Below are 144,179 nucleotides of genomic sequence, written 5' to 3'. Positions count from 1 at the left end.
CATTAGTTTAAAACTAATGAGGAAGACAACTGTAGCCCACTCTAAATTTCTTAATATCTACTGACTTGGTGAAAATAAAACTTACAGAAGCTTTTTTTTTCCATAATGAAATTATATACATAGTGGCATAATAGTCTAATTTGTTTGCATCTTTCAGGTTGTTTTGAGGAGGATCTGTTTAATATATCATGTACAGATCATGTAAATCACCATCATTTCTCAATCTTGTTCTGTTGGCAAAGTTGAACTCAAACAGAACCTTGAATCAGGATACGGCCACATATTCCCACAATATTCCCACAGTAGTTTGCTTAGGACAAGCATGCTGTATGTGTTGTTTTGCCTGGTCTCCAATGTCCATCCCATAGTGAGCAGATACACAGAACATTCAGAATAATTAGCTGTCACAATGAAGCTCTGTCTGTAGAGATAACCAGGTGGTATTTGCTTTGGTGAATTATCCACTAACTGAAAACACTGTATCTGATGACACCCTCCCCAAAAATGGATGAGATAGTCATGCTTAGAAGTACTTCACATCAAGCTAGAGATTGCATTTGGCAGTAACCTTGAATTCAAAACAAATTCGAAATGAAGCAATATTTGACATCTTTCATGAAATTTAATGCTGCTGCTTCTGGTTTTTAAACTAAAGGAAAGTACAGTTTCCTTTTGAAAGAGAGAAAGAAAAGGGAAGTAAGAGAAAAGTGTAAAAGAAATAAAATATTTTAAATTCATGGGTGTTCATAAAAGATCCCCAGAACAGGTAAAATGAATGTGCACCATCTCAGGTGACACAGAAACTACCATTCACCAATAGTAGTTATAATTATGGTTCCTGCTATTATGTCTGCTTAGGCACTTTAGTGAAGCAAAACTAACAAAACATCCTAATCCAAGTTATCTGGATGAAAAGGTACTTTATCACCAAAATTTAGGATAATCAATATTTGCATTTATTGAAGGTTATATCAACTATGAAATTGTAAGGAAACATAAAACTCTCTGGTTGCTATTGGTGAGTATATGATTAATGCTTGTAGAAAGAGAAATAAGTGAGCCTTCCAGTTAATGACATACATAAAGAAAAAAACCATTTTTGAAATAGTTTTACTAAAATTACAAGTATTATATTCTAATTCCATATTCTTTATCCAGGCCCTTGTTTCCAAAATTTAAATAATATCTTCCTTTTTTTGAATAATCAGTGATATTTTTTAATTAATATAAAATTTTAAAAAAAATTTTCTCTATCATATACAACTAAAAATATTTTGTGAAGTAGGATCCTTACTAAATCAACTAATTTTATTTTATCCAATATCCTATATAACAGACAGTAATTGCTGAAAATAAAAAGTAATTTTATGATACTTATAAGAATTAAACTATTTTAATATTTAAATATATTTTTACTTAACATGGTAATACTAAAAAGCGTTTCAAGAAAATAAGCCTATTTCAAAAGTAATACCTTCAGAAATTTTATACGATTTTCAAATTTATACATTTTATATTTAAAAATTTGTTCCATCCTAAATTCAAACTCATGCTTTAAACTCTTTTCTTAGCAATGGAAAAGTAACTTTGATAATTTCTAAAAACACTACCACTAGTTTCAAAAAGTAATCTAATGTATGAGAAAAACAATTATCTGAAACAGACATTTGTTTGTTATACAAACTAACTATTTTACCAGAAACATCTGTTCTGAAAATGTTTTAGTAGGAATAAAATAATACATTTTCAGAAATAATGTTAGTTCCTAAAAGTGCCATTTATTATCCAGAGATATTTCAGACACAGTTTTATGAGAGTTAATTGTTCAATACTATTAGGTACAAAGGGAGTGGAATCTAAGGCATCTAATTGATGCATTAGTAGTAATTCCCACCTAAAAAAGTTATAGGAGGCACTTTTACTAACCATTATTTTCTTTGCAGGGGTCTTTCTGAATAAAATGGATTATTCACTGTTTGTTCTATCTTTCATTTATTTAGCACAAACCATTATTACCTATCCCAAGAACACACGTTTATAGAATAAGAGATGTATAAAGCAACAATGTTTTGAATAGCAGCTCTTGTTTTATTAAATGCTTTCAGTTTGGCCTTGGGACACTGTCAACTTCAGTAAGTTCTTTCTTGGAGGTACACAAATGGTCCTTCTCTATTCACTATTGTATAATTCTTTGTTAATCTGTAGTGATGGAGAAATTAATTGATTTTTTCTTTTCTCCTTTTTTTTTTTGTGTGTGTGTGTATGACAAGAGACAGAAAGAGACAGAGAGAGGGACAGAAAGACAAGAAGGGAGAGAGATGAGAAGCATTAATTCTTTGTTATAGCACCTTAGGTGTTCACTGATTTCTTTCTCATATGTGCCTTGACCAGGGGCTACAGCAGACCAAGTAACTCCTTGCTCAAGCCAGAGACTTTGGGCTCAAGCTGGTGACCTCCGGGTTTCCAACCTGGGTCCTCCATGTCCCAGTCTGACTATCCACTGTGCCACTGCCTGGTCAGGAATCTCCTTTTCTGAGTAATCTTCCTTTGAGGTTTGATTCTAATAATTAATTTTGGGAAAAAATAAATGAACAAAATTAGAGCACTACTTTCTGTGATTCTGTGGATTGAAAATATACCATATTTATCATTATAAATATCTCTCTCTAGATTTTATACAATCATTGTTAAAATGATAACTTGCTGGAATTTAATATTACATTGTATATTTCTTTCACCCTTTTTTTTCTGTCCCTATTCTTAAGCCTAGGAAAAAATGAAAAAGTATTTAAAGAACAATTTATTTTCTATTGCTATGAATGGCAAATGTTAAAAGACCATACAGATGGTCAATCTCAACTTACAAGTGTTCAAATTACAATTTTTTAACTTTACAATGGGTGAAAAAATGACTCTCAGTAGAAACCATACATTGAATTTTTAATTTTGATATTTTCCAAGGATAGCAATATGCAGTACAATACTCTCTCCTAGTGCTACCAGTAAACAAGCTGCAGGTCCCAGTCGGCACGCAAGCACGAGGGGGAAAACCAATAAATACAATGTACTGTGTCACAGTAATTTTTTGGATTTGTGTAATGAGGACATTTATGGTAGGCAAGGCTAGTCTATGATGTTCAGTAGGATAGGTGTATTAAATTCATTTTTGACTTACTATTATCAACTTATGATGGGTTTATTAGAAAGTAACTTCATTGTAAGTCTAAGAGCATTTATGTTGTTAAGTGAAAAAAATATCAAAGTTAATTGTATTTTTAAATAATGTGAAAAAAGCTGTTTGCCCTGAAGAAAAGGCACTAATAATAAACAAATAAAACTATTTGTATAAATCTTGCCTTTGAAAATACCTTCCATCTTATTGAAAATGTTCTCTGATGCCACAGATTCTAAAATGTTCTGAGGTTAAAGTTAAGAGTTGAGTATTAGATTCATTTACCTCCCTTAACATTGTCATCTACAGCTTACCAAAGTTAGGATTTCTGAAATAAGCAAAGTCTCTGGGCTGTAATTCAAACTTTTGTTTAGTCAGAAATTAAGAAAATTGAATAAACTTTCTGAATCTCAGGTTCCTCTTCAGGAGAAGCAGTTTTGTAGAAATACTTTATAAAAGATTCCATTATTATACTAGAAAGTCTTTAAATGTTTATTTAATAAAATAAATACTTTATACTGCCTACCTAAAACAAAGCATGCTCAATAGTAAATATCTCTTGAGTTACCAAAATATTATTGACCAACTCCATTCTCTCATCTATTCTTTGATCCATTAATTTATTCATTCATTCAAGAAACATTTATTATGTACCCAGTATGTGCCAAATTACATGATAGAGCAACAATAATTTAATTTGTCTCCTTTTATGATTTACAGTTTAATAGAGAAAGCGATATTAAGTAATTAATTATCACAAATTGAATTAATACCATGATGTGGAAAAGATTTCCCTGGAGATGTACATGGACAATAAAGTGTCCAATGAGTCTCCTATCATTTCCTAGCAACGGTGAATAGTAAAATGCTCGCCTATTTTGATGAACATTTTTGGAAAATTATTAGAATTCTTAAAACAAATAATACCAATAGTTTCTCCTCTCCAACTACACCTAATCCCTCTAATAGTAATTACCATTTAAAATATCCAAAAAGCAGATGAAATATTTTATTGATGTTTTAATAATCTTTTACATATATATTTACTCAACTATACAGGAAAGAGAGAGGTGAACAGTATGTCCTTCTAAGAAAAAAAAAGTGATACTTGACTTAAAAAAAATGTCTAGAACCCTTAATTTTCATTAATATTTTCTCTCATGTAGAAAATTCATTTTGCTTTCATTAAATTATTTTTTATCATGAGTAGTGTAGTAAATAGCAACCTACTATACACTGCAGTTCTTCAAGTACATTTTTATCCAAGCTTTTTATATTTTATCAAAATATAAATCATATCTATATCCAATTTAAATTTCTCCTTATGCCTAATTCATCTCTACTGTCTACATTGTCTTTAAAGATGTATGGCCTCACAATCAAACCTCAAAGTTAGTTACAAAATAAACAGAAAAGGATAAAAAGGTAAATAAACTAGGGTTATGTTTTCATTAAATCTGTGACTTGCTGGTTGCACCTATTTTGGTTTGCAAAAAAGTTCACCTTTAAAAGGCAGTTGGAGTTATGGATATGTGCTTCAGCATCGTTTTTACTCTTCCTTGATAATCCAATCTTTTCTGTACATAAAAGGAGAAGAACAACTTGGTAGGCAAAGTTTGTTATTTCTCTCAAAGCTTCAAGAGGAAAGAAAATGTACCTTCCAAGTAAAACCTGAGAGAAAACCTTGTTTAAGTTATGTTCCATTCTTGCTTTTGTGTTTATGTTATCCAATAAATGATTGCAATTTCTAGCCAGAATTTAAATCTTAAGTATTCCATTTACTGAGAAAAGGAACATACACATCTAAAGGCACATAAGAATCATGTATCTAACTTTTGCTGTGATAAAATATTTCCTTGGAAACTGAATTAAATTACGGGTGCATTCTCAACAAGGTTTGCATAAAATTTTCAGTGGGAAGGACCCAATTCTTGCCAATATAAAGATGGCCTTTGAAATTTATTGTTTTTCTGTCTACATAATAGAATTTGTATAATGTTATTAAGAATTTTTAAAAATCATTCATATGCAAATTATATATCTCTATAGAACAGTGTTTAACAATTATCAGTAATTTCAACTCAACCACATCACTGCCTATTCTTCAAGGTACCCAGCATTGATCAAGGTACTTAGATTACAAAGAGAAAATGGACGACTTCAAGGAGGTTTGTGGTTTAGACGAGTAAACAGCTTAACAAAGTATTGAATTCATAGAGAACATACAAATGAAATTCCATGATGGGTAATTTTGAATAAGACTTTTTGTTCATATGGAAGATAGTTGCACAAATAACAGTAATGATGATAATATTGTACGCTAAATACTCATCACAGCCCCTAGTAATGATGGCTAGGAGCTGGCCCCCAGAGCAGAGCAGGGTGGTTGACTTTAGTGGTTAGATTAAGCTGTTTGGAAAGCCTAGATAGCAGAGGCAGTCCAAGAGGAAGCTGAGAGAGATGCAAAGTATCAGAAGTCCCAGAGGAAGTGGAGAGACATTCAGTAAGGGCCAGATCATTCCTGAGAAATATGAGTTCAGTTTGAGAAAAATTTTGCAGAGATTCTTCTGGCGTAAGTGACATAATATAATTTGAACTGACTTAATCAAGTCATTTATCTCATTGGTATGTATAACTGAAAAATTCAGGCAAGACCATGATCATGAAGTTAACATGAATCTATTTCCCATGTTGCTCTGGGCTCTATGCTCCTTTCTGTTGACTCCTTTTTTCATTCTTTTTATTTTTTCAATTATAATTTACATTTAATATTACTGTATATTAGTTTCAGATGTAAACATAGTGGTTAGAAAAGCATGTACTTTATAGAGTGGTTCCCTAATAAAGTTCACATCTGTCCCCATACATAGTTATTACAATATTACTGATTACATTCTTTACACTTTAATTTACATCTCTGACTATTCTTTAACTACCAATTTGTACTTCTTATTCCCTTCACCTTTTTCACCCATTCCCCCAATTCCCCTCCATTTTGGCAACCATTCGTCTGTTTTCTGTATCTATAAGTCTCATTCTATTGTGTTTTATTTTGTTCTTAGATTCCATATGTAAGTGAAATCACATATTTGCCTTTCTCTGTCTGCCTTATTTTACTTAGTATCATATGATACCCTCTAGGCCCATCCATGCTGTTGTCTTCCATTCTTTTTTATAGCCAAGTAATATTCCAATACATATTTATATCACAGCCTTGTTTTGGCTTCTTTACAGGCAAGTTTAGGCCCAGTGGCAACAATGGGCTAACACATCTGGAAATTTATAATGAGTTAGCATAACTATCCATGTATAATGAGAAAATTTTCTTTCTCCAAATGGTCTGCCAATTAAACACTGATAATCAAAGCATTACTTGTTGTATCCTCATCTCAGAACCAATCTTTGTTTACCTTTTAGGAATTCTATTCAGCTTCCGTAATATCAATAACTAAAAAAATTCAAGGCTTATTTCCTTCTCACACAAAAGACAAAAGGTATATAGTCAACTCCATAGTATAAAGTGTAAGGACTGGAGAGAAGGACAAAAAGCTATCATTATTCATATTTGATAAAATTATATGACTAGAAAAACCAATGTACCCTACAAAGAAATTAAAAGTAATATAACTGGTAAGATTGCTGTATATCAAAACAATCAACAGCAGTTGATTTTATTCCCCTCCAGCAGCCACATAGAGTGGTAAAATCTTACTAAATAAAATATACTGCTCACAAAAATTAGGGGATATTTTATCACTTTGTATTCATTTTGAGATATCCCCTAATTTTTGTGAGCAGTATATATGATCTGCTCTAGCAATAGAAATATAAGGTACCAAACACAAAGAATTTCAAAGCATTAATTAAAACTCACAAAATTTTACTTAAATAAATTTAAACATTAGAAAATATATGTTTATGGATAGAAAGACTGAATTGCATAAAGCTATCAGTTTGTCCCAAATTAATGTGAAATGAAATGCTATTCCAATCAAAATACCCAAATGCAATTATTTTTTTCATGAAATCTACAAAAGGTACGTAGATAAAAAAGCAAAAAGCTAGAAATTTTTTAAAGAAAACTGTCAAGAAAATTTATATGGAAAAGCTATCAACCAAGAATAGGCAAGATGCAAATAATATGAACTATGGACATTTGGCTACTATGAAACTAAAGTAATTAAGACAGATGGTATTGGTATAGAGATAGGGCAACTGACCCATGAAACAGAAAATTCATACAGATAGATATGTAAATAAATTAACATTGAAAATATAGGCAGAAAAGACTAACTATTCAATGAATACTACTAGGAAAACTGGCTATCCATAGAGAAAAAATTAAACTGTATACTTTTACATAATAAAAAACAAAAATTAATTACAAAATATATTAATCTGAGTATATGGGTATAAAAAAACCTTTTTTTTTTTTTTTTTTTTTTTTTTTTTTTTTTTTTTAAGTGAGAAGTGGGCATGCAGAGAGATAAACTGTCACATGCACCCGGACCAGGATACACCCAGCAAGCCCTTTAGGGGGCAATGCTCTGTCCATCAGGAGCCACTGTTTCATTGCCCAGCAACTAAGCCATTTCTTTTAGCACATGAAACAGAGGCCAGGCAGTCATGCTCAACTCCAGAGGCCAACTCACTCCAGCCAATCAAGCCATGGCTGCTGGAGAGGAAGAGAGAGAAAAGGGGAAGGGGAGGGGTGGAGAAGCAGATGGTTACTTCTCCTATGTGTCCGACTAGGAATTGAACCTGGGACATCCACATGCTGAGCCGATACTTTAATACTGACCCAACAGACCAGGGCTAAAAAACTTTTAATCTTTTAGAAGGAACTGTCTCTATGGCATTAATATTGGGAAGCATTCCTAAAACTGACTTAAATATCATAGGCACATAGAAAAACAATAAATTGGCTAATATATTACATTTTAATTCTTCTGTGTATGATAAGGCATTAAAACAAGGTTAAACCTCAGTCACTGGAAAAAAATATTTTCAAATTAGATAAATGCCAAGAAATTATAATATTTTTCATTTTTTATTTTTATTATTTATTTATTTATTTATTTATTTTTATATTTTTCTGAAGCTTGAAACAGGGAGAGATAGTCAGACAGACTCCCGCATGCGCCCGACCGGGATCCACCCGGCACGCCCACCAGGGGGCAACGCTCTGCCCACCAGGGGACGATGCTCTGCCCCTCTGGGGCCTCGCTCTGTCGCGACCAGAGCCACTCTAGCGCCTGGGGCAGAGGCCAAGGAGCCATCTCCAGCGCCCGGGCCATCTTTGCTCCAATGGAGCCTCAGCTGTGGGAGGGGAAGAAAGAGACAGAGAGGAAGGAGAGGGGGAGGGGTGGAGAAGCAAATGGAAGCTTCTCCTGTGTGCCCTGGCTGGGAATCAAACCCGGGACCACTGCACAACAGGCCGATGCTCTACCACTGAGCCAACCGGCCAGGGCCTCATTTTTTATTTTTATTTAATTAGTTGTGTTTACATAAATTCTAGGGCAGCAGTTCTCAACCTATGGGTTGCGACCCCGGCGGGGGTCAAACGACCAAAACACAGGGGTCGCCTAAAGCCATATGTATTTTCCGATGGCTTTAGATGACCCCTGTGTTTTGGTCGTTCGACCCCTACCGGGGTCACGACCCACAGGTTGAGAACCTCTGTTCTAGGGTCACACTGATAGCATCCCCCCTCCCCCTTATTCCCCTCAACATCTCCTTTGCCCCCTTCCCTTCAGGTTTATCCCATCCTATCATCCCCTTTCCTTCTGTCCTCTTTTCCTCTTTCCCTTTGATCCCTCCTCTGTCAATTACATTCCTCAGTTCTCATTGTTCCTTGGATTCTTCAAATGAATGAGGTCATACGATATTTTTACTTCTCTGCCTGGCTTATTTCACTCAACATAATAGTTTCCAGGTCCATACATGTTCTTGCAAAAGGTAATATTTTCTTCTTTTTCATGGCCCCATAGTATTCCATTGTATATATGTACCACTGCTTTTTAATCCACTCGTCGTCCACTGATGGACACTTGAGCTGTTTCCAGATCTTTGCTATTGTGAAAAATGCTGCCATAAACGTGGGGGTGCATTTCCTTTTTTTCAGTCAGTGATATGATGTTCTGGGACATATTCCTAAAAGTGGGATGGCAGGATCAAAAGAGAGATCCAGTTTTAGGTTTTTTTTTTTTTTTGAGGAATCTCCATACTGTTTTCCACAGTGGCTGCACAAGTCTGCATTCCCACCAGCAGTGCAGAAGGGTTCCCCTTTCTCTACAATCTCGCCAACACCTATCGTATGTTGTTTTGTTAATGAATGCAATTCTGACTGGTATGAGGTGCTATCTCATTGTGGTTTTAATTTGCATTTCTCTAATGATTAGTGATGTTGAATATTTGTTCATCTGTCTATTAGCCATCTGTATGTCCTCTTTGGAGAAGTGTCTATTCATTTCTTTTGCCCATTTTTTTTATTGGATTGTCTTCCTGGTGTTGAGTTTTACAAGTTCTTTATAAATTTTGGCTATTAACCCCTTATCAGATGTATTGTCGAATATGTTCTCCCATTGTGCCATTTGTCTTTTTATTCTGTTCATATTGTCTTTAGCTGTGCAAAAGCTTTTTAGTTTGATATAGTCCTATTTGTTTATCCTGTCTTTTATTTCACTTGCTCGTGGAGATACATCAGCAAATATATTGCTGCAAGAGATGTCAGTAAGTTTACTGCCTATGTTTTCTTCTAAGATGCTTATGGTATCACAACTTACATTTGAATCTTTTATCCATTTTGAGTTTATTTTTCTTAATGGTGTAAGTTGGTGGTCTAGTTTCATTTTTTTGCAAGTAGCTGTTCAATTTTCCCAACATCATTTGTTAAAAAGACTGTCTTACTCCATTGTATGCTCTTATCTCCTTTGTCAGATATCAATTGTTCATATAGGTGTGGGTTTATTTCTGGGTTCTGGGTTCTGTTCCATTTATCTATTGTATATGCCTGTTTTTATGCCAGTACCAAGCTGTTTTGAGTACAATGGCCTTGTAGTATAACTTGATATCAGAAAGTGTGATACCTCCAACTTTATTCTCCCTTTTCAAAATTGCTGAGGCTATTTGTGTTCTTTTTTGGTTTCATATAAATTTTTGAAATATGTGTTCTATATCTTTGAAGAATGTCATTGGTATTTTAATTGATATTGCATTGAATTTATAAATTGCTTTGGGTAATATAGACATTTTAGTGATGTTTATTCTTCCTAACCATGAGCACGATATAAGCTTTCATTTGTTTGGATCTTCCTTGATTTCTTTTATCAATGTTTTATAATTTTCTGAGTATAAGTCCTTAACCTCCTTGGTTAAATTTACTCCTAGGTATTTTTGTTGTTGTTGTTGCAATAGTGAAGGGGATTGTTTCCTTAATTTCTCTGACAGTTCCTTGTTCGTGTATAAAAATGCCTATGATGTCTGTGTATGAATTTTATTTATACCCTGCCACTTTGCTCAATTCATTTATCAAGTAGAGTAGTTTTTTGACTGAGACTTTAGGGTTTTCTATATACAGTACCATATCATCTGCAAATAATAATAGTTTTACTTCTTTTTCAATTTGGATGCCTTTTATTTCTTCTTCATGTCTGATTGCTGTGGCTAGGACTTCCAGAACTATGTTCAATAAGAGTGGTGAAAGGAAGAACCCCTACCTTTTTCCTGTTCTTATGGGGATTGCTTTTAATTTTTCCCCATTGAGTATGATGTTGGCTGTGGGTCTGTCATAGATGGCCTTCATCATGTTGAGGTATGTTCCCTGTATTCCCAATTTGCTGAGAGTTTTGATCATAATGGGTGCTGGATTTTATCAAATGCTTTTTCTGCATCTATTGAAATTATCATATGGTTTTTCTCCTTCCTTTTGATTATGTGATGAATCACAGTGATTGATTTACGAATATTTTACTATCCTTGCCTCCCCAGAATGAATCCCACTTGATCATGATGTATGATTTTTTTCATGTATTTCAGGATCCAGTTTGCTAATATTTTGTTGAGGATTTTAGCATCTAAGTTCATGAGGAGTATTGGCCTATAATTTTCTTTCTTTGTGTTGTGTTTGCCTGGTTTTGGAATCAGAATTATGCTGCCCTCACAAAAGGAGCCTGGAAGTCTTCCTTCCTCTTGAATTTTTTGAAATAGCTTGAGAAGCGTAGGAGTTAATTTTTCTTTGAATATTTGGTAGCAATACAGTTCTTCATAGTATTTTCTTATAATATTTTGTATTTCTGTTGTGTCAATTGTTATTTCTCCACTCTCCTTTCCAAATTTATTTATTTAAGTCCTCTCTCTTTTTTTCTTATCTACATATAAGTGTACCCAAGCAAGTCATCCTCTGTTAAGGGTCAACTGTATACAAATTTGGCACAAGTACAAGGCTATTTAAGGGAATGATGAAACTAAATGAGGATAGCATTTATCTCTAAGAGAAGGGAATAGAATGAAATTAGAAAAAGCTACTTAGGACATATCAGCCCATATTTAACATATTTCATATGGGTCGTTGTTAATAAATATTTGATCAAACCTTTATATTTGATATATTTTAATACATTTAAGAAGATGCTATGAACCAGCTACTGAATTTACTCAGAGTAAATAGAAATGGGGTACATAAGTAGGCAATAGCAAAATGTAGATGCAATAATTTAAATCAGAGGCCTTCAAAAAGCATCCACAAGCTATCACCAGCCCATCACCTGTTTATTTTAATCAAGTTTTATTATAGAACAGTCATACTTATTTGCTTATATATTATCTATGGCTGCTTTTATGCTACAACAGCAGAGTTGAGTAGTTGTAACAGAAACCATATGGCCCCCGAAGCTTAAAATATTTATTATATGGCCCTTTACAAAGAAAATTTACCTATCTTTTCTCTGAATGGTTTACATATACTTGGGGTAAAATAACAAATTTTAATTTTTTGCATAACTACTATAAATTAGGCAGTTAAAATGTATCATCTGATTTCATTATCAATATGAGTAAATGTTAGTATATATTACCCCTATATCACAAATGAAGAAACCATGATTTAGAAAATATAAATAAATTAGTCAATATAATTCTGAATAGTAAGAGAAAAAAATAGATTTCCCCAACGCAAAATCATACACTGATTTAAACCCTACTATTAAAGTCCATAAATTGATTTCAGAGCTCCTTATTTTCAAACCACACATTTTTTATTCTTGTCAAAATAAAAAATGTTAGGTCAATAATTGGAAGAAGATAAGAACTAAGATGTAATATATGTGGAAATTACAATTATAAAAATATATTGTCCCAAATAATTAAGGGTAAGAATCCCCCCCAAAGGTATCACACACATTCACACACAATTTATATTTTTTCACACTCTAAGATAGAGACACTGTGTTAACCTAAAGAACAAATAATATGACACTATAGAACTTAATTCAGCAATTCTCTTGAATATCTGTTTCATATAGATTACTGACAAAATGTATAAAAATTGCTGACATAAATTGAGTTTTTATAATACGGTAGGAGAGATTTTTTTTTTTAATCTCCCCATGATAAGCAACAAATGCCTTAGGATTGCAACTGCATATGTACTCAATACAAATATTCAGGGAATGAATTAATAATATTTACTCAAATCTGTTCAAGCAGTACTTTGAAAAGCAATTCATCTAAGACAAAGAGTCTTATCCCAGGTAAGAGAAAAAAAGAGAGAGAGAGAAAGATTAAGCAGAATCAAGGAGGGCTCAAGAAAACATTCCATCTATTCAGAGACTATCCACAGAGCCAAAAAAAAGAGGGTATAAAGGAAAACAGAAAGTCTAGAAATAAGCTTAATGTAAACTTGAGCCTTGAAACTTGAAAGGGTTGGGGTAGGTGTACGATGGAGGGCCAGCAAAGTGAAAAGGAAAGAACAGATAGACTCTTAAAGATAGAGAAAATCAAAGTGATAATACTGGTCAGGTTGAGGTTAGTTTTTTTACCCTTTCAAATTTGTGCTGTATTTTGGGTCCTGAAAATTTCTAAACAGAGATCAATCCTCATCATATGCTAAGAATATGGGAGAGAAATGAGTCTCAAATAAGTCAAATGTTTGAGGCTACCCAAACTATTGTTGCTGGGGTTTTGGTACGACTGGAGAAAATCCCTGATGGTCTTTGTACGTACCCTGAAATAAGGACCTCTCTGTAACTGTTGAAGATGGAAGCAGTATCATTCATCTCTGGAAGAAGACAGAAGCAGGGTCATTCACCACTGACATTACTGTCTTACTTAGACACAGATTCAGGAGAAACATCAAATTAGCACATTAAAATTCTTGCTACATTGTTAGTAATTCATTCTTTTTTGTATATGTAACAAGGAGAGATATACAGGGGGTTCTCAGGTTACCACAATCTCGACATATGACCTTTCAAGTTTTAGATGCTCCATAAAAACTTGAAAAAATTGAGATGTGTTTTGGCTTATGCTGTTAGCAGCGTTCTTATGGGTTACATGGGCGAACACTTATTCTTTGTCATTTTTCTTCTGTTATTACAGTACAATGTACATCAGTATATTTATGTCCTTTTCCTTTTTCTGTGGCTTAGTTGTGTTTTTATGTTTTAGATTATGATTTTACAACTGTATTAGAATCAGTAAGTGACTTAGGCTAGGGTGTGTTTCAACTTAAACCAAAATTCAGGTTACGTCACTGGTAGGAACAAGAACTGTGCCATAATCCAAGGACACCCTGTACTTAAGTTTGTCTCCAATGCACTTCTTTTAGATGAGTCTTTGGTGGGAAATGTGTGGGGAAACACAATATTGTTTAGGCATAGCAGTTCCTGAAGATGTTGGCTTTGGAAACTATAGGGAGTTCTGTGGCAAAACCCAAGCCTTAGCCATTGAGAACAGTGTGCTTTATGCTTCTGGGATGTTAAGATATTGAGCTATGCAATTTATTGCACACTTCCTATGATTTTCAAAAACTATGAAAAAGGAAAAGATCCCACAGCAGTCAGCTATCTGATCTTTAAAAATTCACCTAACTTGAATGGGTATTGCTTTCTTAATCTGGAAAGTGAAAGGATTATAGATGATCTAGATGTGTAAACTTCTGTTTCTATAAATTGAAGTAGCTTGTTAATAATGCAAATATAGCTCAGTATAATTACAGAGAAATGTAAAACTCCCATAATGTAAATTACCTCAGTCTAGTCCCTTAGGAGGAACTACTGGCTTGTCCCTTAATTGCAACCACACACATAATGTAAATATTTCATGGCTGGATTCTGAAGGACTGTGGAGCAATGTTATATTAACGTATGCTCCAGGCATCAATTTAGAAAAATTGAAAATTTAACTAAAATGTGGAGATAAGATTAAAGTGAAAGAAGACTGAAAGTGGGGGGGAGGGGAATACCTTAGGTGCAATTAATGTAACTGTGGGCAAAATCTGTGAGGAAATGAGAGAGGAGGATGTTGGTGATATATAGCCCATGGCAAAAATTAATTCTCTTGAAAGGTGATTGAGTTGGCCAAGTAGTGTTTTTTGGACTTTTTCCAAGAGGAAAGTGGTAAAAAAAAAACTTCCAGAAAATATAAACATTAAAAACATATTATGTAAAACTACATTCATTTTATAAAACCACCATGTTTTCTATTAATTTTAAAAATTAATATTAATTATCTGGACAATAATTACAAATAAACATACTTTTAAATATTATAATTTTATTCTTTTTTAAAAAGATTTATTGACTTTTAGAGAGAAAGAAAAAAGGGTGGAGGGAGGAGCAGAAAGCATCAACTTGTTACTTCTCATATTTGCCTTGACCGGGCAAGCCCGGGTTTCAGGCCAGTGACCCCAGCATCCCAGGTCGACATTTAATCTACTGGATCACCACAGGCCAGGCTTTAATTTTATTCTAATAACTTCTAAGACTTGCTGAATTTTAGTTTTAGATAGAGAAACAAAATATTGTGAGTGGAGGAAGAATTCAGTTATTAGGAATTTCCACCCTTATAACCTAAGAGCATAGTAGTAACAACACTTCATGTTAGAGTGTGTGGTAAGTTTGCAGTTCAGTGAACACCTGTTGAGCTAACCAGAGAACTGGCTGCTAACATGCATGCTTTTGAATTGAACAAGTGCATGAAACTAAAAAATATAGACTGTTTCCCTAATACACAGTCTACCGGAAAGTGCTATCCGTTTTTGGAATAAAACAAAATACAAATTTTTCTTACCGTCAATAAACTTTATTAAATAATATAATTGTCATTATTATTAATGATTTCTTGCCAGCGTGAGGGCAATTTGTATATCCCACTTTTGAAAAATGTTTTATCTTTTGATGCAAAAAATTGAACCAGTGCTTGTTTGATATCTTCTTCATTTTTTAATTTTTTGCCCTTCAAAAAATTTTGTAAGGACAAAAACAAGTGATAGTCAGAGGATGCTAAGTCCGGGGAATATGGTGGATGTGACAGAATTTCCCAGCCTAGTTCTGCAATTTTTTGACGAGTCCCCAAAGCAGCATGTGGCCTGGCATTATCATGATGCAGTATGATGTTCTTCCTATTGAACATCGCCAGCCTCTTTTCATGGACTGCTATCTTTAAATTATCCAGTTGCTGACAATACTTCTCTGAATTGAGCTTTTTGTTCGGTTTTAAAAGTTCATAATGTATTGGTCCTCGAATGTCCCACCATATACACAACATTCTCTTATTCAGAGTCAAATTTGGTTTAGAGGTGGAAGGGCTAGGTTTTCCGGGTTCACAATATGCCCTTTTCCTTACAATGTTTTCGTAGGTAATCCACTTTTCATCCCCAATTATCATCCAGTTCAAGAAGGGCTCGATTTTGTTCTGAGCAAGCAGAGATGTGCATATGACGACTTGATCATCCAAATTCTTCTGACTTAATTCATGTGGCACCCATCTTGAATATTTCCACACCAATCCTATCTTCCACATATGGTCTGAAATGGTTTGCTGAGTTGAATTAGCCTTTCTGCGATCTCTGATGTTGTCAGAAAAGGATCTTGCTCCAACATGGTCTTAACAACATCATCATCAATCAAAGATGGTCGCCCAGAACGGGGCTTATCAGAAAGGTCGAAATCACTTGTTTTGAATTTTTCAAACCATCTTCTGCATGTCCTATCAGAAACTGTACCTTCACCAAACACTTTCAATAAATTTTTACATGCTTCTGTAGCATTTCTTCCTTGTTGAAATTTGTAAAAATTACAGTGGCGTAAATGAACTTTATCAGTAGCCATGGGTACACTATTGCTTCACACATAAGACTAACGTGAATCAACTTTGTTTTAGTTAATTTGCTACGTCAGTATTTATACATTAAGTGATAAAAATAGAGAGGCACACATGCGCCAAATAAACATGTGCTTACGTGTCGAAACTTGTTGTGATAGAAACAGACAGAACATTCCGGTAGACCTGAAGAAATGAGACCCTTTCCAACAGAACATGCACAAGGCAATATTTTAAAACAAAATTACATTAGCTGTGTAACCTTAGACAAATACTACATTCTTCCTAAATTTCCACTGCTTTGTTCTATCAGATAAATGCTGTTGTATATTACAAATGCACTTTCCTTCCTTGCTCGCTGTCTGCTGTCCTGAATGCTGACTCCTATGGGTTATATTAACATAGTCATTGCCTTCCAAGGCTGGCTGGGTGTGGCAAATGAAATATGGGATAGAAAAGCAGAGGGCAGAGAAGATTGATTTAGGATTTATTTTGCTGTGTTCATTCATCAAGGGTGGCTGCACTCACTGTTCAGGTACCATTACTGACACACAGCTCTCTTCTTCCAAGTTCCAGTAACTGCTTTCTCCCCTCCCTCACACCTTCAGGTCTTGGGGTGGTAAGAGTTCCTCTGCTGTCAACAGATCCCAATCTCTGCACTAAATGTGGTTTCCCTATTCCATCCTCACCGCTGTAAATAATTCCTTTGTAAATAAACCCTCGCAGTTATCCCAGTATGAGAGTGCCACTATTTTCTGCAGGAAGCTTGACTGCTGCACTTAATTTGAAATGTGTGTAACATTAATAATTATCTCTTAAGGTTGTTACAAGGATCACATAGGAAGTACAAAGTCTGGTGGTACAAAGTCTTCAATTAATATTCTCTGTTCTCTAGAGAATAGGGCATGAGATATGACTGAAGTATTAACATTTTATTTATGGAGCAGAAATCTCAATCAGTGTAAGTGAGGAAAGGAAGCTGGGTCCAGGGAGACTGGGAAGCAATTAAGAGATGACATGTTACCTCACTGACCACTTCTTCCTTACAAGCTGCAAAGAGACATAACTAATTTTTGGCAAGTGATCCCAGGAACAAAAACCCTCCAACAGACTAGGAAAAACTGAACCTTGGAACAGTGCTACAGAGAAAAGATGGAAGGTATGCATTCTCTGAATTCAGAAGCTAAAGACCCAAAGGTCCACAAGCAGCAGAGAAGATAAAGGTTTTGAGACTACATAGAAGAGAACCTATTCCTTTCTTTCTTTTCCAGAAACATCCACTGGGCCAGGGAAAGCACAGCCAATAAAAACATCTACAGCCATGAGTGACTACAGTCAAGCTAATGGAAACCTCACATCATGAACTTACTCAATCCCTGTAGTTAAGAGAATTCTAGTAACAGAAATCAGAATTGGTCTTAGAGGTAGATGACCTGCTACCAAGAATCTAAGAAGTCCTCAATAACAGTCCCTTTCCCTTTCTTTTCTATTCTTTTAAATCTCTCTCTCGTCAACATCTACAATCATTAATGTCCATTATGTATATGAAGACAGGAACGTCCATTTTTACTTTGATTCTTCTCAAAATGTAATTAATCCAGAAAAAAAAACCTCTTTAATTTAGTTTGGTATTTATGGCACATATCTGAATATAAATTTAACTAAAGGAATTAGAGAAAACTTAAATGTCCTGACTAATCTTTTGTATCTTTTACACACCTTATTGTAATACTTATTACATTGTATTTTTTTTTTTTTTGTATTTTTCTTAAGCTGGAAACGGGGAGGCAGTCAGACAGACTTCTGCATGCGCCCGACCGGGACCCACCCGGCACGCACACCAGGGGGCGATGCTCTGCCCATCCGGGGCATCGCTCTGTTGTGACCAGAGCCACTCTAGCGCCTGGGGCAGAGGCCAAGGTGCCATCCCCAGCGCCCCAGCCATCTTTTGCTCCAATGGAGTCTCGGCTGCGGGAGGGGAAGAGAGAGACAGAGAGGAAGGAGAGGGGGAGGGTGGAGAAGCAGATGGGTGCCTCTCCTGTGTGCCCTGGCCAGGAATCGAACCTGGGACTTCCGCACGCAAGGCCAATGCTCTACCACTGAGCCAACCGGCCAGGGCTACATTGTATTTTAATTTTGTACCTACTAATATATCCCCTAAATTCAGGGAAGCATTTGGACCTGGAAATTACTAAGTGCTCAGACATTTTTGTTTGTCTGTTTATAAGGATTATATCTGGGACTACAGAAAGGGTTTAGTCTCAGGGAGTGTTCAATTCCCCAAAACAGAAAAGAGAAATGTCATATTTATCAGTTGCCTTCTTGGTCAGTTCAGCATCTTTTTCATTTACAGAGTTTTCTTTCTTTGAATAGGGTTGACAATTACATATATATTTTTTTTTTTTTCTAAAGTTGGAAACAGGGAGGCAGTCAGACAGACTCCCGCATGTGCCCGGCCGGGATCCACCTGGCATGCCCACCAGGGGGCAATGTTCTGCCCATCTGGGGCGTTACTCTATTGCAACCAGGGCCATTCTAGTGCCTGAGGCAGATGCCATGGAGCCATCCTCAGCACCCGGGCCAACTTTGCTCTAACGGAGCCTTGGCTGTGGGAGGGGAAGAGACAGACAGAGAGGAAGGAGAGGGGAGGGATGGAGAAGCAGATGGGTGCTTCTCCTGTGTGCCCTGGCTGGGAATTGAACCCGGGACTCCTGCACACCAGGCCAACGCTCTACCACTGAGCCAACCGGCCAGGGCCGACAATTACATATCTTTACTGTCAAGGTGTTTTTAAAGTGTTTGGAAAGTATGCTGGACTATCCATAGAACCTTATCCCTCTGGAATCATTGATCTCACCATGAGAGGTAAAATGACTCAACACAAGCCAATTAGAATTTTTTTTTTTGAGGGACTGACATAGACATGGAATTTTTAGGTTTTTTTCTCTAGAGATTAAGCCCATTGGAGGCCATTAAGAATTATCATTACTATCACTTTGCAGGGAACACTGAGAATAAAGTCAATGAGAGGAAGGGAGAGCCAATGGGGAAGAAAGAATTCCAAAGGACAGCATTAAATTTCTGGATCAAACCATACCTGAAAATAAAGATAAATCCATAGATATTCCAGGCCATGAGTCAAGATTCTATTTTTTATTTTTATTTTTTTTTTGGTTTGGTTTTATTTAAGTTTGAATAGAGTCTATCACTTTTACCCTAACAAATATTTACTATTATGTGAGGGTTCTACAAAATCCTACATGCTATAAATATACTGAAATTTCTTAATAAGCCTGATGCTGGGAAGTAATAACATCTCTTGCTATATGTATAAGGGGACGCATATTATGGTTAATTTTATAATATATGAATTTATTGGCATTTATCAGGCACATAGTATACATCAATAAAGCTAGTTTCTTCATGTTCTTAGAATAATTTAACTTAGTGTGTATATGCATACATATGTTTGAGTGTGCAAATATTATGCAAATTTTATTCTTCTCAAATAACTGTATTTTATCTTTTGGAAAGCAAAGTATTTTTGGTGCATTTCTTGTTTTGAGATGAATAAAAGGCACAGAAAAGTAAGCAATCTCATTATCTGTTAATATTTTGGTGAATATAACACAGACATCTTCTCATGCATATATATCAAGTGATGTCACCATTAATTTAATAATCAATTCTTTCACAATAGAATTGTTTTACATCTTAGCAGACAAGAGTGAAATTCTATACTAAATTTAATTTAAGCCAGTGTTTCATTTCATATTCAAATAACCCTTGAAAGAACCATTAGCCATTTCATCCTTATCTTCATTTAAAAAATGTTTTTCTCCACAGAATTATCACTGGTGTATTGAAATGCCTAGGCCTAATAAAGAAAACCATTTGGTAGGAATACAAAAATTGTCAGATAAATGGCAATTTATGACTCCGTAAACATTTGATCTGTCCAGAAAGTGTGTACTGATTGAGTCAGTTTGACAGATAAAGAGGACTTGCTGAATATCCTTTCCTGAGAAACATCATTCATTAATATTTACATTTCTCTTGATAGCACAGTTGCTGCAAGCATACATTGGGTAAATATAGCCCGCATTTGGCAAATATACATAGACATAGGCTTCCAGTTGTTTAAGAATCCAAATACGTTGGATAAGAACATGGGCCTGACTGTTCCTTGGACTGCCTGTACTTTGTCCTCAGGGGCACGGATGTAAGGGGGGAAAGTCAGTCCGTAACACTTATTTTAAGGCATGGGCATTGACAGCCAGTTAACTTGTGATTAAAAAAAAGTACAAAGAATAGTTTCATTCTCAATCTCCCACCCATTTTTTCTTTTTCATTTTTTATTCTGCTGTAAGCAGTCTCTAAAAATATATCTGGTCAATAAAGGGCAGGTAAAATTGGAGGGGTTGCTATAGGAACGCATAGAGTGATGCAGAGAAAAAACCACTTTAATTTATACTGTGTTTTCATGTTTTATTTCCACTGTAGTTAAACTCAAGTTTAAGAGACATTCCTTAAGAAGGAGGCTACTTGAAATTCAGAAGACCCATTCTAAAAGAATTTTATATACTAACTTTAAAAATAATAAATCCTAAATCTGAGCAGTGCTCCAAACAGAAAACTGGTACTTTTTCTATTTATTCCATTATATTTTTAATGCATTTTGACTAAAATCATTCCTGCTCAGTGCAAGACCTGGGAATGCATTTTAATAGCAATAAAAGCATTAGTAACAAGGAGCACAGCCTGAAGCAGCCCCCAGTCCTCTCTCCCCAACCACTCTCTTCTATTTCAATAGGCAGCATCTATATTCCAACCCTGAGACCCTCTTCCTTCCAAATTCTGTTGAATAATCCCACTCAGAAACTATGTCCTCTTTATATCCTTTTCTGTTCTGAAAGTGCAGACCCTACTGCCTTGTTTCCGACCTCCATTTGATAACTCCAGTGTAATCACTTGAGGCATTTCAGATCAACATACCAAAATAATTTCACATTCACCAGACCCAAGACTGAAAGAAAAGACAGGGTCACTGCCATCACAGCCATGTGAAAATTTTCTACAGGGGAGAGGTTTTCTTCATAACTCAAAGCCTTATGTTTGAGAGAGAGAGAGAGCTTAGCTCAACCAAAGCCTGCTGTTCATTTTCATGTGTCCAACTCATAAGCTCAATTTTCTCTCCATCTTCAAACTGTGGGGGTAGCATATGAGCAATTTATTCTCAAAATGAGAGTGCAAAAGCACTTTCTAACCTATTGATCAAAAAGCCCCATATATCAGGAAACAAGATCTTTTAGAAAATCACGTAAATGACATGGCTAGATGCTAGAGCAGGTTCCTTCCTTCTCGGGTAAGTATGAAATGAAGGTCAAATGTTCATTCATTTCTCATTTTAAAAAAATAAAAAATAAATGTTTTATGGTTGACAGGGGAGAAACAGTAGTTAATCCAACAGTCTTATTGCTGCATTGATTTAGTACAGGAAAGTGGCTTTTGCCTCAGCATCTAGTTGAAGCATGGGGTTTCCTGAGGAAAGTAACAAGAAAGAAGACAACTCCCAAAAGATAAAAATCACAGAAAAATTTTTTAAAATATAAATGATTTAGGTGAGGGAGTCAGTAATTTATATATATACAAAATTATGTTTTTTATTATGAAACAATCAAGAACAGATTACTCACTCAGGGTCAAAGACTCAAAAGTTCAGTACTGGTTTATCCTGACAGGAGGCTATTTAAATGATGTCTTTTAAAGGGCTTTTAATCATGATTCTGTATACATGTGTCTGGGAGGAGATTGAAAGGGGGTATAAAAGCAATCTGTGCCATGAGTTCCTGACCAAATAGCAGAGCAGTAAAATTCAAGCTCTGTGTTGGTCAAATACCCAGAAGTTGCTCTACTAAAGCACCACTAAAAATTATAGCATAGCCTACATTTTTTTTAATACAGAGACAAAGAGAGAGTCAGAGAGAGAGAGACAGGAACGGAGAGAGATGAGATGCATCAATCATCAGTTTTTCATTGTGACACCTTAGTTGTTCATTGATTGCTTTCTCATATGTGCCTTGACCACAGGACTACAGCAGGCCAAGTAACCCCTTGCTCAAGCCAGCGACCTTGGGTCCAAGCTGGTGAGCTTTACTCAAACCAGATGAGCCTGTGCTCAAGCTGGCGACCTTGGGGTCTCGAACCTGGGTTCTCGGCATCCCAGTCCGACGCTCTATCCACTGCGCCACCACCTGGTGAGGCCATTGCCTACTTTTTGGTAAAATTGTACATATAGTTCTGGAATATATTTTAAAGACTTTTTGAAGGACTTAAGAGTTTATGAAAAATCATGGACTGATAAATAATGTTCTTTTCCAGAAATACAGATTTCTAGAATAGAGATGCTTCTTCCAAAAACCCCACAGGAGAACTCAACACCATAAAAAACAAATAAAATATGTTATTCCAGAAGATATTTCCAATGTATATAAGACCCTGTTTTAAGTTGAATAATCTTTCAAATTGATGTCAAGGAAATCTGAGGGATGAGATGGATGAGGAAATTTGAAACTTTCAAGTCAAATTGGTCCAGTTTATAAATGATAGCTTTCATATCCAGAGCTGTTAGCTGGAGGGCAATGCTAATGTCTAATTAAAAAAAAAAAATTCAAATAGCGCTACAGAATAACTCTGCAGAGTTAACTAATATTGTTAAGTATTATGCTTTCTTATACAACAATCTTGACTTTTAAACTGTGCTGGATCTGTCTAATCAAAAAAGAATACATTTTTTGTTTGTCTTGAGAGGAGCACTTGTAACATCTACTACTGCTGATAACACAGAAAAAGAACTAATTTTAGAATTAATGAATTGGCTTGTGTACATGTATAATTATTTACTATTTACAATTCCTTATTGAGAGCAGTCCACAGCTTAATCATCTGGGGTAAGTTGCAGTCAGTGGAGCTGCCATTTAGGCAATGAGAATTTCAGTTCCTTGAGCATGAGGTACCTTTCCTGCCACCACTAAGAAAATAAAAGCTCTGTTGGGAGTTGGCACAGTCTGTAAGCAGCTATCCATTTGCTTGCCTGCTTATATTTAGAACCAATTTAGAGAGTCATGATAGAGTCAGGGAGATGAACATTATAAAACCACCTTTATTTTTTATTTTTTACTCAGTGAGAGGAGGAGAGGCAGAGACATACTCCAGCATACGTCCCAAATAGGATCCACCCGGCAAGCCCGCTAGAGGGTGATGTGATATTCTGCCCATGTGAGGCATTGTTCCATTGCTCAGCAATCCAGCTCTTCATAGGGCCTGAGGTGGAGGCCATGGAGCCATCCTCTGTGCCCGGGGCCAACTCACTCCAATCAAGCCATGGCTGCAAGAGGGGAAGAGAGAGAGAAAAACAAGAGGGGGTGGGGTGGAAAGAAGATGGGCACTCCTCCTGTGTGCCCTGACCAGGAATCAAACCCAGGACTCCAGACACTAGGCCAATGCTCTACCACTGAGCAAACCAGCCAGGAATACCACATTTATTCTTAATTGAATTTATAGTTTTTGTGGCTTAGGTAAACAAGGCAAGTGGGATTCACTTTTGAATTACACTGAGACTTCTTCATCCCACTCCACTAGCCCACTGCAGAAGCAGGAACTTCACTTGGAGCACCTGCAGCATGTAGGCTCAGAGCAGAGTGTGTGCATCCTGATACCAGTTGGCTTCCAAAGAAAAAAGAGAAAGAAAGGCTGAACAGAGTAGGCTCAACTTCTCCCCACGTCTCAAATCAGATAAATCATTTCTTCTAAGATTTAAGTCAGTGACTCAAAACGCCAGCTACACTACTGTCCCTGGGCCCCTTCCAAAGGAAAATATAAAGTCAAGAGAAAAGTGATCTCCTCTACCCCAATGCCAGCACCTTTTCTCACCTAATTTGCTACTGAAAAAGAAGTGTTCTGATGGAACTCAATGGTCTGAAATAATGAATTTGCCTTAGTAGTTTCTTAATACTAAGAAGTAATTTAAATACTGGAGAAATTTAGCTCATTGATTTCTAACATTAAGCCATATCTCCACTTTCACAAATCATTTGATATTAGCCTTATTTATATGGTAATAGAAAAACTGTTACAGAATTTAAAAATTTTCATACTCTTGATATCATTTTACTCTGACTTAAAAAGCAATACACACACACACACACACACACAAAGACACTGTTAGGTTGCTCAGTCCATTTTACATACTGATGTTTTTTAAAACAATAAAATTCCCAAATATCCCACCCCTGATATGGTATAGCAAAGTTTTTGTTTACATAGAGCTTACCTTGTCCCTAGACTGTCTACTATGCCACCTCCTTATGTGCATAGGCCATGGGGTCCTTCTTAACTGTGCATATATTTTTGTGCCTAATTTTTCATTGGATAAAAATAAAAGTTTAGATAAATTTTATTTCCTGGGAGATGTAGAATAAAAATGCTCTGAACCTTTTAGTATGCTCTTTGGTTTAGGCCAAGACTGTGCATTAAAATAAATAAATAAATAACATAAAGATGGATGATTAAGTTGATCAGAATGAGCAATTTATTCTTCCCTTTAATGAGGTGCAGTTGAGAAATAATCACTGAACACTTTATGGCAGGAATTAAAGGTGTTTATAAATTAATTAAGTAGTTTTTACCAAGTTATCTCTAAATATTTATCCTAAAAGAGACAAGCATAATGTGGTTTTCTTTGTTCAGAGTAAGGATGGAGGGTTCTGAAACAAAAAAAATATTACATGGGATGAGGGACATCATGGAAAACAATCCTGGAACAAGCTGCATATTAATTCTATTTGGAAGGAAGAGTAAGATTTGGATCAATAGGGAGAAGCAGTGAGGTAATCCAGGTGGGAGTGTTGAGAACTCTGTAAAACAAAGAATTAGATATGAACCTGATGCCTTAGCCTGGCTTTCCCAGGAATCACAGCCAGAGACTGAGGGCTCATGCTATAATATTTTATTAGGGCACAGATCCCTAGGGAACAAGAGTAAAGAGTTATGAAGAGTGAAGCAGGGAAAGGAAAGAGCCCATATGAGGACACATTTTATAACTGGTTCTGCTAAATCCAACCAATCATTCCATCCTTGAAAACACTTCTCCATATGGTCCAAATTTATTTCAGAACCAGCTTTCAATGGGTGGAGAAAGAGGAAAAAAGGGAGATTCTTTCATAATGGCTTCTAATTCCCAGTAGTCAAAAGTCCCCTCTATATGATGTTAACTCCTCCATGCTTCCAGGATGGACATGTGTGAGTGTGGACATGCAATAGGCTCCCTTTGTACTATCAACAATACCTGGCTGGTTGGCTCAGCAGTAGAACATCTGTACAGTATGTGGAAGTCCCCGGTTCAATGCCCAGACAGGGCACACAGGAGAAGCACCCATCTGCTTCTCCACCCTTCCCCCTCTCCTTTCTCTCTGTTTCTCTCTTCCCCTCCTGCAGCCAAGGCTCCACTGGAGCAAAGTTGGGCCGGGCACTGAGGATGGCTCCATGGCCTCTGCCTGAGGTGCTAGAATGACTCCAGCTGCAATGAAGCAATGGCCCAGATGGGCAGAGCATTGCCTCCTGGTGGACATGCCTGGTGGATCCCAGTCAGGTGCATGTGAGAGTCTGTCTTGCCTCCCTGCTTCTCACTTCATAAAAATACAAAATAGGCCCTGGCTAGTAAGCTCAGCGGTAGAGTGTCAGCCTGGTGTATGAAAGTCCTGGGTTTGATTCTCGGGCAGGGCACAGAGGAGAAGTGTCCATCTGCTTCTCCATCCTTCCCCCTCTCCTATCTATCTCTGTCTTCCCCTCCCACAGCCATGGCTCCATTGGAGCAAAGTTGGCCCCGGCGCTGAGCATGGCTCCATGGACTGAATGGCTCCGACTGCAGTGGAGCAATAGCCCAGAGGGGCTGAACATCGCCCCCTGGTGGACATGGAGGCTGGATCCCGGTCAGGTGCGTGAGGGAGTCTGTCTGCCTCTCCCCAAGCTTCTCACTTCAGAAAAATACAAAAATAAATAAATAAATAAAGCAACAGAGCAATTATTGTCAATATTAAATTTAACTTTAGAAAGCTTACTCAACTGAAATGAGCAAGTAAATTGGTTATGGGTTGGGAAAGGGCACTAGAAACAAGAGTATATGTTGTCATGTCTTTGTATTTCATGCAGCTAAAAGATTGCATGAACCTGGACTATGGCTTGACAATGGGATTGATAAAGGTACTGGGTCATGAGTAAGAGGACCTAGATTCTAGTCCATATTCCACTCCTCATTCACTTCTGATTCCGACACATGAAATCACTATTCTGGGTCTCAACTTTCTCACCTATAAAATGAGGTCTTTGAACCTGACCCTTTTGCTTCATGAAATTATGAGACTCTAAAGACAATGTGTTGAAAAACCTTTTATCAAATGTGAGAAGTCATTATTGCTAGAAGGTCTGAACAAGGGGTATAAATACTGTCTTTACTGTTACTTCATCTAGATTTATAGAGCTTAAAAGTCAAACACCAGAAAGAATCCTCAGGTCTATATTCTAATCTTCATGTAAATATTGTATGCTTGCTGAATAAAACACAGTGGAAGCAATTACTTAGGTGGTTAGAAACTCCAGCTACTAAAATGACCCATAATGAAACAAAAATTCCTGTGTTAAAGAAAGAATGTCAATTTCAGTTGAGCTCTCCAGATTGCTTACAATAAACAAATTCCCTAAATTTTTAGCTCTCAATCACAATTTGCTTTGTAAGTACAAAATGTCTTAATCTATAAATGCAGAAATATAACTATTGCTTTGTCTACACTGGCAAAGCTAAATTTTTAAAAATGAGATAATTATTTAGATAATGAAATCCTTAAAACCCCATTACAACCATTCATCTTAATTTTAAGCAAAAATAAAGTCCTTTACCTAAATTATCAAGATAATGACTTCAATGTGCACTTAACAAGCAAGCATAAATCTCCCTGTATTTATCTCTCTTAGCTACTTTGAATCACTGGGACCATTCTTTCACAGCCTCATCTTAAACTACTAGTGTTTTCTCCTCAAGTCCCATCTTCAGCCCACCTCATCTCAAGGCATTGGAAAGAGCATAAGCCATGAATGAAATATTCAAATAATTAGTAATATCAATAACTTCTTTCTGTAGTTTTAACATCTAGCAGACATTAGACTTTGTCTTTATAAAGCAAATATTACAACTTCCTCATTAGGGGCACCTGTAGCCCTGGCCAGTGGTGCAGGACACAGAGTGTTGTCCTGGATCAGTGAGGTCACAGGTTTGATTTCAGTGTCCCCAGCTCAATCCCTAGGGCACCAGCTCAATTCTGAGGTTTCTGGTTCAAGATCCAATAAGGGCACATATGAGAAGCAATCATTGGGTGAACAATTAGGTAGGACAAGGAGTTGATGCTTCTCTTTCTCTCTGTCTCTTTTTCTCCTTCTCTCTCTATAAAAGTCAGTGGAAAATCAGAGAATATATTGTTGGGGACCAAAATATAAACAGGGTGTTTTTATATCCAGGAGACAGGTGCTGGGCCTAACCACTCATCTCACCTGCCCAGTTAACAAAGAGCTATACCTGATTATTGCTTATCCCACCCACGTTCTCTGGAAGAGGCTGGAAGCTAGTTTCTTATTGGTGTAAAGTTAGATCTAATCTAAATGGTATGCCTTTGAGTTGTCTTGGAGACAACTGAATTGCTAATGGACCACATTTTTTCCCTGAATAAAGACGGATGTGCTTCTGGGGGCCGCCATTGCATTGGCTTAGGAGCAGTAGAGACTGCTCGCCATATGGTCCTCCCGAACCCATCTTTATGTATATATCTTTAATTCTTTATCATTTATTTAATTCTAAACCTTTTCCCGTTCGAGGACCCTGTAACAGACTTGTCGTGGCTGGACCGCGACAATGTATAATAACGAAGGCATTCTGAGTCATTGCTGATTCATGAATCAATTGACTTCTGTAATAGTTATAGTTCTGGTTCTCCACTTAACCTTTTTGCCATCTTGGGCAAGTAACATAACTTGTTTGAACCCCAGTTGCAGCAACTATTAATAAATAGATGTGAGTGGACATATCAGCAACTATTAATAGATTTGAGTGAATGATCTCTACGATATTTTCTAGCCTGATGATATTCTAGAGTGATTCGTACAGCAATATTAAATGGCTTTCCCATAAATACTATCTGTTTTGATTAACATTAACTGGTCAAGGCTGATATTATCAATTACTATAGGAAAAGCAACTACCACAAATAAAGTAGTCTATACTAATTTTATGTGCTAGAGTTGATTGTTTAATTCATATATTCCTTAGTCTGATACTTTCTGTTGTAGGATCCATGAATGTGATGAAAACAGGATAGCTGACATTACAAAAGCAAAATGTGGAAAATATGCATGGTCCTCATTTTTCACTCTAAAATAATCCCAGATACAGATTCATGCAGGAATATACAACCTTGGCTTATTTCCTGTAACTAATTCCATTTCTTACAAGTCTTTCTTACCTTCTACCAGTAGTTAAAGCAAACCGTATGATTCTCTTATTGAGTTGGGACTTTATTTCTAGTGCTTACCAAAGTCCATTTTCTTTTTTTTTTTTCTTTTTTTTTTCATTTTTCTGAAGCTGGAAACAGGGAGAGACAGCCAGACAGACTCCCGCATGTGCCCAACCGGGATCCACCCAGCACGCCCACCAGGGGCGACGCTCTGCCCACCAGGGGGTGATGCTCTGCCCATCCTGGGCATCGCCATGTTGCGACCAGAGCCACTCTAGCGCCTGGGGCAGAGGCCACAGAGCCATCCCCAGCGCCCGGGCCATCTTTGCTCCAACGGAGCCTTGGCTGCGGGAGGGGAAGAGAGAGACAGAGAGGGAAAGCGCGGCGGAGGGGTGGAGAAGCAAATGGGCGCTTCTCCTGTGTGCCCTGGCCGGAATCGAACCCGGGTCCTCCGCACACTAGGCCGACGCTCTACCGCTGAGCCAACCGGCCAGGGCCAAAGTCTATTTTCTTATCAAAGTTTTTTCCAGTTCTCTTTATCTCATTTTCTATATCACCCCACTTTCTTATCTCACTAACCTTCTTCAGATTCTTTCAATTTAGTCTTTAGCGATCACCCTTAATTATTAAACAAACTAAAAACACAACTATACATTTTGACTTGTTCCAGAAATAGTTTAGGATATCTCATTAAGAGACTCAGAGTAGAAAAATGAAATATGGTTTCAGTTGTGACAAAAACTGAGGTAATGAAAAAGTAAAGGCAATAAGCATGAGGGTGCCAAGAAATGAGTTAACAACATTTATGCCATAAACCTTATGCACTTAGTATAGGGAGATCTCAAATATGCCACTCCCTTTCCATCGGTCGCTAAGAAGAGGAAAACATGACTAGTTGTGTAATTTACTGTGTTTTGTAAAATAAAGATATACTAAAAGCTCAAAAAAGAAGCACAGAGTACTATCTCCCTCGGGCCCCTATGAGAAGGATACTGTCACAAGGTGAACCAGCAACTAAGTGCTTCTAGTCACAGAGCCCCATAACACTGTTTCTAATGATATCTTTTAATATAAACTGATGGCAAGCCAAAGAAAAATACAATAAAATAGTACAGAAATGTTGATGAAATGTAATGATCTGGTTACCCCAGTGATAGATTTTACATTATTGAGAAAATTATATCTTTTAACCAAGTCTTTAATAGCTGCTGTGTGGCAGTGCTGTCAAGGTGATCTGCTCAAATGTGCACCTGAGGTTCAGGGTGACAGTTAAGTAATAAGCCAAATGTTTTATCAATTTGCCAAGCCAAGAGTAGAACTGTCATTCTTCTATGAAAACAGTTGATTAACAGGGGTAAGTGCTTACATGGCAAACCAAGCCACAGGCTTTGCAGGGACTTACTGGAAACCCCGCCAGCAGGCAAAAGGTCTCCTCTAGAGGAAGTCACCACAACACACAACAGGGTAAGAAAGAGACCCAAATTCTATACCACACAACAGAACTGGAATGTAAGTCTGAATATTTTTAAACAACTAAAACCAAACAATCTACCTTGCCTATTAAAAAATTCATCAAATCCTTAGAAAGTATTTATTGTAAGGCTAATATTTTGAGCAGTATAACTTGTTGATATGCCTTAAAGATAAAATGTTTTGCTAGATTCCTAGACCTTAATTGGATGAGCCAGCCTGTCATGCAGCAGCATTATTATTTGGACACAAGTTTGAAACTGGAGTCTGTTGAAACAAACATGACACCTTTGTTTTGAAAGAATTGATATGGTCTTCTACAATGAAGACCATTCTAGCCTGGTATGAGAACCTTACCATCCGCACGTAAGAATATGCTTAGCTTCCAATATTTTAGAGTATGTGTGTTGGCATAATCTTTTTTTAAAATAAGTATTCAGTTGTTTATTCATATCTTATCTGATAACCTCCAAAACCCTAAGTATTTTAATTCCCCTATTCCCCTCTATAGACTCCTTACAAAAATATTGTTGATAAAAAATTATCAAAAATACTTTTTGAATGATAACTTATCTCCAGATAATATTTTCATAATTTACTTCACTTAAAATCATAATTATATATCAGCGTGTTCCTTTCTATATTAGTGGTACAATTTAAATATTCTGTTGATAAAAATGTATGTTCCTTGGCTCACACTAAGAAATTATGATTGATTCAGTTGACAGTGGTGTTCCAATTTCTGCCTTTTAACAGCCATCCAGGGAATCTTAATGCAAGAGATCAAAGAATTAATGTCTGCCATAAACACAGGGATGCATTTCTCCTTTTGAAACAGTGCTATGGTGTTTTGGGGGTATATTCCTAAAAGTGGGATAGCTAGGTCAAAAGGCAGTTCCATTTTTAATTTTTTGAGGAATCTCCATACTGTTTTCCACAGTGGCTACACCAGTCTGCATTCCCACCAGCAGCGCAGGAGGGTTCCCTTTTCTCCACATCCTCGCCAGCACTTATTCCGTGTTGTTTTATTAATAAGCACCATTCTGACTGGTGAGAGGTGATATCTCATTGTGGTTTTAATTTGCATTTCTCTAGTGATTAGTGATGTTGAGCATTTTTTCATATGCCTATTGGTCATCTGTATGTCCTCTTTGGAGAAGTGTCTATTCACAATAGCAAAGATCTGGAAACAGCCCAAGTGTCCATCAGTGGATGAGTGGATTAAAAAGCTTTGGTACATATATACTATGGAATACTACTCAGCCATAGAAATGATGACATCAGTTCATTTACAATAACATGGATGGACCTTGATAACATTATACTGAGTGAAATAAGTAAATCAGAAAAAACTAAGAACTATATGATTCCATACATAGGTGGGACATAAAAACGATACTCAGAGACATGGACAAGAGTGTGGTGGTTACGGGGGGCGAGGAGAGGTGGTTGGGGGAGGGGAGGGGCACAAAGAAAACCAGTTAGAAGGTGACGAAGACAACTGAACTTTGGGTGATGGGAATGCAGCGTAATCAAATGTCAAAATAACCTGGAGACGTTTTCTCTGAACATTTGTACCCTGACTTATCAATGTCACCCCTTTAAAATTAATAATAAAAAAAATTAATGTCTGAAAAACACTGCAGTAGATGTTAATATAAATTCTCTATGAACATCTCAACCTAAGGTTATAGCACATATTCAGTTCCTACTCATGATCGAAGGGCAGTGAAGGTCAATGAAAGCTCTAAATAATCATGTTAATTCTATCAATTACTCAAGTTGGTAATGTATATAACTGAGCTCAATAATATGACACCTGTGTCAAAAATCTAAGCTTTCTTTGAAAAAAACCTGCCTGAAAAAAATTAGGCTTATAATTTATAAGCATGTTGGAATAAGTGTTAAATCAATACATCTATCAATTTGGATAAATAAAGGGTATACTAAAACAAAAGCTTAGCTATATTCTGTATTTATAAGCAAATATTATAATAACCCAGAAAAAAGGCTGGCTCAGATCTACAAAATCAGGGCATTCACAGATCTTTCAATCAAGTTCAATTGCCTTGCATAAATTTACTGTTCCCATAATTTTATTTTGTTTAGTTACTTAATTTTCAAATTAAGCTTTGGGGTAATCTATGGTTTTAATATAAACCCTGTTGAGGCAGAAATTGGGACCCCTTTAATTTTAGAGGCCAGATACAAGGATCTCACAATGCTATTAGTTATAAGTAGCTATTTATAAAAAGGGAATAAATGTCTTTGAGATGGCAACTCTGATGCACTGAGTTTTCCCATGTTGCAATATGTGAAGTTAAACTTTTCACCTGGTGACATGCTTTATTCATTCAAATACTTATTGAGCTTCTATTAAATATCACAACTCAGGTGCTTAGATTACAAAGGTGAATTAACTCAAGTTTCTACTTTCAAGAGCTCACATTCTGTGACTCAGTTAGTTATAATAATATCATAGTGATAAACAGTGTGTCCTTAATGTCATGGTGCACTTTTGTCTGGTCACAGGAAAGCAACAAAAGATGATAGAAATGTGAAATCTGCACCAAATAAAAGGAAAACCCTCCCAGTTTCTGTAGCATGATGTGGCAGCATGTGCGCATGTGCAGATGATGACGTAACACTGTGTATACAGCGAAGCAGCCCATGGCCATGCCAGTCGAGATGTGGACAGTACAGAGGAAAGTTCAGTGTTCTGTGGCTTGCTAAATTCGAATCCATGACCAAAGTGCAATGTGAATATCGGCACGTTTATAACGAAACACCACCACATAGGAATAACATTACTCGGTGAGATAAGCAGTTGAAGGAAACCGGCAGTTTGGTGGAGAAACCTCGTTCTGGAAGGCCATCAGTCAGTGATGAGTCTGTAGAGGCTATATGGGATAGCTACCTAAGGAACCCTTAAAAATCTGTGTGTGAGCCCACATCAAACTGCACTGAATAGGTATGAAACAGGGAGAGTTTTCCTTTTATTTGGTGCAGACTTCACATTTCTATCTTCTTTTGTTACTTTCCTGTGACCGGTCAAAAGTGCACCATGACTTTACGGACAGACACACTGTATTATAGGAACACATAATGCATTGTGAGAATACCTATCTAAAATGGGTAGTATCTCAGGCTCAAAGGAAGGAAATGTCAGAAAATATCTCTAGAAGAGATGACGCCTAAGCTAAGTCTTAAAAAAAGAATAAATGTTAAGTGGGAATGGAGGAAGGGAACACATAAGGTATACTAGACAGAAAATATATGACTAAAGGAAGAAATGGCATGGTAGATTCATGGAAATACATCAGTACTATGTTATTGAAATACGGCAAGAGAATAACTGAGTAATAAGACATGTGGTTGGAAAGTCAAGAAGAAGCTAGGTCATAATGTGTTTTAGCTACAATAATAAGCCTTTGAAGTGTTAGAGTCAGACAAAGGGATTCTCAGTGGAACAGAAAAGCATTGTAAGGACAATACATTAGGAACCAAAACTTTTAATTAGGAAAGTATGGCTTATCATGAATATTCTTTTCATTTAGTAATGTTGACTCCCAAAAGAGGCAGATAATTAAGGCAACAGGTTTTATTGCTAAAATGTGCAATTATACCAAAAAACACTAATGATTAGAAGAAAATGACAGAATCATAAAGTGTGATGATTACTCTTGGTTATTTCTCATTCCTAGTCCTTTCTATTAAAATACAAGGTCTACTGGAAAGTTCTGTCCGTTTCTATCACAACAAGTTTTGACACCTAAGCACATGTTTATTTGGCGCATGTGTGCCTCTCTATTTTTATCACTTAATGTATACATACTGATGTAGAAAATTAACTAAAACAAAGTTGATTCACGTTAGTCTTATGTGTGAAGCGATAATGTACCCATAGCTACTGATAAAGTTCATTTACACCACTGTAATTTTTACAAATTTCAACAAGGAAGAAATGCTACAGAAGCACGTCTGTCACATCCACCATATTCCCCGGACTTAGCACCCTCCGATTATTACTTGTTTTTGTCCTTACAAAATTTTTTGAAGGGCGAAAAATTAAAAAATAAAGAAGATATCAAACAAGCACTGGTTCAATTTTTCACATCAAAAGATAAAACATTTTTCTTCTTTTTTTTTTTTTTTTGTATTTTTCTGAAGCTGGAAACAGGGAGAGACAGTCAGACAGATTCCCGCATGCGCCCGACCAGGATCCACCCGGCACGCCCACCAGGGGCGACGCTCTGCCCACCACGGGGCAATGCTCTGCCCCTCCGGGGTGTCGCTCTGCCACGACCAGAGCCACTCTAGCGCCTGGGGCAGAGGCCAAAGAGCCATCCCCAGCGCCCGGGCCATCTTTGCTCCAATGGAGCCCTGGCTGCGGGAGGAGAAGAGAGAGACAGAGAGGAAGGAGGGGGGGGGTGGAGAAGCAAATGGGTGCTTCTCCTATGTGCCCTGGCCAGGAATCGAACCTGGGTCCCCCGCAGGCTAAAACATTTTTCAAAAATGGGATATACAATTGCCCTCACGCTGGCAAGAAATCATTAATAATAATGGCAATTATATTATTTAATAAAGTTTATTGACAATAAGAAAAATTCATATTTTGTTATATTCCAAAAATGGCCAGAACTTTCCAATAGACCTTATATATAAATATTTAAATAAAATAAATGCTTATTAGTCATCTTTTTTCTAGGACTGCTCGGATTAAGGTAGGAAAATCAGCCACCTATCATTTGAGTAACAGTCTTTGCAGGATGAGTAGGTCAAAACTAAAAAAAAAAAGAGAAAAATGTTTTTATAGTCATTGGATGAATTTTAGTACTTTGAAATGCTCTAGCAACAACACTGCAAGATTATATGACCTTCCAGCCTCTTCCACCCCAGCATTTCTGAGACTGTATACTGTAGCAACACCATGTTATTATTCCACTCGTTTTTCCATTTTTTCATCATTTTATTAAAATTAGAAATGAAAACATCTGAAATGGAGAATATTTTTTTGTAGAACCATTAATTTTTAAAGGAAATTAGGTGGAGACAATGCACAATTAGAAAAGCAAAGCAGTAGGCACACATTAAAGGGCATTTGTCCTCCAGATTTATCTTTTACTCATGAATGACCTCATCATGGAAAGAAATTAGCATAATTTATATCAATAATTTGTTTCTGTGATGTGTGAAGAAAATAATACTCCACCATAAATTAAAGATTTTATCGCTTATTTACCCTTATTTATATTTAGAACTATAAAATCATATTAAGAGTTATAAAAATAGCCCACAGGTTGAAGCCCTGGTACCTGTCATCCAATGGGAACTGTACTGTCGTATCTGAGTGAGAAGAAGACTCTTTTGAACTTCACTTGTTCACTGTAACACTTTCCTGGTTTCTGAGAGACTGCATTGATTTCTCCAGATTCTCAAACTTGGTATTACTTAAGTGAAGTTGTCATCTTTTGTATAAACCGGTCAATCTCTTTGCCAAACAATTTTGTTTAATTTGTCTTTAAAGTGATCTTTTGACTTGTAATCACCCATGCTTTTTTTTTTAAATTTTACTAGGAGAGCATTTTAAGCTGTTTGTCATGAAAAGGGCTACATAAATACTCAATGTACCGATAGTATATGGCTGATCAAATCTATATTTCATGTCACAGATATTAAGAGCTACAAAATTTATTGACTGCACAGAAAATATAGGTATAATTAACTTACTGAAATGCCCCAAATGTGACACAATTCTTGAATTATCAATCCCAGGAAAGTCAGTATGATCCTGTTTAAATGCCAAATTTTCTGAACTAATCTTGGATTTTAATTTTTACTAACAAGAATAAAATTTGGGATGCCAGGTAAATAAATGAGCACTCTAATTTTTAACGTTAATTTGGAGAAACAAATATTATAAAGTAAGCAAAGCATAAATCAGGACCTATCTAGAGTAACAAAAATACTCTAGCTTAAAGCTTCAAGGTCATATCTCAACTCCCCTGGCTTTGCTTCCTGACTCTGACCACTACATGAGACCAGGAGGTCAAAAGTCAACAGATTGCCCTGGCCGGTTGGCTCAGTGGTAGAGCATCGGCCTGGCGTGCGGAAGTCCCGGGTTCGATGCCCAGCCAGGGCACACAGGAGAGGCACCCATCTGCTTCTCCACCCCTCCTCCTCCCCTTCCTCTCTGTCTCTCTCTTCCCCTCCTGCAGCCGAGGCTCCATTGGAGCAAAAAATGGCCCGGACACTGGGGATGGCTCCTTGGCCTCTGCCCCAGGCGCTAGAGTGGCTCTGGTCGCAACAGAGCGACGCCCCAGATAAGCTGAGCTTGGCCCCCTGATGGGCTGACAGGTGGATCCTAGTCGGGCACATGCGGGAGTCTGTCTGCCTCCCCGTTTCCAGCTTCAGAAAAATACAAAAAAAAAAAAGTCAACAGATTAACAACTGCCTTATATCTATCTATAAGGTATATCCAAAATAAATGTTTTAGATAAAAAATAGTCACATTTAAGGAGCATTCAGCATAGCCTAAGAGGGAGAAAAATATCTCACCAAATGATACTCTTTACTTGAACCATATAAAAAAAGGTAAGGAAGGAGAGTCTTATTACTACAAGCGCTATATCTAAATACAGAATTTTTATATTCAGCTGCATAAATATGAATAAAACTGAAAATTTAATCAGTGATATCATCATGTTGATCAGGGGTCAGGAACCTTTTTGGCTGAGAGAGCCATGAATGCCACATACTTTAAAATGTAATTCCATGAGAGCCATACAATGTTTAACACTAAATACAAGTAAATGTGTGCATTTTATGTATGTAAGACCAACACTTTTAAAGTACAATAAGTCTCTGAATTCTTTTTAATAATGTTGTTATGCTGTTGCTAACTAATGATGAATAAAGTACTTCTTACCATTAATGCGACTTCTGGTGCTACATGGTTTTGCTGATGGCTTTGTAGTCTGGTTGATACATGGTGAGGTTAAGCTTCATGCAGGCGTTGAGACTCCCATCCGTTAAACGTGATCGTAGGTTGGTCTTAACATTCTTTAGATGTGAGAAAGACTGCTCACATGCATAAGTAAAGCCAAACATTGTCAGTACAGCAATACTCACATGCTGCAGTGTGTGGTATGTGATGGGAATAGCGTTCCAAGTTTTGACAATCAGCTGGTCCGCGGGTTGAAGTTTTTTCATTTCTCCCCACTTGTGTTTGCTCACCAACTCTACTTACTGTCATGCAAATCTTTCCAAATCTTCATTCAGTGACTTGAACTTATTCACCCACATGTCTGAGGCATTCAGGTCAGCAGCTTGTACGGAGACACTGGGGATGTAACTCAGGTCCACTGCACACTCATGTGGATGGGTGATGAACTTAAAAAGATGAGTGAGCTCACGAAATTCTCAAAAGCGTGCTTTGAATGACTGCAGGAGATTAGATGTGAAGCCCGCTAGCTTCTGGAGAGCAAGATGTTGAGCAGGGTCACTTGCTGTGTATGCATCTTTAAACTCTCTCAGTTTTTCAAAGTGTAGTAAACGACCTGTTTCAATGTCGGTGATGAAGAGTTCTAGCTTGTTTTCAAATGCAAACACTGCTTGTTGAAGGGATAAGACTGTATTTCCAATGCCTTCATTTTCACATTGAGCTGGTTCAGATGTTCAGTCATGTCCACAAGATAGTAGAACGTCAGGAGCCACTCAGTGTTAGCTAATTCAGGATGCTCAATGTTTTTCATTTCAAGAAAAGTCTGGATTTCACTCAGACAAGCTGCGACAGCTGAGCACCTTCCCTCTTGACAACCAATGCACATTGCTGTGCAGAAGCAGACCAGGATAATTATTCCCAACTTCATCCAGCAGTGTTTTAAACTGGCGATCATTTAAAGCTCGGCAACAATAAAGTTGACCACCCGAATGACCAGCAACATCACCTTACCAAGCCGCTCGCCACACATCTGAGCACAAAGCGCCTCCTGATGTAGAATGCAGTGAAAATTTAGGATGGGTCTCTTTTCATGTTCACGAAGAAGCGCCACAAATCCTGTTTTTCTCCACCATTCACGGAGCACCATCAGTACACACCGAAATAACTTTATCCATCGGTAGATTTTTTTCTTCAGTGAACTCAGTGAAAGATTTGAATAAATCTTCCCCTTTTGTTGTCTCTTTCATAGGCAAAACAGCAAGGCTTTCCTCACATAATGTGTCACTGTCAGCATACCTTGCAATCATGCTGAACTGGGATAAATGGCTTGCATCTGTTGACTCATCCAAAGCGAGACAAAAGAATAGTGCTGCATTTATGTCCTTCACTTGTGTTGCCTCAATTTGATTTGCCATCATGATGGTATGATTGTGAACAGTTCTTGCTGACAGAAGCATGTATTTTATTCATTTGATTCTCTTGTCTTTATCTAAAAAGTCGTCAAAAAGTTCATTGGCAACATCAAGCATGAATGTTTTGGCACACTTCCCATCTGTGAATGGCTCTCTGTTTCTCACAATTGCTAAAGCAACAGCAAAGCTAGCAGAATTCCAGTCACCTTATTGGGTCCAAACACGGAGTTGCTGCTGACTAGCTTGCACTCTGCACAGTAGCTCTTGACATGCTTTCTTTCTGCTGTCTCCCACTGGATATTTCAAAGCAAATGTAGTATGGTGTGTGTCGAAGTGTCACTTTATATTTGACCGTTTCATTGATGCAATTTTATCATTGCATATTAGACACACTACAGAACCTGCTCTCTCCACAAAGGCGAATTCCTCTGTCCATCCCTGTTGAAAAGTACGATACTCCTCATCTTTTTTTCTTTTAGCCATCTTCTTCATCAAAAAGGTTTCTGCAATTAGCTATCTGACTACTTGATTAAAAGGAGGGAAGTTTGCTTCCTGACCTCACAACGACCCATGTACGTTACACATTATCCAATAAAAATTTGGTGTTGTCCCGGAGGACAGCTGTGATTGGCTCCAGCCACCCGCAACCATGAACATGAGTGGTAGGAAATGAATGGATTGTAATACATGAGAATGTTTTATATTTTTAACGGTATTTTTTTTATTAAAGATTTGTCTGCGAGCCAGATGCAGCCATCAAAAGAGCCACATCTGGCTTGCAAGTCATAGGTTCCCATCCTCTGATGTAGCTAATGGGAGGGCAAAATACACAGGAACAGGAAAATACATAGATGGGCTATTTCTTTTAGAAGTGTTTGCCAAGTCCTGAAAATAGAGATTGCATTGCACCAGGCAACGAGAATACAGAGCTTCTACTCTTAGTGAACTTAAAATAGTGTTCAGTAAGACAAAACAAACATAAAAGCATACAACTAAGTATTACAAAAAAGTTAACATTCTGCCAGGTAATAGTATAAACTGGATTCGCAAAGGTGTCATAAAAGTTACGCACAAGATAGAAGGTGACAGAGGACAATCTGACTTTGGGTGGTGGGTATGCAACATAATTGAACGACAAGATAACCTGGACTTGTTATCTTTGAATATATGTATCCTGATTTATTGATGTCACCCCATTAAAAAAATAAAATTATAAAATAAAAAAAAATAAAAAAATAAAAAAAAAAAAGTTACGCGACGTAGGAACTATTGATTTTGGTTTTGATAGAAATAATATTAATACATTAATGAAGAAGAAATTGAGCCACATACCCAGCAGAAAACTACAGCATGGGGAAAGCCAGAAGATTAAGAAGCAGTGAGATATTGGATATAGCTGAAGCCACCAGTCCCACTTAGATGAAGGAATGAATAAGGCTTTTGTTTCAAATGTATGGAATAAATACAGAAGAGTCATGGAGTAGCTATATGCCAATATTTCAATAGTAGTTCTCGCCCCATCATCTTTATATTATAATAGCTTTTATAGAGCACTACAGAGTACTAATCATAAGCAATGTCCTGGTGTTAATAAGTTTATATTATCCCATATAAGGATCACATCAATTCTAGGAAATAACTATTCCATCCTCTTCTAGCAGATGAAGAATCTGAGCTTTACAAAAAGTATAAATTTTAAATTGTATAGCAAACAACGTAATAAGTTGGAGATAAAGAAGCTTCATCTAATTTTCCCAAAAGCATTTCTTAAAGTATGTACAATTGGGCAAATCATTTAAATTCTTAACATCAAACTCTGCTTTAAGGAATTTAAGTCCCACTATCTTCCTTCCTCATTCATTCTTTCATCTCCTCTCTAAACAAATAGAAGAAAGAGGGTATAGGCTTGTCTCTTGGACAAAATTCTTAAAGATGGGGCAAAATCAATTACATATCAAAAGAACATCAATATAATAAGTGTTTCTGCAGAAGACAATGCAGTAAGTGGGAAAAAAAGGAACAGCTAGAACAGAATATGCAAAAATAGACTAGAATAAATTTTCCATGTAAATTATTGTCTAAATTCTTTTTCTGCTTAGGGATCCAGAATCAGTTACTATTGCTTTACTTGGGGATACTGACTGATAGAGCTATCCAGCACCACTGACAAGAGGAAATATTGTAAAGTGATCAATTCTGAATTGGAGGATAAAAACTTCTAAGATGATGTAACTATCTACCTAGCAATCTCAAGAGTCACTGAAAAATATTAGGAAGAATAATAGAAGTCATTAAAATGTAATCATATTCACATAAAAAAATGAACTATGCAAGTGCTATAATAGAAGAGAATATTCCATTTACAATGGCATTCTCAAAGAAAATAGTACAATCAGTTGAAATAAAAATAACGTGTAAGACAGATATGGAGAAACTATAAAATACACTAAGTAATGTAAAATTATACTGAAGTAAATGAAAAGACATAATGTGCTCTTGGTTAGGAAGGCTGTAAAAGTATTAATTCACTTCAAAGTAATACATATATGAAATGTGATTATAATTATAATAAAAAGCAAAATTTTACCAAGGAAGGTCTTATTTTTAAAAATGGGAAATAGAAAACAGATTTTTCAAAAAGAGAAAACAGATAAAAAGGGAATAATTTTACCAGATATTAAAACATCTGCAAACAGTATAACCTTTGACATATTAATATATTAAATCTGCCTTAAATCATGTTAATGCACTTTGGAGCTACAGAAATAAAAGGTGGTTGACTGGAGCATTAGATACTAAGGTAACTTGTAATAAATATGGGATATTGGTTGACTATAAGGATGGCATTGCGAACCAATGGGGAAGAGTGGATTAAAAGCATAATTCCACACGTTGGCACCTGGATAACAGTTGCCATAAAAAAGATTGTACATGGATTTTTTTTCTCATTTCTGTATTCGTTTTCTGAGGCTGCCATAACAAATATTCCCAAATACTGGGATGTTGCTTCCATGTCTTGGCTATTTTGAATAATGCTGTGATGAATATGGGGATGCACATATCTCTCAGAGATACTGATTTCATATCCTTTGGATATATAATCAGGGGTAGGATTGCTGAATCATTAGGTAGTTCTAGTTTTAATTTTTCAAGGAAATACCATTCTTTTTTTCCATAATGGCTGCACCAATTTACATTCCCACCAAGAGAGTATAGGGTTCCTTTTCTTCTACATTCTCACCAACATTTGTTATCTCTTCCCAACAAAGGTTTGTCTGGCACCACCAGAAGTTTGAAAAAAAACAACAAAGGTCCCTTCAGCAAGAGCAAGGCCTTGCATACACCTTGATTTCAGATCTCTAGAATCCAGAACTGTGAGACAATAAATTGCTGTTGTTTTAGGACTCCAAGTTTATAATACTTTGTTACACCTATGAAACTAATATAGAGTTCTATTTAAAATTGAATTTACAGACCCTGGCCAGCTAGCTCAGCAGTAGAGCACTGGCCCAGCGTGTGGAAGTCCTGGGTTCAATTCCCAGCCAGGGCACACAGGAGAAGTGCTCATTTGTTTCTAGTTTGTTTTTAGTTTATCAATTGTATCTCAATAAAGCTATTTTTTAAACCTGTAAGGATTTTCAACATGGCAGGAAAAATACAGTCAAAAGAATAATGATAAACTGAAAAATTAGCAACAACACATAGGACAAAGGGTCATTTTCTTTAATTTACAAAGGACCCATAAAAATTATTAAGAAAACATTGAATAATATAATAGGAAAAAAATAATGAAAATGTGACTTCTCATATTATGGGACATGTTGTGGAACAAAGATATGCATAATGTCAAAAATGTATCAAAACATAGTGTTATTATAATAATGTAAAATAAAACAATGCACTATATCTTTTTCATCAATCAGAATGACACATTGTTGTAATGTTATATGCTACCAAAATGTAGGAAAATAGACAATCCCTTATATTCTTGGTGGACATAAATTGCACTTTAACTTTCCATTTAATTTTTTATCAACTGTAAAAAAAATAAACATATAGTACTAGTCTTTCTCTGACTGGCATATTTCACTTAACATAATGCTCTCCAGGTCAAAGTGTAAGATTTACTTCTTTCTTATGGCCATGTAGTATTCCATTATGTAAATGTACCACACTTTTTTATCCATTCATCTACTGATGGATACCTGGGCTGCTTCCATATCTTGGCTATTGTAAATAACCTGCAATAAACACAGGGGTGCATATATTCTTTTAAAATAATGTTTCAGGGTTTATCTAATGAACAAAATAAACTAAGAAGCAAAATAGAAACAGACTCATGGATAGAGAACAGGCTGTCAGCTGTGAGGGGAAGTTATAAGGCTGGGAGGGGTGGATGGATAAGCAAAAAAAAATAATAGAGAAATCTCATGGACATGGAAAACAGTGTGGTGATTGTCAGGGACAGGGTGGTTGTGGGAGGTGGATAATATAGTTTAGGAGTAATAAATTGTGATGTATGGAGACTTGACTTGGGGTGGTGTACAGATGATATGTTATGGAATTATTTTGTTAAAAAGTGTCACTACAATATATTTAATAAAAAGGAAAAAATTAAAAATAAATAATGAGGATAATTTCTTTTTATTATTTTATTTTTTTTCTGAAGCTGGAAACGGGGAGAGACAGTCAGACAGACTCCCGCATGCGCCCGACCGGGATCCACCCAGCACGCCCACCAGGGGGCAACACTCTGCCCACCAGGGGGCGACGCTCTGCCCCTCCTGGGCATTGCTCTGTTGCAACCAGAGCCACTCTAGCACCTGGGGCAGAGGCCAAGGAGCCATCCCCAGTGCCCGGGCCATCTTTGCTCCAATGGAGCCTCGCTGTGGGAGGGGAAGAGAGAGACAGAGAGGAAGGAGAGGGTGAGGGGTGGAGAAGCAGATGGGCGCTTCTCCTGTGTGCCCTGGCCGGGAATCAAACCCGGGACTTCTGCACGCCAGGCCGACGCTCTACCACTGAGCCAACCAGCCAGGGCGAGGATAATTTCTTACTGCTCTTTTTTGTACTCATGAACATAAGACAAGTGTTTTACTCATTAGCCTTTGAATTGAACTCATCTTTGGATTCACTTCACCAACTAATCAATAATTTCTAGTGGGTCTTTCCATATCACCACTCATTGAGATGAAATGAATTAAATTGAAAAAATAGGACTTCACCATAAAATTCTTGTCTAAGAAGTCACTTTATAAATCAGGGAACAAGAACTCTGTGCAATATAAAGAAATAGCATCGTCACCAGCCCCAGCACTTGCCTCAGAATTTGAAGAGACCCTTTTTGTAATGCTGCAGTTGGCACCTACATCAGCAAACAACTAAGGGGAATTGGATTCTTGTTCTTTCAAACAGAGACTGTCTTTATCATCATTCACTCTACCACATCTGCTGAACAAGGTGGGAAAAGATGTGAGGGAGGAAGGATGTTTAGATAATTCAAGGTAAATAATGTAATCCATATCACAAATGACAGATGGTGGGTAAGAACTCAAGCTGTGGGTCAGGGAACTCAGGCTTTCCATGCCACCTCCAGTGTGACCCAGTGTACTGCCTGCAGCAACGTGGCTTCTCTGTGTGCCTGTTCGCTCCTCTGAATCAGGGGAAATGCTAACCTCTTTGTAAGGTTGTTCTCAGTATTAAGTAAACTGATGCAGGTGTTCTGAGAGAGCGCCAGTATTTTTGAAAGGCTGGTCACATAAAATTATATTAGAAATCTACATAGAATCTAGTTTTTTACTATATCAGCTATATAATACATGAAACAGATACCCTGAACAAGTCTGAGGGATCATGCATTAAAATTTCATTGTATCTGGTACGCGTTTGGAACAAAAATGATTATTTTAAAATGAACAGACATGCAGATTCAAATGAGGTTAGAAATAAATTATGTGTTGTTTTTAGTACACATTGGACTCAATTCCACTGCAAAAAGTACATTTTAACTTTTGATTCAGAATATGTGAGAACAAATCAATAACACAGCAAGATAAGAAAAAGTAAACATTACCTCATACTTGAACCTGGGGTTGTTCTTTTCACTTATAACTAATTCATGGTTACATATTAGGCGTGCTGGAAATCGCCTGGATTTCAGTGACAAGGTAGAGACTGCTGGGTTTCACAGCACCAGCTCCCTGACTTGTTTGCACCTTTGCTTTGTGTCCTCTGGTGATTTTGAATTCCTGTGGGAGGCAATGTCCTGATAATCTGCTATATTTATAAGTCTTTTTTGTTTGTTTTTTGTTTTGTTTTGTTTTTTTGCAGAACCAGCAACACGTAGGACCAAAAATAAAAGCCTTTCTTTTTTAAAAAATATTTTATTTATTCATTTTAGAGGATAGAGAGAAAGAGGAGGGAGGGAGGGAAGAAGGGAGGGAGGGAGGGAGGGAGGGAGGGAGGGAGGGAGGGAGGAAGGGAGGGAGAGAGAGAAGGGGGGGAGGAGCAGGAAACATCAACTCCCATATGTGCCTCGACCAGACAAGCTGTTATTTGTTATTATTATTAACAAATAAATAATTATTATTTTTTCTTCCCTCTTTTTAACATATTCATTTAGGTTTTAAAAAGACATATTGCTCACCTGCATGAAGCTGGAGCTGTCACCAAGTAGAATTGTGATGTAAAATGTTATGTGTCCCCTGAGAGTAACCAAACACATATAATGTGCTCTCCAGAGCAAACATTTTAAAGATCTATAAACCCCCCTGAATTTGCATCTATTATTTTATGTATATGCAAATCACTTTTGTCAGCTAATCAGAGGTGTTCCTCATCTAAAAATGACTGATAATTGCAGTTGTACAGAACACAAAAATTCCAGTGTATTTAAGAGCTTTCAAGCAAATGGAGTCTGGCAGGGCTTATCATTCAGTCGCAGAACAGAATGAGAGACAGGCAATATATAAAGTGAGCTATGAAACAATACCGTTTGTGTTTAGAAGTAACCGCTTGATAATTCACTTGGGAAGGGAATGAAACTTTCATTTAAGTCTAGTTCATCATTTATCGTGGGGCTGTTGAGTGAAGACATCTTGATTTTGTCCTACTTATGGAGTGCACAGAAAAAAATGGTCACCAAAGCAACACATTCTGATCAAGTTTGTATGTTATGTTTTTAAATTTTGCTTTACTTCTTTTTCTTTAAGTGTAATAAATGGAAAACCAGTTTTCAAACCTAAACTGTAAAAACTTTCTTACTTCTATTTATGAGAATTTGAACTGATCTTTGCATGCCCTGTCACTTGCATTTGTGTATCTTTAACACAAGGGGAAAATTAGGTTCAAAATGTTCAAGATTGTTAAGAAAAACAAATATCAAATCCTAAAGAGGCATGGGGTGTACAAGTGTAAGCTGTATGGGTAGTTTTTTATCCAAATTATACTTATGTTTATATCACTGGAAAATAAGACTTTTATCCTGTTGTTGTGACAGCATATCATGAAGAAAATATTTGTGGACTGGCTTTAAAAGAGTTTTGGAGTTATTAATGAATTTTTATTCTCTACAATAAGAACTTGGAATCATCATTCAAGTTGTTATGAAATTGGAGTTCCACTCTGAGGGTCTGTTATGGAAAACAATTGAAAGCTCCCTCCATTCAGGCTTAAATTACTAATGTTTTGACTCTAGTTGGAGCGCCTGAGACAAATTATACATTCTGGTCAGAATACTCCTTTTGGAATGGGGCTGCCCATTTCTATGACTGTCAATGCATTCATAAACAAAAGAGGACATATTTTCAATGAAATATTTTTAAGTATGCAATTTTTAGCCTGGAGTGTAAAATGCCCCAAAATAATGTAAAAAGACTAAGCAGCTTAAATTCCCTTTTGACCAGAGGTCATAAAATATGAACATGTTATTCAAATGGTGCAAATGTTCAGCCCTCCAAATGTTTGTGAAGATACAATTAAAAGCATGTAAACCAAATGCATGCTAGGACCACAGACCACAGTCCTATTAACTTGACCCTCTCCTTAGACACAAAATTGTAACTTTTTATTTCTTGTTTGTATGTGAGTTAGGAAGAGCACACTTCTGATTTGTCTTTCAAAGATATCCTTATTTCTTTATCTCAGTTCTTTTTCCTCTTGTTGCTCATTGGACAAATATTTTTTTGTTGTCATCTAATTGTCATTCATATAGGTATATTGATATCCTTTCCACTTAAGAAAGTAAGCATGCAAATAACTTAAAATAACTGACTGGATCTTGATCAGCTAGCTAGTTATTTTTTAAAATATTTTATTAATTTTAATTTATTGTGTTTACGTGGATTCAAGTGTCCCACTGAATATAACACCCTCACCCTCCACCCCGTGTTCCTATTTAACCCCCTTTGCCACCCCACTAACATGCTCCACCACCCTTCCCTCTAGGATTTGCTGTCCTGTTATCTGTATTTCTGTGTTATGTACATATAATTTCACTGATCCCTTCACCTTCTCTGATCCCATACCCTCCTCCTCATTCCCTCTGACAACTGTCCCTCTGGTCCCTGTGACCACACCTCTGCCTCTGTTCCATTCCTCAGTTTACTTTGTTCATTAGATTCCACATACAAGTGAGATTATATGGTATTTGTCTTTCTCTGCCTGGCTTATTTCACTTAGCATAATAATCTACAGGTCTGTCCATGCTGTTGCAAAACGTAAGATTTCTCTCTTTTTTACAGCTGCATATTATTCCATTGTGTATATGTACCACCTCTTTTTAATCCACTCATCCACTGACTGACACTTGGGCTGTTTCCAGATCTTGGCTATTGTAAATAATCCTGCAATAAACACTGGGGTGCATATCTTCTTTTGAATCAGTGATTTCGGATTCTTAGAATATATTCCTAAAAGTGGGATAGCTGTGTCAAAGGGCAGTTCCATTTTTATTGAGGATATGCCATACTGTTTTCCACAGAGGCTGCACAAGTCTGCATTCCCACCAGCAGTGCAGGAGGGTTCCCTTTTCTTCATATCCTCACCAACACCTATTGTGTGTTGTTTTGTTACTGAGCGCCATTCTGACTGGTGTGAGGTGGTATCTTATAGTGGTATTAAATTGTATATCTCTGATGATTAGTGACATTAAACATTATTTCATATGCCTATTAGCCATTGGTATGTCCTCTTTGGAGAAGGATCTCTATTCAGTATGTCTATTCAGATCTTTTGCCCATTTTTTATTCGATTTAAGTTTACCTTCCTGGTGTTGAGTTTTAGAAGTTCTTTTTAAATTTTGGTTATTAACCCTTTATCAGATGTATTGGTGAATATGTTCTCCCATTTTGTGGGTTATTCTTTTATTTTGTTTATGGTATCTTTTGCTGTGCAAAAGCTTTTTAGTTTCATCTAGTCCCATTTGTTCATCCTGTCCTTTATTTCACCTGTCCATGGAGATACATCGGCAAATATATTGCTATGAGACATACTGGAGAATTTACTTACCTGTGTTTTCTTCCAAGATGTTTATGGTTTCACAACTTACATTTAAGTCTTTAATCCATTTTTGAATTTATCTTTGTGAATGGTACAAATTGGTGGTTTAGTTTCATTATTTTGCATGTACCGGCCCAATTTTCCCAACACCATTTATTAAAGAGACTGTCTTTACTCCATTGTATATTCTTACCTCATTTATCAAATATCAATTAACCATAAAGGTGTGGGTTTATTTCTGGGTTCTCCGTTTTGTTCCATTGATCTGTATGCCTATTCTTATGCCAGTACCAAGATGTTTTGAGTACAATGGCCTTGTAGTATAACTTGATATCAGGAAGTGTGATACCTGCCACTTTATTCTTCATTTACAAGATTGCTGAGGCTATTTGTGTTCCTTTTTGTTCTATATATTTGAAGAATGCCATTGGTATTTTAATAGGAACTGCACTGAATTCATAGAATGCTTGGGTAATATAGACATTTTAATGATGTTAATTCTTCCTATCCAAGAACATGGTATATCCCTCCACTTGTTTGTATCTTCCTTGACTTCTTTTATCAATGTTTTATAATTTTCCAAGTACAAGTCTCTTAATGCCTCAGTTAAATTTACTCCTAGGTACTTTTTTTGTTGTTGCTGCAATAGTGAAGGGGATTGTTTACTTAATTTATCTTTCTGAGAGTTTATTGTTGGTGTATAAAATGCCACTGATTTCTGAATATTTTATATCCTGCCACCTTGCCGAATTCATTTATCAGGTCTAGTAGTTTTTTGACTGAGACTTTGGGGTTTTCTATGTACAGTATCCTGTCATCAGCAAATAACAATAGTTTTACTTCTTCTTTTCAAGTTTGGATGCCTTTTATTTCTTTCTCTTTTCTGATTGTTGTGGCTAGGACTTCTAGAACTATGTTGAATAAGAGTGGTGAAAGGGAGCACCCCTACCTTGTTCCTGATCTTAAGGGGATTGCTTTTAATTTTTGCCCATTGAGTATAATGTTAGCTGTGGGTTTGTCATAGATGGCCTTTATCATGTTGAAGTATGTTCCCTGTATTCTCATTTGCTAAGAGTTTTGATCATGAATGGGTGCTGGATTTTATCAAATGCTTTTTCTGCATCTATTGATATTATCAGGTGATTTTTATCCTCCCCTTTGTTTATGTGATAAATCACATTGATTGATTTGCATATATTGTACCAGCCCTTGCCTCCCCAGAATAAATCCCACTTGATCATGATGTATGATTTTTTTCATGTATTAGTAGATCTGGTTTGTTAATATTTTGTTGAGAATTTTAGCATCTAAGTTCATCAGGGATACTGGCCTATACTTTCCTTTTTTCGTAGTGTCTTTACCTGGTTTCGGAATGAGGATTATGCTAACCTTATGAGAGGAACATGGAAGTTTTCCCTCCTCTGGCAGTTTTTGAAATAGCTTGAGAAGGGTAGGTGTTAGTTCTTCTTTGATATTTGGTAAAATTCTCCTGTGAAACCATCTGGTCCAGGACTCTTGTTTGCTGGGAGTTTTTGATAACTGTTTCAATTTGTTGTAATTGGTCTGTTTGGGTGTTCTGATTCTTCCAGATAAAGTTTTGGAAGATTTTATGTTTCTAGGAATTTATTCATTTCACTTAGGTCAGTGGTCAGCAAATTGCGGGTCGTGAGCCACATGCAGCTCATTAGCCCCTTGAGTGCAGTCCTTTGGCCAGCTTAGAAGTACCCTAATTAAGTTAATAACAGTGTACCTACCTATATAGTTTAAGTTTTAACAATTTGGCTCTCAAAACAAATTTCAATCATTGTACTATTGATATTTGGCTCTGTTGACTAATGAATTTACTGACCACTGGCCTAGGCTGTCCAATTTTCTGGCACATGGATCTTCATAGTATTTTCTTATAATCCTTTGTATTTCTGTGGTGTCAGTTTTTACTTTTCCGCTTTCATTTCTAATTTTATTTATTGAGTCCTCTTTCTTTTTTTCTTGATGAGTCTGGTTAAAGGTTTGTCAAACTTGTTTACCTTTTCAAAGAACCAGCTCCTGGTTTCATTGATCTTTTGTATTGTTTTTTAGCCTCTATGTCATTTATTTCTGCTCTGATCTTTATTATTTCTTTCCTTCTACTTCCTCTAGGCTTTGTTGTTCTTTTTTCTATTTCTTTTAGATGCAGGGTTAAGTTGTTTATTTGAGCTTTTTCTTGCTTCTTATGGTATGCCTGTAATGCCGTGAACTTCCCTCTTAGGACTGCTTTTGCTGTGTTCCATAAATTTTGAGTTGCTGTATGTTCGTTTTCATGTGTTTCAAGGAAATTTTTTATTTCTTCCTTGATTTCATTGTTAACCCATTCATTATTTAATAACATGCTACTTGGCCTCCAAGTGTTTGAATGTTTTTCAGTTTTTCTATTGTAGTAGATTTCTAGTTTTATGCCATTGTGATCAGAGAAGATGCTTGATAGGATTTCAATCTTCTTAAATTTACTGAGACTTGTTTTGTGTCCTAACATGTGGTCTATCCTAGAGAATGTACCATGAGCACTTGAAAAAAAATGTGTAATCTGCTACTTTAGGGTGAAAGGTTCTGAAGATACTCATTAAATCCAGTTGATCTAGTGTGTCACTTAAGGCTGGTGTTTCTTTGTTAGTTTTCTGTTTTTGAGGATCTATCCATTGATGTTAGTGGGGTATTAAAATCCCCTATTATTATAGTATTGTTGTTGATCTCACCCTTTATGTCTATCAAAATCTGCTTTATATATTTAGGTGCTCCTATATTAGGTGCATAAATATTTACAGTGGTTATATCCTCCTGTAAGATTGCTCCCTTTATCATTATGTAGTGACCTTTTATATTCCTTACTATAGCCTTTGTTTTAAAGTCAATTTTGTCAGATATAAGTATTGTTTGACAGCTTTTTTTTTAAATTCCATTTGCGTGAAATACTTTTTCTTTTTTTTAAATTTTTATTTATTTATTTTAGAGAGGAGAGAGGGAGAGAGAGACAGAGAGAGAAGGAGAGAGAGAGAGAGAGAGAGAGAGAGAAAGAGAGAGAGAGAGAGGACAGAGATAGGGGGGAGGAGCTGGAAGCATCAACTCCCATATGTGCCTTGACCAGGCAAGCCCAGGGTTTTGAACCGGTGACCTCAGCATTTCCAGGTCAACGCTTTATCCACTGCACCACCACAGGTCAGGCCGAAATACTTTTTCTATCCCTTCACTTTCAGTCTATGTGTATCTTTTGTTCTGTGGTGGGTCTCTTGTAGACAGCATATATATGGGTCCTGTTTTCTTATTCATGGAGCTACCCTATGTCTTTTGAATGGAGCATTTAAATCCATTTACATTTAAGGTTATTATTGATATATACTTACTTGTTGTCATTTTATTCTTTAAATCTACATTTCTTTTTTTCTCGATTTCTTTTTTTTTTCCTTTGCTCTTTTTATAGCAGGCCCCTTAACATTGTTTACAGACTGGTTTGGTTGTAATGAATTCTTTGAGGTTTTTTGGGTTTTTTTTTTGTCCTGAAAGCTTTTTATTTCTTCTTCAATTTTAAATGATAGCCTTGCTGGATAAAGTAGTCTTAGTTGTAGGTTATTGTTTTGATCGCATTGAATATTTCTTGCCAATCCCTTCTGACCTCAAGTGTTTCTATTGAGAAGTCCGATGTCATCTTTATTGGGGCTCCTTTGTAGATAATCAACTGCTTTTCTCTTGAAGCTTTTAGTATTCTTTCTTTGTTTCTTAACTTTGGCATTTAATTATGATGTCTCTTGGTTAGGCCTCCTTGGGTTCCTCTTTAATGGGAATCTGTGTTTCTTGAACTTGTGTGACTTCTTCCTTCATCAATTTAGGAATGTTTCCAGCTATGATTTCTCCAAACAGCTTCTCTATCCCTTGTTCTTTATCTTCTCCTTCAGGAACTCCTACGATGCAGATATTGTTTTTCTTCATGTTATCACAGCGATCTTAGAGTTTCCTCGGTCTTTTTGAGCCTCTTTTTGTTTTGTTGCTCTGCTTCTGTGCTTTTGTTTATCTTGCCCTCTAAATCACTGATTCAGTCCTCTGCTTTATCCAGCATGCTGTTGATTCCTTCCCGTCGCCTTCATTTCTGATATTGTATATGTCATTTCTGTTGGTTCTATTTTAGGATTTCAATGTCCTTTTTGATGGTTGCTATCTTTTTATTTAGGTGTTCATTATGACCATTCATTGTTGCTCTAAGATCCTTGAGCATTCTATATAAACTCTGCATCTGGTAGTTTGGTTACTTCCATTTCATTTAGTTCTTTTTCTGGGGATTTCTCTTGATGATTCATTTGGCTCACATTTCTTTGCCCATTTTGTCTGTGTATTAGGTAGTGCTGTCTGACTTTAAACTTTTTGTGGTGTCTTTATAAGGAAGATGGGCTCAGTGGTACTGACCTCCCAAGCTACCTGTTTTCCTTGTTCTAGGAATGCTTCTTGTGGGTACTATTTTCAGTCCTGTTATCTATGAGTATTGTACGCAGTTGGACCTTTTGTGGGTACGGTTATTCCTTAGGCTGGCTGGCTCTAAGGGTCAACCTTGATCATGTGTATTATACACTGTGCAATGTCCATCTTGTTGAGAATATTTATTCTCCACAGTGTCTGGTGCCTACTAGACTCCTTCTCTGAGTGTCATGCTTATGCAGCTTGCTGAGTCTAGATATGTTGTTGCTGTCTGCCACCCTCTACTAGTTGTGTTGGTTCTCGATTTTCTTGGGTTGGTGTCAGTTGTTGTTTGTAAGCCACTGTGGACTACTTGTCTGTATCTGCTGCTCTTTCCACTGTTTGTGCTTGCTTTTTCTGTGTCTGGGTGCTATGGGAGGGGCCAACCTGTGTATAAGGATCAGCTTCCTCCTGCTTAGAGGTGACAATAGCTCTGTAAAAGCCTCAAGCTCCATAAGATTTACCTCCACTTTTAATCTGCTCCTCCTCCTCCTGCAGCTGCCTGGTCTTCCCATATAATCTTCTGTAGAAAGACTGTAGTGTGGGCCCAGACTGATCTCACCTAACCAACCCCTCCTAAGGTTGCAAACTTGTTGGGTTAGGGCAGCTGAGGTTGGAAATACAACATTAGTGGGACCCCTTACATCAGGGATCTCCTGTTCAGTAGCTCAGTATGGGGAATGTGACCCCTACTCCAGAGCCTAATCCCTCAGCCACTGATGGATACTCAAATTTTATTTCTCTCCAACAAGGTAAGCAGCAGGTTCAGGTCATAGTAGGGTCAAAAGTCCTCTCTGCAGAAGTCCTTAAAACTGGTGAGACCCTTGTCTCAAAGAAGAGGACTGAGAGAGTTCTCTCCTGGGGCTGACTGTACCCCCACAGAAAGTGACTAAGCCCTTCAACAAGATCCAACAATAGGCTAAAAGTTACCCACACCTTAAATGTCCAAGCTCCAAGTCTCTCTCCCTTTCCCCAGTAGAATCTAGCCCAGCAGGGCAGGATATCCAGCACCCAGGCCGGGTGACTGTGAAGCTCCACATGAGCACAGTGCACATGAGCTTCTGTACCAGTGCTGATCATGGAGAGCAAAATTCACCTCAGCAGGGTAGGTGTGAGGAGCCATTCCTTTGGTTACCACTCTAGCAAGGATTGCTAGGTCCTTAAGTAATACTCTCTATACCTGGCCACTGGATGTGCCAGCCCTGGGACTCTCTGGCAGGAACCTGGCACAGACCAGTGGGAGACACTGCCTGTGACTGGCCCTCAGCAACATTCTTAAAGCTATAAGGAATCCAAAGTTTATGCTGCCTCTGCTGGGCCCAGGTGCAAATGGAAATACCAGGCCACATACCTAGGCTGGCTTTCACCCACACCGGTCCTTTGGGAAGGCCCACTTAAAAGGCTAAGTTTCCCTGAGTCCCACCTTCTGCAGCCTCTGTCTGCTTGCTGGCTGCTTGTTGGGCTCAGCCACTGAAAAAACCTCTGCTAGAGTCTGGAGCCTATGGCAATTTGTGGATTAGGAAGGGTAGTGGGTGTGGCTCCACCCTTCGGCCCCAAGTGTCAGTCTGTCCAGACTTTTTCCACAAACCTCAATAGGGTGTGGCACCAGGAGTCTGGTGGGTGTGGCCTGAGACTCAGAAGTGTGGTCTGCCCACTCTCTGGATAGTTTCTACTGAGTCTCCCATGAGGAGTTAGCACTAGTTCTAGAGTTGGGAGCATGTGGGGGAATGTTCTGGCCTCAACAACCAGAAAACTGAGCCACTGACACAGCTCTTGCTTCCTGGCCTAGTATGACTGGAGCAGGAGAGACTCCTGAGGGTGGAGCACTTGTTTCACCCAAGGCTGGTGTCATTCAGGTGTCACATCATCTCCACCTGAGAAAGATGGCAACTGCAGTACAGGAGAATAACTCAGCACAGGGGTTCTGCTGGCCGTTCCCCAGGTGTCTCTCCCTGGGCCTCCAACTTTACACTCTCCTCAAGCAACTCCGAGTCCTCTCAGCTCTCCCTCCACTGGAGCCCCGGGTAAGTGGCTATGAACAAGGTTTTTTGTACGGGCCTTCTAATACAGAGCCTGCTTCTTTGAGAGCTCAGTCTATTTCTCACAGACAGAAACCTTGCTTTTTTCATTGCCAAATGCTGTCTAGGCAACTCTTCTAGGCTCTAGGGCTCTAGGCTGGGGCTCTGAGCCTGGGGCTGAGCACCCACACCTCTCAGGGCTATCCTCCACACAGTGAGAGTCCCTCGGAACCCTCAGCCACCGTTCGCTCCTGGGAGCGAGCAACCCTTTCCATGTCTCCACCATCCCTGCCAGTCTCGGTGTGGCTTCTTCTGTGATCCTTGGTTATAGATTCCTCTTAGTTTAGTCCAAAGTTGGTTTTTCATGATGATTGTTCTTAAATTAAGTTGTAATCCAATTTGGTCCTGGAAGGTGGTAGTTTGGATGTCTGCCTAGCCCGTCTCCATTTTGAATCTAGCTAGTAATTTCTGAGATAAAATTCTAGTTCACTGATATCAAAGCTCAGAATTTCTGGAAATGTCTCTTTTAACTTAAATCTGGCATTTTTCTATTTTTTATATCCTGGTGAAACAGCCACCTCTGTAGAATGTAAGAGTTCATAACCACCTCCTTCCTAAATCAACCTGTGTGGGTCCAGTAAGGGGTGCACATCAAGCCTTAAAATTTATAAACAGTAACAACCTAACCAAAAGTCGACCTCCTTTCCATTATGCCATGCACCAGGCATTTTAAATCATATCATTGATAAATACTCTTCCAAAAAATAACTTTAATTAATAAAAGTTCTGAACAATTGCTTTGGTTATTGTTGAGTTTTAATACTATGTATTTAACCATCAAACTACCACATTTTTATTAATTACCCTATAGAAAAAAAGAAGTGTGTTCTACCTGGGAGTCAATTTGGGCAACTCCTCCCATCCTGTCAGCCCTGAAAGATGTGGACTCAGGTAGACATGTGCACTGGAAAGTAGCTTTGTCATGATTCAAAACTGTTCAACCTTGTGTTGAATTCAATTAAAATCTCTACCTTTGTGATACTACACATTCCTGTGTTTAAACACTTGATTCTTTTATTATTATTATTAAGTGAGAGGTGGGGAAGAAGAGAGATAGACTTCCGCATGTGCCCTGACCAGGATCTACCTGGCAAGACCCCTACCTTCTGATGCTCTACCCACCCCCCTGTAGCTGCTGCTTTATTGCTCGTAATTGAGCTACTTTAGTACCTGAGGCAAGGCCATGGAGCCATCCTCAGTGCCTGGGGCCAACTTTGCTCGAACCATTGGAGCCTTGGCTGCAGGAGAGGAAGAGAGAGAGAGAAGGAGGAATGGGAGGGGCGGAGAAGCAGATGGTCTGGGAGGACCATCTCTTGTGTGCCCTGACCTGGAATTGAACCTGGGACTTCCACACGCTGGGCCAACACTCTACCACTAAGCCGACCAGCCAGGGCCAAACACTTGATTCTAAATAAAAATTATTAAAAAACTGACAATCAAGATGAAGGAACACAAAACTTTAGTATGCCAATTCTTTTTATGACACAACTTAAAGTTTTGATGTGTTTAAAATTTAAAAAGTGAATATGATCAAATAAACAGAGACAGAAAGAACATTTGACAAAATTCAGCATCCATTTTTTATAATAACTAAACAAAATGGAAATAAAAGAAACATACCTCAACATAATAAAGGCCACTTATGAAATGTTTCTTTTAAGATCAGGAATAAGACAGGGATGTCTATTTTTATCACTCGTATCAACATAGAACTGGAAGTCTAGCCACAGCAATCAAATAAGTAGAAATAAAAGGCATCCAAATTGGAAAGAAAGAAGAAAAACTGTCATTATATGCAAATGATACTGTATATAAAGAAATCCTAAAGATTTCTCCAAAATCTATGAGAATAATAAATTCAGTAAAGTAGTAGGACCAAAACAGTTATACAGAAATTGGCTGTACTTTTATACACCAATTAACTATCAGAAAAGGAGAGTAAGAAAACTATTCCCTTTGCAATTGCATCAAAAAATAAATAAAATAAAACATCTAGGAATAAATTTAACCAAGGAGATAAAAGACCTGTACTCAAGAAATTATAAGACACTGAAGAAAGAAACTTAAGAAGATACAAATAAATGGAAGCAAAACAGTGCTCATGGAAAGGAAGAATTTACATCATTAAAATATCCATACTGCCCTGGCCGGTTGGCTCAGCGGTAGAGCGTCGGCCTAGCGTGCGGAGGACCCGGGTTCGATTCCCGGCCAGGGCACACAGGAGAGGCGCCCATTTGCTTCTCCACCCCTCCGCCGCGCTTTCCTCTCTGTCTCTCTCTTCCCCTCCCGCAGCCAAGGCTCCATTGGAGCGGAGATGGCCCGGGCGCTGGGGATGGCTCTGTGGCCTCTGCCCCAGGCGCTAGAGTGGCTCTGGTCGCAGCATGGCGACGCCCAGGATGGGCAGATTATCGCCCCCTGGTGGGCAGAGCGTCGCCCCTGGTGGGCGTGCCGGGTGGATCCCGGTCGGGCGCATGCGGGAGTCTGTCTGTCTCTCCCTGTTTCCAGCTTCAGAAAAAATGAAAAAAAAAAAAAAAATATCCATACTATTCAAAGCAAGCTATTGATCCATGACAATTCTTATCAAAATACCAATAGCATTTTTCACAGAGCTAAAACAAATAATCCAAATTTATGTGGAACCACAAAAGAGCCCTAATAGCCACAGCAATTGACAGAAGAACAAAGTCTGAGGTATCATGTTATTTGATCTCAAACTATTATCGTAATCAAAACAGCATGGTACAGACATAAAAAAACAGACACATAGATTAATGAAACAGAAAAGAGAGCCCAGAAATAATCTCATTTCTATAGGATAACTCTTATTTGACAAAGGAGGCAAGAACATATAATGGGATAAAAACCATCTAGTCAATAAATGGTTTTCAGAAAATTAGAGAAATGCAAAAAGTAATAAAAAATCCCATCTTCCTGCATGTATATATATGAATAAATTAAAAATATATTAAAGACTTAACTGTAAGACTAGAAACCATAAAACCCCTAAAAGAAAACATAGGTAGAAAAATCTTTGACATTTTTAGCAATATTTTTTCTGATATATCTTCTCATGCAAGGAAAACAAATAAAAAATAAAAAATCAGGACTATATCAAGCTAAAAAGCTTTTGCATAGGAAAGAAAATCATCAAAATAAAAAGACAACCTACTGAATGAGATATTTGTCAATGATAAGAAGTTAATACCTAAAATTTATTACACTCTCATACAACTCAACCGTAAAAATAAAAAGTCAGGTTAAATAATGGGCAGAGAACCTAAATAGAAACCTCCAAAGAGGATATACAGATGGCCAATAAACACATAGTAAGATGTACAATGTCACTAATCATCAGAGAAACTCAAATTAAAAACACAATATTACCTTACATCTATCAGAATGGCTATCATTCATAAATCAACAAAAAACAAGTGTTGGCAAGGATGTAGAGAAGGGAACCCTTGTGCACTGTTGATGGGAATGCACACTGGTGCAGCCATCACAGGAAACGAATAAAAGTTTCCCCAAAATTAAAAATGGAACTGCATTATGACCCAGGGATTCTACTTCTGGGTTTATATCCAACGAAAACCAAAATACTAATTCAAAAGCATATATGCATCTCTAAATTCACTGCAGTGGTATTTAAAATAGCCAAGATATGGAAGCAATCTATGTGCCCATCAATAGACCAGTGGATAAAAAATTGATGATACACAAATAAAATAAAATATTACATAGGCATAAAAGAGAAAGAAATCTTACCATTTGCAACAGCATGGATGGACCTAAAGGGTATTATGTAAAGTGAAATAAGTCAGACAGACAATGACAAATACCATATGATTTCACTTATATATGGAATCTAAAGATCAAAATAAAGGATTAACAAAACAGAAAAGAATCCTAGATACAGAGAACTAATGGTTGACACTGGGGTGGGGGTTACACACATGGTTAAAAGAGGTGAAGAAAAAGTACAAAGTGGAAGTTACAAAACTGTCATGTTGATGAAAAGTACAGCATTGGGAATATAGTCAATAATTTTGTGATAACTATGTATATGGAGCCAAGTGGGGATTGAAAATATCAGGGGAAACATTTTGTAAAGAATATGATTTTCTAACCATTATATTGTACACTGGAAACACAAAATAATAATGTAAATTGTAATTAAAAAATTTAAATTAAAAAATAGTGAAATAGAATACAAATTGTATTATAATACTTTCCTTTGAGATACACAAATTTCAGTTCATATTTTACTTAATTGAACTAATACCTGTGAGGCTGCTACTTATTATTCTTTTATAATTGTTCATTATAATTTTTTATTTAGAAAATTAACTTTAACAGGGAGACATTGATCAATAAGAGTACATAGATTTCAGGTGAACATTTCTATAGCATTTGAACTGTTGATTATGTTGTGTACCCATCACCCAAACTCAAATCATTTTCCGCCCCCATATATTTGTCCCTCTTAAAACCCTACCCCCCACAACCTCTCCCATTCCCATCCTCCACATCCCTCTCCCCATGGTAACCATTTCACTTTTATCTATGTCTATGAGATTCAGTTTTATATACCACCTATGTGTGAAATTATATAGTTCTTAGCTTTCTCTGATTTACTTATTTCACTCATTATCATTTTCTCAAGGTTCATCCATGTTGTTGTAACTGCCACTATGTCATCATTCCTTATGGCTGAGTAGTACTCCATTGTATATATGTACCAAATCTCCTTTAGCCAATCCTTCATAAAGGTACACTTTGTTTCCATGTCTTGGCCACTGTGAATAATATTGTGATGAATATGGGGATGCATGTGTCTCTGCATATCAATGTTTTCAAGTTTTGAGGGTAGATACACATTAGAGGGATTGCTGGGTCATGTGGTAATTCTATTCTTAATTTTTTGAGGAACCATGTATTCTTCAATAATGGTTGTACTAATTTGCATTCCTTCCAGCTGTGAATGAGGGTTCCTTTTTCTCCGCAGCCTCTCCAACATTTGTTATTACCTGTGTTGTTGATAATAGCCAACCTAACAGGTGTGAGGTAGTATCTCATTGTAGTTTTGATTTGCATTTCTTGAATAGCTAGTGAAGATGATCATCTTTTCATATATCCGTTGGCCATTTGTATATCCTCTTGGGAAAAGGATCTGTACAGGTCCTTTCCCCATTTTTTAATTGGATTGTTTGCTTGTCTGTTGCTGAGCTTTGTGAATTCTTTATATATTTTGGATATTAACTCTTTATCAGAGCTATTGTTTGCAAATATCATTTAGTTGGCTGCCTATTGTTTTGCTGTCAGTTTCTTTTGCTATGCAAAAGTTTTTTAGTTTGATATATTCCCATTCATTTGTTTTTGCCTTTACTTCCCTTGCCTTAAGGGTCACATTCATAAATTGTTCTCTATGGCCAAGGACCATGAGCTTACGACCTATGTTTTCTTCTATGTAATTTATAGTTTCAGATCTTCCATTTAGGTCTCTGATCCATTTTGAATTGACTTTTCTGCAGGGAGATAAACTGTAGTCAAGTTTCATTCTTTTGCATGTTGCTTTCCAATTTTCCCATCACCATTTACTGAAGAGGCTTTCTTTTCTCCATTGTGTGTTTTGGGTTCCTCTGTCAAATGCGATTTGTACATACATATGTAGTTTTAGTTCTGGGTTCTTGATTCTGTTCCATCAGACTGTAGGTCTGTTTTTCTGCGAAAACCATGCTGTTCTGATTATCATGGCTCTATAGTATAATCTGAAGTCAGGTAGAGTGATATCTCTGGCTTCATTCTTTTTTCTCAAGATTTCTTTGGCTATTTGGGGTTTTTAATGGTTCATACAAACCTGGTAATTTTTTGTTCTATTTATTTAAAAAATGACATTGGGATTTTCATAGGGATGGCATTAAATTTGAATATTGTTTTGGGTAATATGGCCATTTTAACTATGTTGATTCTTCCAATCCATGAACATGAAATATTTTTCCATTTCATTGTGTATTTTTTAATTTCCTTCAATAATATTTTGTAGTTTTCAGTATTTAGAGCCTTCATATCCTTTGTTAAGTTTATTCCTAGGTATTTTATTTTTTTTATTGTTGCAATTGCAAAAGGAATTGTCACTTTTAGTTCATTTTCCAAAGTTTTATCATTGATTTATAGAAAACCAATAGACTTGTATGTTGATTTTGTATCCTGCAACTTTACTGTATTGCTTTACTGATTCTAATAGTTTTTTGGTGGAGTCTTTAGGGTTTTCTGTATGTAGGATCATATCATCTGCAAAGAGTGATATCTTTACTTCTTCTTTCCCAATATGGATGCTTTTCATTTATTTTTCTTGCCTGATTGTTCTAGCTAAAACTTCCAGAACTATGTTGAGTGGAGAGACTGGGCAACCTTTTCTTGTTCCTGATTTTACAGGAAAAGCATTCATTTTTTTCATCATTTCATATGATATTAGCTGATGGTTTGTCATATACAGCCTTTATTATGTTGAGGTACTTTCTCCTATTCTGATTTTATTGAGTGCTTTAAACATAAAAGAATGTTGTATCTTATTAAATGTCTTTTCTGCATCTATTGATAGGATCATATGATTTTTGTTCTTTGTTCTGTTGATGTACTTACTGTATTATGTTGATCAATTTCCATATGTTAAACCAGGCTTGTGCCTCTGGAATGAATCCCACCTTATCGTGATGTATTATTTTTTTAATGTGTTGTTGTATTCAATTTGCTAGTGTTTTGTTTAGGATTTTTGCATTTGTTTTCATTAGAGATATTGGTCCGTATATTTCTTTTTTTGTGTTGTCCTTGCCAGGTTATAAACTAAGGGTTATGTTGACCTCATAAAATGTGTGGGTGAGTATTGCTTTTTCTTCTATTTTATGGAAGACTTTAAGAAGGTTAGGTACCATATCTTCTTTGAAAGTTTGGTAGAATTCACTAGTGCAGCCATCTGGTCCTGGACTTTTGTTTTTGGGGAGGCTTTTAATAGTTGTTTCTATATCCTTGCGGCTTATGGGTCTATTTAGGTTTTACACTTCTTCATGACTCTGTCTAGGAAGATTGTAGATTTCTGGAAATTTATCTATTTCCTCTAGGTTGTTGAATTTGGTGGTATATAACATTTCATAATATTCTATTATGATCCTTTGTATATCTATGATGTCTGTGGTAATTTCTCCTCTTTCATTTAAATTTTGTTTACATGATTTCTTTCTCTTTTTTCCTACACGTCTAGACAGTGATTTCTCTATTTCATTGATATTTTCAAAAAAACAGCTCTGTTCTTTAATTTTTTATATAGTTTTTTGTACTCTATTTCATTTACTTGCTCTGATTTTTACAATTTTCTTTCTTCTGCTAACTTTGAGTTGCCCTTGTTCTTCTTTTTCTAATTCCTTAAGATGTGTTAAGTTATTTACTTGAGATATCTCTTGTTTCTTGATATAACCCTGTAATAATATAAATTTCCTTCTTACTGCTTTCACTGCATCCCAGAAATTTTTATGTGTTGTCATTTTCATTTGTCTGCACATATCTTTTGATCTTTGCTTGTATTTCTTCTTTGATCCAGTCATTTTTTTAAAAGTATGTTGGTTAATTTCCATATTTTTGTGGGCTTCTTTACTTCCTTTTTACCATTGAATTCTAGTTTCAAGCCTTATAATCAGAAAATAAGCTTGGTATAATTTCAATCTTCCTGAATTTGTTGATGTTAGTTTTGTGGCCCAATGTATGGTCTATCCTTGAGAATGTTCTATGCACACTGGAGAAGAATGTATAATCTGACGTTTTGGGATAAAATGTCCTGTAAATGTCTATTATGTCCATTTGGTCCAGTGTGTAGTTTAAGGCTGATATTTCTTTATTGATTTTCTGTTTGGATGATCTATCTAAATTCATCAATGGTGTGTTGAAATCTCCAAGTATTATTGTATTTTTTTCTGCTTTTATTTTTAGATCTGTTAGTAGATGTCATATATTTTGGTGCTCTCTGGTTCAGTGAATATATATTAAGAAGTGTTATGTCTTCTTGATACAATGTCTCCTTTATCATTATGAAATGTCCATCTTTGTCTCTGGTTACCTTTGTTGTCTTGAAGACAGCACTCTCAGGTAGGAGATGGCTACACCTCCTTTTCTTTGGCTATTTGCTTGGAGAATTATTTTCCCACCTCTCACTTTCAGTCTACTTTTGTCCTTGCAGCTTAGATGTGCCTCTTGAAAGCAGCATATGTTTGGGTTTTGTTTTTTGATCCAATTATTGACATATGAGGATTTCTTATAGTCATTTTATGTTTTGTTTTTTGGTAGCTCTGTGTCTTGCTAGGTTCTTCTGTTTTGTGTTTCTGTCATTCGTTTTTGTTTGACGGTATTACATACTTCTTTTCTCTGTTTCTTCTTTTTTAAAACTATGTATTTCAGTAGTGGTTTTTTCATGGTTGGTTACCAATAAGTTAAGAAAAAAAATGTTTATATGTATAAGAGTCCTTTGTCTTATGAGTGCTTCTGCACTCCATCCTCCTTTACTACATCAGATCTTTATCCACTACCCTTTCATGTTACTGCTGTCACATATTATCCTTGCTTTTATTGTGACTTTGATGGAGCTTTTACTTGTAGTTAAGATTTGTTTTCTTCTGTGTGTATCTGGTCAAATAATCCCCTTGAGTATTTTCTGCAATGAGTGTTTTCTGATCATGAATTCCCTCAGCTTCTGTATTTCTGTAAAAGTTTTTATTTCTCCTTCACATCTGAAGGATAATTTTGATGGATATAGAATTCTTGGCCAGTAATCTTCTCTTTCAGTACCTTAAATGTTTGGGTCCACTCTCTTCTGGCTTATAGAGTTTCTGCTAAGAAGTGTGACAATAAGCTAATGGGTTTTCCATTATATGTTATATTCTTTTTTTCCCTAGCTGCCTTGAGGAGTCTTAGTAATTGATTTCTGACACTGTTATTATACCGTGCTTCAGAGTAGGTCTGTTTGGGTTGTGGTCACTTGGCATTTGTTTGCTTCATGGATTCGAGGCTATAACTCTTTCCATAGGCTTGGGAATTCTCATCAATTATTTCTTAAAATAAGCTCTCCACTCCCTTCCCCCTCTCTTCTTCTTCTGATATATCCATTATTCTTATATAGCTCTTTCTGCTAGAGTCAGACAATTCTTGTGGAGCTCTCTCAGCTTTTTAAATTCATGAATCTCTCTCCTCTTCTCTCTGTAGCATTTCTACTTCCCTGTCTTTGATGTCACTGATTCTTTCCTCTATCTGGCTTGTTCTATTAGCTAAACTTGCTGCCTAAGTCTTCAAAGCATGTATTAAGTTCATCTCTTTTTAAAGATTCAATCTCCTTGTTGAGGTATTCATTTTGTTCATTAATTTTTTTTCTGAGATCAAGTTGCCTATTGGTGTCTTTTCACATCTTGTTGTGTATTTTCAGAACTTCAATTTTGAATTCTCTATCATCTAACTCCAAGGTTCCCATGTGATTGAGTTGTTTTTTTTTCTGGAGGTTTTTCATTTTCTTTCTGAATTACGTCTCTGTCTTCTGTAGCCATGATATTTGATTTCTTCTTCCTTCATGGCATTTCAGAGTGGTATTACTAAGAACCATAACAAGTATGTAATTAAAAAACTAAAAAATTATAATAAAAATTTAATAAAAATTTAAAAACTTATAAAAAAACCCAAAAAGATTGAGAACAAAGAAAAACTACAATAATACCCACAAAAAGATAAAAATAAAAAAATTAAAATTAAATAAAATGAAATTCAAAAGAGAAAAAACGAATAAGAACAGAAGAAGAAAAAAGGGAAAAATGAAAAAATGAGGAAAAAAAAGAAAAAGAAATGTTGGTTTTGAGAGGTTTCTTCCATTAGGTGTCACTGTACTACAAGTTTGAGCTCTCTGAAGTTCCTGGGTTGTCCTCCACTAGGATGTTGCTATCTCAATGATGTAGGAAGGGCTGCAGTAGCATTGGTGAGTGAGGCATGTTGTAAGAGCTTTATGTTTCAGCTTTCCCACTTCAGCTTTCTAGCTTTACCGCTCTAGCAATGGCAATCTCGGGCTTCTGGGTGCTCCTGTTCACATCTCAATAGACCCAGGGATGAGACACAGAGCACCTCTGCTTTTCAGGGGAGAGAGCAGCTCTGGAGAGCTAGCTGTGGAGTTTGTCTCTGCCACTCTCCATACTGCAAGGTAAAGGAATCAGGATCTGGGAGGCTGGGTGGCCACACTTTAGCTGTCACTGACTCTGCAGAGTGTAGTCTGGCCGTGACTCTGCACTCTTACCACTTTGCTTTATCTCCCCCTCTGCCCCTTGTTCTCACCGATCCTCCTGGCAGAAGGAGACCAAGTTACTCCAGGTTGCCTTCGTCATATATCTCTCTTTTTTTTTGTATTTTTCTGAAGTTGGAAACGGGGAGGCAGTCAGACAGACTCCCGCATGCGCCCGACCAGGATCCACCCAGCATGCCCACCAGGGGGCGATGCTCTGCCCATCTGGGGCGTCACTCTGTTGCAACCAGGGCCATTCTAGTGCCTGAGGCAGAGGCCATGGAGCCGTCCTCAGCACCTGGGCCAACTTTCCTCCAATGGAGCCTTGGCTGCGGGAGGAGAAGAGAGAGACAGAGAGGAAGGAGAGGAGGAGGGGTGGAGAAGCAGATGGGTGCCTCTCCTGTGTGTCCTGGCCAGGAATCGAACCCGAGACTCCTGCATGCCAGGCCAATGCTCTACCACTGAGCCAACTGGCCAGGGATCATCATATATCTCAAACAAATGCAAACAGCCTGAGCTTCCCTCCTCCCCATAGTTAGGTAGGGTAAAAAAAACAAAAAATAAAAACAGTCACTCCATGTTTGTCTCCCCCCAGAGCCCACCACAAATGTGTTCAATATTCCACCCTACTTTTCAACCTGCCCCACCTTTAGTCCATTCGGTGTGTGAATTCTCCATGCATATCTGTTAGTCCAGGTGGGGTTCCTTCACTTTGTTATAGTTGTTCAATTTGTTGAAACTTAAAGGGGAGAGATCAGGAGTATCTCCCACACTGCCATTATTCTGAGATAATTCCCTTATAATTTTGAAATGAATCCTGAAAACTTTTATAAAATTGATTATGACATGGTTATCATTTAAAATGTTTTTGAATCAAAACAGTATTAGCATATACCTTAATTATTTAAGTTGTAAATTTAATCCCATACTAATTACAAAAGTAGAAGTGAGTAAATATTTTGCGATTCTCATAAATAACCTATTATATTACTACAGTACTAAAGGAGTTACATTATATAAAGTAGTTTTCAGAGCAAAAACTGTGTCATGTAGGCATTTTTGAGACTATAGTTCTTCCAAACTGTTGAGTTCAGAGATGGCAGCTTAATGGGAGCTAATCTTGGTAGAGTAATCTCAAGAATTTTACTTCCATGGGCCACATACACACACATGCACAGGCACACACAAACATGCACACAAGCAAAATAATGAAGAAACCCACAAGCAGAGGTACATGCTTCCCATGTACAGATGTTTTGGAACTGTCACTCATTTTCCCCTTTAATGTGTTCAATAAAAGGATTCCATTTTATACATCTGCCCAAAATGTTCTTAATCAGAACTTTTATCTCTTGTCCCTAGGTTATCATTATTTTTCTCCTATCCTTCAGCATTTACATCCTTAATATTATAAAATTATCTCAAGGGTAATTAATACTAATGTGAAGCTGAAAGCATCTTAAGTTTCTATTTCATAAAAGTAAATATAAATATAAATATACATATATATTTATATTACTCAAAAAATTACTTCTGGAGAAAACAATTTATTTCAAACTGAAAAAGCTCTAGCAATCTCTCTTCACTGCAAGTGGCAAAAGGTCACTTTGCCCTTAAAGACTATTTAATCAAAGACTGCATGTTCTGCTGTCCCATCATTATGCTGCAAGTGACCAGATTACTAGTCTACCTGCATCAACCTGGGAAATAGAAAAAATTATGTGTGTGCTGATTGTGACATGTATCAAGGTTAGAACTTTTCTGATGTGACAAGTTTCTGCACAACATTCTAGGGAAGTGGCATCTGCCATCTATACTATGTCTTACACAATGTGTAATCTGCTGTTAATAATGGAATCACAGACAAGAAGATATACTTTCTTTGTTAGCATAGCTTATTCCTTCCAAAAACGGCCCTCTATTGTTATTTTCCAAAGTGAGTATACAGATATTTTCCTAAAATTTGGGCTACTTAGCAAAAGCCATTTAAAAATGAGAATAGTCATGCCCAAGTAAAAAATGTAGAAGAGAATGCATGGCTTTTGGAACCTGTTAAAATGTCATTAGTGCCAAGAATGTGATGTATGGGGATAATTAGCGATTGCATTGACCATGATGTTACAGACTATATTCTGGAATGTCACTGGAGCAAGTCTTCCCAGCATATTTTACATAATTTGGCAACCTCTTTAAGAGAAATTCTAAATAGAATAGGCCACAAATTAACAAAATAATTATTTTAAAATAATTTCTTGTTCTCTCATTGTTTAATTTGTTCATTCTCTGACAGTTTTAGATCAGAAAGTCTCTTTTTTTTAAATCCTGAGTAAGATACAGCCTCTCTCTTCTCAATAAATGGATTAAGAGCCATCCTCAATGCCTGTGGATCTGCTCAGTTTCTAGTTATCATTATTTAGGTAACCTGTTTCTGAGTAAGCAAAATATACCTCATTATATTTTGAGGCTATCATTCCAGAAAATTGACATTTCCATATCACCACTTCTCATTTTGTATTTCCCTTAATATAAATGATCCTTTAATAATACTAACATGATCTCTTTTTCTTAAAATTAAGAAGCTGTTTTTTAGTTACTAACAACTTATTCATTCATGCATTCATTAAATAGGCCGTTGGTAAACTATAGCTCATAGGTCAATCCAGCCCACTTCACTTATCTGTTAATAAAAATTTTATTAGCTCACAGCCACTCCCATTCATTCATGTGTTGTCTTTGGCTGCTTTCTGACTACAAAGGTAGAATTGAGTACTTGTGACAGAAACCATGCAAAGCCTCAAATATTTATAAGCTGGCCTTTAGAGGAAAAGTTTTCTGACCCTTAACAGATATTTACTGAACAACTGTTTTATACTAAGCACTATACGGCACACTGAAAATAGAAATACTATAAAAGTCAAAATTTCGTTATTACATTCTGACATTCTGATAGCAGAAACTATGAATAGGAAGAGTGAAGACACAAATTAGATGTATTATTTAGAGAGGCAAAATACTGTCAGGAGAGCATTCTCTATTAGTGGGAAAAAATAGTGATAGAACTCAATATGCATTTGTGAATAGAGAAAAAAAGGCACAAAAACTTTACCCTAATATTTAATTATTATGACTTCTGATATTATCTTCAATGACCACATAAGTGAAAAAGCTATCCATCAATATTTCACCAGGGAATCATATTTCAAAGTGACATCTGATGAGAGAAAAAAAATCAAAGTTTTATGGGATTCTCTAAGGCTTTTATTCTACCAGATGATTATTTTATATAGTTTTTATACAGTGGTAAATCAGAATATCCAATTTTTCTATGCACTGCCAAGGTTAAGCACAGAGATGAGATGGCATTGTCAACATTTATGTACAATTTATTTTTGTTTCTTTAAAACAATGACATTGAAGGTTTATGTGGCTATTTGCAGTTAACATTTCTGTGACATCAAGCCAGTCATCTTGTAACTGGCCTTAACTAACACTTATGGACCTGACTCTGATGTTCACCCATACAGAAATACAAAACATAAAACAAATACAGTTCATTTAATCTATGAATAAGAGTCTGTTTTCAGAAATATAAATTTCAAATACACATAAATGTTTTTAATGTGTCTAAGGGGACAACATGCATTCTAACTACTATCTGTGTAGTTTCCTTTCAGACTCCAATGTATTAGAAAGCTAAACTAGTTTCTGAACCTGGGATTATTCTCTTTATTGCATCAAGTCACCTGGGCACTCCTTAGCACACTGGTGAACTTATTTAGTTGGTCTTAGAAGGCTGATTTTTTTTTTGTTTTTTGTTCTTACACTCATGGCTTATTGAGGTATTCAATGGTGTTTAGAAAAACTTTCTCTAAGAGGTCAAGAAGTCTCACACCTAAATAAGGGTAATTTTTTGCTTATAAGAATAATTACTAGCATTTCATTTATAACTTTGTTTTACCCTCCTTTCCTCCAAAACAATTGTGAAGTGACTTAAAAAAACCACCCATACAAAGGAAGGAATTCATAAATAATTTTAAAGAGATGGAGATAACCTAGCATTACAAAATTAGCAAGCAAATTAGCTACACATTGGTAAGTAAGTACCTTAGTGGAAAACCATGGAAATATCATCTCAGATTCAATAAAGGGATGCAGTTTCTATAATGAAAAGATTGTTTGTAACTTTCTGGGTTAATACTAGGTTTGTGATTAAGTTTAAAATACAATAGCTAACATAATGTGGGTACTTAAAGCTTTATCAAATGGAGGAAAGATTGCTTGAACACTAGTTTTAATGGAGTTTATTATAAAAGTTAAATACCAGTTGATTGTCTGTGGCTAGCTAATGAAGATATAATATTAAGGTGGTATTCTATGAAGTCTAGCCCATGCAATATTATGTTGTCCTTTTCTCATTATTGTGGTACTATATTCTTCTTATATTTTCTTATTTATCTCATACTGATGATATTATCATAAGAAATTGTTGATAGGATCAGTTTACCGTATTTCCCCATGTATAAGATGTTCCCAGGTGTAAGATGCACCTTAATTTAAGGGCCCAAAGTTTGAAAAAAAAAAAAGTATTACATAAAGTTATTGAACTCAAGTTTTATTCATCATAAAATTCATAAAACTCCTCATCACTGTCAAAACTCCCGTCCATTAGCTTATCCTCATCTGTGTCTAATAACAAATCACTATGATGCAAAAACAAGTGCAAAAAGGTAGAAAATGCAAGTAAAAACGTCTACAACCACTGTATAAGACACACCCAGTTTTTAGACCCAAAATTTTTCCAGAAAATATGCGTCTTATAAATGGGGAAATATGGTAGCTCAATATCAAGGTACTAAAGTTAATGTTACTGAAATAATTACCTCACTTGCATGGAATTTTTTGAGACCTCTTCATCCCAAAATTTAAGTTCCACTCTTTTTTAAATCATTCTAACTTTAAAAAAGGAGGTATTTAAGGATGTGAACTCAGTTGGCATTAATTCAGCCACATGCAAAATCAGACTGTGTTTATATTTTTTGAAATCCCAAAACTACAAGAAAAAAAAAGTGTTTCAGGAAACTCACAGAAGTTCCTTATATAATTTATTATCAATTAATCAATATGTGTTCACTTATAACTTGCTTTTCATACACAATATTAGATTTATTCTTATTGGTATATGTAAAGGTATTACATTATTTTTATTGCTTTATAATATACCATTTATATAAATATCTAGTATTTTTTACATATTTAATTAGTAATTTACACTTGTAATCTTTCATATTTTTGCTACTTTGAGAAATGATATTAACAGTATCTTGTATATGCAGTGCTCTTTAGTACTGGTTTCTTTAGTACAGTTATTCAAAATGAGATTTGAGAACCATTAATGAAATATCAAATCAATTTAGTAATACATAACCAAATTTTATGAAAATATTATAGAATAGAACTAAAAATTTTAAAGCATTAGACATAATAAGAGTAACAGTTATTTTATATTTTACCTCCATGCAGGTGTGAACATGGTCACAATGTAAAGCTCATAAGATTTGAAGAAGCAAGGAATGTAACTGTACATGTTCAGCTGTTGCAAAATGAATGTCTACTTCTGAGGGCAGAGTATAGAAGTTTCTATTTCTTTGTATCATTATCAACACTTGTCAGAATTCAAATTTTGGTTTCAAGATTACAAAATAAACATGAGTTATTTCCTCTATTTATACTTTAGGAAGAATTGTTACAAGATTGAAAAAATTGTTTCTTGAGAATATTAATAACTTGTCTATAAATCTTTAGACTTTTGGTTTCTGTATGAGAAGTCTTAAGTAGTGGATACAGAATCTCTATTTCTTTCAGAATCAGTTTTGATGAGATATATTGTTCTAGAAATATATTTCAACTAGATCTTCAAACTTATTGACATACAAGTGTTCATAATTTCCACTTTTTTATTTATAACTTCTGCATCATCTGTACCTAAGTTTTCATCCTCTTTTTTTTTTTTTTTTTTTGGATTTTTCTGAAGCTGGAAATGGAGAAAGACAGTCAGACAGACTCCTGCATGCGCCCGACTGGGATCCACCTGGCACGCCCACCAGGGGCGATGCTGTGCCCCTCTGGGGTGTCGCTCTGCCACAACCAGAGCCACTCTAGCGCCTGGGGCAGAGGCCAAGGAGCCATCCCCAGCACCTGGGCCATCTTTGCTCCAATGGAGCCTTGGCTGTGGGAGGAGAAGAGAGAGACAGAGAGGAAGGAGGGGGAGTGGAGAAGCAAATGGGCGCTTCTCCTATGTGCCCTGGCCAGGAATCGAACCCGGGTTCCCCGCACTCCAGGCCGATGCTCTACCGCTGAGCCAACTGGCCAGGGCCTAAGTTTTTATTCTTAATATTTTTATATATGAATCCTTTTTTCTTTGACTAATCTTTCTAGGACTATGTTTGTTTTATTAGACTTTTTAAATATTCAATATTTAGTATGTTGATCCTCTTTATATCATTACTGATTTCTGTTTCATGAAGTTCCTCTTTTATTTTTATTGCTTGATGATGAATTGCCCATGCCAATGTTATGGCTTGTAGCTCTTACAACGTTCTTCTCCATTAGCAATTCAAGTCACTTAGTAAGCTGAAGGTGAATGAAATGAAACTAGGTAGTAAAAACAGTGATACTTATGAGAAAAATCCAGAAATCAGAAAAAATGTTTAAAAAGAAAGGCATGTGAAAGATATAATTTAAGTTAAGCCACTATTTAGAAAAACAAAAAATTACATACTAATATTGATTGAATATATGCACGGTATTTAGGTTCATAATATAGAGCAGTGGTCCCCAACCCCCGGGCTGCGGACCAGTACCGGTCCATGGGCTATTTGGTACTTATCTTCAGAGAAAGAATAAATAACTTACATTATTTCTGTTTTATTTATGTTTAAGTCTGAACGATGTTTTATTTTTTAAAAATGACCAGATTCTCTCTGTTACATCTGTCTAAGACTCTCTCTTGACGCATGTCTCGCTCACATAATACATTTATCCAACCCAACCTAAAGGCTGGTCTGTGAAAATATTTTCTGACATTAAACTGGTCCATGGCCCAAAAAAGGTTGATATAGAGAATGCTCATACAGTGCAAAAGGATCTGATCTTGAATTAAAACTGGTTTAACTTGGAACGACAACTTCTATTAACAGCAGAGTAGTAAACTGGGATGACCCTCTCACTAATGACAATTATAAAAGTTAGACACAACCAAAAATAATTTAAGGTTTCAGAAAGCTACAAACTTTACACAAAATTACTGGAATGAATCTGGAGGATTCCAGCTGAACATGAGCCAAGCTTTCAAGATTATTTTTGTCACTGATTCTGAGACACTGAGAAGTTGGGGGTCACCTGTGCATCAAAGTTATACTGGGCTAGGAGAAAAGGCATTTGAGTCTAGGACCTATGACAGATAAAGGACCATTATACCTTCTCAGTTTAAAGTAGGGGACCAAAATACTGTTTCTAAAGGTAAGAATACACCAAATGCAGACAGGTATTTGGCAAGCATTGCAGGTCAACTCAATAAATTCAATTTCTAAATTTTATTTAGGTAATCCTAGCATGTTAGAATCCCCAGCTAAATGTTAAACACAAATGTAAAGTATTTCCAGTGGAAGATAACATTTTCCTGAGATTCAAATTATTTCTACAAACAATTTTTAAAATAAAATATCAAGCACAAAATATTAGAAATGATGTAAAAAGAAACACAGCCAAGAAACTCAGATAATATAAGGTCTTAAGGGGAATACAAATATTGGAATTGTCTGATAGAATTGATAGTTTATTTGCTCTATGCAGAAAGATAAAAGACAAAATTGAAACTTTTTAATGAAAAAAAAACCTCTTAAAACAATAAACTTGAAATAAAAAACATAGTAGCCTAAATTAAGAAAATCAGTAGATGAGTTTAATAGTTGATTAAACACAACTGAAGAGAGAATTAGTACACTGTAAAACTGGTCAGAAGAAACTTTCCAGAATGAAGAATGAAGAGCTAAGATGATGAAAACTGTTTGAAAAAGTAATGAAGAAAACAAAGAAAAAAATTAAATATTCATAACTTAATTTCTGAAAGAGAAGAGAAAAAATGAGCAAAAGTTATCCTGTAGCACAGTGTTTTTCAACCACCAGTTTGTGAACCAGTCTGCCAGAAATTTTGTGCCAGTCTGTGAAAGAGTAAACCACCCTGATGTTGTATGAAGATTATAGACCCAATAACCTTAGTCAAATTCACTTATTCTCAGGTTGATTTCTGCCTTAGCTGTCCCTGAAATAATTCTATTTTCATTGGTCCCTAAGTGTAAAGAGGTTGAAAACTACCATTGTAGAAGATAATGGCTGAGGAGTTTATAGAACTGGTAATTGGACATCCCTACACACATTCAAGTAACCCCATGAACCCAAACTTCTAGAATATCCTAGAATAACTGTTGAAAACACAACTGATGAAAAATATTTAAAATATTCACAGTAGGGAAATGAACAAAATTATAAAATACTTTCAACAGGGCAACAAATAGCCTATTTCTCAACAGAAACAATGAATACCAGAAAACAATGGAATGACATCCTTAATTTGCTGTCAGAAAATAACTTTATTAATTTTTCTTTTACTTAAGAAAAATGTCCTTTGACAATGAAGGTGCACTACAAGATTTTTGTACCAAGATACTCTGAAAGAATTCTAGACTAGCAGTCATGCGTTTAAAGAAATTTCAGGGACAGTTTTCAAACAGAATAAAAATAATCATACAGGAAATATTGAAGATGCATTAAGAAATAAATAAATAGGGCTTAATACTCAAAATTTATAAGAACTTATAAAATTCAACAGCAAAAAACCAAACCATCCAATAAAGAACTAGACAAAAGACCTGAATAGACACTTTTCCAAAGAAGACATACAACAATAGACATATAAAAAGATACTCAATATCATTAATCATCAGAGAAATGCAAATTAAAATCACAATAAGACATCACTATATACCTGTCAGAATGGCTATCATCAATAAATCAACAAAAAACAAGCATTGGCAAGGATATGGAGAAAAGGGCAATCCTTGTGCACTGTTGGTGGGATTGCAGATTGGTGCAGTCACTGTGGAAAGCATTGTGGAGTTACCTCAAGAATAAAAAGTGAAACCGATTTATGACCTAGCAAATTCATTTCTGGGAATATATTCAAAGAAACTCAAAACACCGATTCAAAAGAATATATATACCACTGTGTTCATTGTAGTGTTATTTACAATAGCCAAGATTTGGAAGCAGCCCAAGTACCACTCAGTAAATAAATTAAGCCAAACAAACAAAAAAACCTCACAGACATAGATATAGACAACAATATGGGATTACAATAGGAAAATGGGGGTTGGACGAGAGAAATGGTGATGGAAGGAGACTTGACTTACGGTGGTGAGCACATCGTACAATATACAGATGGTATCTTATAAAATTATACACCTGAAACGTATATAATTTTATTAATGTCACCCCCAATAAATTCAATAAAAAAGTTTAAAAATAGATAAATAAATAAATGAAATTATGAATTTTAAAATGAGTTATTGAGATATTTTGGTAAATTATATAAATACCTATAAATACCACTTTTTGGATGAGTATTTATAGGGCAGGTGTATTGTGTTTTTTAGAGTATTGGGAAGGGGATGCTGGCTATTAACTAATTACAGTCACTGTTTTAACCTCCTCTTATTATCCATATAACTTTAATGTGAGAAATCTTCAATTTCGTGTTGTAGGTGCTAGAACCAAATCTCACACAATTCAACTCTGTACAATCCATAGGAGATTCCTGACCTGCTTAGAATTAGAATTTCCAAATAGCTTGTATATCCCATAGGCTAAAAACACCCAATAATTGCAAGGTAAGAGGATCTAAAACATAAGAATGTAAAGAATTCACATCCATTCCACCTCTGCTGATTCAGAGTCTATAAAATAGAGACTTAACTTTATTTAAAGCCTCAATTGTAATTTGTTTAGAGGTTGTCTCTGGTTTTAGGCCAACCGTGTGTTCTCTAGGATTCAGAGCCACCCAACCGATATCTAAAACCTGCTATTTGGGGTCAATATCCACACTCTGGAGACAGGACCTATATGTAGGCTGTACTTATTCATACCACATCAGGCAATCAGTGTTTCCCTGCATTTAATGATGCAGCTGGCTTAGCTCAGTCTCTGCAGAACTAGTGGTGGGAGGTAAGTTCCAGCTCCTGGACACCTGCAGGCATGTCAGTCTCTATATTGAAGATAATAAGGGTTGAGGAAGGGAACTATAGAAAGAAAGATGTAAAAATACAGAAGCATGTGAAAATGACCATGATATTTCAGCACAGAGAAATTTGACTTAATTGATGAATTAAGAAATCATAATGATTTAATGAAACATTTACATTACAAAATATTTTTTAACGAAATGGACTAACCTATTCAGTAAATATACAGTAAAATAGTTTCCATACAGAGATGTAGCAGATCTCTTGAAGAAAATGAATAAATCATTTGTCAATAACATGTTAGACATAGATAGCTGATTAATCCTGAGTCCTAAAAGCATTGTACATTATATATTTTCCTGTATACTAGTAAGTTGCTTAGCTAACCTTTTATATTTCAAGTAAAATATTAAATTTTGGATTTTTTCAATGGATATAATATTTATTGTCATAAGATATAAATAAATAAAAAATACTATAATTTAAAAATTGCTTTAAATATATCCCTACATCTGACAAATCCTATAATTAAGCTACAGATAAATAATATTCCTGAAGTTAGAAGCAAATGAATTATCTGCATACCCTTAAAAAAAGAAATACAGAAAAACTCAACAGGTCTTAGATATTCTTGTATAAGATGTCTTATTTTTTTATTTTTAAAAATGTATTTTTCTCTACCGTCTTGCTATTTATATCATATAACAATTCCATGCCCTGGAATAATCCACATTCTCCCAATGATCCTCTAGGCAGGTAACCAAACTGCTTTGGAAAAAATGCTTTTAAATCCTGGCCAACTTCTATTTATAGCAGTGTTTACAGCTAACATTCTTAAGGAGAAACAGTGCCAAAATTTCAAACTTCGAAGGACAACTAAATCTTATTGTTTAGTGCTTTCTTGAAACACCTTTATGAATATTTGCTTACATTCAGTGGTGGGATTCAGCTGGTTCACACTGGTTCGGTAGCACCGATACTGAATTTTTTGAGTTCAGCGAACAGGTTGTTAAAATGGCATTTGTAATCAGGATTCTTTCTAAGGTGGACGCCTGGACAGCTGCCCAGTGTGGAAATCACAAATTTACATTCTTTACTCTTTTTTAAAATTCATCTGTGCAACCGCATATTCTAAATGCCCACAGTAATGTTCACTCCATGAAAAGGTAAAAAAAAAATTGCAAGTGAAGACACCAAACAAGAAGTAATACGGAAATATCTTAAATACCAGCTTTATGGTTTTTTGTTGGGTATTATATTTTTCATTAATATTTTAAAACATAATCTAGTTTTGTCTCTCTTTTATTATCCTTATTTAAGTATTAAATGTATGAAATAAACTATCTTTAGGTATGTCATTTTTTTATACTTAAAATGGTCATGAGGGCAGAGACTGGTTGTTAACTTATTTGAATCCCACCACTGTTTACACTGTAAGACATACTCCTTGTTGTGACTGAATTGAAAACAAAGAAGAATCGTCCACTGCCCAAAGTTGAAAAAGTCTTGTTTATTCAGCAAAAGTGTCATAAAGGCATTCAGAGAAAAGTCTGGGAGTATTTTTTGCATCAGAGCCAGCAAACATCAAAATATGCTTCATTTATTATCCTCTTAAAATTATAATGTCATAATGCAATTATGTAAATGAGGACTTGCAATCACACAGAGTATTTGTTCCAGTTTTGCAGCAAATGCTTATTAGATCAGAGCAGTTTAAAGAAAACAAGAAATCACCACCAACAGAATTCAGGGAACGTTGAAAGAGCATGAGAAGTTCCCATTGGAACTGTTCCCAACATGTTGCATAAAGGTAGGATTTGTTGAAGTGTCTCTCCCACCCCCTCTATTTTCTGAGAAAGAGGCAGCTTAGTTTGAGGAATGAAGCATGGCTCAGGCATCCTCACCTCTTCTATCCTGAGTTCTGGTGCATGTATGTGTATGTGTGTGTGTTTCCTTTTTATATCCACAGTTTTCTATAGTTTTAGCCCATTCCTCATACCCTTCCACAAAGGAACTCCAGCAGAGAGCAGCTGGTGCCCCATATTGGCTGCTTTCCCCGGACTCAGCAGGCTTTCACAGGAAATCAATGGCTGCTTATTTTCCCCAGTACTGTGGTTTTATGTGCGGACTGACATGGCCTCAACTATACTGATCTATTCTGCAGAGCTATTTCCATTCAGATGTGCCTCTTTACAAATAGTGGAAATTAGCAGAAGGCCAGTGTCAAACTGCTTGTCACATCTTGTTTTCAGTCTGTTGAAATCAGGTTTATAGTGTCCTATTCAGAAACCTAGGCTCCTTTTGAGTTGAACAATGCATTTCAGGAGTTCCATCAGGCAATAAATGCAGAAATTCACATTGCTATTAAAAAATAATCAAATGATTAGGCTTTGGAAATTTTTGAAGGCACTTATTTGCATGGAATTTGTTGTTTTAATTGTACAATGTATTTATTCCTGGGTATTCATTTCTCTAGGGTGTAAAAGTATCTCTAGTTCATTTATCAGTATCAGTGCTGCATAGTCTGAATACGTTCTGGTGATTTAGTTACAATGAATGAACAACTAAGTACTATGAGCATGAATACAGTCAATAAGATACTATGCCACTATAGTAACCCCCAACCTTCAAACAAATAATAATTAACATTTATTGAATGCATACCATGCACCAAGAACACCAGTAAATGCTTCACAAATCAATTAGTCTTCAGAACAATCTTTGAGGTAGTTACTCTTATGGTCCCCATTTTATAGATGAGGTAATTGAGGTTTAAAGTGATTAAGTAATTTGCTCAAAATGTCACATATTGTCAGAGGCTAAGCCAAACCATCTAACTCCAGAGCCCACAAAGTAATCTCTATGCAATATTGACTCTTTGTAAAACACTGTTTAGCTTCAGTCATTTTTAGTGTTTAGCATGCAATGTGACCAGAAAAATGACTATGGCTAGAGTTGAACCTGATATTATAATTGGACATAATCTATGGATAGAAAAGTCAAGTAAAACTTGATACATTCGATTAGCCTTTTAACTGCTATAGTTAGCATCTGACAAAAGAAAATATTAGGCTTTCTTTTTATTTTTAAGTGAGAGAAAGGAAAATTGACAGACTCCCACATGCACCCTGACTGGGATCCACCTGGCAACCCCTCTGTCTGGGGCCAGTGCTTGAATCAACGAGCTATCCTCAGCGCCCAGGTCCAAGGTTCGAACCAGTCAAGGCACTGGCTGTGAGAGGGAAAGAGGGAAAGGGGAGAGAAAGGGTACAAAAAGTGAAGAGAAGAAGGAGAGGGTGGAAAAGAAGCAGATAATCACTTCTCACGCGTGCCCTGACCAGCGATAAAACCTGGGATGTCCACACACCTGGCCAACACTCTATCCACTGAACCAACCAGTCAGGGCAATATTAGGTTTTCATATGGCACTAAATGGTTACAGAGCAGAAGGGTAGCTCAGGTTAAAAATAAGAATATAAAGAGATAAAAATACATCCTCTGCAACAGGGCAGAAGTATACTTAGGAACAACCCAAGTGTGATCCAGGATGTGAATTCAAAAATATGCCTTCTTCATACAATGTAGCAATTGGCAAGGGGGGGGGGGGGTTCCTGAGTGCTGCCAGATGGAATATTATCCAATGGGATGCTCAGACTGTTAAATTGGAGAGGGTTGACTGCTCTGGAATCTGAGGCTTCCCTTCCCATCCAATGTAAAACAATTTTCCCTTTATTTTGTTAATTAAAAAAAACTTAAGGAACAGCTTGTCAAAAAAAGTAGTACTAAAACAAACTAACAATTTCAAGGGTTTTTGGAGGGAAGAATCAAGTATCACAGACACATCTGAAATATCCTATGATCACCACCCTTTCTCCCCAGAGAAAACCATCATAAGGAATTTAAATATATAGTATTCGTTTTTGTATTTAAACTACCTGAGTATGTACCCAGAAACATTACACAAACTTATTTCATGTATTTTGTAAAATTTATTAAAGGTATTAAATTATACATAAAATGGATCTGGCTTCATTCTACTTTATATTTTGAAAATCTAAGTTTAATATTTTAGATCTATTCTAGAATATTTTTAACTACTGTAAAAAGGATCCCACTTAAGGAATATATACCCATCCTTATTATTCTGTTTGCTGATGAGTACTTGAGTGGTTTCCAAGTTTTTTCTATTACAAATAGTACTGCAATATAGTTCCCTGGAACTGTCTACTTGCACAAATGTATGAAAGTTTCTTTGCAGAAAACCCTTATAAATGGCAACGCTTGATCAAGGTATATGCACTTTCCATTTCAGTATATTTTGCCATATTTTTTTCTAAGTCACTGAAGCAATTTATACAACTTCCAAAAGTTATTGAGTTCTTGTTTCCCAATGGCTTCTTTAATATGGTGCATGAATACTTTTTGCCAATATTACATGAAAAATATACTTTTCTTTTAATTTCCATAACTACTAATGAGGTTAAAGATATTTTACTATGATTATAGCCATTCAAGTTTAAATATTTTGTCCACTTTTCCTAAATTGGGGTATAATTTTTTACTGTTATGCACTTGTAGAAAGTTTTGATACTAATATATACCCATAAATATATGACATATAAATGTCATTTATATCTATAAAATATATTCTTTGAATTGGATTGTTTCTTTCCTTTAAGTTACACATTAAAAATGAAGTCTAGATTATAAATTGTATTTTTGATATATAATTTTTCTATACTTCATTTAAGAAATTCATACAAAAATGAACATGATGAAGATCTCATCCTGTATGTTAAGTAGCTTTGTGACTGTTTTTGCATTATTACTTCATTTATATTTCAATATACTTATTGGTAAGAGGAACAACATAATTCTGAAAATTTCATATTGGAAAAAAAATTCTAAGCAATCCCAATAAAAGCCTCTAAGACAATCTGAGCAAAAGGCCCCCGATAAGGTATACCTTATTCAAGCACCAGAACTCATAAAAGGGAGTGGGATCTGAGATTACCTGTAAACTCCAGCACAAGGGCTCTGCTTTCAGTAAGCTTGCTCCAACTACAGAATTCAGTGCTGTCATTCCCTTAGTCTACTGTCACTGTCACAGCTGCTGAGCACTAAATTGTCATGTTATTATTTCATGTGAGTGTGAATTTACTATTTTTCTCTCTCTTTACTAGGGTGGGGTTTGTAGAGGAACAACAATTATAATAAAACTGTAAATTGAGAGTAAATAATATGGATTCTAGCCCTAGTATTTCCACTGACAAACTATTTAACTTTGGGCAGGTCGATTAAGCTCTTTTAAAAGTCACAATTGTATCTTGCCTAACAAGCTTGCTAGAGGAACAAAATAAATGTTCTTTAAAATTGGGCCAAAAGTAAGTTCCTAACATAATTTATTTTATTAAGCAGTGGACAGAGCGTTGGACTGGGATGTGGAGGACCCAGGTTCAAGACTCCAAGGTCGCCAGCTTAAGCACGGGCTCATCTGGTTTGAGCAAGGCTTACCAGCTTGAACCCAAGGTCACTGGCTCGAGCAAGGGTCACTTGGTCTGCTGTAGCCCCCTGGTCAAGGCACATGTGAGAAAGCAATCAATGAACAACTAAGATGCTGCAACAAAGAACGGATGCTTCCCATCTCTCTCCTTTCCTGTCTGTCCCTACCTGTCCCTCTCTCTGATTCTGACTCTGTCTCTGTCACACACACACAAAAATTATTAAGCAGTACCTGTTTTACTCATTTTTATATCATAGATTATATTACAACCACCATGTATATACACATACAAATATAAAAACTGTAGGGTTTCTAAATATTCCATGAATAAAGATTAAAAAACATATAATAGTCTACTTATTCTAGCCATTAACATTTATTTCTACATAGTCTGTTTTGCCTTTCTTTCTACTTCATTTTTTTACTGAATGTCATCAATATTTTCTCCGTTTGTTCCCTTTAGTAGCCCATACACATACCAACCAAAGAGAGAATCCATTTGACTTCCTCTATTTAAATTACACCCAGCAACAAAATATATACTCATTTTCTCTAGTCAACTATGAATTTTTCAGCACATATAATTTAAAAAAGTTTAATTTGCCTAGTTTTTATTATTCATTCATTTACATAAAATGCTAATGTATACAAAAGAAGAATGTTCAGGCTAAAAGATATGGCCTATCTAAAGAAACTATTCATTTGGAATCCTTAGGTATATCCAAAAGACAGCTTCCGAAAATGTAATGGGGTAGTCTTGACTTAAATAAAAGAATAAGCCAGGTGAATTCCTTATGTAATAAATCTCATAACTCCAATTTCTATGATGGGTTTATTGTTAAAATCCACTCCCAGAAAGTTCATTTATCAAAGCCCATCACTTCCTGAATAGAGAAAAGCTTTCATTGAAGAGAATTTTGGTAGGAAGTATTTCCTCTTTTGTAGAATCAAAAATATTTTATGCACCATATGTTTCCATGGACCTCTATGTGCAGAGACCAGGGAAATATACAACAAAGACCAAAAATATCAGATTATTTCTTAGAAGTCTATTTACTTTAAGTAATTGACATATACTGCACTGCTCTCAGGATCCATTACTTACTTAACAAGATAATTTACCAAAGGACACAAAAAAGGACATACATCATCTCTTTAGTCTGTCCTTATCATCTCTTTAGTCTATCCTTATCACATCAACAACTATGCTGACAAATGATAGGGTATCTCAAATGAGAAGGTATAGAAGAGTGAACAGCACCTGAGCTGTGGTGAAAGTGATGTGTGATGCATGGGGGTTCCAGAATTGGAGGACCAGGTAAAGCAATGTTGGATATTGAAAAAAAATAACGCAACCTCAATATTAAGTTCTAATAAAAATGATTAGATCTAGAATTCTCTTTTATTCTAAAAGTTAATCAGGTATGAGGAGAAAAATTATTAGACATAAAAGTACTCAGAAAACTTACTACCCTAAAACACAAGACCATTATGCAATAAAATTTAAAAAATCAAAAGAGAGGGAAACATGGAATGGATTTAAAAAGTAAAATAAACTCCTCAGAGAATCAAAAGAAATCTTACAATGTAAGCTGTGTACCACACAAGTTAGAAACATCTCAATTTAGAGCAGAAAGACATAGATTATCTAGAATAACATATAGTATGATTAAAAAACCAAATTTCTGTAAATGTATGTTAATCATTAATAGAAACAATTTATAGCAAAGGAATGATGGCATCCATCATGTTAAATCATTCATAGTACTTGATTTCATAATCAATAAAAGTTCCGTAATCATAACTTTAAAATATTAATTTTGAGTTTCCATTTTAGACTCTATAGATGAAGTTTGAAATGGTAAATTATATGTGAATTATAAATGTAGATTATCTAAACAAATAATATGGTATCTTGAGATTTCAAAATATTGAAAGGAAGTAGTGTGGAGGAAAATGAAGGAGGTACTCATTTTCTCATCATAAATAGAAGGTAAAGTGATATAGTTTTGGGTAGTCAAAATTACTATTACATTAGAATATTATATTATGATCATAATTATAACCATAATGCTCATGTGTATGATTCTAATAATTTCTAGTAAAAGTATTTTAAAATGAATCTTACAGATGTAATTTGGGAGGTGTGTTAAGAGTGAACAAAATGTAGGAGACTTTTAACAATTATTTGTATTTGATAAATCAGTAAGTATATATATAATTGTATTATATAGAAATGTGGAGATAGCAAGCCTCACAAGAGGTATTATACACAAAAGATAATGTAAGAGATTTGGTGGAAGAGGCAATATGAGTATACTTTTATAATTAAAAATATTAACAGAAAAAAAGGATAATTATCTTTTTTTTTGCATTTGAAGAAACTCTGATCTATACTAAACTCTGATCTACATCCTCAGTCCTATCAAACAAAAATTTTTAAGCATATTATGTCTTCACTGTCCAAAACCATCACCACTAGCCAGGTATGGTGGTTGAGCACTTGAAATGTGGCTAGTGTGACTAAGGAACTAAACTTTTTATTAATTTAATTTAAATTTAAATAAAAGTGATATAAGAGTAATGATGGGATATTCTTGGTCTCTTCCCTTAAAATGTAAACAATTTGAAACAGCTATAAGTCAAGGACACCCAGCTCAATATACAGGTACACCTGAGAGATCCACGTATTGAAGCAATTAAAGGTGAGCAAAGAGGAGTGGATGGGGCAGTGAAAAAAAAGGGAGCCAAGGGCATATCCCTGCAGCTGAATGCTTAAGGCATGGCTCAGCCTGGAGAGGGTAGTAACTCAGTTATGTCTGGGTTTCCATCCACCAGGAGAAACAGATTTGGTAAGTACTCCCACAGGATGAGAGCAGTAGCTAAATGCAGAAACCTGGGAAGGTGATGCCATAATGGGACACTGCTGCAGTTGTCCTGTGGTGGCACTTCAGGCAGAAAAGCAAAGACACAAAGCCCATAGTCCCACAGCCTCCCAGAACTCACCTCCCTTTGTCCTTGGTGTTGGGGTGCAGAGTACATCAGCTGCATACCCAAGAACTGATAATATAGTGCCAGTGTTTCCCTTGAGTAAGAGGGTTCCCTGTGTCTGGTCTCCATTAGGGGCGCAATGAGACCACTCAGAGGACCAAGGTAACCATTACTGGAAGAAAAAGCTAAGAAGATGCCAGGTTCTCACAACCCACCCCCACCCAAGTTACACAGCTACACTGACACCAGCCAGCACTGCAGTGGGAGCCAACACAGAGCTAAAACTTATGATTCAGTGTGACCTACCAGAAAATAATAGAAAGATCTCCCAAAACTAATGTACTAAAAAAGTGCCACTCATACAGAAGCCTATACATATGAGTCCATTGAACACCATGAATAACCAAGGGAACTATGCAGTTCAGAAAGAAACTAAAGAAAGCAAACTAAAACACATGGAAACTTGGATATAAATGAGAGAATCCAAGATTGAAGTTCTGAAATTGCCCAGTGAGATATAAGAAAACACAGACAAGTTAATGCATTCAAAAAACAAATCAACAAACAAAATGAGTACTCTACAAAAGAGATTGAAATTAAAACAAAACAAACAAACAAAAAACAACCAAAAAAAAGTAAAACAGAAATTCTGGAGATGAAGACTCAAGAGATCAAGAATGAACTAGCAATCATAGGAAATAGAGCTGACCAGATGGAAGAAAGAATTAGTGACATTAAAAGTAGAAAAATCCCTAAATGATGCAGAAGGAAGAAGAGAGACTTGAGCATAAAAAAAAAATGAGGGAGCTCTATGAGAATCATGTTACTCCATCAAAAAGAACAATATAAAAAGAGTGGACATACCAAATGAAGAGGAGAGAGAGAATGGAACAGAGAGGCTATTGAAACAAATAATTGATGAAAACTTCCCAAACCTATGGAAAGAGCTAGACCCTTGAATCCAAGAAGCAAACAGAACACCTACTTACCTAAATCCAAAGAGGCCTTCTCTAAGACACACTGTATCAAAACTGTCAAAAATTAATAAAAGAGAATTCCCAAGACAGCCAAGGAAAAGAAGAAAGCAACATATAAAGGAAAGCTAATTACCATATTTCCCTATGTATAAGTTGCACTCTTTTTCAAAAAATCTGGGGTCTAAAACTGGGTGTATCTAATACATTGGTTGTAGATTTTTTTTACTTGCATTTCCTGCTTTTTTGCACTTGTTTTTGCGCCCATTGTTGAAGACAGCAATTCGTCATCAGACACAGATGACGACAAGCTAATGGATGGGATTTGATAGTGATGAGGAACTGTATGAATTTTATGATGAATAAAACTTGAGTTCAATAACTTTATGTAATACTTTTTTTTCCAAACTTCGGGCCACAGAAATAAGGTGTGTCTTATACAGGAGAATCTTATACATAAGGAAATATGGTAGGTTATCAGACTTCTCAGCAGAAAATCTATAAGCCAGAGGGGAATGGAACCAAATATTCAAAATGCTGAAAGAGAGGAATTACCAGCCAAGAATAACATATCCAGCAAAGTTATCCTTCATATATAAAGGAGAAATAAAGACTTTTCCAGACTTACAGAAGCTGAGGAAATTTATCATCAGATAACTGCACTGGAGGAAATATTCAAAGGGGTTATTCTACTTGAAACAAACACACACAAAAAACCCATAGAACTGTAAGATCTCCAACAAACTTATAGCATAAACAGGGATAATTTGTTACAACAAAAACATAAATGGGGAGGAGATAAAAGTTCTGAATTTTCAAATGAGGATTGAGATCAGAAGCATTCAAAAGAAAATAGGCTACTGTATATATGAAACTTTCTTTTTCAGTAACCATCTGTCAAAAACAAAAAACCTGAGACACATAACTTAATAAAAAGAGGAAACAGAAGAAAGAAATATGGAATACTAACTACCAAACAAAAACAAAAGAGAGGAATACAAAAGAAAAGAATCAATGGGAGTTACAGAGCTATCAGAAAGCAAACTATAAAATGACAAGAGAAGTCTTCATGTATCAATACTTACCCTAGGAGTAATGGACTAAATTCACCAAAAAGAGACACAGAGTAGCAGATTAGATCAAGAAGCATTCTTTAGAGAAAAGTTATAACACTGTTACATTTCATTTTATCTGAACATCAAGAGGTCACTCAAGAACACTAAAAACTAGAATACAGAGCAAATAAGAGTAACACACATAGCTGGCTTAAACAGGCCAATAATTCAAAAACTAGATTTTGTCAAGTCACCTTTATGTTCAATATTATATCTCTTTATGTTCAGTATTACTATCACTGTATAATACCAAAGTAAAGGACTTTGTCTTGTTTGAGTTTTTACACACAGAGGAAGTCAGGAGTTAGATAATGGCTCCTTTTTCAAGCAAGGTCGATGGTGTGATCACCTTCAAAGAGCAGGTTTATGTTAGAGTAGGATGAGGCTCTTGACAAATACACTTGGTGGTGGTGGAAAGAGCATGAATATGCTCACCTATAAAAAACCTATTTAAAAGAATTGATTTTTAGTTAAATAAAATCATTCACTGTGACTTGGGATTTCAAACAATACTTTTGTTGTCAAGTAAGAAGAAGAGGTGGGGAAAAGCATTATTCTGAACACTAACAAATGATATATCATCCCTGTCTGTCACTAATTTGGGAAAAGACCATTCCTGAGGGCCATGTCTAGCAAAGTCCTCATTCACTGTTCTAAGGGGGAAAAAAAGCAAATAATAACTTGCACTTACACATTTATTTAGCCCCTAAATGCTATTCATATGAGAAATGAAGGGAGATGGCACCTTTGTTTCTATGTTATGATATTTGTGAAGTTTTATCACAATTTTACAGTAATTATTTCCTTATATCCTTTTCACTTTATTAGTCTAGGAGATATTTAAAAATAGGAATTGTGCCTTCCAACTTTTTATATTATTAACACCCAGTGCAGTATGTGGTATCAATTAAATTCTTATAAATTTGTTTGCATATGTGTTTGAAAGAACATATGAATGAATAGTCCCAAGTCCCTGTCTTCCAAAATCTTAAAAATAAGCTGGAGACACAATTTTATATTTCTGTCTTTCATTCCCAACTAATCCTAAAATAACACCATCTCCCTTATCACTGAGTTCTCTGCCCTCTGTCCCAATCCAAGTCCCACATCCTACAGAGTGTTCCTAAAATAGAAATCTCATCTCCTTTCACTTTTATTCTCATTGTCGCTGATTCCATTCAAGTTCATCTCCTCTCATGAGGATTATTATAAGAATTTCTATCTGGTTTCTATCACCAAACTTTCCTCTATTTTCCAGCCCAACCTGTCAGATTACTGTCTCTGGTCACTAATTAAGACAGAGCTGACAATAAATCTTAGTAATAAAAATGATAATAAACTTCATTCCTAGAGCAAAATGAGGAAACTGTCATTATTCCAACACTCACAATTATTTTAGAAATAGTAAGTTTTAAAAAAAAGAGACCTGAAGATGGCAGTGGAGTAGGAAGATGCACAGACTCCCAGCTCACACCACCGACCTGCATTACAAATTAATTTAGGAACAATCAGCATGAAAAACCAACTCTGGACTACAAGAACAACTCTCAAAAACCAAGGAGCAAAGAAGAAGCCACAACAAACCTAGAAGGGAGCGCCAGAATCTCCCCTGCTTACAGGAAAGGGGGGGGGGAGGCTGAGAGCCCAGAGGGCTCTCACTCCAGGAAAAGAGCAGAAAATATTGTTCAAAGACACTTACTTGCCTGGTGAACAGAAAATGAGGTGTGTTGAAACGGCTGGCTTGTCTTCCAAAAAGAAAGGGGGGAGAGACAGACGGTGAGGGGCAGAAGAATGCAGGGGATGACCTGACAAGCTGACTCATCCAGTGCTAGAGGAGGCCATAGCTGGGGAGGGGCTGATCCTTCCATAATATAAAATCTAAAGTGTTTCCGGGTCACAGATCTCTACACATTTCTCCAGCTCCAATCAGCACAAAAAGACACAGCTGAAAACAAGAAATGCAGAGGAGGGGCAATAACTCAGGTCCCAATGGAGATCAAGATGCACTTCCCCCTTCTGAAGCTGAGAAAACACCCTGCCCCCAGAACGAGTAACTGGCAGGTGAGGCCTTCAGAGTCTCAGGATACAACCACCACATTCTTGAATACAGTTTCAAATAAGTCCCCTACAGAGATCAGTAAACAAGACTATCACCTGTTAAGAAAACAAACAAATCAAGACTTCAAAGTGGCCCAAACCCAAAAGTGGATTACAAATAATAGCTGATGCCAACCCAAGAAGACTTAGAAATAACAAAATTGAAAACTGGAGGCAGATAACACCAAGCCTAGACTCAACCAGATCTACAAACAATACACCCAAACACACAAACATAATGAGAAGACAGAGAAGTGTAATCCAAATGAAAGCACAAGAGAAACCTCCAGGAACTGAACTGAGTAATATGGAAATAATCAAAATTCCAGATGCAGAGTTCAAAATACTGATTGTAAGGAAGCTTAGGGATCTTAGAACAACAATGGATGGTCATTATGAACACCTAAAGAAATAGCAAATATAAAAAAAGGACATTGAAATATTAAAAAAGAATCAGTCAGAGATGACAAATACAATATCAGAAATGAATAACACAATGGAAGGAATTAAAAACAGAATGAATGGAGCTAAGGATGGAAACAGCAAGTTGGAGGACAAGTTGAATAAAGGCGTGGAAGCAGAGAAGAAAAAAGACTCTAAAAATCTGAGAAACTCCTAGAGAGCTCTGTGACAAGAAGAAGAGAAACAACATCCACATCATAGGGGTTCCTGAAGATGAAGAGAAAGAACAAGGGATAGAGATTTTGTTCAATCATATCATAGCTGAAAATTTCCCTAAATTAATGCAGGAAAAACACTCACAAGTTCCAGAAGCATAGAGAACTCCATTAAAAATAAACTCAAAGAAACCTACAACTAGACACATCATAATTAAAATACCAAAGCTAAGTGATAAAAAGAAAATATTAAAAGATGCTAGAGAAAAAAAGGCTATCACCTACAAAGGAGCCCACATAAGAATGACTTCCAACTTCTCAGCAGAAACACTTGAGGCCAGAAGAGAATGGCAAGAAAGTAATGTAGAACAAGAAGCTTCAACCAAGACAACTTTATCCAGCAAGGCTATCATTTAAAATTAAAGGAGAAATAAAAAGCTCCCCAGACAAAAAACAAAAATCAAGGAATTCATTACAACCAAACCAATGTTGCAGGAAATGTTAAGGGGCTGGCTGTAAACAGATCAAAGTGGGAACAGAATATAGCAAAACAGGAATACAGCTTTAAAGAATAAAATGACAATAAACAACTACATATCAATAATAACCTTAAATGTAAATGGATTAAATGATCCAAACAAAGGACACAGGGTAGCTGCATGAATAAGAAAACAGGACATGTACATACGCTGTCTACAAGAGACACACCTTAAAACAAAAGATGCAGGGGGGGGGGGGAACGAAGATGGCAGCGGAGTAAGCAGATGCACAGATGTCCAGCTCTCACCACCAAACTGGAATACAAATCAATTTAGGAAAAATTAGCATGAAAAACCAACTCTGGACTACAAGAACAGCTCTCAAAAACCAAGGAGCAAAGAAGAAGCCACAACAAACCTGGTAGGGAGCGCCTGAATCTCCCCTGCTTACAGGAATGGGGGGGGGGTAAGGCTGAGAGTCCAGAGGGGCTCTCATTCCAGGGAAAAGAGGAAAAAATACTGCTCATAGACACTTGCCTGTCGACCAGGGAGCAAGGTGTGTTGAAAGGACGAAGCTTATCTCCCAAGTGGAAAGGAGAGAAAGAGGGCCAGACTGTGAGAAGGAAAGAAATGCAGACTACCTAAAAAGCTGAATCATCCATGCTGGAGGTGGCCATAGCTGGGGGAGGGACTGATCCTTCCACAAAACAGAAGAGTGAATTTCTTCCAGATCACAGATCTCCAGAAATCTCTCCAGCTCCAATCAGTGCAACAAGACACAGCTGAAAACAAAAAGTGGGGAGGAGGGGCAGTAACTGAGGTCTCTGTGGAGATCGGAGATACACCTCCCCTTACTGAAGCTGAGAAAACACCCTGCCCCCAGAGAGATTAGTTGGTGGAAGAGGCCTTAAGAGTCACAGGTTATACCCATAGCATTCCCGGATACAGTTTCAAGGAAGCCCCCTGCTGAGATCAGTAAACAAGACTATCACTTGTTAAGAAAACAAACAAATCAAGACTTCAAAGCAGCCCAAATCCGAAAGTGGATTACAAATAATAGCTGACACCAACCCAAAAGACCTAGAAATAACACAATTGAAAACTGGAGGCAGACAACACCAAGCCTAGACTCAACCAACTCTACAAACAGAAAACCCAAACACAGATAATGAGAAGACAAAAAAGTGCAATTCAAATAAAACCACAAGAGAAACCTTCAGGAGATGAACTGAGTGATATGGAAATAATCAAACTTCCAGATGCAGAGTTCAAAATAATGATTGTAAGGATGCTTAGGGATGTTAGAACAACAATGGATGGTCATTATGAACATCTAAATAAAGAAATAGCGAGTATAAAAAAGGATATTGAAATATTAAAAAAGATTCAGTTGGAGATGACAAATACAATATCAGAAATGAAGACCACAATAGAAGGAATTAAAAACAGGATGGATAGAGCTGAGGATCAAATCAGCGAGTTGGAGGACAACTTCAATGAAGGCAAGAAAGCAGAGAAGAAAAAAGAAAAGAGACTCAAAAAGTCTGAAGAAACTCTTAGAGAGCTCTGTAACATGAAGAGAAATAACATCCGCATAATAGGGGTTCCTGAAGAAGAAGAGAAATAACAAGGGATAGAGACTTTGTTCAATCATATCATAGCTGAAAACTTCCCTAAATTGATGCAGGAGAAACTCTCACAAGTTCAAGAAGCACAAAAAACTCCATTAAAAAGAAACCAAAAAAAACCTACACCAGAAAAACATCATAATTAAAATACCAAAGCTAAGTGATAAAGAGAAAATATTAAAAGCTTCTAGAGAAAAAGAAGTTATCACCTACAAAGGAGCCCCCATAAGGATTATATCTGACTTCTCAACAGAAACACTTGAGGCCAGAAGAGAATGGCAAGAAATATTCAAAGTAATGCAGAAGAAGAACCTACTATCAAGACTACTTTATCCAGCAAGACTATCATTTAAAATTGAAAGAGAAATAAAAAGCTTCCCAGACAAAAAACAACTCAAGGAATTCATCACAACCAAACCAATGCTTCAGGAAATGTTAAGGGGCCTGGTGTAAACATATCAAAGTGGGAAAAGATTATAGCAAAACAGGAATACAGCTTTAAAGAATAAAATGGCAATAAACAACTACATATCAATAATAACCTTAAATGTAAATGGAATAAATAATCCAAACAAAAGACATAGGGTAGCTGCATGTATAAGAAAACAGGACCTGTACATATGCTATCTACAAGAGACACACCTTAAAACAAAAGATGCACGTAGGTTGAAGGTAAAAGGATAGAAAAAATCATTTCATACAAATGGAAATGAAAAAAAGCTGGGGTAGCAATACTTATATCAGACAAAATGGACTTTAAAACAAAGGATATAGTAAGAGATAAAGAAGGACACTACATAATGATAAAGGGAGTAATCCAACAGGAAGATATAACTATTATAAATATATATGCAACTAATAAAAGAGCACCTAAATATATAAAGCAGACATTGATGGATATAAAGGGCGAGATCAACAGCAATACTATATGGTAGGAGATTTCAATACTCCACTAACATCACTAGATAGATCCTCAAGAAAGAAAATTAACAAAGAAACAGCAGACTTAAAGGACACACTAGATCAACTCGATTTAATAGATATCTTCAGAACCTTTCACCCTAAAGCAGCAGAATATACATTCTTTTCAAGTGCTCATGGTACATTCTCTAGAATAGATCACATGTTAGGGCACAAAAGTGGTCTCAACAAATTTAAGAAGATTGAAATCATATCAAGCACTTTCTCTGATCATAATGGCATGAAACTAGAAATGAATCACAACAGACAAGGTCAATAATTCTCAAAGACATGGAAACTAAATAGCAGATTGTTAAATAACAAATGGATTAAGAATAAGATCAAAGAAGAAATAAAAAAATTACTAGAAACGAATGACAATGAGCATACATCAACGCAAAATTTATGGGAAACAGCAAAAGCAGTACTGAGAGGGACGTTCATAGCACTGCAGGCACACCATAAGTAACTACAAAAAGCTCAAATAAACAACTTAAACCTGCATCTAAAAGAACTAGAAAAAGAACAGCAGGTAAAGCCCAGAGCTAGTAGAAGGAAGGAAATAATAAAGATCAGAGCAGAAATAAATGACATAGAGGCTAATGAAACAATACAGAGGATCAAAGAAACTAGGAGCTGGTTCTTTGAAAAGGTAAACAAGATTGATGAACCTTTAATTAGAATCACCAAGAAAATGAGAGAGAAAACTCAAATAAATAAAATTAGAAATGAGAGTGGAGAAATAACAACTGACACAACAGAAATACAAAAGATTGTAGGAAAATACTATGAAGAACTGTATGCCAAAAAACTAGACAACCTAGATGAAATGGACAAATTCCTTGAAACATACAATCTTCCAAAAATCAATCTGGAAGAATCAGAAAACCTAAACAGACCGATTACAACAAATGAGATTGAAACAGTTATCAAAAAACTCCCATCTCATACGTAGGTGGGACATAAAAGTGAAACTAAGAGACATTGATAAGAATGTGGTGGTTATGGGGGGAGGGGGGAGAGGGAGAGGGAGAGGGAAAGGGGGAGGGGGAGGGGCACAAAGAAAACTAGATAGAAGGTGACAGAGGACCATCTGACTTTGGGTGATGAGTATGCAACATAAGTGAACGACAAGAAACCTGGAGTTGTTATCTGTGAATATATATATCCTGATTTATTGATGTAGCCCCATTAAAAATAAAATTATTAAAAAAATAAAATAAAAATAAAAAATAAATAAAAAATAAAAAATAAATAAAAAAACTCCCAACAAAGAAAAGTCCTGAGCCTGATGGTTTCACAGTTGAATTCTACCAGATATTCAAAGAAGAATTAACTCCTATCCTTCTCAAGCTATTTCAAAAAATTCAAGAGGAAGACTTCCAAGCTCCTTTTATGAGGCGAGCATAATCCTGATTCCAAAACCAGGAAAAGCCAACACAAAGAAAGAAAATTATAGGCCAATATCTTTGATGAATATAGATGCTAAATTCTCAACAAAATATTAGCAAACCAGATCAAACAATATATGGAAAAAATCATACACCATGATAAAGTGGGATTTATTCTGAGGAGGAAGGCTGGTACAATTTTTGTAAATCAATCAATCAATATATTACCCGAAGCAATTTATAAATTCAATGCAATACCAATTAAAATACCAATGATATACTTTAAAGATATAGATCACATATTCCAAAAATTTATATGGCACCAAAAAAGAACAAAAATAGCCTCAGCCATCTTAAAAAAGAAGAATAAAGTGGGAGTTATCAAACTTCCTGATATTAAGTTATACTACAAGGCCACTGTACTCAAAACAGCCTGGTACTGGCATAAGAATAGGCATATAGATCAATGGAACAGAAAAGAGAACCGAGAAATAAACCCAGAGCTCTATGGACAGCTGATATTTGACAAAGGTGGTAAGAGCATACAATGGAATAAAGACAGCCTCTTTAATAAATGGTGTTGGGAAAACTGGACAGCTACCTGCAAAAAAATGAAACTAGACCACCAACTTACACCATTCACAAAAATAAACTCAAAATGAATAAAGGACTTAAATATAAGCCATGAAACCATAAGCATCTTTGAAGAAAACATAGGCATTAAGCTCCCTGACCTCTCTCGCAGCAATATATTTGCTGATTTATGTCCATGGGCTAAAGAAATAAAAGACAGGATAAACAAATGGGACTATATCAAACTAAAAAGCTTTTGCACAGCTAAAGACAATAAGAACAGAATAAAAAGACAAACTACACAATGGGAGAACATATTTGACAGTATGTCTGATAAGGGGTTAATAACCAAAATTTATAAAGAATTTGTAAAACTCAACACCAGGAATATAAACAATCCAATCAAAAAATGGGCAAAAGAAATGAATAGACACTTCTCCAAAGAGGACATATAGATGGCCAATAGGCATATGAAAAAATGCTCTACATCACTAATCATTAGATAAATGCAAATTAAAACCACAAGGAGATATCACCTCACACCAGTCAGAATGGCGCTCATCAACAAAACAACACAGAATATTGCTGGCGAGGATGTGGAGAAAAAGGAATCCTCCTGCACCGCTGGTGGGAATGCAGATTGGTGCAGCCACTGTGGAAAACAGTATGGAGATTCCTCAAAAATTAAAAATCAAACTGCCTTTTTACCTAGCTATCCCACTTTTAGGAATATACCCATGAACACCATAAAACTATTCCAAAAGAAGAAATGCACCCCCATGTTTATGGCAGCATTGTTCACACTAGCAAAGATCTTGAAACAGCCCAAATGTCTGTCAGTAGATGAGTGTATTAAATTGCTTTGATACATATATACTATGGAATACTATTCAGCCATAAGAAATAATGACCTCAGATCATTTACAATAACATGGTGGACCTTGGTACCATTATACAGAGTGAAATAAGTAAATCAGAAAAAACTAAGAACTATATGAATCCATATATAAATGGGACATAAAAATGAGACTCAGAGACATTGACAAGAATGTGATAATAATGGGAAAGGTGGGTAGGTGTGTGAGGAAGGAGAGAGAGGGGATTGGGAAGGGGAGGGGCACAAAGAAAACCAGATAGAAGGTAATGGAAGACAATTTGACTTTGGGTGAGGGGTATGCAACATAATCAAATGTCAAAATAATCTGGAGATGTTTTCTCTGAATATATGTACCCTGATTATCAATGTCACCGCATTAAAATTAATAAAATGGGCCCTGGCCAGTTGGCTCAGTGGTAGAGCGTCAGCCTGGCATGCGGAAGTCCTGAGTTTGGTTCCCGGTCACGGCACACAGGAGAAGCGCCCATCTGCTTCTCCACTCCTCTCCCTCTCCTTCCTCTCTGTCTCTTTCTTCCCCTCCCGCAGCCAAGGCTCCATTGGAGCAAAAGATGGCCTGGGCGCTGGGGATGGCTCCTTGGCCTCTGCCCCAGGCACTAGAGTGGCTCTGGTCACGACAGAGCGACACCCCGGATGGGCAGAGCATCGCCCTCTGGTGGGCGTGCCGGGTGGATCCCGGTCGGGCGCATGCGGGAGTCTGTCTGACTGCCTCCTGGTTTCCAGCTTCAGAAAAAAAAAAAAATTAATAAATGTGCTCTTCTAAAAAAAAGACAGTAAAAATAAATCATTAAATATAAAAATTATTAAAAACATAAGAATTTCTTGGAATGATAATATGATGCCATATTTGAGGTGATATAGATATATTTGTATAATCATTTGAAATAAATTTTATAACCCTAAATTTATTAGACAATTCTTAAAATAAGAATCATCTTGAGCTTGTTTGGTTCCTTATTTATGCCTAGGTCATAATGAATGTTCAGATTGTATGATTTTTTTTATTATTTAATAGAAAAAATGGCTAGCCAACAAATGAAGATCACAGGTAAAACACTTTATTATGGCTATTATTTAATTAGAAATACTAGAGGTTTCATATTACTAATGTCAATGACGCCATTTTTATCCTTATTAAAGACTATGCACAATATTGAAAAAGCATCTGTTGGTAGTCACAGGGCTAACTCTGTTTTATGATAGCTACACCTAATCCATTCTGCTTATTGTTAACATGACTAGAGCCATATCAACAATGAGTATTTGTTGGAAATGTTGAGGGAGTCTGTAATAGTCAGAGGGGAGGCGATTCTTATTTAACATTTCCTCACAGAACATAAATAATTTTCACTTGACTCTCAAGACCATGAGATTTTAACAACAAAAAAAATTATACAGAAAAAAGGAAGAAGTAGCACATTTGAGGGGATAGTAAGGTAGTGAAGAATATTGAGCTGAGTTTCTTACTTATTAAATAGATGTTTAAAATAGTATTTCCATATTATAATAAATAAATCTGCATATGAACTGTCATATAGATCCTACTTTAAAATACTGAGAACTGCCTGACTGGTGGTGATGCTGTGGATAGAGCACCAACCTAGGACATTGAAATCCCAGGTTTGAAACCCTGAAATCACCAGCTTCAGCACAGGCTCACCAGTTTAAGCATGGGATCATCAAAATGATCCTATGACCACTGGCTTGAGCCCAAAGGTCACTGGTTTGAAGCCCAAAGTCACTGGCTTGAGCCCAAGGTCACTGGCTTGAGCCCAAGGTAGCTGGCTTGAGTAAGGGGTCACTCGGTTTGCTGCAGCCCCCTGGTCAAGGCATATATTAGAAGCAATCAATGAACAACTAAAGTGATGCAATACAAGTTGATGCTTCTCATCTTTCTCCCTTCCTCTCTCTCTCTCTCACACACACACACTCACAAAAAAAAAAAAAAAAAAAATACTGAGAACCAAGTCTAGTTCCAATTTCTCTCTAATGAATATGGGTATGTTAGTATTTTAAAACTTATTGTTGGTTTTACGGCCGTTTGGCTCAGCGGTAGAGCGTCGGCCTGGCGTACGGGGGGGGGGGGGGGGGGGGGGGGGGTTTCGATTCCCGGCCAAGGCACATGGGGGAGGCGCCCATTTGCTTCTCCACACCCCCTTTCCTCTCTGTCTCTGTCTTCCCCTCCCGCAGCCAAGGCTCCATTGGAGCAAAGATGGCCCGGGCGCTGGGGATGGCTCCTTGGCCTCTGCCCCAGGCGCTGCAGTGGCTCTGGTCGCGGCAGAGCGATGCCCCGGAGGGGCAGAGCATCGCCCCCTGGTGGGCAGAGCTTCGCCCCTGGTGGGCGTGCCGGGTGGATCCCGGTTGGGTGCATGCCGGAGTCTGTCTGACTGTCTCTCCCCGTTTCCAGCTTCAGAGAAATACAAAAAAAAACCAAAAACCCACAGATCCTGGAAGATGATGGCAGACTACTGTAATCTACTGTAAATCAAGTACATAGTAGCACCGATTTCAGCTACTATTCTGAATGTGGAATGTTTGCTAGAGCAGATTAACAACAGCCTCAGATACATGGTATGGGTGTCACTCCTCTGGCAAATGCATTTAATTTTTTTTTTAAGAAAAAAAAATGGCACACAATAAAAAATATCTGATTCTTATCCCTACAATTATATGCCCCCTACCATCTTCATCACATGTGATCTCTTTCCTTAATTCCTTAAGAATTCTCCTGTGGTTTCTGTAGTTACATATATACAAATAAAAACACATTTTTATTTTCCTTTTTCTTACAAGTAAGAAGCATAGACAGACTACATACCATTTTTCCTTTTTATTTGGTATTTATCAGTTTGTTTAGGTTTTATTTTATAAATCTCTTCACATCAATATAAATAACTTCAATCTTTTTCAGGCCACATAGTATGCTATTGCATGTGAAAATATACAAATTATTTAACCAGCTCTTAACAATGAACATTTAGAAAATTTTCCTATCACAAATAAGATGATTAATAATCTGAAATAGATCTCATTTTGTTCATATGCAGGTGTAAATGCAAGATAAATTTTTAGGAATCAAAGTAGAATATATAAAGCATTTTTAAAGGATAAATATTGGAACAGACCTCAAATATCTACACAGAAACCATCAATGACAAAATACACACAAGATAATGAAACCCAAAACGAAAACCAGCCAACATACAATTCAAGCACAGCAGCAACAGGTGGAGAACATCAAATATATATAACCTCAAATCCTTTCTAGAATGACAATTTAAAAACTAAACCAAATTAATGACTACAGAATGAAAAATATATATATATAAAGTATTAGTGGTATGATTTGAATATTTTAAACATGAAACTAATGGATATACTGTTACATGAAGTAGGGTTAACACAACAAAGTATAAATACCAACTCTAAAAACAATTTAAAAACTAACAAAATAAGAAATTAAAGAAGTAAGTATGTAGAAAGTTCTAGGTCCAATATTTCCATTTTCACAGCAAGGAAATTCATCAGAATGGTTTAAAGTTAAAAATGTAAAATTGGGCCTTGGCCAGTTGGCTCAGTGGTAGAGCATCAGCCTGGCATGTGGGATTCCCAGGTTTGATTCCCGGCCAGGGCACACAGGAGAAGCGCCCATCTGCTTCTCCGCCCCTCCCCCTCTCCTTCTTCTCTGTCTCTCTCTTCCCTTCCCACAACTGGGGCTCCATTGGAGCAGGGTTGGCCCAGGCACTGAAGATGGCTCTGTGGCCTCTGCCTCAGGCGCTAGAATGGCTCTGGTTGCAACAGAGTGACACCCCAGGTGGGCAGAGCATTGTCCCCTGGGGGGCATGCCGGGTGGATCCTGGTTGGGCACATGCGGGATTCTGTCTGACTGCCTCCCCGTTTCCAACTTCAGAAAAATGCAAAAAAAAAAAAAAAAAAAAGTAAAATTGAAAATAATGAGGATCCTAATGTCAATATTGCATTCATAGTCCTCTTTTTTAGTTAGAATTATCTTTTATAAAATAAAACCTGTGGTAATATTTACAATACAGTAATTCCTCGAGATTCCCTTGTCTTTTTCAATATTTAAGAAAAACTAAATGTAATATTATAAATTAAATGTAAAATTAAATTATAATCATCAAATTAAAATCCAGTATTACAAAAATTAAAACCTCTATAAACCTATCTTTATATTTATATTATAAATTACAAAACAGATAATATGTCTTCAAAATCTTTAATATAATGATTAGTTATAAGGCAGCATGTAAGTGTTCATTCTTATGCTTTGTTGCCTATTTCCTATCATTTCTATATAATTTTTTGAATTGCCTGAATTCTTTATAAAAGGCAAGTATTATTTTCACTTATTTTTTTTTTTTTAGCAAGAAAGAGACAGAGAGACAGGAAAGGAGAGAGATGAGAAGCATCAACTCACAGCAGCTGTACTTTAGTTGTTCATTGATTGCTTCTCATATGTGCCTTGATTGGGAGGGGCAAACCAAGTCAGTCACCTCTTGCTCAAGTCAGAGACCTTGGACTTCAAGACAGCGACCTTTGAGCTCAATCTGGTGACCCTGGGCTCAAGCTGGCGACTCTGCATTCAAGCTGGTGACTCTTCACTCAAGCTGGTGAGCCTGCACTCAAGCCAGTGACCTCAGGGTTACAGACCTGGGACCTCAGCATCTTAGGTTGACGCTCTATCGACTGTACCACCACCAGTCAGGCAAGGCAAGTATTATTTGTTAAGTGTGATTTTTATATAAAATGTATTAAATGAATATCTTAAAAATATATAAGGAGCATATATTCACTGTGACCCTTTCATCAATTATATTAAAAACAAAGGAATAGCCCAATAATTAGGAAAGCATTAAGTAAATAAAGCATCATTAAACAAACTTATTGCTATGCAAAACTTACGTAGTATTTTTGAAGCCCATGGGCTATTCTGAAACAATGTTCATTACATGAAGTTAAACAAAAAAAATCAGAACAAATATAGGTACATTAAGAATGCAACTTTTAAATTATATTAACAGATATATTGATAATACAAGTGAATTAAAAAATTGTTTTAAACTTAGGCGGTGGTGATGTGAATTTTCTTCCTTCTAATGTTTTTTGTAATTTTGCTGGTAGTTTTTTGTTTTGTTTTGCTTGTTTTTTTTTATATTAGTATTCAAATGCCTGAACTCACCAACAATCATGCATGTCTTTCACAGAGATAATGGTATAGATTAGTGTAGCTACTTTTAGTAGAACAATTTCGATAATAAAATTTTAAAAGCTCCTCAAAAATAATTTAGATTGAGTGTTGGCACAAAACAGTTTATCAGGCCAAATTTTTAATTATTTTATTTAACTTATTAACATATCATCTTAAAGAGCACTAAGGACACATTAAAAATCATTACTCATAGTTCTGTGTAAGCTTAAGATAATGTAAATAACATTGGAAATGTGAAAACATATGTTTTTGATTTGAAATAGTTACCAATTTTAGATATTTTATTTGTAATACCCTGAAATTTGAGCATGTATTTAATTCAAAAGGATCCTTCATTCAAGATATTAAAAGAGTTTGGTTAATTTTAAATGACTTCTTCTTTTCCAGATTATAATCAAGAGGAAGGAGAGATAAAAGTCTAAGAATTTCTATCACCTGCACAATGCTTACACAATGTACAGGCGACCTAGCAGGTGATCTACTCAGCCTTGAATCATGATTTCTGTTTCTGAAAGTTGAATACAACCTATGATTTCTCATAAAAAGGGGCTCTATTAGCTACATGCTATACTTTTTTTGTTTGTTTGTTTAATCTCTTGTGTATGGGTTCTCTTTCACTAGCAAAAACAATTCTTCCAAAGGTGCCATATGAACAATGGAAGTTAATGACTTTGCTCTTCCACTGCTGGTTGCTATACAATAAAGAGTTGCTTAGACATTTACTCTGCCTTCTGTGGACTTCACAAGGAAATGTGTCAATCTCTGTCATAATTTTTTAGGCCTTCTGGTGGACAGCTTGATACCCATACAGAATGTAAGTTTAAAACTTGTAAGGTATGAAATAAAAATGGAACTAAAAGTAACTGCTATGTACCGATCATATTTACCTATAAAAGGACACAAAGGAGGAAACTACGACACTGACTAGAAGTATCATCAACACTAGCACCTCTGTGTTGGTGTCCCTAACAGGCCCTTGTCAGAACCCTGGCAGAAGTGAGAAATGAAACATCAGGCTATAGTTCCATATACAGTGGTACCTTGAGATACGAGCAGACCAACATAAGAATTTTTTTAAGATACAAGCTGCGACTCAGTCACATTTCTGTTCGAGATCTGAGCGAAATTCCAAGATACAAGTTGTGATTTGGGAAGCTGCCGCTAGTTGGCGCATTGGTGCATGGGTCCAGTATCGGCAGCACAACACCAGCATCTAGTTCTTTCTCACGTGTTACCCACAGAATCAAGTCGAATCTTGTGTGCTGTACTTGTTCTTGCATCATTTTTTACTTTTTTTGTGTGCTATCATGGGGCCAAAGAAAGTGAATGTAAAGGACAGTGGTGAGAAGAAGAGAATGATGTCGATAGAAGTAAAGCAAGAAATAATAGAAAAACATGAGTGTGGTATACGAGTGATTGAACTGGCAAGGCTGTAGGACCGCAATATATCTACAATTTGTACCATCCTTAAACAAAAGGATGCCATCAAAAGCACAAATCCAGCAAAAGGAACTAAAATTATGTCCCAATTAAGGACAAATATCCATGAAGAAATGGAGACACTTCTGCTGGTGTGGGTGAAAGAGAAAGAGCTGGCAGGAGATACAGTGACAGAGACTGTAAGATGCAAAAAGGCACGTATTATCTCCAGCGACTTGAAGAAGAAAGAACCATCAACTTCAAAAGAAGCAGCAGAAGATATGTTTATGGCAAGTCACGGCTGGTTTGAAAATTTCAAGAAGAGATCTGGCATCCACTCAGTGGTGAGGCATGGTGAAGCTGTGAGTGCTGACGATAAAGGCAGCTGAGGAGTACATCGCACATTTTGCTGTGCTTATTGCAAAGGAAGGCTACATCCCCCAACAAGTGTTCAACTGTGACAAAACAGGATTGATTTGGGAAAAAATGCCCTGGAGGACTTTCATCAACACAGAGGAGAAGCTGCCAGGCCATAAACACATGAAGGACCGTCTGACCCTTGCATTGTGTGCAAATGCTAGTGGTGACTGTAACGTAAAGCCACTGCTAGTGTATCATTCCGAAAACCTTCAAGCCTTTAAGACTCACAAGATTCTTAAAGAAAAACTGCAGGTTATGTGGTGTGCCAATGCTAGGGCATGGATTACATGGCAGTTTTTATTGAATGGGTAAATCTCATCTTTGGTCCTGCAAGTGAAGAAATATCTTCAAGAAGATAAACTCGCAATGAAAGCATTACTAATCCTTGATAATGCTCCAGCCCATCCACCTGGTCTTGAAGATGACATTCTCAATGAGTTCAAATTCATGAAAGTCCTCTACCTCCCATCCAACACAACTTCAATCTTGCAACCTATGGATCAGCAGGTCATTTCCAACTTTAAAAAGCTTTACACAAAGCACTTGTTTCACTGCTGCTTTGAGATGACTGAGAATACAAATCTAACCCTTTGAGAGTTTTGGAAAGATCACTACAACATCATGATATGTTTACGCATTATTGACTTGGCATGGCAAGAGGTTACAAGAAGAACCTTGAACTCGACATGGAAAAAGTTACGGCCTGATGTTGCAGACAGGGACTTCAAAGGATTCGAACCAGAGACTGAGACTGAGGTAGAAGCGTTGGAGGAGATTGTGTCCCTCAGAAAGTTGATGGGTCTGGAGGTAGGTGAGGGTGACATAAATAAGCTAGTTGAAGAACATGAGGAGGAATTCTCAACTGAGGAGTTGAAGGAGCTACAGATGATATAACATATGGAGCTTCTGCAAGAGATTAGTAGTGAGGAGGAGGCAGAGTTGGAGGAAGTGATTTCGACAAGTGAAATGAAAGACATGCTGGCAATGTGGGAGAAACTTCTAAGTTTCATTGAAAAGAAACACCCAGAAAAAGTTTCAACTGGTCGTGCTTCAGCACTTTTTAATGACACTTTTTTGTCATATTTCCATAACATTTTTAAAGGCAGGCAAAAGCAAACCTCTTTGGATAGATTTTTATTCAAACGTCCTGCAAGTAAAAGTGCCAAAAGTGCAGCCAAAAAGGCAAACAGGTGATGATTAAATGAAAAATACATAATGTTAAGCTTAGGTTAAGTTTAAAGTTAAGAAAGTACATTTTTTTACAATTAAGTTTTTTGTTGTTTCATTTTAAGTAAAGAAAATGCAGTTTTAGTTTACATTTAGTGTTAAGAAAGTACAGTTTTAGTTTACATGTCTACAGTGCCTGCATCCCTTCCTCCTTCCCTCCTCCTCTGCCATTCACCTCCGTTAGCCGCACTTGTCTGTCTCCAAGGTAAAAATACAGTACTAAATAACACCTTTTTCTTTTATTTCATATATTTTGTTATGCATTGGTAAAGTATACACGTGTGTTTCTTAATTAAAAACATGTCTTTTTTCATAATTTAGGATGGTTTGGGGATGTTTCACAGGGCTGGAACAGATTAAATCTATTTCAGTTATTTTAAATGGGAGTAAATTGTTTGATATACGAATTGACTGACTTACAAGCTCAGTTACAGAACTAACTAAACTCGTACCTCAAGGTACCACTGTATTTCAAAAAATCAAAAACAGCATTTTTCAACAATTGCTTTGTGTACCGTACTCCTGCTTTACAAAGGGAGCACTGATAGACCACTCCAGCACAGGTAAGGGGCTGAAGCATAGGGAATGGGTATAAAATCTCATACTCCATATTTAAAACAAAACTTCTTAGTGTTTGTTCTATTCAAACCATTGTTTTATTTAAACGAAAACTAGATAGAACAAGGGTGGTAGATAGCAACTTTTTATGTCATGTACTCTGATTGCTATCTTTTCAGATTAGAAAGAAGCTCTGAAAGCCAGTTACACAAAACAAAACACAGGCACACATCAGGGTAGAATCTAAGACTTTTTCATGTCATAGGGAAAAGGATGTTTGGGGTGAGGCTTTCATTTTATGGTTATTTCCCAGAGTATTTATTATAACAGGAAAACTTGGCCTTTTGTTCTTTTGTTTGCCCATTACCAAGAATTAGAGCCCATCTGGACTCCTGACCCGCAGAACAAGATCATTAATGGATGTTGGTTTTAGCTGCTAAATTTGTGGTAATTTAGTACATAGACTAGGAAATAAATCTGCATAAATAACAGCCTTCTCCTTTTGTAGAAGCACCTTCAGGGGAGAAACTCTTTTATTAACAGCTCTGTCCTCAGCACCTATCAGAGTACCTGGTGTACATAGTAGATGCTCAATGAAGATTTGCTGAATGACTGAGCAAAGGAGATGTCCTGAACACTGGAAAGTAATTCTGTCATTAAATTTGGAAATTAAAAAAATGCTTACTGAACTGGCCCTTGGCTTGAATACTCAAATACTCAAAATACAATTTCCCTGACCTGTGGTGGCACAGTGGATAAAGCATCAACCTGGAAATGCTGAGGTCACCGGTTCAAAACCCTGGGCTTGCCTGGTCAAGGCACATATGGGAGTTAATACTTCCAGCTCCTCCCCCCTTCTCTCTCTCTCTGTCTCTCCTCTCTCTCTCTCTCTCTCTCTCTCTCTCTCCCTTTCCTCTCTAAAATGAATAAATAAAAATTTTAAAAAAAGATACATTTTAAAAAATAATTTGGTTTTGGAACAGAAAACCCTGTTAGACCAGAACCAAAGAAACAGAAAACCCAATTAATCAGGATTTTACACATTTACACACCTTGCATTCCCCTGTTAACAGAGAGATAAAAACGTGAAGCAGAAAAAAAAACAACTATAACTTCACCAGTAAGACAGACAGCAAAGTGTAGCACTTAAAATTATTTAACTCAGAGTCTAGACATTTGTTTTCTACTCTGAGCTCTGTCATTAATGAAGTGAAGGAATTCAGGTAAATAACTAATTAATTTTAGGGTCTGACAATGTTCATCTTAAGAAAATGAGGAAGATTGCAAAGTTCCCTTGCAACTCTCACAGTATGTTTCTCTGGCCTACCTAAGTGTCACCCCTACGTGGGCTATCCAGGCCAGATGACTTGTTCTATTTGGCCAGGGCAATGTGTCTAAAGGGTCCTTTACTTTCAAATTGTGGTCCATAGACACCAGACTGGCCACACCTGGGAGCTTGTTATAAATGTGGAATCCTGGGACCCATCCCACAACCACTGAATCAGAATCTGAAAATTTATCAAGCTCCTCAAATAACTCTGTACACATTATAATTTGAGAAGTAATAATCTAGTTGACCAGAGGACCTATGACTTTGTTGTGTTCCACTCACCCAAGTCACATTAATTTACTTGAATGAGCCAAGTATGCATTTTACTTTTTTGATATCCTGTATCTTTTAATGTGCAAAGGTTAAAAGGAAGTTTTGAAATCAATCAGACATGAGGAAGAAACCTAGTTCTGACACTAAAGCACTGGGTTGTTGGCATTTTACATAGCTTCAATGAGCTTTCTATTCCTGTCTAGAAAATGAAGATAATGTGAGGATTAAACAAAATTATTCACATAAAGAACTGAACATAGAATCTGGCATATAGAATGTGCTTAATAAGTGAAAGATGATCATAATCACTTTTATCATCATCATGATTGCTATACAGTGATAGCCAGAGTCAACATCATCAAATATATAACAAAGTTCCCCATCACCAAGTAAATTACACTCATTATATTCATTCTGTCCCAGTCTAGAGAACCAATGCAATACCATTTGTATCCACACTGAGAAATTATTTGACCAACATAAGGCTTCTCTTCTCTCCAGAGATACCATGGAGATTTTTAAGAGAGGAGAATATGCAACAGCATCTAACAGAACCCAATTGCTGGAAGATATATTTAGGAACTGATCAAATGGCTCTTTTTCAGGAATAAGGCAGCAAGTTTGAAAAAAGTGACATCTCAACTAGATTCATAAGGAAAATAGCTTTTGGTCATAAAGACAAACTTCCAAATTGAAAGAAATCTCAGTAAATTAGTCACAAAGGAAAAATTCTTCTATGAGGAATGATTTCAGCCAATAAATTCTGGAAACAAAAATGACAATAAGATTCTTCATATACAATGTGATATCATTAGTTACAGTTAACTCACATACTGTTGATTAGTTCAGTGAAATCATATATATAACTTTGCCTCCTAAAGACTATAAATGAAAAACAGATACCCATGTTAAAATAATTATGTCAACTCTATATGTATTGATTCTGCTTTACAGAAATTAGTCTGCTCGTGAGAATACAGAGTAGGTACCTTTGTCTCAAGTTTCAGAATGTGATGGAGATCACAACATTTAGTTCCAGACACTAATGTCCATGAATGCTTGTATTAATTGTCATTTCTAAATCAATCATGATCAATGCCCTAATGCATTCCTCTCATGTGACATATCATTGACTTGTTTAGCAGAGGACCTTGTATTACATCTGCTATAGTCATTTGCAATTCCAACCCAACTGTGAACAAGTGCATACATACTTCACAATGCTGACAAACACAGCAGTCTTAGGGCTCGATGGGAGTAGTCTCAAAAACTAATAAACAATCATCTAAAGGCACTGAACTTGGGCAAACCATCTCTATCAAATGTCAGTCATACAGTAAGTCAGGAAGGTTAAAAAAGCTAAAATGCTTGTCCCTGCCACAGACACTCCAGATCTGAAACTCCTAACTAAAATGGGAACCTTTGTGTTCTCTTTGATGTCAGGTGCTTCTAGTTTTACTATGCTCTGTGCCTTCTGAACACCTGCTGTTGCAAGACCAGGAGAACATTTCTCTATCAAATCCAAAACGTGTAAAGGCTAAAACCGAGAAGAGTTCCCTTGTCCTTTCTCCATCTTCTTTTGAGGGCAAACTCCCACCATTCTTCTCCTCCTAAATTCTTCATATTATATTAGAGTCCAAGTCCCATTGAATATAAAATACTTTTTCACATTCATTCTACTATGTGAAAACTAATTATTAGTGAAATAGTTATTATTCCAACCCCTCTTTCTTTAAGTAAGAGCCTCACACACCTAAACAGTTATAATGGCCCTCTATTTCAAATGGTGCAGACAGACGTCAGAGATATAATTTACTAGACACCATTACATTTCAAAGGTACCGTACTGCAGTTATGAAAGGAGACCACCCTAATAAAGGCCTCTTTTACAGTCCCATGGCTTCATTATCAAAATTCTATAATAGAATAAAATTTTGATTGAAAGAAATTTTCAGTGGGAAGAAGTGGGGAGGAAATAAAGCAAGTGCTATAGTCAAGACTTTTCAGATCATAACAATCAAAATACAACCAAACAGAAAATTGTATCATTTTCCTCCAGTGTCTATAACATAGCTTTTCTAAAGAAAACTCTCAGTGGTCTGCAGATTCTAGTCCCCTGTAGGTGGTAAGGTTTAGAAAAGAATGCACACACAAAAATAAAATTCATATGCTAAGAAGCTGTTGTCACAGCAGCTTCACAGTGGCTCGCTCCCTCCCTTATTCTCTCCCATGTGCCTTCTCAGTCCCTTCTCTGCTCTGCTTCTTCCCTGCAAAGTGTAGACACAGTGCGGCTTCCTGTGCATCTGCCTCTGTGCAACCACATAAAGGGCCTTTTTCTTCTGTGTAAGGCCAGTGGCCACCGCCATGGCCATGCAGCTGCAGGTTCCCTCTGGATTTGGGCAGATGGTAAAGGAACTGTGTAGCCAAAAAATGGTGGGCCATCCCGTTTATTAGCGTCTCATAACGGCAGAAGAGCAAGCAGGCAGGGAAGACCTCCTCCCTCTCTCAGGGCTCCCTAGCCCCTCAGCAATTCTGGACTCAACTGAACTCATAGGCCCTCTACCAGCCTCAGCTGGCTTCCCCAACGAAACAGGCCGGACTGAAATCTCAGGGCTCCCAAGCCCCTCAGCTTGTGCGCTCTCTCTCTCCCCATACCCCCAACTCTCCCTGCAAAACAGGCTGGTAGAAAAAAACCCTTCTCCAGCAAGTAATAGCAGACAACGGCCCCTCCCAAGCAGGAAGACAATCCACAATTTGTAATCTGCTGCCCTGAGGGCAAGCACCCACAGCCTTCCATAGACTACACATGGTGCTGCCCCAATACAAGTGAGCAAACCTAAAAAACACTAGTTTACCCAACATTCTGCCTCTACTTTCCAATTCTCCCGAGGCCAACTGTTGGCAGGGTTGGCATGTGTTAGAGACTGAAATAGAAATCTTTGAACTGGCCCTGGCGGGTTGGCTCAGTGGTAGAGTGTCAGCCTGGCGTGCAGGAGTCCCAGGTTCGATTTCCAGCCAGGGCACACAGGAGAAGCGCCCATCTGCTTCTCCACCCCTCCCCCTCTCCTTCTTCTCTGTCTCTCTCTTCCCCTCTTGCAGCTGAGGCTCCATTGGAGCAAAGATGGCCGGGGCGCTGGGGATGGCTCTGTGGCCTCTGCCTCAGGCACTAGAATGGCTCTGGATGCAACAGAGCGACACCCCAGAGGGGCAGAACATCACCCCCTGGTGGGCATGCCGGGTGGATCCCGGTGGGGCACGTGCAAGAGTCTGTCTGACTGCTTCCCCGTTTCCAGCTTCGGAAAAATGAAAAAAAAAAAAAAAGAAATCTTTGAACTAAAACACTTGGAGGTGAGGACAAGCTGGAATGGTAACTTGAAAAATATTTCTTAAGACAGTTTCCTCTCCCTAAATGCAATTGTGGTAATGATATTGTTTTCCTTATCTTTCATTGCTGTAAAATTAAATGAAACACAAGCTTTAAACAGCACAGTCATTAAAAGCCTCTCTGCTAGCTGAATTATGATTTTTATTTTCATCAGCTTGACAATCTAGCTTTTCTCATTAATTTATTGAACTCACCATTATCTTAGCTATAAGTCTTCCTTCTCCTTTTACTTCTCCTTGTTTTTCTCTTACTTCTTTTTGCTAATTCCAATACAGCTTTTCATCTTTGGCAGGTTGCACATAGCTTGATGCACCACTTACTTTTTAAATGATGTCATGACCTTTGCCTGGCAAAAGGAGTGTGTTCTACATTCCTCTATTCCCTTGCTCCAAATTACATGTGTTATTAATTAAAGGAGTAGATAATGCTAATTGTCTTTCCATGTTAAGGATGTATTTTACACATGCACTAGTTAGAAAGAGTGAGTGTACAGTCTATTCTCCCTATATGCTGTAGGTATACTCTATCAAGTCAGTATGAACAATAAATCCCTAGTGCTAAAACATTGTTCCTAAGCAAAATATACAGTTAAGTTCCTGCAAGACTCTGTTCACAATATTTTCATCAACTAATCACCTTGTTTTATGTGTGTCTGGTTCAAAGACACCTTATTAAATAAATTTGACTCATTAGCATTGAACTCCTGACCAACAGTACTGTAAGTTATGACTGAACAAAGATTATCTAACACACATTTTCTCCCTAAGACATTACATTCTTCTTGAGCTTAGAACACTATACAACATTTCAGCACTCTGCCTGCATTCTTTAAACAGCAAAATCACCAACAAAAAGGAAAAAATAGTAGAAAATGTAGCATTAAATGGATCATAACAAGGACACTTGTTTACAGTATGAGAATTGAAGCAAGAAGGCAGAGTAACACTTTGTTCAACCTCAACTAGGAATCTATGAGTCATGCAACTGAAATTTATCAGCATACTACACTGGCCCACAAATGAACACCAAAGCAGTACAAAGATTGATTTGGGGATTACAAATAAATTCCATCAGATAAGTGAATTCAGAAATACAGGATCCATAAATAATGAAGATTGAATGTAATTACTTCTGGATAGGGTATATGCTTTACACAGATAGTACTATTTCTGTCTCACCTGAAACTTTGGTTCATCAGGTTATGAATCTGCATTGAGTTGGGGTAAATAATTGATAATTACTTGTGTTTCATTTCCTTAGCTAAAAGCCCTTTAGTGATAAATTGGGAGACATTTTACCCTGTTTTGCAAAAGGACTGTGGCTGTTTTGTATCATAGAGATCCAGTTGCTGCCGCTACTGCTGCTACGACACCTGTTGTGGTTCTCCCAAAGAGAGAAGAGGTAAAAAAATATTTCAAAGCGTGGGAAGCAGAAGTAGGAGTCTCTAAACTAGTAGCAGCAAAGTGTCAGACCCACTGATCTCTAAAGCAAGTGGGGTAACACTTTAGGAGTATTTTTTGTTTTGTTTTGTTTGCTTTTTATTCTGTTTGAGAAGAGAGAGAGAGAGAGAGAGAGAGACTGAGAGAGAGAGAGAGAGAAGGGGGAGAGGAGCAGGAAGCATCAACTCCCATATGGGCCTTGACCGGGCAAACACAGGGTTTCGAACCTGTGACCTCAGCATTTCAGGTCCATGCCTTATCCACTGCACCACCACAGGTCAGGCCTAGGAATATTTTTTTTAAGAAAGGAGAACAATCGAGTGAGTTTAAACAGACAGAAAGACATGTAGTGGTGAAATGTAGTAAAACCATTACAAATGTAGTAAAATCATTACACTGCAGCCAGATACTAGAGAGTCTGAGTTAGGTAAAATCAGTGAACAGAGGTTTCAGCAGAGCTTTTAGCTACTCTCCTCTGTTGAGCATAATGTTAAGGGGCATCTGCCGTATAGGTCACCTGTTTGAATGTAGAGAAGACTGGGGACTAGAGTGGACCACTGGAAGCCTACTGTACCAACCTAGAGGAATAAAGTTGAGAAAAAGTAGCAGAGCAAGCTGTGAAAGTTATTTTGGGAATTGATAAATAGTTCCTTAAATATTACTTTAAGAGGTAAATAAAAATAAATTAAATAAAAATTATTCTTAAGTTTGGAGTTAGTTGAATAGAAGAATGGCCACACCAGTGAAAGAATCAGAAGCAACTGAAGAGGAGCTTTGAATGGCAAAGGATTATGGAAGTAATTTAATTAAAGTTTGCATTCAAGGCCCTGGCCGATTGGCTCAGTGGTAGAGCGTCGGCCTGGCGTGCAGGGTTCCCGGGTTCGATTCCCAGCCAGGGCACACAGGAGAAGCACCCATCTGCTTCTCCACCCCTCCTCCTCTCCTTCCTCTCTGTATCTCTCTTTCCCTCCCGCAGCGAGGCTCCATTGGAGCAAAGATGGCCTGGGCGCTGGGGATGGCTCCTTGGCCTCTGCCCCAGGCGCTAGAGTGGCTCTGGTCACAACAGAGCGACACCCTGGAGGGGCAGAGCATCGCCCCCTGGTGGGCGTGCCGTGTGGATCCCGGTCGGGCGCATGCGGGAGTCTGTCTGACTGTCTCTCCCCGTTTCCAGTTTCAGAAAAATACAAAAAAAAAAAAAAAAGTTTGCATTCAAAGCAATATCCAAGAGAAATAACTTTCTCCTCTCCAATTTTAGTAATACGAAACTTTTATATTCTATTATTGGAATAGAGAGGCTTAATTATTATTCAGTACTTCCTTATTCAAATATTTCATTTTAAAAGTTCCATCCATTTGCACTTCCACTGTAACCTGGAACACAACAAAATAAGTCTTGCTCTTGCACACACTGGTAATGTATATAAATACATGAAGTCAGTTATCAAGCATATCCTTGGTCCTCTATTCTCAAGGTAAAACTCCTAGTTTCCTTAATCATTCCTCTTACCAAATAGATTCTATTCCCTTCCTTATTATGGCATTCTCTTCTGGATATACCCAGGTTTAGCAGTATTACCATTAAATATGTGCTCAGAAATTAGCATAAGTTAAAAGATATCATGACTAGTGAGGGGTACAGTGGAGTTGCTTCAATTTTGAAACACAATGATTTTTTTTACACCTAAAATTCTTGGGCATGTATCAAAAGAGGAATGGTATCCAATCCTATCTACACCCACCCTGTACTTGTGCAATTAGCCTTTATGACATAAATCTAAAATTTTCATAGAGGAGGGCCAGCAATTATGACCTGAAAATGTCTAATATTAAGCAATAGGGTAAGTAGGGCATGGGACAAGTAAAACAAGGAAAGCAAATGGAGAGATGGAGAGGAAAGAGGAGAGGCAAATAGTAAAGGATCAAAAGGTCAAGTGAAACAAGTTTTAAAATGAAATATGGTATTATAAGAACATCAAAAGCTAAAAAAAATTTTTTAACATGAAGGCTGAAAGAAAGCCTTTTATATTTAGCAATAAATGGTCTGGGCTTGAAGAAAGCATTTTCAGAACCATGCTAGGGGAAGGGTTAGATTCTAGGGGTTGGAAAGAAGTTAACAAGGAAGCTGAGCAAAGTCCAGAAATCATGTACAAGAAAATCAAAGAAAATACGAAAGTCCAACAGTAGCTAGAAGCATCATATGTTTTCACTTAAGTAATGTCCCCTAACTTGATATCATTTGTAATTCTCCCAGGGCCTTTCGGGTTCCAAATCTCCAACATAAAATAAATAAAATACAAACATTCTACTCAGGCAAGAATATAATTACACCTGCATAAAAAGACAAAAATATTATATATCATGTTTTAAATATGTGAGCAAAGAGGACATGAATTTTCCCCTCGAATTACTTAGCGAATTCACAATTCAGTATGGGTTCAATTATAAAACACCACCATTCCTGGAACTGCTTAAGAATTTGCTGAGACATCATCATTCATTAGGGTCAGTTATTTTTAAAATGTCTCCTTAGAATGTACTACTATTATATAATGATATAATAATCAGAGCTTGCATTTTTTCAAAGACAAATTAAAGTACTTATTTACATACTTTGCTCCAGATTCAGTCATATTCATGCTTTTGTATCTTGAGGACACACTAATATCAAATGTATACATTGCCAGAAACCACAAAAAGCTTATGTTAGTATTGTCAGAGCCATTTTCATCCTCTTTAAAACACAACTCTAAAAGTAAATGGGTCTAGTTTTCCTTTTTTCCAACAATTATTCAAGATGGAAAATAAAAAAATTTTTAGCGGAAACCTTTACATACTTCTGTTGAGAATCTGAACTGGTAAAAGCGTATGGGGAACAATCTGATAGAACATAGAGCAACTGTGTCTACACAGAGCCTCTGTTTAATAATTCCACTCCTGGGTGTGTACCTGAGAGAAATGCTCACAGTTCCATAGGGGTTATGCCTGAGTGCTTTTGCTTCAGGGATTCTATGATATCAAGGAATCAGAGGTAATCTAAGTGTTTAATTTTAAGAGACTAAATAAATACAATGAGGCAGATGTACAATATGGAATACTATGGAATAGTAAGAAGTAATGACATAGCTATGCTATATTAATATAAATACATTCAAGAAAATCTAATAAATAAAAGAAGTCTACACTTAAGTATTATTTTAAAAAATAAAGCATACAAATATAAATCATTATGGGGTATTTGTCAAGGCTACATAGAGTATGGAGGAAATAGAAGTGAGGATGGGAAATGAAAGACTCAAATAACAAATTACAATAAAAACAAATGCAATGAACTGACACTATTATTAAATCAACACTGCAACTGGTTAGAATTCTAGACATTTAGAAGTCACTGTGGGAGACAAAATGTGTAGTGATATGTTAAAATAGGAATGAACAGGAAATGCTAACCAAAAAATCTATTAGTTTTATTACCCAATAAAATAGCTAAAGTCATTTTTAGAAACAGAAACATTATATATTATGAGTTACTAATAAGCAAATATTTATTCAAACAATATATACTTTGGCAAATAGTCAAAAATATCATGTTCTTCTTTATGCATGTATTATGTATTTTAACTGTCTAAGAAAAGAAGTGGCTTTGCAGAATCCCAGGTCACAATCCTGTGACAAATCATGAAGATGTCATGATGTCTTGTGTGCAGGGCAGCATTTACTGTGGCTCCTCACATCAAAGAATCTTAGAATCTTAGATCCAAGAATTTGGGTACATCAGATCACATTATCTTAATTTCAAAAATCTTTTGACATACTTTCTTCTGGAATTGTAAAGAAAACAATCAGCTTTGTGTTTCAGATAGCTGAATATGCATGCTTATAGCTGACGATTCCAGTCATAAAAACTAAAATTACAGATACCAAACACATAACACCATTCATATTAACAACACATACTAAGCACTATGCTTAGCAACATTTACTAGCATTTGCTTATTACATTCTATGAGGGACCATTGTGTTTATACTTTCCCTTAGTCCTCCTAATAATTCTATAAAATAAATATTGCTAGAAACAATTTACATGGGGGGGGGGGGATAGATATTGAGGGAGGTAGAGTAGTTTCCAGTAGTAACATAGATAAAAACTGGCAAACTAACCCTCAAACCATGGTAGATAGGAGCCTCCACCATTATAGTGCTTGTGTGGCTGATCTCTTAAATAACAATTTAATTCCTTTTGAATCCTTATCATTTCTGTTCCATAATTTAATGGCCAATTGAGGTAGCACCCTTGCCCTCCCAGCATACTCCCCCCTCCTGTAAGATAGTACTTTTTAAATGAAAGAGTCTACTGCATCAATTATTTTCAACAGAGAAAACACACTGTCTAGCAAAGTTTAACTTTCTGAAAACCACTTGATGTTCTTAGCAAACACAGACTTCTTAAACACAGCTTTGCATTGTGGCCAAGACCAGGGTAACAGCAGTTAGATTACTAAAACACATTTCATTAGCAGGGCTATAAAATACGTCACCAAGATTTACACAGACTCTTAACTATCAGGAAATTGCATTTCCTTTCTTAGAACAGTTACAACTGATAAGATTCTTTGCTCACTGCCCTACTCTCCCCTTTGTTGTTCATATTCAATTAGTTGGAATCAGGTAAATCCATTTGTGGTCAGGGCCAGGGAGAATATAGCCCAGGTTGCTATCACTTTCTCTATCAAGTTTTTAGAGTGCTATGAATTAGCTCGAGACCTATCTTTGCTTTTCAATGGCTTTGGAAATGAATGCATTTTTCTAATGCAATATGTTACTTCTGGCATTGGTTTAGTCCTTATATGGATTAAAGAGGATTGTGCCATTACAATATCTGAAATTGAAAGGCTGACCAGAACAGGGCAGGCAGCACACTCTGCTATAGGATCAGAACTGCAAGCATGCTGGGAAAATCCTGGACAGTAGATGGCAATAAAAAACAATGACCTTACAAAATGAATTCTCTATATTAGCTCAGGAAAACAAAACAAAACAACAACAAATGGCCATCTGGTGCATCATCAAGCCTTCCAATAAGAGGCACAGGATAAATAGTCAATATCAATGTAATTGTCCTAGAAGAGTCTCTCCAAATCTAGAAACTGTCAGGAGAATCTTTTGGGAGCCTTTTTGCATATGTCCCCTTGTTATTTCATGAGTCCTTTCTTTGACTTCCTTCTTAACTTCTTGCAACTTCAGGCTGTTTTTCCAGGATCTGAGCAACACCTTTGTAAATCAAGATAAATATCTTCTAAATATTATATCTAGTGCTGGATCAGAGGCTGTAAAAATGTAGGAGACGCCTGAAATGCTGAGCTCACAGAACATTCTTTGCCAAAATGTGGGTGAAAAAAAAATTAGACACAAAAAATAATCCATTCAAGAACCTCCTCAACATTCTCCTTAAAGAAATTTTATCTCTGAAAATGAAACTGAGTGTTATAAACTTATTTCAGAGCCAAGAGATAAATATAACACCATTTAATCCTCAGACTTCATTTTCTAGTTAAGGTGCTGCATTAAAATTAACAATAAAACAATAATACAAAATATCAGGAAACCTCACTCATTGAACATAACTGAATTCATTAGAAAAATTAAACAACCTCCCCCCCAAAAAACTAACATTTATAGGAGGCACCATATCAAAATCTATTTTATTAATATAAGAAGCATGAATACTACTTAAGAATTAAATAAACATCTTAATTTAGTAGTGATTAGTATTTTGTTGCCCAGGTTTTTATTTTGGAAAAGAGAGTTAGATAATAGGAAATATATTGCAAAGCTGTTCCTTTTTGTGAGAAGAATTTAGGGTCTATAAACCCTGAAAGTCAAACTCAGTGATTAACTATAAACTCTAAGGTCTGCATTAATACTATAAAACTAAAAAATATTTTAATAGACAGACTTGGTAGCAACAAGTTTATGATCAATAAATTCTCTTCATTGCTTTGTTTAAAAGCTACTCTTCATTTTGGCTTAAAATCATACCTTCTGATAACCTTAGAAAAATTATTTTAAAAGAACTTTAATTAAGAATCATGTTTAACTGGCCAGATATTTATAGCCAGTAATTTCAATACACTTTGATGATTCTTTACCCTTCCTGAATATATGCTTTGACTCAGATAGCAGAGATAAATAGTTTTTCCCACTATCTTTTTTCTCTATTTCCTTTAATAATGGAATTCCCAAACTTTAGCAAGTGTATGACCACTACAATAAAGACTATAATGTCTGATCTCCTTTAGAGCCAAGGGTTGCCATGTGACAAAGTTCTAACCAAAAAGGTGGAGGCAGTAATAGTGTAAAAGCAGTGACAATTGCTGGGTGGCATCATGGAAGAGTGTGTACACTTCTCAGTATCTCCTTGATTCTGCTAACTAGACTTCCCAGCATGGTTGTGGCTAGACCAACCATCTATACACAGCACAGTAAATGTCAGAATGTTAGTTTGCATCCCAACTTTTGGTCTCTTTGTGTGAAAGAAATACAGTTCTGTGCTGGTATGTTGACCATGTGCCACAATATATTCCATAATCCAGGCTCCTTCTGTCTTGTAGTACTCTTAGGTTAACTTGTCTTTCTACTCAGAGCCAGAAACATAAAAATAAAAATCTCTCAAACAGAATTAGGTTGGTTTGAGTTATTTGGAAAAATCTGAATTGTAGTAAATTTTTATCTTAGATCCTGAGTGATAACTACAAAATGTATTGTGAGGTATTTCCCTCAGACACAAAGTTGGCAATAGCACCTGAAAGGACTTCATCTTTCCATAGACTCTGAGCCTCACCATCTCTGCCCTTATCATATATAGGCAAAATAGAAAACAATTGTTACCTAGCATTGTCCTCACTTCCTCCACCAGCCCCACCACCCTGTTTTCAGACTCCTAGTCCCCAAATTCTCTCTTTAATTGACCCATCTATTAGGTAGAATTATCACTAAGTAGTTGTGGGACTGGATTTTTTACCTTCATTTTAAATTCTTAGAAGCGCAGAGCATAGCTCTAGTTTAGGGGTTCTTGGCCTTTTCCCTGGTTCCACTAACCCATTTCACTTATTCCACCCTGCCTTCCCATGATGAGAAAACAATAGAGCTAGAAAGATCCAAAGATCAATCTGGCCATGTTGAATAAGAGATAGAGTAGACCTAGAAATGTCAAATTAGCCAAAGACATCAATAAACTAAATATTCAGCAACACACAGATGAGACGGCTGCTGTCTTGAGAGCCAACTACTGCTGTCCTCTCTTTACTAGATTCATCTTGGTTCTGTCTGTCCTCCTTTCCGTCTTCTTCCTTCTATGACCTTCTAGATTTCAGTTTCATGATAAAGACAGAGGAAGCAGTAATGGTAGAAAGAGAGTATGCATGTGAACTGTTTGCCTCTCTATAAATGTTTTCTAAGATGCTATTTTGTATGTTTATTATCCTTTTAAATGAATTTCTTCAAATAACTGAACTTCCATTTTTGAGAAACTCACTTTCATTAGTATGTTTTCCCAGAATCCTAAAAAGGCATACAATAGAGCTCTGTCTCTTTCCCACCCTACTCTAAGACTCTTGTCTCCCCTGGCTCAGTATCTGATAGCATGTCTAAGAGAGAAACCTGACCATTACCCATTATACCCCTCTGTCACTTACTGATGACATCCAATTCGTTAACAACTACTCTCAGTTCTACCACACTAGTATTTCTTGAACTCGGTTATCTCCATCACCATCCACTGCTGCTCACTTAGGCCCTGCTTATATAATGAAAGCAACTTTGTAACTAGCCCCCCCATCTCTAGTCCTATCCCTATCTAATCTGTTCTCCATCTTGCAGGTAGAGGAATTGTTTTAAAGTACAAAGCTTGCCATAGCTAAATTAATTCCTCAGTGACTGTCCTAAATTTTAAGATACAATCTTCAGTAGGACATACAAGGCCCTGTGTGACCCAGCCCCAGAAGGAGCTCCTCAAATTCCATCTCTTAATACATCGCTCTACCACTCTAACTTCTATGAACTTCTGCATTACTTTTAGGTGCTTAAACGTGGAATGCATTCTTTTGACATATGTTGTTACCTCTTGGTTTAATATCACTTATTATCAACTCTTTCAGGAGGATTTCTGTGAGAGTCCAGTTTACGCCTGGTGCCTATTTGTTGTGCTCCCAAAGTATCTTCTACATGCTGCTATGATAGCATCATGATAATGTACTGTATGAGATGCAAATGTTCCATCTCTCATTTTCTCAATTAAAAGAATCTTAAAGAAGAGATTATGTATTCATCTTTTGTTTATAAATCTCTAGTAAATGGATGGTACAGAAAATACTCAGTAGAATTTGGCTAAATTACTGAAAAATGATTACATTTACAAAGACCATGACTTATACTTCCAACCATGTGACAATACACTACTAAAAGTCTTTTTCAACATTGACCTTCCTTTTAACAATCAATACTGCGGCTGTCTAAAGCCCACCTATTCCACACCATATCTACCCCACTACAAAACTCACATACACCCAAACACACAAACATAATGGGACATAAAACAAATGAAGCCAAGCTTGGAAAATTGTCTGGAGCTCTCCTTCCTCTAGTTAATATCATAGACTATTTTTCTCATGACAATAATGGCTACAAGTGGACCTGTCATACTTGAATCCTAACAGAGCTAATCTGTAGCTCTCTCAAAATTACTGCCCCAAAAGATTTTGAAAACAAACAGTATCTGAGCTATTCTCCACTTCACTCCATATCTAATTCAAATGGGAGAAAATATGTGGAAAATGAAGGGTAGGAACATATTTAGGCATTTTCTCTAGAAGGTATTTGGGCACAGTAGTGCTATAACTATGGCAGATATAAGGGCAAATTATATTAAGATATCTTCAGTTGCAAGACAAAAAATCAGAGAAACAAGTGTGCCACTGAGAGTGAAAAATTTTAGGCTGTTAAGTGAATTACATCGGAGTTCTAAGTGTCATTATAGCCATTAAATACTATATGGAAATGTTCATTTTTCCTACATCTCAGCTGCTGAAAGGTATGCATACCAGTGATCCCTTTGACATTGCTTTGTATAGACTCCTAAACTATTGACCTCAAACAAACAAACAAAAACATTAAAATGACAAAAAGTCTTTAAGATTTCCAGCTGTCTCCTTCCTGCCTACAGTACTGTTACAATGTGCTAATGTGACCCTACTAAATATATAAAATAAACAACTGAAGATAGAAGCTAGAAATAAAAGTGCCTCTTCTGAAAACTGCTTATTTTGAAGAAGTTTGTGTTGCCAGTTTAAGTTGTTGCCATGACATCTCAATCCATCTTAAAAAAAGAAAAAGAAAGAAAGAACCACACATACACACATTCTCTCTCACAATAAGCAATATAGTCTTTCTTATGGTAAGCGGTGTTGATAACATCACAAATCCCAGTTTAAGTGATTCTTGCTTAAACTTTTATGGATCAGAACTATCTTTACTATTAGAAGCATGAGTGTCAAAATATCAGTTTCCTTTGCCTGAGTTTTAACAATACACACATTATCTCTGTAGGTGAATTAGTCCAACTTTCTATCTTGCAGACTATTTTCTTACACACTTCTAGGCACTAGAACTACTGCAAATACCATGAAAGGCTCTAAGTGCTGGAAAAATGAATTCCAAGTCATAAAGCTATAGATTAGCTGACTTCACATAGATAATTAGGAGTGAAACAATCAGGATTTTGTAGAAAATGCTGTAAAGACATAGAACCAGGAAATATGCCACCACTGGAAACTCACTAATTAGACTCGCTTCCTTGGGAACTTTTACTCCCATAACCAAACCATTTTGTGAAGGTTATTAAGCTTAAGTATTTCACCATTAATGACAACTAATGAATCACTCCTATGCAACCCACTTAACAATTTTTCTATAGACTATTTTTTAAGGAAAATGACATTTCATGAGCAAGTAATTCAGCTAGTCAAAACAAAAGAGGAATAGAATAATGTATTTTTACATGATTAAAAGTTTTGCTTTAAAAAATGAAAATATAACTTAGTCAAAGCATTTCTTGTTCCATAACGTTTTTATGGGCATAGCTAAAGCTGACCTTTAAAATCATGTTACTATTAAGATCAAATATGGCACCCGACTGAAATTGATGGTCCTGGTTTTAATACAATGTGAAATGGAATATGGAATCTACCTAAATTTGCCCTTCATCAAAAGCAGTACAGCATTTGGACACTGATCAGATCTGAGGGCAAGATATTCAGTCATATGCTATTATTAAATGTAATTTATGAGAATGAAATATTTCATACTTGTAATCATTTCAAATAATAGGCAGAAGTGTCATTTTTTTCTTATATTCTCTGAGAAGATCAATGTTATTACCCTTGAAACATAATAGCACTTATTTTATGAAATATAAAAAATATGGTTTGATTAGTTATTAACCTTTTTCTGCTTTAATTGTGTAACTTTGTTTTTCTTTTTTGATTTTTGTGAGGTCTCAGATTTAGCACCTACATTTTAAAACCAAAACAACATGTCTTTGAATTCTTAAATGTTGTTACTCTAATTTATCAATGGGTCTCAAAAGGACCCTGGCAATTAGATGTAAATTAACAGGAGACATTAACAAAGAGTTCTCACAAATCTAATATTTTTCCTTAATTATAAAACATCATAATTTTGAACAAGTCTTAATAGTTGGGAATTATTTCTGGAAATCATTACTAAATCCTAATTGTAGCCTTAATGATTTTTCTGAAGCACAGAATGCATGGTGTGTGTGTGTGTGTATATATATATATATATATATATATACACACACACACACACACACACGCACACACACACACATACATACAAGGGAGTGTAGCTCAGTGGTGGAGTGTGTGCTTTGCATATATATATATATATACACACATGCGTGCGCGCGCACACACACACACACACACACACAGTTTTCTATAAACAAAGAAATTTAGCCACAATTATTAGAGGCAGTGCTCAAAATATAATTTATAATTAACAAATGTCAGTGGGAAGACAATATAACCTAACAAAAAAATAAATAATAAAGATATAAATAATAAACATCATTCTTGGAGCAGTCTGTTTTGTATTGACATTGAGCAACTCAATTTTGAATCTTTGAGATTATCTATAAATACAGGGTGGGCAAAAGCAGGTTTGCAGTTGAAAGTATGTGAAACACAGAGCTTGTTCATTTATTATTAGCTACTACTATATTTTCCATATGAACAACTGTAAACTTACTTTGGCCCCACCCTATGTGTGTGTGATATCTCTGGTTAATTGGCTTGCAGAGTAACCATCAAAATATTAGTATATCTGTTCAGTAGAACAACCTTTAGAACAGATATTGGAGGCTATATCAGAATTGTTGTTCATTAATTAAAGTATGAGTAAATCATCACCACAAATTAAATGTAAAAAAAGTATGATACCGAAAATTCTGAATAAATCCAAACTTAAAAGTGAATAGACAGCCCTGGTCAGTTGGCTCAGTGGTAGAGCGTCGGCCTGGCGTACAGAAGTCCTGGGTTCGATTCCCGGCCAGGGCACACAGGAGAAGCGCCCACCTGCTTCTCCACCCCTCCCCCTCTCCTTCCTCTCTGTCTCTCTCTTCCCCTCCCGCAGCCAAGGCTCCATTGGAGCAAAGATGGCCCGGGCGCTGGGGATGGCTCCTTGGCCTCTGCCCCAGGCGCTAGAGTGGTTCTGGTCGCGACAGAGCGACGCCCCAGAGGGGCAGAGCATTGCCCCCTGGTGGGCAGAGCGTCACCCCCTGGTGGGCGTGCCGGGTGGATCCCGGTCGGGCGCATGTGGGAGTCTGTCTCTCCTGGTTTCCAGCTTCAGAAAAATACAAAAAAAAAAAGTGAATAGAGAAACAAATATACAGTGATGCATAATGATTTGACTTTGGGTGATGGGCACACAACATAATCAACAGTTCAATATATAGAAATGTTCACCTGAAACCTAAGTACTCTTATTGATCAATGTCACTCTATTAAATTTAATTTCTAAATTTAAAAAAGGTAAATACTACTAGTATTTTGTAGTCAAAATAAATTTAGGGCTCACTTTATTAATCTAAAAGATAATTCTATAGATGTTTCTTAAAATTTGGCAAATTTTTCTTGAAAATTTTGTTAACACATTGTATCCCCCTTCTACAGTTTACATACAATTTCAAAGGATTTAGTATATATACTACAGCTCATCTAAGGGTCCCAGGGGACCCAGATTAAAAAAGACTATTTTACAGGAAGCTAAACTTGTGTAAATTTTAACCTCATTTTAAGTAATACTTGTACATTTAACTATGTATAAATTATAAAGGGGCCATTTGATAAGTTTTGACAAATACATACAGCTAAGCAACCCAAACTCTTACCAATATATAAAATATTATCATCATTCCAGAAAGTCTCATCGTGACCTTTCCAAGTAAATCTCTCTTCCTCATTCCCTGAACTTCACAAGAGGCAATCACAATTCTGATTTTTTTTCCACTAAAATAAATTTTGCCTAGAATGTAACTCATATAAATGGAAACATACAGTATGTCCTCTTCTATGTAAGGCTTTCTCTCAGCATCTGTTTCTGAAATTCAGCCATACCTTTTCTCTATATTGTAGTTTTCTCTCTTCTTTACTACTGAACATATTCCATTGTATGAATACATATGATCCATTGATGAACCTGAGGTATTTACAAGATTTGGGCTGTTATGAATAAAGCTGTTATGAACATTCTTATAGAAATATTTTTGTAGATATATCCTCTCATCTCTCTTGGAAAAATACTTAAAAGTAGAATTAGTGATAGGGAATATGTATACATAGTTTTATAAAAAACTGTCAGATCATTTTGCAAAGTGGTTGCATCATTTTACTCTCCCACCAACATAAGAAATTTCACTTGCTTCACATCCTCTTCAATATTTCATGAGGTCTGATGTGATGGTATTTTTAATGTTTGTTATTTGGTGGGTATGTAACAGTATCTCATCATGCATGATTCTAATTTGTATTTCCCTGAAGATTAGTAGTAAAGATTAATGAAGATTAATACTTTCATATGTTTACTGTCCATTTGTACACATTCCTTGGTAAAGTGACTGTTCAACTCAGCCATTTTTTGTTGTTTCTTTTATCCTTTTATTGTTGAATTGTAGGTATTTTTAATTTATCCTGAACACTAGTCATTTTCCACACTGTATGTCTTCTGAATATTTTCCTCTAGTGTCTGGATTATCAATTAATTTTCTAAATTATGTATTTAGAGAAGTTTTAAGTTCTGATTAATTATAATTTATCAAAACTTTTTATGGTTATTGCTCTCTTGTTCTATTTAAGAAACTTTTACCAACACATAAATACCTAAAGATTCGCCTGACCAGGCAGTGTCGCAGTGGATAGAGTGTCGGACTGGGATGCAGAGGACCCAGGTTCAAGACCCCGAGTTTGCCAGCTTGAGCTCGGGCTCATCTGGTTTGAGCAAAGTTCACCAGTTTGGACCCAAGATCTCTGGCTAGAGCAAGGGGTTACTCGGTCTACTGAAGGCCCACGGTCAAGGCACATATAAGGAAGCAATCAATGAACAACTAAGGTGTCACAACAAAAAACTAATGATTGATGCTTGTCATCTCTCTCCGTTCCTGTCTGTCTGTCCCTATCTATCCCTCTCTCTGACACTGTCTCTGAAAACAAACAAACAAACCTAAAGATGTTCTTTTAGTCTAGTTTTATGTTTCTCACTGTTTCATTTAGGCCTATGATCCATCACTATGTTTGTGTGTGTGCAGGGAAACGCAGAGTTTGAGGCTCATTGATTTCCATATTCATATGCAGTTGTTCTAGCACCATTTATTAAGAATTTTCTTTCTGCATTAATTTTTTTGGTGCTCTCATTAAAAGGTTGGCCAGATCAATGTGGGTCTAAGCTCTCTAGTCTCTTCTACTGATCTATGTGTCCATAATATGTCAATATCATACTTCCTTGGTAACATGGCTTGATGATAAGTCTTGAATTAAAGTAGTAGTAGGCCTCAAGCTTTATTTTTCTTTTTAAAGGCCATTTTTCATGTTCTAGTTCCTTAATGTTTTCATATAACTTTTGAAAAATTAGTTGATTGAAATGCCATTACCACTAAGTCCCAACTAGTATCAATCCTTAAGGCAATTTTTATCCACTCTGGATTCCATCTTGATCTTTACTATTTTTGCCTCAAATAGCTTCTCCCACTCATTGCTTCTTACTAAGTGGCATCAAGAAATGGTTCAAATCTAAACAAATACCAAGCTTGGTTCTGGTATTGCTTATTATTGAAGTTTCCAGTGTATTTGAAATAACCAACGACCCAAGGCTGTGCTCTTCCCAAAAAATGTTCAGTGCCTCTTGATTATATTCCCTAAGAGAACAGACAGATCTTTAAAAAATATTTACTATTTTATCGTTCACAGTTTAATTGAAAAATAAATGCTTTCCCCACCTGAGATCTTAATGGCCCTTTCCTACATGATCTTTAAGGAAGATTGAAATTAGTATAATACTGAAGGTAAAAGTGACTCAATGTTTAATTTCTCTTAAAGTGAAAATAGTTCATTCACATTTAACTTTAAAAAAACCTTACTTTATGACTTGTTTCATACTTTTGTACAAAAACTTGAATTTTTATAGGCCCTGGCTGGTGTCTCAGTGGATAGAGCATCAGCCTGGAATATGAAATCCCGGGTTCAATTCCCCGTCAGGGCACACAGGAGAAGCAATCATCTGCTTCTCTTCCCCTCCCTCTCCCCCCTTCTCTCCCTCTTCCCTTCCCACAGCCAGTGGCTCAATTGGTTAGAGCATTGGCCTCAGATGGTGGTTGCCAGGTGGATCTCGGCTGGTCGGGGTGCATGCAAGAGTCTCTCACTACCTCTGCTCCTCTCACTTAAAAAATAAAACTCATTTTTTAAAATAATTATTATTATAAATGCTGAAAGAAGGAAACAGCACACTTTACAAATACTGCCATAGAACCATCTTACTCACATATGTCAGAGGTGGGAAGAGCATACATTTTTTGCTTGTTGATGATCAGCTGCTCTCAGGAATTAACAAATGCCAAAAAAAAAAAAAAAAAAAAAAAGAAAAAAGGAAAACTAACTCTGTTGACTTAAGGCTCCCCAGACACATGTGAAGATAACTCTCATCTCCGTATTACTTAGTAGGAAGGGAGAGGGTGTGCAGCTGCTGCTATTGTTGTGTTGTGTGAGAAGGGTAACATAAGAATTTCCAAAACACACTCTCCATTCCCCTTCAGCCTCTTTTAAACTATTTTGACACTCTCTAAAAATATCAAGTAAGCAAAAGGACAACCTCACTCATACAGAGGACAACCTCTCTCAGAGTATACTCATCAAATTTTCAAATGTATTAGAGCAGTTAGGCCATATACTTCACTAGGCTCTGAGGGGTTTGTTTGTTTGTTTGTTTTCTAAAGAAGATATGCTCACTGCCTTCGTGGAATTCATTTAGTTAGAAAAACAAAATAAGCAAATGAATGAAGATTTTAATAAGTGCTTTGAAGGAAATAGCAGCAGACAGAGTAAAAAATAAGGTTAGTGGGTGAGCAACTTTAGACTGGCTAGTCAGGAAAGGAGTATCTAGGGAGAAAAAAATGACATATAAACTAGACCTAAAGGATGAGAAAATTGTGGCCATGGGGGTACTTTGAGGAAGTAAATTATTATATTTTACATTCTTATTACCTGGAATGAACATTTCAGGGGGGTCTACTTTGGAAATCTTTACAGTTCCCAATAGGGGGGAAGGCTGTAAAAATAAGAATGAGTGTAGGGACAAGAAAAATTTTCATGTAAAGCTAGCTATGAAGCCCTGTGGCCTTTCTCTCAACCACAATCATAATTATTCCTGCATTAGCTGCAATATTTCTGTGTGAGAGTAGATATTTCCATCCACCTGAAGTCACAGAGACTTTACATGGTATTTCCAGTTCAAAAATTAGATAGTTTGGGATTATACAAACCGATTTCTACTAACTCAAATTAGTCTCAAGAACCCTATTCTGAGGATGTTCTTGTGTTTTATGCAATGCAGAAACAGAAAGATTGAACAGAAAAAAACAAGCAGATGATAAATCCCATTTTATCTCTTCCGAAGGATGATGTGAATCAAAATGCAGAGTCACTGATCTGACTTCAGAGTACAAAGAGACAAACTCACTTTACAATGATAAATTTAATAACAACCTACAGTAATGGGTTTTTGTCCTTAATACATTACCAGGCTTTCATATGTTACAGGGAAATAAACTGGAGAATGATTATCTTTGCACCTTTATTTAGCTCAGAATAATGAATTTTTATGTAGCTGAATGCCTGCCTGGACATATATAAATTTTAGATACATTATCTGGTTACAAAACTCTAGATGGCAAGATATGAAAGACAAGGAGCAGATACAGAGATTCAAAGCATCGTAAATATACATGTACCTTCTAGTTTATATTTAATATAGTCAGAATCCACAAAATCTGTTTTCTCTTTAATCACTTTGGAATTTAGCTAGATTTATCTTAATCTTGGAGTCAGTCCTAACTCAGTTTACTTTTTAATCGTGACATGCACACAGAATAAGAAATGTCATATATTTCAGTATTTTTAAACTCAAACTGAGATTAGAAATCCATACTGGTTTTATGATACTTAAAACTAACTATTTGGTAATATTTTGGGTCTAGGAAAGAGAAAAGGGAACATAATTTATTAATATAACCAATTATTTTACATATAAAACTTTTCATCTTTTGATTTAGTGGTGTTAAACACATTAGAATCTAATATTCCAGTTCAGAAGATAATTCTTGCTTTGGGGGGATATGAGGAATCTGTGGACCTCCGTGGGTGAAGAGCCCATGTTCTGGCAGACATCCATATGTGGCCAGAAAGCCAGGACAGCAGGTGGTGAGGATGGGAAGAGCTAAACCAGGAGGGAGGTGAACGCTCAGCCCTGGCCCAGCTTCCCTTAAGAGATACATGCTTTTTCAAGCTCTAGGAATGTTTTCCCACAGCAGTGCTACACAAAATACAGTCTGGAACTGTGTGTTACCAGTCTCAATATTATAAGAAGTTTGAACCAGAATTTAAGTCAACTATATCTCTAACCATTTTGTCCAGTGGACGTTTTTGATGAAGGAAATGGTGCGCTGGTTTGCACTGTCCTATAATTTCATCTCATCATGAAACAGTAATACTCAGTTTACAGAGCACAATCTGTACATGAACCTCACTTTTGGTAACACTAGTCTAGAGGAAAACACAAAATGTGTGTGACTCAGGTTGGTGGCTACAGCCCACAACCAGGAAGAACTTCATAGTGAATTACATTTGTTCTGTGCAGGAGTTAACAAGCCAGAGACTATCTTTGGAGCCATAAGACATCAAATGTAACTCCCAAGTAAAAAGAAATAGAATTATTATAATCTTTATGGGCACAACACATGATAATAGGTGACTAGGAAAGAGTAAGTCTTTTCTGCATGCATGCACACATGCACACATATGCAGAATCTCTTCTATGCACATATACACACAGAGCCATAGACAAGTAGACAGAAAGCCACACACAGAGGCCCCAAAGCCCCAAGAAACATATTCTACCAATTCTACAAAGAGTCATGTGCAGCAGAAAAGAACTTTAACACAAAGCATTGCCGATAGGGTTGGTACATGAGGTTTCGAGTACAGTCTTCAGCATGAGGTGAGCCAGAGTTCAACAGCAAAGCCCAGCTCTGATAACAGAGGCCCTGCCTCCTGTCTTTAATCTCCCAAAAGCAGACAGCAGCAGCATTCTGAGGAAGCACATCTCACCATGGCCCAGTGCACAGGAGGTGATTCCAAGGCAAAGAGGACGCAGAAGGATGAGATGAGACTGACCTCAAAAGCCGAGGTGCAGTCAGATGGGATGGATCCTTTGAGGAAACCAGATCTCCAATAGGAAAGAAAGTTTTTCCTCAGTAGAGAAAAGACAGAAGGAGGTTCATTACAAACTATTAATACAAACACCAGGCCCTTGGGTAGGTGGATGCTGAGGAAGGCAGCCAGGGCAGCTGTGCAGGTGGGAAATGTGCAAATAGCATGAAGGCTCAACTGGCAATAAAACCTTTAGCTTATACCATGGATTTTACTTTCTTTTCTGTTTTTTTGTGTGTCTAGGTTTCCAAAATATAGTCAGGCTTTTTTACAATTAAATTTACTGTGGTGACACTGGTTAATAAGATTATATGGGTTTCATTTATACAATTTTATGATACATCATCTGTACCCACCACCCAAGTCAAATGTTCTTCTGTCAGCATACATTTCAATAACATTTCCGAATAATCTAACAAAAGAGAAAGATGTGTGTTTAGCTTAGGACCAACCACAGGAGGAAGCAATTTTAATCCTCTATTTTGTCTCTCAAACTTAATTGGCTGAGGTCTGATGACTTCCCTAGTTTACACTGCACATATTCTTAGATAATTTTCTCTCTTCCTAAGGCTACCCTTTGAAGCTCTGATTACACATATTATCAAAGGGGAATCACAAAAGAGAATGAAGGACGAAGTTGAGTTTAAATAATCAGCTTCATAACATTATTTTGACTTTATTATAAACAATTGCCTCTAGGAATAAAATGAGACTGATTTGGAAGACAGCAAGGATGCTCATTCAAAATAAGATTTTGTCTTAAAAAAAATGAGACTAGTTGAAGTCATAATTCAACTCAACTATATACAATTTCCAATTATATTACTAGCATTTCTTTATTACACAATTTTAGAAAAAATTTGGTTATAAATTATATTTTTCTGCTCACCTTCACTTGCCTCTCTTCTATCTACCTCTCCTCAGTAACAAAAACAAGAGGAAAGTATTCAATATACCCTACCCAATTCGGCTCTATATAATTCCTCCATATTGACCTTAATGTTTTCTCTTTTTATGAAAGACCCGACAAAATTACCCTACAATTACCCTGATGAGAGGGACAGATTATGATGGAGCACCAGGGGAAGGGGGGGGGGATTTCTTATAAACAATCTCACTCTGGCCTCAAACTCATACCATTAGCTCTGAAGGATGCAGCAATTAATTATAGAAAAGGATGTTGCCAGAGTTTCTGGCATACTCTAAACCAAGGGTCCCCAAACTACAGCCCCCAGGCCGCATGCGGCCCCCTGAGGCCATTTATCCAGCGCCCGCAGCACTTCCAGAAGTGGAGCCTCTTTCATTGGTGGTCAGTGAGAGTACTGTATGTGGCGATGCCGCAAAGTGCTGTGTTGCTCAAGTACAGTACTACTTCCGGTGACGCTGGACGCATACATACAGCTCCGGAAGCACATCATATCACTTGTTATGGCTAGCAGTGACCAATATGGAACCGGACATTGACCATCTCATTAGCCAAAAGCAGGCCCATAGTTCCCATTGAAATACTGATCAGTTTGTTGATTTAAATTTACTTGTTCTTTATTTTAAATATTGTATTTGTTCCATTTTGTTTTTTACTTTAAAATAAGATATGTGCAATGTGCATAGGGATTTGTTCATAGTTTTTTTATAGTCCGGCCTTCCAATGGTCTGAGGAACACTGAACTGGCCCCCCTGTGTAAAAAGTTTGGGGACCCCTGCTCTAAACCCTTTAATTATAGGAACTGACAAGCCGAATAATAAATTCTTTCTCTACTTTACATATGGCCTGTGATCATGTTGCTAAATATTTCCAAAACAATAGTGCAATGAAAACAAAATTAGAGCAGTAGCATATGGGTTCTCCAGAGTCCAAGGAACTATGGATTCCACAGATATTATCAAACTAGGTAATGTTCCATTTCGTGGGCGGTTTCAGGCCAGTGGTGAGAGGCAGTGCTAACGTGGTGTTATAATGGGAAGACGGCTTAGAATGGAATCATGTCTGCAAAGGTAGTCAAGTATGTGTTTTTCTTCATACAACTTACCACATTGTTTTTCATTTTTTATTTATTTGACACTAAGGCTAAAAAAAAAAAAGAACTTAAGTATATCTTTTTCCTGCATGCCAATCAACTAATTTTTAAAAATTCACCATGATTTGTCCTTTTTTTTTTTCAAGTTGGACCAAAAGTCATATTACTCATGGTAATGAGAGAATTGAACTCCTGGCTTTTCTGAACATGTAAACAAACAAACCCACTAATTGAACTAATGTATCTTGAGTCATACAAATCTCAATCAAAGGTCTGGTTGAAAGAGCAAATAAACTAATCACAAAAAACGCTTGTGGTATTTAGGGGGACTGATCCTTTGAGTAAAGAATTTTCTATTATTAAGTGGGATTATTATTACTATTAACCTTAAATCAGAATTAGCAATTTATCAATAAAATATTAGCTGTTTTCTTTTTTTTTTTTTTTTCCATTTTTCTGAAGCTGGAAACAGGGAGAGACAGTCAGACAGACTCCCGCATGTGCCCGACCAGGATCCACCCGGCACGCCCACCAGGGGGCGACGCTCTGCCCACCAGGGGGCGATGCTCTGCCCATCCTGGGTGTTGCCATGTTGCGACCAGAGCCACTCTAGCGCCTGAGGCAAAGGCCACAGAGCCATCCCCAGCGCCTGGGCCATCTTTGCTCCAATGGAGCCTTGGCTGCGGGAGGGGAAGAGAGAGACAGAGAGGAAAGCGCGGCGGAGGGGTGGAGAAGCAAATGGGCGCTTCTCCTGTGTGCCCTGGCCGGGAATCGAACCCGGGTCCTCCGCACGCTAGGCCGACGCTCTACCGCTGAGCCAACCGGCCAGGGCTTTAGCTGTTTTCTTAAAAGAAACGTGTTTGGATGAAAAGGATGGTGAAAACACATTTAAGGAAACTAGAACATTATTTTAAGTATATTTCAAAATATTAAAATGAGACTAAATATAAACTAAGGAAAATAAACATTTTTATGAACATAATGTTTCCTATCAATATCCATTAGTGATTACTTTGAATATTTCCACTCATGCCCAGTGACCATGTTATTGTCTGTCTGTAGCGTCAGAGAGCTGGTCTCTATTAAAGTTAGGCAGAGACAGTCTACCCCTAGGGGAAAGTGTAACATTAACTAAAAGTACTTGCATATTGGTCCAAGTCTGTTCTGGCTTTAACTAAAATTTACCCTCTATTTGATGAGATTTAGATTTAGCCTTATCAAATCTGCGGGCTGCAAAAGAGACTGGGGTATTTGATCCAATTCTCCAGCTGATGATATATTCCCTTTATTATGGCATGTCCCTTATACTGTGGAACTCTTTTGAATGTCTTCAGCAACAGGGAACTCAATAGTTTACAAGGTTACCTTGTGTTAGCTAGTCATCACACAAGTTGTTCCTAAGTCAAACAGACACAGGGAATAGAGTCACACTCTCTTTACTTGCCTTTTCCTGAGGTCAGTAACCTTCCAGATTCTCTAAAATTGTTTATTTAATCTATATGGATGTGGTGCGGGGTGTGATTTTTCCCTTTGAAGTATGCATTTTAATATGGATAAATATTCCTTGTTTTTATTTATCAAAATTCAGATTAATAAAAGAGAAAAATCTTAGAAGGTAATTTTGTTTCTGGTCAAATGTTGAACATTTGTTTATAAAATTAATTAGGCTCATTGCAACTGCCTAGAAGAGTTGAAAAAGACTCTTCTCAGCAGGTAGCAGTCCTGGGAACTAACCTCTTAATCACTGCATTACAAATATCCTTGCTTTTATTTTTTTTGCCTATTATAAAAGCTTATCAGTTTGATTTTTTTTGGTTGTTGTTGTTCAGTAACTGGTACTTAAATACCATCTAGAAAGGTAATCCCCAGAATGGTGCTTTTATTGTTTGAAACTCAGGAAAACAGCAATATGATCTTGCAGCCTGTGTGTGGAGCAAAAGCTAGGTCATCTTCTTGGGGTGAAGGTCAGTTTCTCATTAGCATAAGTCCTGTCTTTTAATGGAGAAGAATGGCATGGAGAGAAAGCTGAAGCTCTGACCCACAGAGACAACCTCTGCAGTTAACCAAGAGTCCCAGCTTTGGCTTAAATTGAATAGCCAAACATCCCATTTTGCTTCTTTTCTAAAATATTTTTAAGCACAAAAGGAAAGCTAGAAAGGAAAAGTAACAATAGATGCAGCAATAAAGCTATCCACAGATAGGAGAAACTTGGTAGGACAGGGTCTTCTGGAGCCAAATTTGCCTTCAATCCCAGGGGTAGAGAGCTTGATTGTCTATTAAAAAGACACACAAAATAACTATGTATGTGTAAGAAATGAGAGACATCCTGCCAGTAGTGTTCCAAATAAAGAAGGAAATATAAGAAGTGAATGGAGAAAAGGCTGATTGACCTATGAGGGGAAAAAATCAGCAAAAGAACACATTTGTCAAAAGATTTAATATTAGCCTGACCAGGTGGTAGTGCAGTGGACAAAGCATCAGACTGGGATGCCGAGGACCCAGGTTCGAGACCCTGAGGTCGCCAGCTTGAGCACAGGCTCATCTGGTTTGAACAAAAGCTCACCAGCTTGGACCCAAGGTTGCTGGCTCGAGCAAGGGTTACTCAGGCTGCTGAAGGCCCACGGTCAAGGCACATATGAGAAAGCAATCAATGAACTAAGGTGTCACAATGCACAACAAAAAACTAATGATTGATGCTTCTCATCTCTCTCTGTTCCTGTCTGTCTGCTGTCTGTCCCTGTCTATCTCTCTCTCTCTGACTCTCTCTCTGTCTCTGTAAAAAAAAAAAAAAAAGAAGATAAATATTAAGATAAGCATAGTAATGTTGAAAATATACTAATAGGTTCATCATGGCCTATGAAACTGAGGATGTTTATCTTGGACAACATTAACTTTGAACATGATTTAATGTGTTCAGTTAAGATAAAAAAACTTCAGTACACCTACCATGTACTGGTCACTATTTTTGGTGCTGGAGACATAAAAATAATGCATGGCACCACCTATGAGGAAGTGGCATTCTCAGGACTATCAGACCATATATAGGCATATGTGGTTAATTTCAATTTAATGTGGTAAGTGCCGAAACAGCACCAGGATAGAAATCCAGGCCAGACTAAGAGATCAAGAACAAATTTCGAGAAGAAACAATGCTTGAACTGTATTTCATTTAGATCAAAGCTAAACACAATTTAACTCTGTGCTATAGGTCAACTCACATAATCCCTTTGAGCATGTTTCCTCATTAATTAAAACTGGATGCAATAATACCGATTTCACAGGTTTGTTGTGAGGATTAAAAGATTAAACATATGAAGTTCCTTGCATGTTGTAAATGTTCAATAAATGTTTTCCTTTCTGCTCCCTATAAAATGTTAGTCCTGTAAAAAGCTTAAGGTATAAACAACCTATGCTGTAATTTTATTAAATGAGCATAAATATGAAGTAACATGTCCCTAGCCATACCAGTCAGCCACAGAGCCAGGCTCCTTCACCCCTAGACTAGTGCCATCTCCACAATACCCACCACATCACTAACAACTGTGACAGAAAGTGTCCCAAGGGGAGCCATATGCATGGTAATACAAAGACACTGGGGGAAAAGGAGAGACTGTAAAAAAGAAATAAATATCTAAAACTCTGTTAAGTAGTTTTGACCAATAGCTTTAAGACTAAGTGGCAAATTAAATCAGAAATAACAATGAACCTAGAATCACGCATTAAAATAACAGAAACAAATGATGCTCCAGATTTAAATGAGTCATATATTTAAATTTTTTATTAATTTTAATGTGTGTTTACATGGATTCAAGTGTTCCCCTCAATATAACACCCTCCCCCAACCACATGTCCCCCATTATACCCCATTTGCCTCCCTCTCCCTAACTCTCCCCCCATTCCCTCTGAGATTTGCTGTCCTGATATCTGTATTTATGTGTTATGTATATATAATTTCATCAAACTAAAAAGCTTTTTGCACAGCAAAAGAAACTATTAAAAAAATAAAGAGACAACCCACACAATAGGAGAACATATTCATCAATACATTTGATAAGGGGTTAATAACCAAAATTTATAAAGAACTTCTAAAATTCAACATCAGGAAGGTAAACAATCCAATTACAAAATGCGCAAAGGAACTGAATAGACAATTCTCCAAAAAGGACATACAGATGGCCAATAGGCAGATGAAAAAATGTTCAACGTCACTAATTATCAGAAAAATGCAAATTAAAACCACAATGAGATATCACCTCACACCAGTCAGAATGGACGCTCATTAACAATTCAACACAGAATAAGTGCTGGTGAGGATGTGGAGAAAAGGGAACCCTCCTGCACTGCTGGTGGGAATGCAGACTGGTGCAGCCACTGTGGAAAACAGTATGGAGATTCCTCAAAAAATTAAAAATGGAACTGCCTTTTGACTCAGCTATCCCACTTTTAGGAATATATCCTAAGAATCCAAAATCATGGATTCAAAAGAAGATATGCACCCCCATGTTTATGGCAGCATTGTTTACAATAGCCAAGATCTGGAAACAGCCCAAGTGTCCATCAGTGGATGAGTAGATTAAAAAGCAGTGGTACATATACACAATGGCATACTATGTGCTGTGAAAAAAAAGAAAATCTTACCTTTAAATCAGTCATTTTAAACAACTTTGAATATATCATTGGACAAAGGACATACCAATTTTTTTTAAATCTAAGTTTCTAAAGTTTCTTTAAATTATTTAATTGTAAAGAATATTAACATTTTTCTCGTTGAAGTCTCGTATAAAATGTAAGATCATTCAGTCTAATTTTTGCAAGCAGCTTTTGGGTTCATAGCACAGGGTTTCTCTACTTTGGCGCTATTTACACTGCAGGCTGGATAATTCTCTGAAGCATTCTGTTGGGGAGGCTGTGCAGTAGGAGGTTCTGCAGCGCAGTCAGGGGCTCCACCCAGAAAAGTCAGTAGCAATCCTCACCCATTCTAAGTTGTAACAAGAATTGCCAAAATTTATAAAAAAAAATTTGGTTATTAACCCCTTATCAAATGTATTGATGAATATGTTCTCCTATTGTGTGGGTTGTCCCAAGAATTGCCAAATGTCCCCGGGGGAACATGCCCCCTCAGTTGAGAACCACTGATCTAATTAAAATCTTTATCCATTGCAGGAATCCATCTTTTCAGGTACAGACCATTTCTAGGGTGAGAAAAGTGTGTATTTTGAGACATCTCATCTCATACCTTCACAGCCCTAATCATTTATTCATTTATTAAAAAGTTATTTTATCAAGCTGAAATCTGCTCTTGTATATACATTTTTCCCTCTTAAGAAGCCATCAGAACTTTTAAACCCTCTTCTGCTTTCATGTATTTGAAAGCACTATGCTTCCTATCATATACTCTTCACTACCTTAAACCGTCCTCTTCTCTTATTCCATACTCTCATTATATGACTTCTTGGTCTTTTTTATCTTTGTCTTCAGCTTCTGGCTGCTCTGTATTTTGTCATACTGGTGTTAGCTCCCTCACCCCTTCCTTGCAGATAGGAAAATTACAAATCTGAATGGTTATTTGATTAGCTCAAGTTCACATCAATAGTGAGCAGGAGGACTGAGACTAGAACTAAATCTCCTCATTCCCACTGAGGATCCTTCTACTCCACAGTCACTTAGAGTCACACAGGCAAAGTGAGGCAGAGTTGCTGGAAGTGGGAACAAATGTTCCTCATTCTACACATCGGTTCTTCCTAAACCAGAAGTTACTCCAAAGTCCAATGTGAACTTGGCAGGGCAGATACCACATACACTTCCATTAAGATTCTCTCAGAATGGTGAACACTTACCATCTGGGTCAATTTGCTTCCAAAAATTACATAGACAAAGTCACCTAAATCTCTACTTATCAAGTTCTTCATCTTTAAATCAGATGTAGCAGTGGCACCTGGCTTAGTGTGGTGGCAAAAAGTACAATAAATGTTAAATAAGTATTGTTACTGAGATATCTAGTTTCTTCCCAGCCAATACACTGTATCCCAGGGACATAACATGAAGGGTGAAAAGCTGGCTAAAGGAAGGAGAAGACAAAAGGGTAAGACTGAAAGAAGCAAGCGTGCTCAAAGAAGTCCAGACTAACCATATGCCAAGTTCTCTAGATAGCACACCTTGGTTATCACCAGAGTATTCATTAAAACAGTTATCAAAGGAAGCAAGAAACTTAGGAAAATTTTTAAGTGCAATGGGAGTCACATGTCAACAAATAGCCATTTCTACTGCTGATATTTTCTTGGTAGCAAGCGTTTTGGCAAGGAATGGGTCACAATTTCCCCAATTGGAGAAAACAAGATCAAACGGCCTATGCTTGAACCAGTTCATTGGAAATGTTCTTTATGAAACTGTCTGGATTGACAAAGTGTGATACTATTGCTACAGTTTAATTTTAACACATTTACATGGAAGTTTCTCCGGGGTCACAGTGTCCTTTATATATATTGTCATAGGAAAATATTTTGGGTCTTCACTGGGATTAAACTAACCTGTTCATGAATCTTTTAAGACAGCCTGGGCCCAAATGCCTCTAGAATTTTCTCAGAAGTTCTCAGCTTTTGGGCATTGCCTTAGTTTTCACAGCCATGAAAGCAGCCCTTGATTACTCCAGTTCAATAGGCTATTTCCCTGCTGTGACCTTCCACACAGGAGGTCTGCCTGGAGACTAGGTGTAGCTTCAGGAAGAAATGTGCAAGAAACATGTGACTCTAAATCATTATTTTTCACAGTGTGACATACTGCTGAGAAACAGACCTTTGACACTTAACCCCAGGCCTTGGTAGTTCTTATTTTGGTTGCCCAATTCTCTTCTACTGCTGGAGGTCTTTGAAGTTACCAACAGCATGCTCACTGATGCCCCTTGGAAGGCAGGACTGTGCTTGTTTGGCAGGTTAAGCAGCAGCATATTGGCACTGTAACGGTACATGTGTCTATAGGCATTTGGCACGAGAAAGAGACATACCAAAGTACTGGATATGTGTGAAAGTTTAGCTGTCCATTTAGAACTCCCACATAATGTGGAGGAATGCCCCATTTATGGAGAACTGGCTGGATGCAGAAGCTTAGCTCCAACTCACCCCTGACAACTGTGGCACAGACACATGACCTAGAATCAAAACACAAGGTGCTCCTTTGCAGGACTTAGGACCTTGTGAGGATGCTACAAATGAAGAAATTGTTCGCAGCAATGGTAAGAGAGTGCAGAAGTCAGCCGTGGGGATGGGCAATGTTCTTGGAAAGCAAAAGTAAGTATGACAATCATTCCCATGGCCTGATCTCAGCTCTAATTTTCTGCTGCATGGAATGACTCAACTATGCTCCCAGGCTCCTTCTCCAGACATCTGATCAATTTTGTAAAAGTTCCAATATCTTTCCAATAAATACCCAACATAGCCCCAAAACCTTGAGCAAATCATCAAACCCCCCTCATTAAAAAGGGGAAATAATAGCATTTTCCTCTAAGATTAGTTACAAGAATTAAATGAGATAACTCTAATGTCTGATATAGAACATATACTAAATAATTGTTACCTGTAGTCATGTTTTTTTTATTAAAACCCTGAATTTTTACTTACAGCTATGAGTTGGTTTTGTTGACATACTTAAACTGAAAGCTCTTTAGAAAGAGAATTATGCATCCCTTAAATTAATTTATTTATACATTCAGTCAACATGCGTCTACTTGAGAAACTATCAGGCTTAGCAAATAAATACAAAAGTAAGCAAAAAACATAGTTCTTTTTCTCAAGATACAATAGTTATCATTTTTTTAATATCTCCCATATAATGGCCTTTCAAAATGAGTATGAAACTATAAAATATCCCAGTGAGTAGTCGATGCAGGGCTGTGAAGCAGAGAAAATGGTTTCGTGAGAGGACAGAACAGGGGCTACTACTTAGCAGGCCAGAGAGGACACCCCTGAGGCACAGGGGAACTTGATCTGGGAGGCAACATTTGAATAAGAGTTCACTAGCAAAGATGGGCAAGGAGGGCATTCCAGGCCAAAATAACCACATGCCTAGAGGCCCTGTGGTGGGAAGAAACGTGGAGTGTTTAAGGAGCACGGGCTGCCGGGGGTCTGGGGGAGAGAGCTGCAACATGGGGCTTGGGAGGTTGGCAGAGTGAGGTCCTGCAAGACTGGCAATTAAGGGAGTGTATTTGACATATCCTAAGAGTGACAAGAAAGCACTGAAGATTCCAAGCAAGGTCATCTAAGTAATTTTGCTTAGGAAATGCGCACTCTGGCTACAGTAGAAGAATAGATTGACAGGAACTACAGATGGCTGCAGGGAGACTATTTAGGGGACCATTTTATTCCAGGGGTGCAAGTGTAAGATGCTGGAAGATAGAATTAGGGACAGGTGGTAGAGATGGAGAAAACAAGGTGAACTTAAATGTATATAGGATATAAAGTTGCCTTAACTCTGGGTGGACTAGCTCTGAGGTTAACGAGGAGGAGGTGGTGAGGACAACTCTCATTTCCCATTTTCAGAGTGGAGGCCTAGTGTGCTTGAAAGGAACCCAGTACATTCTACCATCAGGTACTTCTGAGACATCTCAAAGACATTGATCTGTAGTGTGCTTTAGCATTTACAAAGCATGTCCATACTTACTTTCTTATTTCACCTTCACTGAGACACTAGAGAGCAGAATAAATTACTTGTTCCTAGATGTCAGAGCCAATGTGTTAGGGAACTGGGACAAGAGCCTGCACTTCTTCTACAAGGTCCTTCCATCAGGTCCTTCCGCCAGGTCCGGTGCCTGCTCTGTTACACACAGCTGACGTTTATCCCCATTTGAATGCCTCAGAGAATGCCAAAAGGCCTCTCAGCCAGCTTCTCTTCCACAAACAGTCTTTCACTCAGTGAATTATATTTAGTGAACATGTGTTATCTGAGATTCACCACATTCCTAAAACCAAGGAAAGGCTAACCAGATTATAATCTTTGCATTCCTTCTTCAAAATTAAAATAAAGAACTTTCAAGGTAAATATACATTCAAATGGCAGTTTTTGCAATGAGTTCTAACCCACTCTTTTCCTTTACATGTAAGAAAGTAAGATAAACATTGTCCACAGAGGCAGTAAGTAACAACAAGTTTTGACTCAGAAAAATCCAGATGAATTCTGGTCTTGCCACTTAATAGCACCTGTGTAATGTAGAGAAGTTATGAGCTCCTCTCCTATCTTTTTTCTTAAATTCTGAAGAATGACAACTGTCATAGCAATCCTTAAGGGCATTGTAAAGATTAAATTTGATTATATAGGTACAGCTTGCTACATTGGCTGGCAAAAACCAGGTTTTTCAGCTAAAGAGAGGGCTGGCACCTTTTGTGGGAGCCAGTGATTAATCAAAGACTGAATGCCACATGGGATGAACATACCATCTAATCATTTTGATGGAATTTGGGGTGGTTTCAGGATCACTTATGAGTCTGAGAAATAGGCTTAAATGTTTCCTATGGAACGAGAGTTACTGATTTAGCCTTTCCTTTTTAATGTAGTAATTATTCATTGGTGCTACACTGGAGACGCGGGACAAGAATCCCCCGTCCATCTAAGAAAATGTTATCACCACAAATTAACCCCTAAACTGAACAGACCACCCAGAGATCAAGAGACTGAGAGATCATGCAGTGTGGGTCTGACTTTTTATAATTACACAGACTTCTATATCCATTTGGAAGAGAAATGGTCTTCAGAATTTCAAAGATCGCCTGACCAGACAGTGACGCAGTGGATAGAGCGTCAGACTGGGATGCGGAGGACCCAAGTTCGAGACCCCGAGGTCGCCAGCTTGAGTGCCGGCTCATCTAGTTTGAGCAAAGCTCACCAGCTTGGACCCAAGGTTGCTGGCTTGAGCAAAGGGTTACTCAGTCTGCTGTAGCTCCACGGTCAAGGCACATATGAGAAAGCAATCAATGAACAACTATAGTGTCACAAGGAAAAACTAATGATTGATGCTTCTCATCTCTCTACTCTCTCTGTCTCTGTAAAAAAAAAAAAAAAAAGAAGAATTTCAAAGATCATGGCACCAACTTGGTTTCAAGATATTTTTATCATTTTTAAACTTCTGGTAATTACTAATCTCAAAGGCTCTAGCACAACAATCTATTCTGTCATTAACAAAATTAATTAATCATAATACAGTATAAGTCAGTGGTCCCCAACCACCAGACCGCGGACTGGTACCGGTCCGAGGGCCATTTGGTACCAGTCCGCAGAGAAAGAATAAATAACTCACATTATTTCTGTTTTATTATATTTAAGTCTGAACGATGTTTTATTTTTAAAAAATGACCAGATTCCCTCTGTTACATCCATCTAAGACTCACTCTTGATGCTTGTCTCAGTCACGTGATACATTTATCCATCCCACCCTAAAGGCCAGTCTCTGAAAATATTTTCTGACATTCAACCAGTCCGTGGCCCAAAAAAGGTTGGGGACCAATGATATAAGTGAGAACCTAGAATCACCCCCTATTATATTCATTATTCAGAAAGTCTAGGAATGCAACACATACAACTATCCAAAATGTATGGCAACTATCTTTTAGTACTTGATAATTCCTCTATATAAATAAATAATATGTATTTTGTCCATATTCAGCCATGTCTAGTTTTCCATCTTAACGCGAACAGAAAATAGTCACATTTGCATACTGAGAGAGACAGACAGCAGATGCGAGGCCCAATTTTATACACTGAAATAATAGGTCCTTTCTATCAATTATACTACTGGTGGTATATAGAAGATTCACTTTTATATACTGAAGAAACAAAACAAACAAAGAATAAATGAACAAACTCTGGATGTGCCAAGAAAGTTTCACACAGGAGCTGGCTCAGTTCTTAATTCTTGATACTATCAGATGAACTAAATAACAGCAGATTCTTTCTGTTAAAGAAATTAGGCATAAAAATACATACGGATAGGGGAGACTGAAGACAACTCTGATTTCTGTGCAAGCCCCATGGCAAACATAAGGAAACGTTCTGTGTGGCCCTGCATATTTGTGCCCAGATAAAACCAGATTGAACCTACTCCCGCTACATAAGAGAGAGATGTCCATTATCCTTATCCCAGGCTGCAAAAACAATCACCTAATAAGGTTTTAAAGAATACTATTATTACTTGGTCCCCATCCCAGACAAATTAAATCAAAATGTCATGTAATAGAATCAAGTTACATGTACTGTCATGGACTAGAGCCTAGCTGCATGTATTGTTTGTATACTTCTGTGGGGCAGCTGTGTTAGGCTCTGTCGCGGGGTTGCCTGCTGCAAGCAACTTGCCGAATTGGTATGTGAGTGCATGGCTGCACCACGTGTGTGTGGCCTATAAGGCTGTGGGTGCTTGTGTTCAAGAGAGATCGGGGACTGCAGATGCGTGCAGACTGCCTGCCCACCACGGTGAGGGGCCATTTTGCTGTTTGTTTGCCTGAGAGGTGGTTTACCCTGCCTGTGTGCTTGTGTGTCATTGTGAGACTTTATTAAACAGAATGGCCCAACCCTTTCCGGCTCCACAGTTTTTATACCGTCTGCCCAAATCCAATGTGAACCTGCCTAGCCTCAGCCACCATCATTACATCTGGCATAATCAGCAGAATTTGGAGCAGACTGGTATGGAGCCACCGACACCCTTGAAGAGTGGAATAGAGGAGTGGATATTCCTGGTGGCTCTCCTTTTGGGGGCCGTAAACTGGGTGTTTTTTTACAGTCCTGTGAGAAGAAACTAAGAGTTCTGTGCAAGAAGCTGAGTGAGGTCGAAAGCTCCAGGATGAGCTGCACACTGACCGGCAAATGCGTGAACTGGAGCGAGAGCTGGAGAGGGAGGCTGACCAGGTTCAAGAGCTGCAGAGAACTAATGGTGTCTGGAACTGGAGTGATCTACAGGTTCCTGAGTTGTAGTTTTCCCTGGAAGTTGAACATTGGCAGTGGCAGTTGGAAGAACAACAGCGGGTTCAGTTTCAGGCCGAGAGCCGGCAGCCACAGGAGCTAAAGATGGAGCTGTGCCAGTGGAGTGGCTCTGAGCCGGCGGGAGCAGGCGTTTCCAGCTCCTTTTCTGAGGATGAGGAGGCTCGGGCTGAAGCTGTCAACTGCACACTCAGAGCCCGGCCAGTGGTCATCCAGAAGGTAAAAACCCAGCAGCAAAGAGTAACTACTGAGCCTCTAGTAGGCTTGCTGCGATTGTGGGACAAAGAGATGGATGGCATTGTGCTCTCTGGAGCAGAGATGGAGAGGTTGGTCATTGTTGCCACACACTCTGCCTGGGGGCAGCTTCTTCAGAGCTGCCATGACTACAGGAATGAGGGGGGAGGCCTGAGGCCCTATGTGAACCTAGTTACCTGTAATGGACCTTTACCTTGGCGATTTGCTCAGACAGCAGGACTGTCTATCATGGACTGACTCTTGGACTGCAATCAGAGGGGGGCACCGGCCCCCTTGTTGGATGCACATGCTGCCTTTGAATAGTATGAGAGACCCTGATGGGGCAGGCAGCTCCAGTGGAGGCCCTCCTGCACCGGGAAGCTGCTCACCCAGTTGCACAGGCACACCAAGGATACTTTTTGCTCTCAATGGGCATGGCCCTGGACTAGACAGCACCCCCTCCCATAATGGGTGGCCTTGTTGGCACCGAGGGGTGGGGAGTTGGAGGTGGGCCTCCAGTTTGCACCTTGGGCAAAGTGCTCAGGGAGACATTATGAAGGACACCTTTGTAATTATTGCGTAACTTCTGCTATTGCTGTAGTCTCTGTTTGATGTCATGTAGATTGTGAAGCAAGCAACCCTAAAGGGGTGGAATGTGGGGCAGTTGTGTTAGCTTGCTCACAGGATTACCAGCTGCAAGCACTTTGCCTGACTGGTATGTGAGTGAGTGGCTGTGCCACGTGTGCATGGCCTATACAAGGCTGTGAGTGCTTGCACTCGAGAGAGATGGGGGATTGTGGATGCACACAGATTGCCACCATCAGCGGCCATTTTGCTGTTTGTTTGCCTGAGAGGCGGTTTACCCTGCCCGTGTGCTTGTCCGCCATTGTGAGACTTTATTAAATGGAATAGCCCAACTCTTTCCAGCTCCACGGTTTTTCTACCATCTGTTCAAATCGAATGTGAATCTGCCTGGCCTCAGCCACGGGCGTTACAACTTCCCAAATGCTTCTAGTCTGTGGTCTAGATTAAGGACCACTGAAACTCATCCACACCTTCTGACCAGCCACGATGCAGTTGCTGACCAATGCTTCTCAGAGTCAATGTGTGCACAGAACACCCAGGAATCTTGATAAGAAAGTCGATTTTGATTAAGCAGTCAGGGCTAGCGCCTGAGGGTATGTCTTGTTAACAAGCTCCAGATATGGAGGTGATGCTGCCCGTCCACACACCACACATGGGGTAATAAGGTACAAAACCACTCAGGAACCATGGCCTCCTATAAGTAGTTGAGGAAGGAATAGAGCTCTGCAGACGTCCTCAGGGGTGGCATATAGCTAGCAAACAGCTACATAGTCATTCCAGTTGTTAAAGTGATGAAAGCCTTTCCAGCTTGGTAAATAGCAGTGGCTCTGAGCTCCCCACCCGGCCAGCCTGTATGTTCTCCAGGTGCTATAGTCAACTCAGTAACTCAAGTGCCTGGCACATCAGGGGCCCTCAAGGTCTCTGCTTCAGCACTGATGGCTTATTTTCCATTCTGATTGGTCAGAGCCTTTGCTGAAATGGCTATTAAATCTTTTAAGTACTGATATTGAGACCCTACCAAGATATGACACCTGGATAGGTCAGAACTATATAGAAAACTGTCTAGCTGCTGTCTTGAGGTTGTGTTAGGTTGAAAGATGATCCATTCCATCAATAACATAGATGACGTTTTATTCGTACAAAAAAAAAGACATGAGATCAGCAGCCTCAGGACAATAGACCAATTAGGTGAAAAGAACATGAGGTGGGGTAAAACAGAAAAATGGGGATCTAACCAAAGTAGGAAAGTAACAATGATTAATTAGACAAGTTCACAATGAATAGGAAGATTGAATAAGAGAAAAACTTTGGTTTA

General features: G+C 37.0%; 1 non-coding gene across 1 annotated transcript; it reads right to left on the bottom strand.

Moving 5' to 3' along the window:
* Nucleotides 1–18,535: 18,535 nt before the first annotated feature.
* Nucleotides 18,536–18,611, bottom strand: TRNAA-UGC (transfer RNA alanine (anticodon UGC)). The gene has a single exon. It is a non-coding gene; the product is annotated as a tRNA-Ala (tRNA).
* Nucleotides 18,612–144,179: the final 125,568 nt, after the last annotated feature.

This window comes from Saccopteryx bilineata, chromosome 4 (genome assembly GCF_036850765.1).
Source record: "Saccopteryx bilineata isolate mSacBil1 chromosome 4, mSacBil1_pri_phased_curated, whole genome shotgun sequence".
NCBI lineage: Eukaryota > Metazoa > Chordata > Mammalia > Chiroptera > Emballonuridae > Saccopteryx > Saccopteryx bilineata.
This window is presented reverse-complemented; position numbering and strand designations above follow the sequence as displayed.